Source organism: Apostichopus japonicus, chromosome 13 (assembly GCF_037975245.1).
Source record: "Apostichopus japonicus isolate 1M-3 chromosome 13, ASM3797524v1, whole genome shotgun sequence".
Classification (NCBI taxonomy): domain Eukaryota; kingdom Metazoa; phylum Echinodermata; class Holothuroidea; order Aspidochirotida; family Stichopodidae; genus Apostichopus; species Apostichopus japonicus.
The window spans coordinates 20,119,876-20,264,054 of NC_092573.1; the positions used below are offsets into that span (position 1 = coordinate 20,119,876).

At 37.2% G+C, this 144,179-nt stretch overlaps 4 protein-coding genes and 2 long non-coding RNA genes across 15 annotated transcripts; 2 read left to right on the forward strand and 4 right to left on the reverse strand.

Annotated features, from left to right (window-relative positions):
* Positions 1 to 5,842: 5,842 nt before the first annotated feature.
* LOC139978660 (neutral phospholipase A2 3-like) lies at positions 5,843 to 17,067 on the reverse strand. Of its 2 annotated transcripts, XR_011796990.1 has the most exons (5): positions 16,903 to 17,067; positions 10,644 to 10,773; positions 9,537 to 9,734; positions 8,702 to 8,829; positions 5,843 to 6,834 (listed from the first exon to the last, which is right to left on the reverse strand). XR_011796990.1 is itself a non-coding variant. In XM_071989040.1 (4 exons), the coding sequence occupies exons 1-4, from the start codon at positions 16,940 to 16,942 to the stop codon at positions 6,707 to 6,709; spliced, it is 426 nt and encodes a 141-aa protein (XP_071845141.1). In that variant the 5' UTR covers positions 16,943 to 17,067; the 3' UTR covers positions 5,843 to 6,706. The 2 variants fall into 2 exon arrangements, 1 of the variants encoding a protein (XP_071845141.1); XM_071989040.1 differs by lacking the exon at positions 9,537 to 9,734.
* Positions 17,068 to 43,969: 26,902 nt separating this feature from the next.
* Positions 43,970 to 52,352, reverse strand: LOC139978898 (uncharacterized). Of its 2 annotated transcripts, XR_011797044.1 has the most exons (5): positions 52,009 to 52,352; positions 50,301 to 50,383; positions 49,568 to 49,730; positions 46,847 to 46,935; positions 43,970 to 45,620 (listed from the first exon to the last, which is right to left on the reverse strand). It is a non-coding gene; the product is annotated as an uncharacterized lncRNA (long non-coding RNA). The 2 variants fall into 2 exon arrangements; XR_011797043.1 differs by lacking the exon at positions 52,009 to 52,352 and having other exon boundaries at positions 50,301 to 51,036.
* A 4,948-nt stretch (positions 52,353 to 57,300) lies between these two features.
* Positions 57,301 to 81,933, forward strand: LOC139979143 (uncharacterized). Of its 3 annotated transcripts, XR_011797090.1 has the most exons (19): positions 57,301 to 58,193; positions 58,750 to 59,128; positions 60,629 to 60,689; positions 60,946 to 61,459; positions 61,915 to 62,164; positions 62,545 to 62,701; positions 63,519 to 63,670; positions 64,624 to 64,791; positions 65,307 to 65,377; positions 66,789 to 66,884; positions 67,258 to 67,557; positions 68,296 to 68,378; positions 69,292 to 69,465; positions 70,388 to 70,475; positions 71,317 to 71,338; positions 72,055 to 72,160; positions 72,854 to 72,997; positions 73,896 to 78,469; positions 78,502 to 81,933. XR_011797090.1 is itself a non-coding variant. In XM_071989842.1 (18 exons), the coding sequence occupies exons 1-18, from the start codon at positions 57,423 to 57,425 to the stop codon at positions 75,826 to 75,828; spliced, it is 5,469 nt and encodes a 1,822-aa protein (XP_071845943.1). In that variant the 5' UTR covers positions 57,301 to 57,422; the 3' UTR covers positions 75,829 to 81,933. The 3 variants fall into 3 exon arrangements, 2 of the variants coding, with proteins under 2 accessions (XP_071845943.1, XP_071845944.1); XM_071989842.1 differs by having other exon boundaries at positions 73,896 to 81,933; XM_071989843.1 differs by having other exon boundaries at positions 61,915 to 62,146; positions 73,896 to 81,933.
* On the reverse strand, positions 77,682 to 93,899 carry LOC139979144 (uncharacterized). Of its 4 annotated transcripts, none has more exons than XM_071989844.1 (5): positions 91,903 to 93,899; positions 90,910 to 91,172; positions 89,882 to 90,050; positions 88,274 to 88,510; positions 77,682 to 86,842 (listed from the first exon to the last, which is right to left on the reverse strand). In XM_071989844.1, the coding sequence occupies exons 1-5, from the start codon at positions 92,020 to 92,022 to the stop codon at positions 86,717 to 86,719; spliced, it is 915 nt and encodes a 304-aa protein (XP_071845945.1). In that variant the 5' UTR covers positions 92,023 to 93,899; the 3' UTR covers positions 77,682 to 86,716. The 4 variants fall into 4 exon arrangements, with proteins under 4 accessions (XP_071845945.1, XP_071845949.1, XP_071845946.1 ...); XM_071989848.1 differs by having other exon boundaries at positions 91,830 to 93,899; XM_071989845.1 differs by lacking the exon at positions 91,903 to 93,899 and adding an exon at positions 91,753 to 91,896.
* Positions 93,900 to 94,882: 983 nt separating this feature from the next.
* On the reverse strand, positions 94,883 to 101,418 carry LOC139979145 (histamine N-methyltransferase-like). The gene is made up of 3 exons (XM_071989849.1): positions 101,088 to 101,418; positions 96,607 to 96,936; positions 94,883 to 95,749 (listed from the first exon to the last, which is right to left on the reverse strand). The coding sequence occupies exons 1-3, from the start codon at positions 101,284 to 101,286 to the stop codon at positions 95,397 to 95,399; spliced, it is 882 nt and encodes a 293-aa protein (XP_071845950.1). The 5' UTR covers positions 101,287 to 101,418; the 3' UTR covers positions 94,883 to 95,396.
* Positions 101,419 to 109,203: 7,785 nt separating this feature from the next.
* On the forward strand, positions 109,204 to 112,578 carry LOC139979146 (uncharacterized). 3 transcript variants are annotated; one of them, XR_011797092.1, is made up of 4 exons: positions 109,364 to 109,410; positions 109,898 to 109,958; positions 110,362 to 110,816; positions 111,390 to 112,578. It is a non-coding gene; the product is annotated as an uncharacterized lncRNA (long non-coding RNA). The 3 variants fall into 3 exon arrangements; XR_011797093.1 differs by lacking the exons at positions 109,364 to 109,410; positions 109,898 to 109,958 and adding an exon at positions 109,204 to 109,326; XR_011797091.1 differs by lacking the exon at positions 109,898 to 109,958 and having other exon boundaries at positions 109,342 to 109,410.
* The last annotated feature ends 31,601 nt before the right edge of the window (positions 112,579 to 144,179 follow it).

Consider the following 144,179-nt stretch of genomic DNA (forward strand, 5'->3'; position numbering starts at 1 on the left):
ATATATTCTATCATTATAGTGAATCATTTAAAACGTTATTATATACCTACATAACCCCTCCCCTCCCCAGCCCTCCATGTCCCACGCATACCACCTATATCTCCCTCCACCACCCTCCAAATCGTATACCATTGGCAATTTATTAAGCATAAATAGTTTAAAAAAAGGCATCAAATAATTAACAAATAAGCAATCCATGGAACTACAATAGCGCGTCATAAAATTTAGTCACATGACTGTGATGTTGTCATTACTCCGGAAGCACATCTACATACACATCGAGTTTGAGAGGTGGAACTGGCGACGCGCCATTTTGAAACTTTGAACTTCATCGGCCTCATGCATGTTCATTGTTATTTGATCCCTGGTCTATCATATCATCAGCTCAATCCATAGACATACACATCATATGAGTCGAGAGCCAGGTGGGGCCCCCGGGGACAATTACGTCATCACACCACTTGTTTCTGCACTGTAACCAGGTAATCATTACGGTGTTACGTCAATTGACGTATCGCGACTCCCTTCGAGATATTTCATATAATCCTGGTCAAATGTCGAGGCACAATTACGGAGAGCCAAACGTTCCAAAAATGTCGAAAAAGAGAGTGAAGTGTCCAAGTTAATATATATATGTCCAATTCGATATCAACATGTTACAATTCGATACCAACATGTTACAATTCCATATGAACATGTCGAAACAAAATACAATATGTCATTGCGTCTATCAACATGTCAAATTCAACATCAGCATGTCGAAAACTTGTAACAGCATGACACTTACTTTCGACATGCTGATATTGAATTTGACATGTTGATAGACGTAATGAAATATTGGAATTTTGTTTCGACATGTTCATATGGAATTGTAACATGTTGATATCGAATTGGACATATATATATATTTACTTGGAAACTTCACTTTCTTTTTTCGACATTTATGGAACGTTAGGCTCTCCGTAGTTGAGTGTCTGATTTCAGCGAGTAGTTCTAAAAGTAGCGTTTTGTTATGATATGGCATTGCTTGCATGTATTGTTATGTGTGTATGTACCTGGCAATGTATTGGCAGTGAGTGCAACATGATCTCTAGGCGTACTTACGCCCCTAACCACACAGAAAAGTCATTTCACTGCCATGAATAGTTCCTCTTATCATTCGATTTAAGCATGGAGTTCCATGATATGAGCAATTCAATTCCATTTGTTTTATCACGCTTAGTTATAGCAACGTGGAACGGGACAGTCACCACTTTACTCGTAACCTGTATTCGTGTGCGTTTATACTTGCCATGAACTCAAGGGCGTAGGAACCGGGGGGCTGGGGGCGCCAGCCCCCCCCCCCCAGAGAAAAATATGGGGCGCGGAAGTATCATTCTGCCCCCAGCTTCGCAAGGCAGAAAACCCCTTTTTCATTCCAAATGAGAAAAAAATCTCATTTGGAGCACCAAATTGCATCTAAGGCCAGGTGAAAATGCAAAATTATATACAAAATGGAGTGTGTGGGTTGAAGTATGCTATATTGCACCAAATTGCATCTGAGGCCACCTGGAAATGCAAAAAAATTCAAAAGGGGAGGGGGACACCCACTCCCCTTAGACCCCTCCCCCACGCCGGCCATCAGTCTTCAGCCCCCCCCCCCCCCACTCAAAAGTACCTTCCTACGCCACTGCATGAACTTGACTTTGTTACAGGATGTTTTGAAGAGAAATGGATATTTATTTATGATAAAGGAATTTTTCAGCGAATATACCAGTTTTCAAAATTGGAAACGATGATATTCATTCCAAACAAAAAACATTTTCTAGACAGCTCGAAAGTGGCTATTGTGCGTTCGGAAAACACGGCCGAAATTTCCTTTCCACTCCTATTTTGTGGCTTTTCCTTTTCCTTCATCAAGTTCAGTTATTACCATTCATACAAATTGATTAATGACTGAGAAAGATTTACCTAATAAAATATTAATGAGGAGTGACTTCAAGAAAACCCGTGCATATGCTACAAGAACAGAAAGCACTTTTCGCACCGATTGGGACTGACTGGTTCCAGACGTTGCTCTCTGACTTCTAAACGGCTACGGTGGAGTCTAAATCCTTCGACCCGGTGGAAGAAAAAGTCACATTTATATTTCAAATAAAAATAGCTTGCTTTAAGGGGGGAACCTAAGTTATGAAAATAAATTATCCGTTGTAGTATTTACAACATGACTTTATCCTAGCTTTGGATTTTTAAATAAATTAAAACTTTTGTTAATTTACATCGAAAATGAATAAAACCGCAAGACTATAGCCTTACAAAACTGTCAATTTGAGGCAAAAGGTTCAGTTTCACGAAATTGGTCTGGATTACAAATACGGCTTCTAGGCGGTTATATCTGACTTGCAAAGGACTATACGATGGAGTCTAAAGACCTAGAAAATGAGGTAAAAAGTCGGATTTGAACTGTGTAATAATAAAAACTTGTTTTAAGGTGGAACCTGCGTTAGACAATAAATAATCCGTGGATGTATTTGCAATATCACTTTCAACTAGATTTGTATTTTAAAGAAATTTGAAAACTTGGTCAATTCAAATCAGAAATGAATAATAGCACAAAGCTATAGCCTTTCATAAGTTTATCTCTGTCTTCTAAACGGCTAAGGTGGACTATAAAATCCTTTCAACTGAGAGAAATAGGCATATCGGATATTTGTAATAAGAATAGCTTGTTTTAAGGTGGAACCTATATGTTATGACAATAACTTATCCATTGATGTAGTTACAACATCAATTTCCACGAATTTTGAACAGTTTTTAAATTTACATCGTAAATGAATAAAACCGCAACGCTATGGCTCTACAAAAAGGTTAATTTGAGGCAAAATATTCAGTTTCACGAAATTGTTCCGTATTACATATTGTTACGCCCTGGGGTGTTCGGGATGCGTGTACTTCGTATTTTTCGGACACGCCCAGGGCCACTCAGAATATGTTAGCACTGCTATTGCAGTATAGTATACACAAAGTGAATGGTTATGAGTGCAATAGTGTAAATATTTCATGAGTTGAAAGATGGAATATTTCATTCAACGAGGCGCAGCCGAGTTGAATGGAACAAATTACATCTCTCAACGAATGAAATGTTTGCACTATTGCACGAATGGAAACCATTCATTACTTGTTTTATACAACACCTTCAAATTTGGATATAATTGGATGTAAAATGCACTCATGCAACATATTGTTTTGAACAGACAGGTTTCCCTGCTCTCCTTACTATTGAAAAAAGTGCTATCAAAAAAGTATAACCCATGGTTCTATTTCAAAGAGTGGAATAGAGCGGATTTTGCATGCAATCGACGAGCAATTGACCAATCAAATGGCCAGAATATAATTAGGTGATGTATATATTATTTTAATGGCAACTTGGTTGTTTTATTTATTTTAGAGAGCGGGTCCGGGAGTGAGGGCTGACTACGGGGCGCCATTTCCTATTGTATTTTATAACTGATAACTTTCCGTCCTGGTTTGCTTCTCTGCATGTCATAGACACCGGAGGTAGGGGTCAAATTGGGTTCTCCCAGGAGGTATTGTAGAAGTTAATCAGGGCGGGACCACATTAGGCGGTATTGTTCAGTCTGCCGTCGGCGCCCCGTGTCGGGCATTCACTCTCGTGATTCTTAAGAGCCGTGCTGTCCACGCCCTGGTTTACGTAGTTTATTTGTTATTTAGTTCAATTGAATCTCTGCTCGTTGTTTGCTTTAATTTGTGTACGGCAGAAAGACACTGCCTTATTTTTGTCAAGTGTATGTTTAAAGTTAATTAATTGAATCGGTGAATGAGACCCAGGTCTCTTAAACTATATTGTTATCTATTTTTGTGTATTGGTTCAAGCCCCGCTAGCATTATTCTTCGCCTCCCCTTTCCCAGCCCTGACACCAGGTGGACTCCAGCTGCCTGATAACCCACGCTACCGCTCGTCCGGGTACAGGGGCGTAACAATAAAGGGCTTCGAGAAGTTGATATCTGACTTCTAAACGACTACGATGGAATCTACAAACACTTAACTTGAGAGAAAAGTCTGAGGGTCTGATTTTTCTAATGCAAACAGCTTGTTTCAAGGAGGTACCTATGTTATTGAAATAAATCATCCATGCCTATATTTACAACATGACATTATCCTAGATTTAAAGTTTGAAATAAAATTGAAAATATTTGAAAATTTTGTTAATTTACATCGAGAATGAAAGGGTTAATTTAACCCAAGGTTTAAGTTTCACGAATTTTTCCGGATCATACAAATAAGGCCTCGAGACGTTAATCTCTGACTTCTAAACGGCTACTATGGAGTCTAAAATCCTTCAGACCCGGCCGGAGGAAAATTCAGATCTTATATATCTCACAAAAATAGCTTGATTTAAGGAGGAAACTATGTTATGAAAATGTGTTTAAAACTTGACTTTATCCTAGATTATCATTTTTAAAGTAATTGACATCGAAAATGAATACAACCGATAAGCTATATCTTTACAAAAAGGTTAATTTGAGGCAAAAGATTCAGTTTCACGAGTTGTTCCGAACTAAAAGTATGGCTTCGAGACGTTGATCTCTGCGTTCTAAAGGACAACGGTGAAGTTTAAAATCATTTAAACTGAGAGAAGCAGTCAGAGCTTATCTTCTAATGAAAATAGCTTGTTTCAAAGAGGAACCTTTGTCATGATAATAAATTATCCATGGAAGTATTCACAACATCACTTTAAACTGTATTTGTAAATTTAACGAAATTTGAATATTCTCTTAATTTACATCCAATATGAATATTACCACAATGCTATAGCCTTTCGAAGGTGTTAATTTGAGGCAATACATTGAGCTTTACCAAATTATACTGAGCTACAAATAAGACTCTCAGGAGTTGATCTCAGACGGCTATACGGTGGAGTCTAAAAACTTTTAAACTGAGGTCTGATCTTTCTAATGACCAAGGGCGTAGGAACCGGGGGGCTGGGGGGCGCCAGCCCCCCCCCCCCAGTGAAAAATGTGGAGGGGCGGAAGTATCATTCCGCCCCCCCCCCCGCTTCGCAAGTCAGAAAACCCCTTTTTCATTTCCAAATGAGAAAAAAATCTCATTTGGAGCACCAAATTGCATCTAAGGCCAGGTGAACATGCAAAATTATATACAAAATGGAGTGGGTGGGTTGAAGTATGCTATATTGCACCAAATTGCATCTGAGGCCACCTGGAAATGCAAAAAAATCCAAAGGGGAGGGGGACACCCCCTCCCCTTAAATATTCCATGTGTATCAGGTTTCGAGGATAAATCAACAAGATTATTATAACAGACTAAGTCAATCTTTTGAAGCATTTACCCATGCAGCCGAAATTGCAGACCTCCTTCTTCGATCAAACTTCTTGGAGTAATCGCAGGTTTACCAGTCAAGCAAGGTACACTCAATCAACCTTATATCCAGTTAGGGACACGATATTGGGGAGTGTGGGATATTTTAATCTCTCTCAGTCACAAAATGGGTCTGGGGTGGAAATAAATAATTTTCCCGAAGGAGAGCAATCGGGCGGATGGATATAGATTCTAATAGGGGTATGGACCGTGTGGCTTTCCGTTTCCAGGATGGCACACATGTCATGTGAGTTGGTTTGCTTTAATACTTTCTTCTTCATCTTCTTCTTCGTCTTCTTCTTGGTAACTTGATTTTGTCGCGTAACATAACTTTTCGGTCTCTTCAATTCATTTCATGTCATGCTAGTTGTCGAGGGGCAATCCTCCACCGTGAAACACTTACAAGTGATATATGTATGCATATATACACGTAGAGATCACATGGAAACGTCAAATTCATTATCCTTTCATAATAAGTGTATTATGTTACTTGGTCATATAGATCCTGCCATAAACGGAGGTTCAACCTTATACATAACAATTATTATTGCTTTACGTTTGCTTAAAATATACGAAAAAGATCTCTGGTTGTCTTTGATTAAGCTAACGGATGAGTTTCTACAATAGGAAATGAACGATTATTTATTGTTACTAACCATATACATGCTAAGAAAATACGTCATGTTTTATCTACCGACGTTGATCACTCATGTATGAAATGATGTCTGATAGATTTATGAAGATATACTTAAACGTCAGATATATGGTGAGGAAGCTCTAATCCGGGTAACTTATATTGTTAGATCAAGATTGTCAAACCTGATATTACATTATTCAGTATTAAAGAGTATCAGTCTGATAGTTGGATAAGACAGTGTTGGTGAAACGAAGCACATTAAATCAGCCTCTGAGAATATTAGTTTGTTTCTTGGTTGCTATCTTACTATGGTAAGATATCATCATCAAGTGACCGTCAAACGTAATTTTATTTTTGTATGGATTTATAATTGCATGAGTACAAAACGAAGGTGTGACATGATAAGAAGATACGATATAACAATCTAAAGAGTAATCTATAATGAACCGATTTAAATGACTAATTTTTCAGCAACCCCCTATTATCAAACTGGGTCGATATGGACCCAAATAATCATTGAATTTAAAAAAGGTATTAAATGGGAATTGGTTTAACGTGTTATACTGTTATTGTTTTTCATAGACTCTGTTTGGTATTTAAAAATTGTCTACCGGATGTACCATCGCAAGATTTTAAAGGAGCAGAAAACGATATTTAGCACTTACATTATCTGGTGTTTATAGAATAGTAATTTAGCATGTGCTTTTGTCATAGTTCTCATAACAAGTGTCAAAGCTGGCTTCATAGGCTCTGAAGCAAAATGCAGCTGCTCTGTCACAACGACACACGCCTCTCTCGCAGTCGTTGTTTGAACTGTCTTCTGTAAAAGAATCAAACAAACGATTTGTTAGAGGAATATTTCTGGGTAAAAGTGAAGAATGTAGAATCGTTACTAACAGACCAACCTGTCCATGAGTATCCGTTGATAAGCGCAGGCTTATGATATGATTAATTTTGAAGCGTATTTGTCAGTATATGAAAAAAACCCATTTCAAACTACATGAATAGGAGCCGCTACTTTGTTATGTATTAATGTGTAACCCCAAAATGAACAATTGATGTTTGAACAATGAGTTATTCAGGTGTGTTTTACCTTTTGTGAAATATAAATGAGAATATTGCTTCAACTACGAAAATACTCTCTGTCATCATCGTATATGTCATTATGTGGAATGAGTCATTATGTCATTATGAAAAGTAAATACACAGTAAAATATTCCATTTCCCTATAGCCGTCCATTGTTAACTCTGTCTAAGTATAACACGGTCGGGGTAATACGTTCATGCATATATGTAAGTAGCATTAGATGTCTGAATTTCGTTCCGCATCGTCAGACGCTGGTTTACCCTAAATTCGTAAGGCGCTTTTCGCCCGAAGGGTGAGAGCTTATCATTTAACGTTTATAGTATTTATTCGTTCAGTTACGGAGTTCCTTCACCTACCTATTTCCATAGCCTAGTGGTTAGGGTGTCTGCATATAAAACGGGAGGCCGGGGTTCGAACCCCTTTGGTGGTTGGAAGTTTTTTTTTTAACTGTTCTTGATTTTCCAGCTCATTACCATTTCAGTTATATATATATATATATATATATATATATATATATATATATATATATATATATTTATCTATATATATATATATATATATATATATATATAATTAAAAACGTAATGAGAAGGAAAATCCAGAACAGTGAAAAAACTTCCAGCCTCCACCGGTATTCGAACCCGGGCCTACCGCTTTGTACGCGGACACCCTACTAGGCTATGGACGCTGATTGCATGTCCAGAGGTTCGAAACCGGAAAGAAAGGTCGTAATTTCAATAAAGGCGTTTGACACCACGGTATCGAACAATACTATATAGTTCTGTTTTTGGTGACATATTTTGCCTTACACTAGAGATCAAACATGATGCTAACCAACTCGAAAATCACTTGTGATTCTTAAAGCCGGATCTCGAAAGAGATACTTGGAAAAGACTTAATGTCAATGAAATGGAGGCAAACGACAAAGGCAAATGATATATATATATATAGGCCCGTGGTTCGAATCCCGGTGGAGGCTGAAAGTTTTTTCACTGTTCTTGATTTTCCAACTCATTACGATTTTCATTTATATATATATATATATATATATATATATATATATATATATATATATATATATAAATGAAAATCGTAATGAGTTGGAAACAGAACTAGTATTGTTCGATACAGGTGATAAACGCCTACAGTGGAATTACGACCTTCCTTACCGGTTTCGAACCTCTGGACATACAATCAGCGTCCATAGCCTAGTTGGTTAGGGTATCCGCGTACAGCGCGGGAGGCCCGGGTTCGAATCTCGGTGGAGGCTGGAAGTTTTTTCACTGTTCTTGATTTTCCAACTCATTACGATTTTTATTTATGTATATTCATTTGCCTTGGTCGTTTACCTCCATTTCTATATATATATATATATATATATATATATATATATATATATATATATATATATATATATATATATATATATATATATATGTATATATATATATATATATATATATATGTGTGTATATGTATATATATATATATATATATATATATACATATATACATATACACATGTACATTTGAAGAAAACTTCAACGGAAAATGTTATGTCAAAGTTGTGCTAGTTTTTCTTAACTAAGATGATTCTCACCACAATTAATGTTCGGTCGGTATCCACAGCCAGTTTGAGAAAAGGTATAATACTCAAGCAGCGGGTCGTCGTTACTGCAATCACCTTCTTCCAACGCATCCCAGCAGTCATCATGATATTTGCAGCATCTATGATAGGAATTAGACAACCAATTATATTTGAACAATGACCACAAAAGTGCTTTACGATTACACACAACTGTCTCCATGGCAGAGTGAATGACATCGTCATATCGATTTCATGACAACATTGTAGTGATTTATCCACAATAAAAACAAAGTAGTCAATCCATGGGAGTCCAGATCTCGTCCATAAATTTGGCAACATGGCCACTATGATATCAGCATTCAACAAGTTTACAGTATATGAGCCTAAAATGTCGCTAACTTCATGACATTTGTATTTTATGTTACTACGCTCAAGGCTTAACAAATATACATGAGTATGTGGGCCTTAAACATTTGCGAAACACGTTTTCGCGCATGTTCGAACTTTAAACTCCTTTCATGACGTAACATTTGGTGTTTAATGTACTGTAGACATGCAAATTGAATTTTGGATATGTTACAATGTGCTTGAGGATTCGGCCATAGTGTTATGTTATGGTGTAAACGTAATCACGTCAAAATGCTGTTTTTTATTCCTATTTGACGTTTAGACCTCTGACGTTTGACCTTATTGCGTCATGCGTCACGGAGGCAGTGCATCATATGACCATGTACACACCCAAGAAAATTGAAGCAAACGGTCATACCTTTGGTTTGCGTTTTTTTCTTCGTGCACACCGGTAAACACACTTTTGTTTTCTCCACTGTTCATATCCACATACCCTTACCTTAACAATACCTCTTAACAATAGAACTATTCCGAGGGACGTGGTGATTCTAAGCTTAAAATGACGTCTGAGGGACTTGGAAGTCATGTCTTCAAGTTCTCATTCAGAATACGAAACAAGTTCACGGGCACACGCAGACTGTCTGATCTTCACTTCTCAAATGTTAGGTCCACCACAATAACGTTTCTGCAAACGTTTCTGCAAACGTTAAATTATTATGATATCCTTAATACAGAAATCAATGGCAGTTATATGCTATAGCATTGTGAATCTGTCACGTTTAAAATATAAATCAACAATAAGCTTAAGAATGCAAAGTACAAGAATATGAGATACAAACTTCTGGATTTAAAAACGTGTGTATTTAACACTAATCGAATTCTTACAATACGGGCCTATAAATTATGTTTTTTTTTACGGTTACTTTAATGTATTAGTTTGTATAAATTGAATAAGAAATTTGCAAACGAATTAAATTAATAAGAAAAAGTAATTTCACAACCCGTTTTTGAGCCCTTGTTCAGAGCTAGTCCGTGCAGCTTAATTTTACATCTCTTATAAGTGTCAACATAACGGCTTTAATACATTCTATATACAGAAATATTCCACTTTGTGGAATATGTCCACTTTGTGGACAATATTTAGGTATTTTTTATCAGTAGAGATTGTAGAGAAAAATGAAGTTTACGTAAACGTGTTCAACAATATCTACTTTATGACAACATCCATATTCTGTAAAAATAAACTAACAAAAACAGCGTCTCTCCTAATATCAAATAGAAGATTAAATACAGGGAAAGGCAATATAAGATTACTTGGCATCAAAGTGCATATCGTGTCACAAATTCAAGTGTCTAGACGCAATATCATATGAACAATTTCAAATTATAAATTTCATGTGATTATAAAAACGATCCTCTTTCTTTTAGAACGAAAAGGCAAAATATTACACAATTTTATCGAACAGGGGCCAGTCTGAATTATGAAATACTGGGCAAAAGTTTTCACCGCGTCTGCCTAAGGTCGTTATATCATGTTAATAATATTGATGAGGCATATCGTAAGGGATGCAGTGCTTAAAAAACTGAGCTCTGACACTCGCCATACCTGTCAATATTATCCACCCAATCACCACTGCCCCCACGTCCACAGTGACAGCCGTATCCGTTGAAATCCGTTGCAGACCGCGTACATGCGCAGTTTATCATCGATCTAAACTGGTGAATAGCTGATTGGCCTACAACAAAAAATGTAACAACATGGTTAATGTGATAATAATGATAATGCATCTTCTCTAAGTTGGTATGGAATAATAGCCTAAATAATTTCAAATAGAAAATAAACCATGTTGTGGATGTTTACTTGGTACCAGCTATATACCCTTAAAGGATAGTTGACGCGTTGGTCATTTGTAATGCCGTCGATGTCGGAAACATGTAGGTGTTGTTTTTCTTGGTCAAAGAGCTCAAGAAGTTGATCAAGTTTCCCCAAGTTTCACGTCTCTAATCATTATGTGGGTATATCTTACAATCATGGTTACTTCTGTTCGCTTTCAAAATTGCCTTTCTTAATCTCAAGGGCAACAAGGGCATTCAAGGAACCGTTGCCCTGAAATCCTCTGTTACAAATGCAACAAGCTGGGCCACACGAGTTACCACTGCGATGAAAAGGACGACACGGAAACAATGGATGAGGACACAGAAATCGAGAACCCAATTGACAAGCCAACGACTTATGAGGACGCAGAGAAACCAACGACTTATGAAGCACAGGAAAGTGAATCGAGACCTGCGAATACTGGGGTATTAACAAAAGATAAAGATGAGGAATGTATTAGTGACCTGAAGGAGAGAAGTCGGCAGTCTTCTAACCTGACTAAAGTTCAGCCGATAACGGAGAGCGAACTAAATCAACAAGTCGGCGCAAAGATAAAGCGAACCCTATCACCGAATGACGGAGCAGACTGGATAGTCGTAAAAAAGAATAGCACAAACCAGCAACAGAGGAAGAACATCCCCAGGCCCAACGTCACAACCACCAGGCGATATCACACAAGGGAAAGGGAACGAACAGAACCAAAATAAGATTTATATTCTCTTACTTACCAATTATAATGTATCACGAATGGCGTCACCTATACTCCACGATATTTACGGCCTCAGGGAAATAATGTCTCGTGTAAGTACCATAACATAGACTCTTATAACAATCTGCCCCCTCATTACGGTATATCACTGTACCACCACAACAGTCGTAGCCTAAACAATAAGTTTAACGATATTAACACTTTCATTTCTGTATTAAATAATGACTTTACGGTAATCAGGCGCGTATCCAGGATTTTCTAACCCGGGGGGCGCGAATTACTATCTAAGCGGAGCGCCACCATCGGTTGGCGCGCAGCGTACAAGAAAATTTCTGGTTTTGATACCCCCCAGATCACCGGAAATAGCACTTCTCGGGCTTGAAAATGACCAACCAGATGTACACTTTTGCCTGAGAACCAAGTGTTTCCCAAAAGTTTTTTCCATCCATAACCTTTTTGCAGATTGTCACCAGTCACACATCATGTTCGACCTCATTGCATGTCCTATGGATCATTGCTTTTGTAGGTGATTCTACGTCACGGCCCACAATATCCGAAAGCCCCACTTTTCAAGGTTTTAAGCCCATTATTTGTTGAGAATTTGAAAATTCACATTTCTCGTGAATAAAATCACTTCAAAACATACCCATAATGTTGCACAAAATTCAATCTATGGACAAGCAATATAGAAAAACCTCCTTGAACCCCTAACAGACAGGTCAAAGTTGCACGAGTAGAGGAAAGTATGATGAAGAATGTTGGTGAGGAAATTTTCGAAAATTCAGACACAGTTAATTTATTGGTGTAGAAATATTAAAACCTCTTATAATGGCTATTCTAAAACTTGGTTGAAGGAAATGAAAAATAGCAGATATTTTCGATATCAGGTATATCGAAACCGAACACTACACACATAGGCGTAGGTCCCGTAGGATGCGGTGGCTGCAGCTCCCCTCCCCCCCCCCCCCCGCAACCAAATTTTCCCCATCTTTTTCGGGCACCTACTGAAAGAAAAATAAATAGCAATGAATAGCTTAAAAATGATCTCCTTGGTAATTAAAACAAAGTTCTAAGCTTGGCCGACATTACTACTGTAAAAGAGAGTTTTGACATAAATGGATCTGTATGATTTTTCTCCATCTACATAAGACATTTCGTTGTTTACATAGCATCGGTATACTGTGCAACTTTCACGGACCGTAAGGTACACGATGCTATGCACTGTAATGACCGATGCTTGCTTATATGATATTGGCATTGATATGTTGAACGCGTGCGAAGCGCGCGAAAAATTTTGGCTTTTTTTCGGGCAAGTCATTACAGCCCCCAAATCCAATTGGGCTCCTACGCCTTTAACTACACACATAGACAGTTTTTGAGGCTGTTCATCGTGGAACATGCATTTCAATGCTCACTGATATGATGTTATATCTGCTCTTTGCTTTACAAATTCGAGCAGGCGTGTAGCAAGTAATTGCCAAAGGAGGGGCGAAGCCTGTAGGCAAACTATCTAAGCGAAGCGTCACCATGAGTTGGCGCGAAGCGTACAAGAAAATTTTTGGCCGAAAATGCCTCCCAGATCGCTGGAAATGACACTTCCCAGGCCTTGTAAGTTGCATCTAAGCATTGTCTATTTTGAAATTACTAGCGATGTCATAAAGTAAATTTGCTCGGGGGGGGGGGGGCGGTCGCCCCCTTCCCGAAATGCGTCATGTACCCCGACGACTCGGTCGAGTTCAAGACCAGCCACAGTTGGTTCCATATAGCACAATTGTACAATTGTTTAAGGCGTCCATACACACACACGCGTTATGATAGACCATATATAGTATTTATATAGATACATTAGTGAGAGAGGAAAAATGAAAACGTCATAAATGGAGTTGTCGGTGTAAGGGGTAGGGTGAGGCGCACACCCCCTCGGTAATCCTTGATCTGTCACTGGCTACCCTGTGTATATTATAGGGATCAGCGCTTTAACTATGACTGTTCCTCTTTCTCTTCCCGAGGTCTTGGCTATCTTCTACTCCCTCCTTTTTTCCTTTTTCTCTCTTTTTTCTTTTTCTTTTCCCTTCCTTCCTCTCCTCCTTTCCTTTTTTCCCCCTCCTTTTCCCTTTTTCCTTCTCTTTTTTTCTCTCCTCTTTTCCTTACCCGGGGGGCGCGCGCCCCCAACGCCCCCCCCTGGATACGCACCTGGTAATTGGATTCACAGAAACCTGGTTCAATGATAATTTTTCTCCCCTCATAAAATTGGATAATTACAAACTTGTTGAAAAACATCGTAACAATAAACGGGGCGGTGGAAACTGTCTATATGTACATAAAGATATAAGTTTTATTTGTAGACCCGACCTATCAATTTTTAATAATTCTATAGAATCTCTCTTTATAGAGGCTACGAACATAAATTCAAAAGATAAATTTCTTATCGGCATAGTCTACAGATCACCTAATGGTTCTTTAGATGAGTTTAATATTAATCGAATATATTTCGAATAAAAACTGTAAAACCTACATAATGGGAGATTATAATATTGATTTAACGAATGCAATCAAATCAACTACGTTTTTAAATATTCTCTATTCGAACGGATTCATCCCTACAATAACTGTCCCAACTCGTATTAGTAGCATTGCTACAAGCCTGATAGATAACATCATTACAAACGATGATTCTACGATTACTTCAGGGGTTCTCATCACTGATATAAGTGACCATTTTCCGATATTTCTAAAAGTGGTAGGGAAGAAAATCAGATCTAACAACACCATCTATATACGTAATTACAATATTAACAACATAAAGCGGTTTACTTCTGAAATAAGGGACACATATTGGGATAATGTTTTAACGAAAATGATGTCAATTCTGCTTATAACACATTTTTTAATTTTCTCAGTTCAACTTATAATAACTGTTTTCCTATTCGCCAAATCAATCATAAACAGCGTCGTAGAAAGAAACACCCCTGGATTACGAATGGTATTTTGACTTCCATTAAAAGGAAGCACAAACTTTACAGACGTCAGTTAAAGTCTCCTACAGTAATGTACAAGTCTATGTATACAACGTATCGCAATAAGCTTAACCAATTAATAAGGCTTTCGAAAAAGCTATATTTTGACAATAAATTTAATGAGAGCAGAAATAACACAAACCATACATGGCGTACTATTAATGAAATGTTGCACAATAACCGTAAAGAATCATCATATCCTGCTGTTTTCAAAGATGGTGACCAAGAAACCAGTGATGAAAATATTATTGTGAATAACTTCAACAATTTCTATGTAAATCTTGGACCATCGCTTGCTAGTAAAATAAATAACAAAGGTAAATCACATAAAACCATCTGTGATAACAATAGTCATTCAATATTCACATACTCAGTCACTGAAGAAGAACTAAATAAAACTGCAACTTCCAACTTGAAACCCAATAAAGCAACAGGATATGATGATTTCAAACCTGGTATTATAGTAAATGTTATTCCTTTTATTGCTAAGCCTTTGACCCATATATGTAATTTATCATTTAACACTGGCGTATTCCCAGATAAACTTAAAACGGCAAAGGTTATACCAATCTATAAAAAGGGAGATTCAAATGTATATGAGAATTATCGACCGATTTCATTGCTTTCCTGTTTTTCTAAAATCATAGAACGACTTCTGTTCAATTTCATATCTAATTTTCTTAACCAATATAATATTCTCTGTAAAGAACAGAACGGCTTTCGACCCGAACATTCTACTGAACTGGCTTTGGCAGATGCACTTAACAGTTTACATACTAGTTTTAATAATGGCAAAAATTGCATTGGTGTATTCCTCGACCTTTCGAAGGCTTTTGACACGATCGATCATACCATCCTTATCAATAAATTATTTTCATACGGCATCAGAGGAACTACTCTCAACTGGCTTGAAAGCTATATTTCGAACAGATATCAGTATACCTTATATAAAAACTCTAGATCCGATCTTGCTAAAATTCGTTGCGGCGTTCCACAGGGTTCAGTCTTAGGTCCTTTGTTATTTATTCTATATATTAACGATATTTGTCATGTCTCCAAACTAGCCAAAATCATTCTCTTTGCTGATGACACCAGTATTTCTTCGAGAGCGACGACATAATCACATTATCTTCCAACGTGTCAAATGAATTAAATAAATTCTGTAATTGGTTTTCAGCCAACAAATTATCACTAAATGTACAAAAAAGTAATTACATTGTCTTTAATACTCGTAATACACTTATTTGGAATAAAGATATATGTATGGATGGGAAAATAATTAAGCAAGTTTATACTACTAAGTTCTTAGGTGTAAATATTGATTGTAAACTTAGCTGGCGCAACCATATTTCAACTATTTGCAGTATAATTGCACGGAATGTTGGCATATTATCTAAGTTGAAATATTATCTATCGGAAAACATACTCAGAACACTATACCAGACCCTGGTTGTCCCGCATCTCACTTATTGTTCCATTATTTGGTCTGGTACATACAACACCAACCTGAACAATCTTATATTACTCCAAAAGGCAGCCATTCGCCACATAACACACTCAGCCCCACGTGAGCACACCAGTCCCCTATTTAAGAAACTCAACTTACTAAAATTGCACGATCTCATTAAAGTTAAGCTTGCATTATTTGCCTACAAGACCTGGAATGGATTACTACCAGCTGCCTTTGGCAATTTTTTAACCAGAGATGTACATAATCATAACACGAGGCATGCTAATCATGCCCACTATAATCTCAACAATACCACCATTGGAACTTTAAGCCTACAAATCCGTGCAACAAAAACATGGAATCTTCTAATGAACGATTTAAAGAGTAAAAAGTCAGTCACATCCTTTAAGAAGTGGTTTTGTAAGGAAATAATAGCTAGTTACTGACTAAAACTAAATTATACTTGTATGTAATTACTATATATATATATTGAACATTTAATTTGTACTTATATCTATGTATATATTCATACACATATATATATATATATTTTTTTTTTTTTTTCTTTTCTTTTCTTTCTTCAGGAAGTCTTCCACACTGTTAAGCTTTTAAGCTTTATGGAAGACTTCCCTCCACTTTGTACTTTTGTGGCAAACAAATAAATAAATAAATCTGGAGTATGAGGTTTTGAACACCATTAAGTAGAAACCAATATTACATTCTTCGCTATAATTTTCTCGAGCGGTAGATCTATACCAGAATGAAACTAAATGATCAAGTGCACGATGTAAAAATGAACCGAGAAGTACTCACCAAAGCCAACCATCACGAGCAAAATAACAAGACTCTTCATCTTTTGTCAACCAAGTTTCAACCACGACGACGTTATCTCGATATGTATTTGTTTCGATTTTATCAGTGTTCTTTTATACTGCATTCCATGAAGCTTTATCTACGATACTTGAACTATTAAAGGTGCATTCCTCTGTTGCTTCAATTACATTGTAAAACTAGGTTTAATTGCTTCCCCTATTCAGATAAGTGTAATGATAAAATAGTAACCGTCAAATTATTTTGGGACTTCCCCAATATATTTGTTATTGCGCAATTTTTCCAAAGTGCATGCGTCAGCTTACACCAGTCTATCTGGTAAGTGCCGAAAGGAGAATAAGATTGCTTTTCGTATCCATGAAAGTTTCTTTGTTTTTATTAAAGCAGTCGTTGGTAGGTTCACATTTTCGTAACCCTTATATTGATAATGACTGTTGCAATGGATATGGTTTTAATGGATCATGGCTCATGGGGTCATGGCTCCTCCACTTATTTTTCCAGCAAAAAAGCTGGTTTAGAATATATGAATGCTTTAAGTACCATTGAAGTACTCACCAAAGCCAACCATCACGAGCAAAATAACAAGACTCTTCATCCTTTGTCAACCAAATTTCAACCACGACCACGTTTGCTCGATATGTATTTGTTTCGATTTTATCAGTGTTCTTTTATACTGCATTCCATGAAGCTTTATCTACGATCCTTGAACTATTAAAGGTGCATTCCTCTGTTGCTTCAATTACATTTTAAAACTAGGTTTAATTGCTTCCCCTATTCAGATAAGTGTAATGATAAAATAGTAACCGTCAAATTATTTTGGGACTTCCCCAATATATTTGTTATTGCGCAATTTTTCCAAAGTGCATCCGTCAGCTTACACCAGTCTATCTGGTAAGTGCCGAAAGGAGAATAAGATTGCTTTTCGTATCCATGAAAGTTTCTTTGTTTTTATTAAAGCAGTCGTTGGTAGGTTCACATTTTCGTAACCCTTATATTGATAATGACTGTTGCAATGGATATGGTTTTAATGGATCATGGCTCATGGGGTCATGGCTCCTCCACTTATTTTTTCCAGAAAAAAAGCTGGTATAGAATATATGAATGCTTTAAGTACCATTGAAGCATTTCATTTAAACTAACGTTTCATACTAGCGCCGTTGTAGTAGTACAAACTGTCGCAAATATCTCATATTCAGCCAATACTGTCCTATTCCCACTAGGAAAATTTATACTGGATTTACCAGTACTTTGGTCTCCCCGGACCTTTTGTACAAGGCCAAATGGTACAGACTGTCTCCCGGACAGTATATGCTCTGGTGAAACGAAGGGGGACATTAATTGACGGTTGTATATTTTGTTGTTGTAAATTGTGTCCCCCTGAACACAATGTCCGCCCTAGCAGGTACGTTCGAGAAGCAAAAATTTAACTAGTAATGGACTCTGGCAGTATCCGTATTATTAGCAAATTTTTCACATTTCTTTACATTTCCGTATATTTAGCAGTAAGTCGATCGAACTTGCCGTGCGACAACTAGAAATGAAAATGTTAGCAGAAAACGTCAGACAAATTGCCAATATTCTAAGAGATGAGAGCAATCGAAGTGGTTTCACAAAAATAAAACAAAGAAGTATCTTTCGGAGACAAAGTCAGTCTTTCAGACTGGCTGAAAATGGAACTCTGGTATACCGAAATTAAACGAAAGTTTTGCTATCTAGGGTTCTTAACTCGCCCAAATCGAGGCAGCTCATACTAGTGGCATCTAAGGTAATGTCTGTAACTTACAGTATAGGATACACCGATACACAATATGCCTATTGTTGTTAAATGGCAAACGGCCATTCCACAGTTAAAATATAACTTGCAGCCATGGCCTGATTGGTGCACAAATCATGATATTCTTTTACCACGTTTGGTTCGTTGTAAAAGCTCATTCGCAAATGTCAAGCAATTGCTTATGCAACATTATAATCAGTTGTATTCTTGAGCAAAGTTGATAGTTTATGAACAAAGTTATGAGGGCCTAGTTCTTTTCGTTTTGTTTACCCAATTGTCATACCAAAATTGTTGTGAAAAATATCATAAATGTTCACCTTTTATCGCTCTGCCTATCATAGAAGTGAACAAGCATAACCAAATCATATCACTAAAGCTTACAGAGATAGTCTGGTCTGCATACATGGGACAATATCACATGCAACTAATGGACTATAGCCTATTTCTAGAGGAAAGTGGCACTAAGACTGTACGTAACAAATTCACGTTCATTAATTTTGGTTGGTAATATATTGAAGGCTTGATAGTATTTTTTTAGGTGTGCCATATTCACTACATGCCAAAGAAAACTTCATAAGAATCTATACCCCAATAGTGACCATGCAATATGTACAATAATGGGAATATTTCATTTCATACAGAGTTGTAATTAAATTTTAGTGGCACTGTAGCTAGAATTACCAATTCCGCAGCCCATTTCATTGTTTTTTTTTGGGGGGGGGGGGGGGGACTAAAAACATGATATCTCCTTGATCATGAATTTTCTTATCTTTTTGAAGGTGCTCATATTGGCATAGATAAACCAGACAACAGAATATGTATAGATTCTGTTGGAAAACTATCAACGTTGATGTAACAAGGTATGTTCAACAGGATGTCAAAGCGTCCTTGTCCTGTAGACCTACGAACAAGTCTCCATAACATTCCTGTAACTGGATTATTGAAACAGGTAAATTCTCAAACTGTTCTAATTTTACAGGTTGTCCGCAGCATGCAGTGAAGGTTTACTTTAGTTAAAGTCACTCTGTCTGGACAAATTAAACATTTGCAAGTTTAAATGGTAGTCTGTATATGCCCTAAATTTTGGACACTTTAATTGTTAGAAGTTTTCAAAAAGTGATTTCCTGGTAATAATAACCCTTTAAATTGTGCCAGACATTCTAATGATGACACTAGCAGATTGAATGTCTCAGTGAGGTAAATTTACTCAAGAGAGGTAATAAACATACTTTAAGAATTTTGACCAATGTGAAAACCTGGCATATTTAGGGCCAATACAGCATACCTTTAAGCCACGCTTTGGCATAACTGCAGAGCAAAAATTAATATAGGCATATAATTGTAAGTTGGAAAAAAGTGGACGTACCACGTTTCTGGTTTAGTGGTTTAAGAGAAATATAAATATATTGTAAATATATGGTACAGTATGGTTTAAGTTACATTTTCATATATGCAGGGTAAAAATAACTGGCCTAACTCCACCAACACCTTGTTTCGATCAGATATCCCACTATTTGTTTTATCTAGATCTGTGTACAGAATGAAGCAATGGAATAGAACAACAGTCAAGGTAAAGCCTGGAACTTGTAAATGTTTTTGAAATTAGAACCTAAATGTTGCCGTCTTTCTTAACAGGTTGGTGTGGATCTTATTGGTCCTCTGCCAGTGAAAGCTGTCAAGCGACTGTATGGTAGCTTTGTATGACTTCTATTCAAAGTGGCCTGAGACTAAGGCAGTGCCTGGCAAGACTGCAGCATCAACTTCTAAATTCATTACTGATGTGATGATGAGGTAAACATACCTAAAACATTAAAAAAATTCTGTAGTTAGTGCCAATAATGAATGGCATCATATCTGTCATTTGTATTATGCAAATAACTGATGGTGCATGAGAGAATGCTCAACACTGCTGTGTTTGAGTATAACTATTTCAGGTATAAAACATACAGAAAGGTCATGGAAGTAGGTGAGAAACGAGAAAGTGTACTGTAAATATTTGCAGGTGTAGTCCCCATTAATAAGTTTATCTGTAAATGTTTCTTTTCCTATATTTACTTGCAAAGATTCCAATTCTGGTTCTTAGTGGCATATAGCCAGAAAATGGTCTTCATTTTGTCTACATCCGAAAAAAAGAGATTTTTCCTGGGCCTGTTTCACTGAAGCAGACAGAGACAGTTTATTTGTTGAAACAAATGGTGAGTAAGTAATTAAGACCACATTCTACAGGTATAGGCATCACCTATTGTGTGTTGTTTTTCAAAAAAATTGTTGGATGGTTTGATATTGTAACTACAGGGAACTTTTCTGTTTAGAAAGTGTGAATGTATTACTACTTTGCTGTTTGGACAGGAACTTCAACAAGATAATAGCGATAATGTATCAACTGAGTTTTGGTACCATTTCTCTGCTAGGCTCCTTGAGGAAAACAGCTAATGTGCTTGTGTGTGTATTGTGGGAGTGGCGTAGCCAGGATTTTTATAGAAGGGGGGCGCTGGGGGGTTGACCATTTCCTGGGAGGGCGGGCGTCTTGTTACTATCCAAGCGGAGCACCACCATGGTTGGCGCGCAGCGCAGCCAAATTTTAGCAAAAAAGGTCTTCCAGATCGTCGGAAATGGCACTTCCCAGGCCCTGTGAGCATGGGCGTCAATCTGATTTGAAACGTGGGGGGGGGGGGGACGTAATCAATCCGAGTTTTCCGGCCGCAAGTACAATCTAAGCGGAGCGCCACCATCGCTTGGTGGGCAGCGTACCAAGAAAATTTCAGATTTCCATACCTGCCAGATCGCTGGAGATGGCACTTGCCAGGCTGGGTATCAGAAAATGACAATTTCGTCACTCAGGAAATCTGCAATAAAGTTCATGCGGCCTTAATTTTGGTGGATTATTTCTGTTATTAGTGATTCCAGTTGACATGAACATTAGAATCCAGTGCAAGTTGACAAATGATGAGGCGAACTGGAAACCCCAGCCCCATTTTGCCATATGTTTCAGGATAGAATACCCCTCGTTTGTTCGAACCCATGACAACTAACAATCTGTGAATAGATTTCCTTCGAAATGGGCACATTATCTTGCACTAAGTCGGTCAAGGGATGACCCCAGGGCCTCAGATATAGGCCTACAGGAACGATATCCCAAAATGTCCTAACGAACTATATGTCAAACTGACATCAAAGATTGCGCCTGAAACATTATTAGGGTGATAGACTAATTCTCAGCGATAGTATTGCCTCCTTTCTTGAAAATTTGGTTTTTAGCGGTTGTAAGAGCATCAGGGTACGTCCCAGAAGTGAAAACCCGGCCTATGCGCTAAATCACGTCCGGTGTTTCAGCAACTATAGCCTACTGCCGGTCCGCGGTCGAAGGGTTACTTATGAGTGGTCATCATGGAGATTCGAGACCATTCAGACCAATGATATATTTTTCAGTCGCACGTGTTTTTTTTCGACACCCAAATTCCCAGTGGGAGAGCGACAGGGGGCGACAAGCTTTCATATGAGGGGCTGTCGCCCCCACGCCCCCTTGGCTATGCCACTGATTGGTGGGGAATATTTTCTTCTAAAACCTGGGGTAGGGACCCTTTTCTTTGGCAAAATAGGGCAATGTTTAGGTCTCTTAATGCAAAATGATGTATAATAGTACATTTTACTATAATAATGGTTAGCTAGCATGATTTGTTTTTGCATTTGGGTCATACAAAGGGCGTATTGAACCCCATGTGGATCCTGATTCAGGACAATTGATGTTTGATTGGCATTAAACAGTCAGACCATGCACACATACATCAATAGAGCACCGAAAGGCATCAAATTTCTGTTGTATCCTAGCTTACTCTAATTTGATAAATGTCTGATATTTAATTTAATTAATATGTCACAAATTTCGTATTGGCTCCTATGGTTAACAAAATCAGTTATTGTGGTAAACTGTATGATATAACGCCAAAATTAAGAAAAAGTGGAGCCAGTAAGCCCATAAACATGTAGGTGTCACAATAAAAGATCATCCAATCAACTCAATGCCTAAGCATAGTTCCATTGTACACTTACAGTCTACACTCAACCAACATTGTGAATGTTAGTTATCTTTGTAGTGGAGCATGAACCTTTCAAGATGATAATTTATTTGATATATGACTTACAGTGTAGCACCCACTACTCATAATATTGCTTCCAACCTTTATTTTGCACAGATTTGGTTGTACTGACGTTCTCATCTCTGACTACCAGTGGAGGGAGTATATATGAAGTTAACAAAAGACCACAGAAGAAATGTCTAGACGATTTTCTTGTCAGTTCACTTGTTGCCGAGTGCCGACAATAATCCTGTTTTTCACTCTAACATATCATGTGAGAAAATTTCGTCGGCTGCTACACTAAAGACAGGCCATTGACTTTACACTGCCAGTCGTTCGGTGGAAATCCATATATTTTGCATTTCAAGTTGACGCGATGTGACGCCCGAAATTCTTTATCACCTCCTTACTTCATTAAATAACAAATAAGAAGACGTGTTTCTTGGTTCTGGAAATTGTGTTCAAGATAACTTCTCATAGAAAAATCATATAACCGAATTGCTTTCTGTTGTAACTTTTGCTGTTATGGAGTTCTGTATAAGTCTAGAGGAAAAACCTGTTGAATCCATGACAGTCAGTCATTTTATTTGTAATTTACAATCAAGATTAAACTTTTGGCAGTATTAAGTTGCACATTAAAGCATTATATAGGTAATCATACTGTTTGTGGAAAGCAGTTCAAGGGGGGGGGGGGGGGGATTCTATAGGGAAACTTCTGCATGGTTTTATTGAAGTTTACCAAATTCCAAAGTGACTGTTCTTCATGTGGATTATGAGAGTTTCAAGTACATATTGTTTGAAGAAGAGTGACAGTAGTATATCATTCTAATTAAGTAATACCTCCCTGCTTGAAGGATGCTCTAGAAAGCATCGATTTTATTTCGTTGCCTCAGGGCTACAAAGGGAGAGTCATTTTTCCATTTAATCTTCCTCATAAATTATCCCATGTATACACACTTTTATCACTCTTTGCCCAGCTTGATATAGATTCAGAATATTATGTTAGTGACTATCATCCAGTTTCATGTTTTGATTTAACTTCGTTAAATTTCTTTGAACAAACTTATCTCTACAGGAATGACGTTTTTAAAGTGTGAGAGACATGATGAGACAAACAATATAGCATATTGCAACCTGCTCTGTCCTATTTGCTTTATTTTTCTCTCCCTTTTTTGGGGCTTTATTTTTGTTTCTTGTATGTTTGCAGCTCTTTTGAAGAGGATATCTTTCTAATAAATCTTTTCTAATTTGAACCACTTTTTGTCCATTAAGAAGAATGTCATAATTATAAAAAAACGATCCTTATCACTGGAATTGCCTGGAATGCCCTTTTTCTACGCAAATGAATATTTGCTTCACGCATGGCCATCACAACGGGTTTTAGGGGGCAGCGGTTGGGGGCCATGGCCCCTCCACCTTGTCGAGAGGGAGAAAACCTTGACTCGACGATTGAGTGAGAACATTAAGGAAGTGTAAACAAGTAATGAAGTGATAATTAAAGTAAAGAAACAGGTGTCAGGCCCGTACGGGGAGCTAGGGTTGGGTCAGTGATGACATTTGTTCCTGTCATTGTTGAAGTTCCTGTCCAAACAGCTACCTCAGGGTTGTAGCAAACGAAAATATTTTGGAACTCATCACATATATGTCACTGACTTAAGAAGACCGCTTCCCAGGGCCCAAATCGATAACTAGTTACCATCCAACTCCCACCACCCCCCCTCCCCTCCTTGCACTCACAATTTTGTGTATGTGCCTGAGTGTTGTATACAACATCATGATTGCCGATTTCGTTTAGGCTGTAGCTTGGAACAACCTCGGTTCCCGTCCTATAATGAGATTTACGCACGGATGAAATTCCATATTGGCTAGGCAACTCTCGTAGACCTATGAAGTACAATTACCATAATTGCCAATCTTACCCACATGTGTGTTGGGGAAATACGGCTACAATGAAGTTTGAACTCTTTTAAGTTCGTTATCTTTTACCTCTACAATTATCCTTTTTTTGTGCTTGCCCTATCCCGTACCCACCCTCCGTTGCGAAGTTAGGTTGATGCGATCTCTCCCTCTGTAAAGATGATTATGAATGCAATACAGTGGCCGAATACAACATGCAACATATACGGAGGATTAAATAGCAGCAATCGCAACAAAAACATGATTAACATCTTTTACAGATGGAAGACTTGTTACTTTTTCTTCTCCTTTTATTTTTTTTTGTTTTGTAGCAACGCACAACGCCTCATTTATGTGATGAACATCTAACTATGTATGTATCTGTTTTAATGATTGATATAATCGCGAGTTCCTGCTTGCATGAGGATCTTAAATACAAATTTTATGAAATTAATTGCATTTTGAATGTCGAATTGCCTAAATTTTATGCGGGACATAATATACTATGAAGTATTTGCAGACATTCTGTACCAGGACATTTTGTCCGGACGGACTATATTTGCTGTGAGGTTGGGACACCATTTTCAGCAGATAGTATCCGACCGGACTAACTATTCTGGTACAGAGTGTCTGAAAGGGTTAATTTTACCCAAGGTTTAAGTTTCACGAATTTTTCCGGATCATACAAATAAGGCCTCGAGACGTTAATCTCTGACTTCTAAACGGCTACTACGGAGTCTAAAATCCTTCAGAACCGGCCGGAGGAAAATTCAGATCTTATATATCTCTGATTTAAGGAGGAAACTATGTTATGAAAATGTGTTTAAAACTTGACTTTATCCTAGATTATCATTTTTAAAGAAATTTACATCGAAAATGAATACAACCGATAAGCTATATCTTTACAAAAAGGTTAATTTGAGGCAAAAGATTCAGTTTCACGAATTGTTTCGAACTAAAAGTATGGCTTCGAGACGTTGATCTCTGCGTTCTAAAGGACAACGGTGAAGTTTAAAATCATTTAAACTTAGAGAAGCAGTCAGAGCTTATCTTCTAATGAAAATAGCTTGTTTCAAAGAGGAACCTTTGTCATGATAATAAATTATCCATGGAAGTATTCACAACATCACTTTAAACTGTATTTGTAAATTTAACGAAATTTGAATATTCTCTTAATTTACATCCAATATGAATATTACCACAATGCTATAGCCTTTCGAAGGTGTTAATTTGAGGCAATACATTGAGCTTTACCAAATTATACTGAGCTACAAATAAGACTCTCAGGAGTTGATCTCAGGCGGCTATACGGTGGAGTCTAAAAACTTTTAAACTGAGGTCTGATCTTTCTAATGACAACAGCTTGTTTCAAGGAGGAATCTATGTTATGACAATAACTTATTCATTGATGTATTTACAACATCAAGTTATCCTAGATTTTTATTTTTCTAAAATTTGAATATTTGAATACTTTACATCGATAATGAATCAAACCGATCAGCTATATCTTTACATTTTTGATAAAAGTCTAAAATACAGAGAAACTTGACAGCGAAGCAAATATTCCATGTGTATCAGGTTTCAAGGATAAATCAACAAGAAGATTATAACAGACTAAGTCAATCTTTTGAAGCATTTACCCATGCAGCCGAAATTGCAGACCTCCTTCTTCGATCAAACTTCTTGGAGTAATCGCAGGTTTACCAGTCAAGCAAAGTACACTCAATCAACCTTATATCCAGTTAGGGACACGATATTGGGGAGTGTGGGATATTTTAATCTCTCTCAGTCACAAAATGGGTCTGGAGTGGAAATAAATAATTTTCCCGAAGGAGAACAATCGGGCGGATGGATATAGACTCTAATAGGGGTATGGACCGTGTGGCTTTCCGTTTCCAGGATGGCACACATGTCATGTGAGTTGGTTTGCTTTAATACGTTCTTCGTCATCTTCTTCTTCGTCTTCTTCTTGGTAACTTGATTTTGTCGCGTAACATAACTTTTCGGTTTCTTCAATTCATTTCATGTCATACTAGTTGTCGAGGGGCAATCCTCCACCGTGCTATACTTACAAGTGATATATGTATGCATATATACACGTAGAGATCACATGGAAACGTCAAATTCATCATCCTTTCATAATAAGTGTATTATGTTACTTGGTCATATAGATCCTGCCATAAACGGAGGTTCAACCTTATACATAACAATTATTATTGCTTTACGTTTGCTTAAAATATACGAAAAAGATCTCTGGTTGTCTTTGATTAAGCTAACGGATGAGTTTCTACAAAAGGAAATGAACGATTATTTATTGTTACTAACCATACATGCTAAGAAAATACGTCATGTTTTATCTACCGACGTTGATCACTCATGTATGAAATGATGTCTGATAGATTTATGAAGATATACTTAAACGTCAGATATATGGTGAGGAAGCTCTAATCCGGGTAACTTATATTGTTAGATAAAGATTTCAAACCTCATATTACATTATTCAGTATTAAAGAGTATCAGTCTGATAGTTGGATAAGACAGTGTTTGTGAAACGAAGCACATTAAATCAGCCTCTGAGAATATTAGTTTGTTTCTTGGTTGCTATCTTACTATGGTAAGATATCATCATCAAGTGACCGTCAAACGTAATTTTATTTTTGTATGGATTTATAATTGCATGAGTACAAAACGAAGGTGTGACATGATAAGAAGATACGATATAACAATCTAAAGAGTAATCTATAATGAACCGATTTAAATGACTAATTTTTCAGCAACCCCCTATTATCAAACTGGGTCGATATGGACCTAAATAATCATTGAATTTAAAAAAGGTATTAAAATGGGAATTGGTTTAACGTGTTATACTGTTATTGTTTTTCATAGCCTCTGTTTGGTATTTAAAAATTGTCTACCGGATGTACCATCGCAAGATTTTAAAGGAGCAGAAAACGATATTTAGCACTTACATTATCTGGTGTTTATAGAATAGTAATTTAGCATGTGCTTTTGTCATAGTCCTCATAACAAGTGTCAAAGCTGTCTTCATTGGCTCTGAAGCAATATGCAGCTGCTCTGTCACAACGACACACGCCTCTCTCGCAGTCGTTGTTTGAACTGTCTTCTGTAAAAGAATCAAACAAACGATTTGTTAGAGGAATATTTCTGGGTAAAAGTGAAGAATGTAGAATCGTTACTAACAGACCAACCTGTCCATGAGTATCCGTTGATAAGCGCAGGCTTATGATATGATTAATTTTGAAGCGTATTTGTCAGTATATGAAAAAAAACCATTTCAAACTACATGAATAGGAGCCGCTACTTTGTTATGTATTAATGTGTAACCCCAAAATGAACAATTGATGCTTGAACAATGAGTTATTCAGGTGTGTTTTACCTTTTGTGAAATATAAATGAGAATATTGCTTCAAATACGAAAATACTCTCTGTCATCATCGTATATGTCATTATGTGGAATGAGTCATTATGTCATTATGAAAAGTAAATACACTGTAAAATATTCCATTTCCCTATAGCCGTCCATTGTTAACTCTGTCTAAGTATAACACGGTCGGGGTAAAACTTTCATGCATATATGTAAGTAGCATTAGATGTCTGAATTTCGTTCCGCATCGTCAGACGCTGGTTTACCCTAAATTCGTAAGGCGCTTTTCGCCCGAAGGGTGAGAGCTTATCATTTAACGTTTATAGTATTTATTCGTTCAGTTACGGAGTTCCTTCACCTACCTATTTCCATAGCCTAGTGGTTAGGGTGTCTGCATATAAAACGGGAGGCCGGGGTCGAACCCCTTTGGTGGTTGGAAGTTTTTTTTTAACTGTTCTTGATTTCAGTTATATATATATAACTACATTTCAGTTATATATATATATTTATCTATCTATATATATATATATATATATATATATATATATAAATGAAAATCGTAATGAGTTGGAAACAGAACTAGTATTGTTCGATACAGGTGATAAACGCCTACAGTGGTATTACGACCTTCCTTACCGGTTTCGAACCTCTGGACATACGATCAGCGTCCATAGCCTAGTTGGTTAGGGTATCCGCGTACAGAGCGGGAGGCCCGGGTTCGAATCTCGGTGGAGGCTGGAAGTTTTTTCACTGTTCTTGATTTTCCAACTCATTACGATTTTCATTTATATATATTCATTTGCCTTGGTCGTTTACCTCCATTTCATATATATATATATATATATATATATATATATATATATATATATATATATATATATGTATATATATATATATATATATATATATATATATACATATATACATATACACATGTACATTTGAAGAAAACTTCAACGGAAAATGTTATGTCAAAGTTGTGCTAGTTTTTCTTAACTAAGATGATTCTCACCACAATTAATGTTCGGTTGGCCTCCACAGCCAGTTTGAGAATATGTATAAGACTCATACATCGGGTTGTCGTTAGGGCAAGCACCACTTATCAAGGCATCCCAGCAGCGATCATGAGCTTGGCAGCATCTATGATAGGAATTAGACAACCAATTATATTTGAACAATGACCACAAAAGTGCTTTACGATTACACACAACTGTCTCCATGGCAGAGTGAATGATATCGTCATATCAATTTCATGACAACATTGTAGTGATTTATCCACAATAAAAACAAAGTAGTCAATCCATGGGAGCCTCAGATCTCGCCCAAAAATTTGGCAACATGGCCACTATGATATAAGCATTCAACAAGTTTGCAGTACATGAGCCTAAAATGTCGCTAACTTCATGACATTTGTATTTTATGTTACTACGCTCAAGGCTTAACAAATATACATGAGTATGTGGGCCTTAAACATTTGCGAAACACGTTTTCGCGCATGTTCGAACTTTAAACTCCTTTCATGACGTAACATTTGGTGTTTAATGTACTGTAGACATGCAAATTGAATTTTGGATATGTTACAATGTGCTTGAGGATTCGGCCATAGTGTTATGTTATGGTGTAAACGTAATCACGTCAAAATGCTGTTTTTTATTCCTATTTGACGTTTAGACCTCTGACGTTTGACCTTATTGCGTCATGCGTCACGGAGGCAGTGCATCATATGACCATGTACACACCCAAGAAAATTGAAGCAAACGGTCATACCTTTGGTTTGCGTTTTTTTCTTCGTGCACACCGGTAAACACACTTTTGTTTTCTCCACTGTTCATATCCACATACCCTTACCTTAACAATACCTCTTAACAATAGAACTATTCCGAGGGACGTGGTGATTCTAAGCTTAAAATGACGTCTGAGGGACTTGGAAGTCATGTCTTCAAGTTCTCATTCAGAATACGAAACAAGTTCACGGGCACACGCAGACTGTCTGATCTTCACTTCTCAAATGTTAGGTCCACCACAATAACGTTTCTGCAAACGTTTCTGCAAACGTTAAATTATTATGATATCCTTAATACAGAAATCAATGGCAGCTATATGCTATAGCATTGTGAATCTGTCACGTTTAAAATATAAAACAACAATAAGCTTAAGAATGCAAAGTACAAGAATATGAGATACAAACTTCTGGATTTAAAAACGTGTGTTCAACACTAATCGAATTCTTACAATACGGGCCTATAAATTATGTTTTTTTTTACGGTTACTTTAATGTATTAGTTTGTATAAATTGAATAAGAAATTTGCAAACGAATTAAATTAATAAGAAAAAGTAATTTCACAACCCGTTTTTGAGCCCTTGTTCAGAGCTAGTCCGTGCAGCTTAATTTTACATCTCTTATAGGTGTCAACATAACGCCTTTAATACATTCTATATACAGAAATATTCCACTTTGTGGAATATGTCCACTTTGTGGACTTTATGTCCACTTTGTGGGCAACTATTTAGGTATTTTTTATCAGTAGAGATTGTAGAGATAAAATGAAGTTTACGTAAACGTGTTCAACAATATCTACTTTATGACAACATCCATATTCTGTAAAAAACTAACTAACAAAAACAGCGTCTCTCCTAATATCAAATAGAAGATTAAATACAGGGAAAGGCAATATAAGATTACTTGGCATCAAACTGCATATCGTGTCACAAATTCAAGTGTCTAGACGCAATATCATATGAACAATTTCAAAATATAAATTTCATGTGATTATAAAACGATCCTCTTTCTTTAAGAACGAAAAGGCAAAATATTACACAATTTTATCGAACAGGGGCCAGTCTGAATTATGAAATACTGGGCAAAAGTTTTCACCGCGTCTGCCTAAGGTCGTTATATCATGTTAATAATATTGATGAGGCATATCATAAGGGATGCAGTGCTTAAAAAACTGAGCTCTGACACTCGCCATACCTGTCAGTATTATCCACCGGATTACCACTGCCCCCAGTTCCACACCAACAGCCGTATCCCAAGTAATCCGTTGAAGACCGCTCACATGCGCAGTTTATCATCGATCTAAACTGGAGAAAAGTTGATTGGCCTACAACAAAAAATGTAACAACATGGTTAATGTGATAATAATGATAATGCATCTTCTCTAAGTTGGTATGGAATAATAGCCTAAATAATTTCAAATAGAAAATAAACCATGTTGTGGATGTTTACTTGGTACGAGCTATATACCCTTAAAGGATAGTTGACGCGTTGGTCATTTGTAATGCCGTCGATGTCGGAAACATGTAGGTGTTGTTTTTCTTGGTCAAAGAGCTCAAGAAGCTGATCAAGTGTCCCCCAAGTTTCACGTCTCTAATCATTATGTCGGTATATCTTACAATCATGGTTACTTCTGTTCGCTTTCAAAATTGCCTTTCTTAATCTCAAGGGCATTCAAGGAACCGTTGCCCTGAAATCCTCTGTTACAAATGCAACAAGCTGAGCCACACGAGTTACCACTGCGATGAAAAGGACGACACGGAAACAATGGACGAGGACACAGAAATCGAGAACCCAATTGACAAGCCAACGACTTATGAGGACACAGAGAAACCAACGACTTATGAAGCACAGGAAAGTGAATCGAGACCTGCGAATACTGGGGTATTAACAAAAGATAAAGATGAGGAATGTATTAGTGACCTGAAGGAGAGAAGTCGGCAGTCTTCTAACCTGACTAAAGTTCAGCCGATAACGGAGAGCGAACTAAATCAACAAGTCGGCGCAAAGATAAAGCGAACCCTATCACCGAATGACGGAGCAGACTGGATAGTCGTAAAAAAGAATAGCACAAACCAGCAACAGAGGAAGAACATCCCCAGGCCCAACGTCACAACCACCAGGCGATATCACACAAGGGAAAGGGAACGAACAGAACCAAAATAAGATTTATATTCTCTTACTTACCAATTTTAATGTTATCACGAATGGCGTCACCTATACTCCACGATATTAACGGCCTCAGGGAAAATAATGTCTCGTGTAAGTACCATAACATAGACTCTTATAACAATCTGCCCCTCATTACCGTATATCACTGTACCACCACAACAGTCGTAGCCTAAACAATAAGTTTGACGATATTAACACTTTCATTTCTGTATTAAATAATGACTTTACGGTAATTGGATTCACAGAAACCTGGTTCAATGATAATTTTTCTCCCCTCATAAAATTGGATAATTACAAACTTGTTGAAAAACATCGTAACAATAAACGGGGCGGTGGAAACTGTCTATTTGTACATAAAGATATAAGTTTTATTTGTAGACCCGACCTATCAATTTTTAATAATTCTATAGAATCTCTCTTTATAGAGGCTACGAACATAAATTCAAAAGATAAATTTCTTATCGGCATAGTCTACAGACCACCTAATGGTTCTTTAGATGAGTTTAATATTAATCTGGAAAATATTTTCAATATCATTTCGAATAAAAACTGTAAAACCTACGTAATGGGAGATTATAATATTGATTTAAAGAATGCAATCAAATCAACTACAGTAATGTACAAGTCTATGTATACAACGTATCGCAATAAGCTTAACCAATTAATAAGGCTTTCGAAAAGCTATATTTTGACAATAAATTTAATGAGAGCAGAAATAACACAAACCATACATGGCGTACTATTAATGAAATGTTGCACAATAACCGTAAAGAATCATCATATCCTGCTGTTTTCAAAGATGGTGACCAAGAAACCAGTGATGAAAATATTATTGCGAATAACTTCAACAATTTCTATGTAAATCTTGGACCATCGCTTGCTAGTAAAATAAATAACAAAGGTAAATCACATAAACCATCTGTGATAACAATAGTCATTCAATATTCACATACCCAGTCACTGAAGAAGAACTAAATAAAATTGCAACTTCCAACTTGAAACCCAATAAAGCAGCAGGATATGATGATTTCAAACCTGGTATTATAAAAAATGTTATTCCTTTTATTGCTAAGCCTTTGACCCATATATGTAATTTATCATTTAACACTGGTGTATTCCCAGATAAACTTAAAACGGCAAAGGTTATACCAATCTATAAAAATGGAGATTCAAATGTATATGAGAATTATCGACCGATTTCATTGCTTTCCTGTTTTTCTAAGATCATAGAACGACTTATGTTCAATCGCATATTTAATTTTCTTAACCAATATAATATTCTCTGTAAAGAACAGAACGGCTTTCGACCCGAACATTCTACTGAACTGGCTTTGGCAGATGCACTTAACAGTTTACATACTAGTTTTAATAATGGCAAAAATTGCATTGGTGTATTCCTCGACCTTTCGAAGGCTTTTGACACGATCGATCATACCATCCTTATCAATAAATTATTTTCATACGGCATCAGAGGAACTACTCTCAACTGGCTTGAAAGCTATATTTCGAACAGATATCAGTATACATTATATAAAAACTCTAGATCCGATCTTGCTAAAATTCGTTGCGGCGTTCCACAGGGTTCCGTCTTAGGTCCTTTGTTATTTATTCTATATATTAACGATATTTGTCATGTCTCCAAACTAGCCAAAATCATTCTCTTTGCTGATGACACCAGTATTTTCTTCGAGAGCGACGACATAATCACATTATCTTCCAACGTGTCAAATGAATTAAATAAATTCTGTAATTGGTTTTCAGCCAACAAATTATCACTAAATGTACAAAAAAGTAATTACATTGTCTTTAATACTCGTAATACACGTATTTGGAATAAAAATATATGTATGGATGGGAAAATAATTAAGCAAGTTTATACTACTAAGTTCTTAGGTGTAAATATTGATTGTAAACTTAGCTGGCGCAACCATATTTCAACTATTTGCAGTATAATTGCACGGAATGTTGGCATATTATCTAAGTTGAAATATTATCTATCGGAAAACATACTCAGAACACTATACCAGACCCTGGTTGTCCCGCATCTCACTTATTGTTCCATTATTTGGTCTGGTACATACAACACCAACCTGAACAATCTTATATTACTCCAAAAGGCAGCCATTCGCCACATAACACACTCAGCCCCACGTGAGCACACCAGTCCCCTATTTAAGAAACTCAACTTACTAAAATTGCACGATCTCATTAAAGTTAAGCTTGCATTATTTGCCTACAAGACCTGGAATGGATTACTACCAGCTGCCTTTGACAATTTTTTTAACCAGTAACAGGGATGTACATAATCATAACACGAGGCATGCTAATCATGCCCACTATAATCTCTACAATACAACCATTGGACCTTTAAGCCTACATAACCGTGCAACAAAACCATGGAATCTTCTAATGAACGATTTAAAGAGTAAAAAGTCAGTCACATCCTTTAAGAAGTGGTTCTGTAAGGAAATAATAGCTAGTTACTGACTAAAACTAAATTATACTTGTATGTAATTACTATATATATATATTGAACATTTAATTTGTACTTATATCTATGTATGTATTCATACACATATATATATATTTTGTTTTTTCTTTACTTACCTTTCTTTTCTTTTCTTTTTTCAGGGAGTCTTCCACACTGTTAAGCTTTTAAGCTTTATGGAAGACTTCCCTCCACTTTGTACTTTTGTGGCAAACAAATAAATAAATAAATCTGGAGTATGAGGTTTTGAACACCATTAAATAGAAACCAATATTACATTCTTCGCTATAATTTTCTCGAGCGGTAGATCTATACCAGAATGAAACTAAATGATCAAGTGCACGATGTAACTAAAAATGAACCGATAAGTACTCACCAAAGCCAACCATCACGAGCAAAATAACAAGACTCTTCATCTTTTGTCAACCAAGTTTCAACCACGACGACGTTATCTCGATATGTATTTGTTTCGATTTTATCAGTGTTCTTTTATACTGCATTCCATGAAGCTTTATCTACGATACTTGAACTATTAAAGGTGCATTCCTCTGTTGCTTCAATTACATTTTAAAACTAGGTTTAATTGTTTCCCCTATTCAGATAAGTGTAATGATAAAATAGTAACCGTCAAATTATTTTGGGACTTCCCCAATATATTTGTTATTGCGCAATTTTTCCAAAGTGCATCCGTCAGCGTACACCAGTCTATCTGGTAAGTGCCGAAAGGAGAATAAGATTGCTTTTCGTATCCATGAAGGTTTCTTTGTTTTTATTAAAGCAGTCGTTGGTAGGTTCACATGTTTGTAACCCTTATATTGATAATGACTGTTGCAATGTATATGGTTTTAATGGATCATGGCTCATGGGGTCATGGCTCCTCCACTTATTTTTTCCAGAAAAAAAAGCTGGTTTAGAATATATGAATGCTTTAAGTACCATTGAAGTACTCACCAAAGCCAACCATCACGAGCAAAATAACAAGACTCTTCATCCTTTGTCAACCAAATTTCAACCACGACGACGTTATCTCGATATGTATTTGTTTCGATTTTATCATTTTTCTTTTATACTGCATTCCATGAAGCTTTATCTACGATACTTGAACTAATAAAGGTGCATTCCTCTGTTGCTTCAATTACATATTAAAACTGGTTTAATCGCTTCCCCTATTCAGGTAAGTGTAATGATAAAATAGTAACCGTCAAATTATTTTGGGACTTCCCCAATATATTTGTTATTGCGCAATTTTTCCAAAGTGCATCCGTCAGCGTACACCAGTCTATCTGGTAAGTGCCGAAAGGAGAATAAGATTGCTTTTCGTATCCATGAAAGTTTCTTTGTTTTTATTAAAGCAGTCGTTGGTAGGTTCACATGTTTGTAACCCTTATATTGATCATGACTGTTGCAATGGATATGGTTTTAATGGATCATGGCTCATGGGGTCATGGCTCCTCCACTTATTTTTTCCAGAAAAAAAAGCTGGTATAGAATATATGAATGCTTTAAGTACCATTGAAGCATTTCATTTAAACTAACGTTTCATACTAGCGCCGTTGTAGTAGTACAAACTGTCGCACATATCTCATATTCAGCCAATACTGTCCGTTTCCCACTAGGAAAATTTATACTGGATTTACCAGTACATTTGGTCTCCCCAGACCTTTTGTACAAGGCCAAATGGTACAGACTGTCTCCCGGACAGTTTATGCTATGGTGAAACGAAGGGGGACATTAATTGACGGTTGTATATATTTTTTTTTTTGTAAATTGTGTCCCCCTGAACACAATGTCCGCCCTAGCAGGTACGTTAGAGAAGCAAAAATTTAACTAGTAATGGACTCTGGCAGTATCCGTATTATTAGCAAATTTTTCACCATTTCGGCTTCCGTATATTTAGCAGTAAGACTGGCTGAAAATGGAACTCTGGCATACCGAAATTAAACGAAAGTTTTGCTATCTAGGGCTTCTCAACTCGCCCAAATCGAGGCAGCTCATACTAGTGGCATCTAAAGTAATGTCTGTAACTTACAGTATAGAATACACACTATGCCTATTGTTGTTAAATGGCGAACGGCCATTCCACAGTTAAAATATAACCTGCAGCCATGGCCTGATTGGTGCAAAAATCATGATATTCTTTTACCACGTTTGGTTAGTTGTAAAAACTCATTCGCAAAAGTCAAGCAATTGCTTATGCAACATTATAATCAGTTGTATTCTTTAGCAAAGTTGATAGTGTATGAACAAAGTTATGAGGGCCTAGTTCTTTTCGTTTTGTTTACCCAATTGTCATACCAAAATTGTTGTGAAAAATATCATAAATGTTCACCTTTTATCGCTCTGCCTATCATAGAAGTGAACAAGCATAACCAAATCATATCACTAAAGCTTACAGAGATAGTCTGGTCTGCATACATGGGACAATATCACATGCAACTAATGGACTATAGCCTATTTCTAGAGGAAAGTGGCACTAAGACTGTACGTAACAAATTCACGTTCATTAATTTTGGTTGGTAATATATTGAAGGCTTGATAGTATTTTTTTAGGTGTGCCATATTCACTACATGCCAAAGAAAACTTCATAAGAATTTATACCCCAATAGTGACCATGCAATATGTACAATAATGGGAATATTTCATTTCATATAGAGTTGTAATTAAATTTTAGTGGCACTTTAGCTAGAATTACCAATTCTGCAGCCCATTTAATTGTGTTTTTTTTTGGGGGGGGGGGACTAAAAACATGATATCTCCTTGATCATGAATTTTCTTATCTTTTTGAAGGTGCTCATCTTGGCATAGATAAACCAGAAAACAGAGTATGTATAGATTCTGTTGAAAAACTATCAACGTTGATGTAACAAGGTATGTTCAACAGGATGTCAAAGCGTCATTGTCCTGTAGAACTACGAACAAGTCTCCATAGTATTCCTGTAACTGGATTATTGAAACAGGTAAATTCTCAAACTGTTCTAATTTTACAGGTTGTCCGCAGCATGCAGTGAAGGTTTACTTTAGTTAAAGTCACTCTGTCTGGACAAATTAAACATTTACAAGTTTAAAAGGCAGTCAGTATATGCCCTAAATTTTGGACACTTTAATTGTTAGAAGTTTTCAAAAAGTGATTTCCTGGTAATAATAACCCTTTAAATTGTGCCAGACATTCTAAATGATGACACTTGCAGATTGAATGTCTCAGTGAGGTAAATTTACTCAAGAGTAGTAATAAACATACTTTAAGAATTTTGACCAATGTGAAAACCTGGCATATTTAGGGCCAATACAGCATACCTTTAAGCCACACTTTGGCATAACTGCAGAGCAACCATTAATATAGGCATATAATTGTAAGTTGGAAAAAAGTGGACGTACCACGTTTCTGGTTTAGTGGTTTAAGCGATTGTAAATATATGGTACAGTATGGTTTAAGTTACATTTTCATATATGCAGGGTAAAAATAACTGGCCTAACTCCACCAACACCTTGTTTCGATCAGATATCCCACTATTTTTTTTTTTATCTAGATCTGTGTACAGAATGAAGCAATGGAATAGAACAACAGTCAAGGTAAAGCCTGGAACTTGTAAATGTTTTTGAAATTAGAACCTAAATGCTGTCGTCTTTCTCAACAGGTTGGTGTGGGTCTTATTGGTCCTCTGCCAGTGAAAGCTGTCAAGCGACTGTATGGTAGCTTTGTATGACTTCTATTCAAAGTGGCCTGAGACTAAGGCAGTGCCTGGCAAGACTGCAGCATCAACTTCTAATTTCATTACTGATGTGATGATGAGGTAAACATATCTAAAACATTAAAAAATTTCTGTAGTTAGTGCCAATAATGAATGGCATCATATCTGTCATTTGTATTATGCAAATAACTGATGGTGCATGAGAGAATGCTCAACACTGCTGTGTTTGAGTATAACTATTTCCACATAGGTATAAAACATACAGAAAGGTCATGGAAGTAGGTGAGAAACGAGAAAGTGTACTGTAAATATTTGCAGGTGTAGTCCCCATGAATAAGTTTATCTGTAAATGTTTCTTTTCCTATATTTACTTGCAAAGATTCCAATTCTGGTTCTTAGTGGCATATAGCCAGACAATGGTCTTCATGTTGTCTACATCCGAAAAAAAAGATATTTTTCCTGGGCCTGTTTCACTGAAGCAGACAGAGACAGTTTATTTGTTGAAACAAATGGTGAGTAAGTAATTAAGACCACATTCTACAGGTATAGACATCACCTATTGTGTGTTGTTTTTCAAAAAAATTGTTGGATGGTTTGATATTGTAACCACAGGGAACTTTTCTGTTTAGAAAGTGTGAACGTATTACTACTTTGCTGTTTGGACAGGAACTTCAACAAGATAAGAGAGATAATGTATCAACAGTTTTGGTACCATTTCTCTGCTAGGCTCCTTGAGGAAAACAGCTAATGTGCTTGTGTGTGTATTGTGGGAGTGGCGTAGCCAGGATTTTTAAAGTGGGGGGGGGGCGCTGGGGGGTTGACCATTTACTGGGAGGGTCTTGTTACTATCCAAGCGGAGCACCACCATGGTTGGCGCGCAGCGCAGCCAAATTTTAGCAAAAAAGGTCTTCCAGATCGTCGGAAATGGCACTTCCCAGGCCCTGTGAGCATGGGCGTCAATCCGATTTGAAACGTGGGGGGGGGGGGGGGACGTAATCAATCCGAGTATTCCGGCCGCAAGACTATCTAAGCGGAGCGCCACCATCGGTTGGTGCGCAGCGTACCAAGAAAATTTCAGATTTCCATACCAGCCATATCGCTGGAGATGGCACTTGCCAGGCTGGATATCAGAAAACGACAATTTCGTCACTCAGGAAATCTGCAATAAAGTTCATGCGGCCTTAATTTTGGTGGATTATTTCTGTTATTAGTGATTCCAGTTGACATGAACATTAGAATCCATTGCAAGTTGACAAATGATGCGGCGAACTGGAAACCCCAGCCCCATTTTGCCCTATGTTTCAGGATAGAATACCCCTCACGATTTGTTCGAACCCATGACAACTAACAATCTGTGCATAGATTTCCTTCGAAATGGACACATTATATTGCACTATAAGTCGGTCAAGGAATGACCCCAGGGCCTCAGATATAGGCCTACAGGAACGATATCCCAAAATGTCCTAACGAACTATATGTCAAACTGACATCAAAGATTGCGCCTGAAACAATATTAGGGTGATAGACTGATTCTCAGCGATAGTATTGCCTCCTTTCTTGAAAATTTGGTTTTTAGCGGTTGTAAGAGCATCAGGGTACGTCCCAGAAGTGAAAACCTGGCCTATGCGCTATGTCACGTACGGTGTTTCAGCAACTATAGCCAACTGCCGGTCCGCGGTCGAAGGATTACTTATGAGTGGTCAACATGGAGATTCGAGACCATTCAGACCAATGATATATTTTTCAGTCGCACGTGTTTTTTTTTCGACACCCAAATTCCCAGTGGGAGAGCGACTGGGGACGACAAGCTTTCATATGAGGGGCTGTCGCCCCCACGCCCCCTTGGCTACGCCACTGATTGGTGGGGAATATTTTCTTCTAAAACCTGGGGTAGGGACCCTTTTCTTTGGCAAAATAAGGCAATGTTTAGGTCTCTTGATGCAAAATGATGTATAATAGTACATTTTACTATAACAATGGTTAGCTAGCATGATTTGTTTTTGCATTTGGGTCATACAAAGGGCGTATTGAACCCCCTATGGATCCTGATTCAGGACAATTAATGTTTGATTGGCATTAAGCAGTCAGACCATGCACACATACATCAATAGAGCACCAAAAGGCATCAAATTTCTGTTGTATCCTAGCTTACTCTAATTTGATAAATGTCTGATATTTAATTTAATTAATATGTCACAAATGTCGTATTGGCTCCTATGGTTAACAAAATCAGTTATTGTGGTAAACTGTATGATGTAACGCCAAAATTGAGAAAAAGTGGAGCCAGTAAGCCCATAAACATGTAGGTGTCACAATAAAAGATCATCCAATCAACTCAATGCCTAAGCATAGTTCCATTGTACACTTACAGTCTACACTCAACCAACATGGTGAATGTTAATTATCTTTGTAGTGGAGCATGAACCTTTTTCAGATGATAATTTATTTTATATATGACTTACAGTGTAGCACCCACTACTCATAATATTGCTTCCAACCTTTATTTTGCACAGATTTGGTTGTACTGACATTCTCATCTCTGACCACCAGTGGAGGGAGTATATATGAAGTTAACAAAAGACCCCAGAAGAAATGTCCAGACGATTTTTTTGTTTGTCAGTTCTTAACTTGTTGCCGAGTGCCGACAATAATCCTGTCTTTCACTCTAACATATCATGAGAGAAAATTTCGTCGGCTGCTACACTAAAGACAGGCCATTGACTTTACACTGCCAGTCGTTCGGTGGAAATCCATATATTTTGCATTTCAAGTTGACGCGATGTGACGCTCGAAATTCTTTATCACCTCCTTACTTCATTAAATAACAAATAAGAAGGCGTGTTTCTTGGTTCTGGAAATTGTGTTCAAGATAACTTCTCATAGAAAAATCATATAACCGAATTGCTTTCTGTTGTAACTTTTGCTGTTATGGAGTTCTGTATATAGTCTTGAGGACAAACCTGTTGGATCCATGACAGTCAGTCATTTTATTTGTAATTTACAATTAAGATTAAACTTTTGGCAGTATTAAGTTGCACATTAAAGCATTATATAGGTAATCATATACTGTTTGTGGAAAGCAGTTCAAGGGGGGATTCTATAGGGAAACTTCTGCATGGTTTTATTGAAGTTTACCAAACTCCAAAGTGGCTGTTCTTCATGTGGATTATGAGAGTTTCAAGTACATATTGTTTGAAGCAGAGTTACAGTAGTATATCATTCTAATTAAGTAATACCTCCCTGCTTGAAGGATGCTTTAGAAAGCATCGATTTTATTTCGTTGCCTCAGGGCTACAAAGGGAGAGTCATTATTCCATTTAATCTTCCTCATAAATTATCCCATGTATACACACTTTTATCACACTTTGCCCAGGCTGATATAGATTCAGAATATTATGTTAGTGACTATCATCCAGTTTCATGTTTTGATTTAACTTCATTAAATTTCTTTGAACAAACTTATCTCTACAAGAATGACGTTTTTAAAGTGTGAGAGACATGATGAGACAAAAAATCTAGCATATTGCAACCTGCTCTGTCCTATTTGCTTTATTCTTCTCTCCCTTTTTTTGGCTTTGTTTTTGTGTCTTGTATGTTTGCAGCTCTTTTGAAGAGGATATCTTTCTAATATATCTTTTCTAATTTGAACCACTTTTTGTCCATTAAGAAGAATGTCATAATTATAAAAAAAACGATCCTTATCACTGGAATTGCCTGGAATGCCCTTTTTCTACGCAAATGAATATTTGCTTCACGCATGGCCATCACAACGGGTTTTAGGGGGCAGGGGTTGGGGGCCATGGCCCCTCCACCTTGTTGAGAGGGAGAAAATCTTGACTCGACGATTGAGTGAGAACATTAAGGAAGTGTAAACAAGTAAAGAAGTGATAATTAAAGTAAAGAAACAGGTGTCAGGCCCGTACGGGGAGGGTTGGGGCAGTGATGACATTTTCAGCTACCTCAGGATTGTAGCAAACGAAAATATTTTGGAACTCATCACATATATGTCACGGACTTAAGAAGACCGCTCCCCAGGGCCCAAATCGATAACTAGTTACCATCCAACTCCCACCACCCCCCCCCCCCGATCCTTGCACTCACAATTTTGTGTATGTGCCTGAGTGTTGTATACAACATCATGATTGCCGATTTCGTCTATAGGATGTAACTTCACTGTAAACATAATCTAGTCAAGATGACTAGAGTATATTAGTCCAGACAATGCTTCTATCGACCAATTAATTCTAGTCACTTGACTAACTTTTGGTCCAGTGACCAAATAGTTCTGGTCATATGACTAAGTAAACCTGGTCACATGACCAGTTTTTACTAGTCATTCAATTATGCCTCTATCGACCAGGCTTTAGTCAAGCGACCTAAACGATTAGTCAAGATGTCAGTTGACTAATTCAATTAGTCACATGACCAGTTTTTACTAGTCATTCAATTATGCCTCTATCGACCAGGCTTTAGTCAAGCGACCTAAACGAATAGTCAAGATGTCAATTGACTTATTCAATTAGTCACATGATCAGTTTTTGCTAGTCTTTCAACAATGCTCTATCGACCAGGCTTTTGTCAAGCGACCTAAATGATTAGTCCAGCAGTCACTTGACTAATCCAGTTAGTCTTGGCCATGGATAAAAGTAGTCTTTCTATACTAGTTTTATATGAACCACCACAGATTCGAACCTGCGACAACTCCCTTATAGGTACAAAGCTGTCTGTTGAGCTAACTGGTGGGAACAATTCTTGGATATAAAACCTGATTGGGCCTTAACCACTGCTAGACCATCAAGTCCTCTCACATGAAAAAAAGAAAGCAAGAATTTCTGTATTAATTTGGAATCACATTTTATATTTTCTCTTAAACACTACATATGCTTCACCTCAATAGTAAGTACAAAGAGTGTCTGATTTCATCAGTAATTGAAGAACCAGAAAACCCAAAGGTTTAGTGGTTCTGATGCCGATGAGAGTTTATGAAATAAGATAAGTCAGAATTTGTTACTGTTATATACCTGTATTGTACTTATTGCCAGACAACTGAAACCAAACTGAAGCTGATCAGACATAAAGTTGTCAGTTGCACTCATGAATATAAATGAAATTTCAGTTTCATGTGGCACTACTGTACCAACCTACCAAGTATGAAGGTGATCAGACATATATTGGAAAAAATATCGACATTTTAAGAATTTGATTACAAGCCCCACCCACATATTCATGTACTGGACAACAAAAACAATGAGGTCCATGTAATGATAATGTAGCATATCTACAAGTTATTCAATACATTTACAGTAATTAAATTTATTGTTTTTAAGATTATACATACACTTGCAAACATGCTAAACTGTAGATTACCTGGCCATCGTAAACAAAACCAAAAATTAATGCCTTTATTGATGTACATATAAAGTTGAAAAAAAGTGATATAGTTGACTCTAGGCATTTCACCACCCCACACCCCCTCTCCAGACAAACACATGGGGATCATACGACACAACCCATATCCCCAACCCAGAGCGGAACCCTTACAATCATACCACCTGCAGCCTCACCTACCATCCTACAACCCTGATCCCAACATCACCCTACTCATCTGACAACCCCCCCACCTGACACCCATCAGATTTTACCAGTTTCACACCTTACTACCAACACATTAATCTACCCCACTCACATAAGATTTCCCTATACTCTATAGGTACATGTACAGTAATACCAGATTATTAAGTTCATTTACTATTTTCACTATAGACTATCCCTTTAATTGTCTGAGCCAGCTATTTATGCAACATACATATACACACATACCCACACGCAAACTTGATCAAAACATACAAACATGCCAACTCATCACAACATACACATATGCCAACTTAATTGCAAAGGTTACTTTTTTTTAGTCCAGTTTAATTTGTCACTGGACTACTCCTTTAATGGCCTGGCTAGCCAATTTCATGGTTTTATAAAGCAAAACAAATATAGATAAGATCAGCAAGCTCCCAGGAACCAGGAAAACATGTCAAACGTGACGAATGACAGGAGTTTAGGAATGAGGGACAACAAATGCTATATGGCCAACAAACACATGAATATTAATGAGGTTACATGTTATTTTCATATGAAAATGTAACTATTATTATCCACCACCAATCAACAAAGTATGGAGATGATCGGTTATACCGTTGCAAAGTTATTGACATTTTAAGAATTTCACTTTAACTGCTGCCTACTCATTAATATTCATGTCATGAACAACAAAAACAATAGGGAACATCTACTAATCATGGAGCATGTACTAGTTCAAAATGACAGTAATTCAACATTTAATTTCTAAGATTTCAGGTTTACAAGCTATTTCTAGCAATTAAGGATTAAGCCCCACCTACTCATGAATATTAATTAGATGAAATTCCATTGTCATGTGACAATGAACCACATCACCATACCAAGTGTGAAGCAGATCGGACATACCGTTGCGAAGATATTGACATTTTAAGAATTTTACTTTAAGCCCTACCCACTTATTAATATTCATGTGATGGAGAACAAAAACAATAGGGACCATCCACACATCACCAGTCCAATATGACATTGATCCAATGTGTCGTTGTTGAGATATCGTGTTTACGAGCAAGCTGTCACATCACACACACACACACATACATGTTTGTGTTTCGTTCAGACCGAGGACCCCATTGTATTTTCCATTGTTCAAATCCACGTACCGTAATATTAACAATACCCCATACAATAGAATTCTTCCGAGGACGTGGTGATTCTTTAGAAATCACAACCAAGGACCTGAAATTGTTTTGTTCAAGTCCTCGGACAGATAGCAAAACAAACGCACCCTCACACACGCCAACTTGATCGCATAGGTTACTCGGCCTTCGGCATCGTAACCAAAAATAACAACATTTTGTAAGTCAAAACTAACACACGCAACAGCTCAAATGATAATGAAAAAATTTTCAATGACTTATTATTTGCAAGTTAGTTACAGTTTTATAACACCTTAGCCTATTTTGACTCATATATGCTAGTGCAATTCATAGGCAGTATTCTATGTTATAAATGTGATGACAGTTTGAGCCAAAAAAACTGTACAAAAAATGGTAGGTGCCTGGAGCAGTAATTAGGCCATCAATTTTTAGCGATTTGTATGTTTAGTTTCTCCAGAATTTTATTGGCTGATTTATCTGCCGGTGTAGTATCATCAACATTCAAAATGATTTTTTTAAAAACTGAAGGGTTTTCTTCAGCAAAGGCTCATATGCCATATTTAGGACATAGAACACTGCCAAATAATTACACATGGCTGCGAACAAACTTTTCAAAGTAGCTACTTGCAAGGTTTCCACTATCACAGTGTACTCTGGAACACCTTCATCCTCTGTCACCTGGATATAAACTGGCACGTCTGACAAGTCTGTAACATGCAAAGATATTAAGGTATATGTATTCAATATACAGCGCTTTCCAGTTTCAGAAAATGGGAGGGTTGGCTGATCCACCATGATGGCCATGAGTGACCAACAAACAAATATACTCCACCAACGAAGGAATCAAAATAAATAATTTCTTAAATATTTTTTCAAATCAATTTACAGTACATCTTATTCACTACAAGTAATACTATTTTTGATGATATAAATAATAGCAGAGTATAAATGAAACAACAGAGCTAAATGGTGCACTGGTTCCGTGTATTTTAGAGAGAAATGAATATTTGCCATGAGTTATGACATCTTGTTACAGCTAATTACATCATGGTAGGGATTCATTCCACTAGATGATTTTAATACACTTGGGGCTGATCAGGAAATCCACATTGGGTTATGGTTACTGCAACTACAGATTGAAATCTGTTCAACATTCTGTTCCAGTTATCACATACATACTAGTCTATTCTACCTTTGTGATGATGCCCTTACTATATTACAGCTGTGAACACTCCCAGGTCATACATGTGATATTTAGTTAGGGAATAATGATCAGATGTGCGGGCCTTTGTTGCAAACAGGTTTTCAGGGCCCAAATATTTCAAGACCCCCCAGAAATAAGGATGCCAAAAAATGCCCCCCCCCCCAAAAAAAAAGATGCCCCACCAATGTTAGGGCTAAACCAATTTTAGGGCAAATTTGTAAGAAAAGTATCATTTTGAGTGATTTCATAAATTGGCCTATATGGTCTACAGGTGACTAAGGCCCCCAAATCCTAAAAACCCAAAGGAGGCACTACCTAAGTACCACTGTGAAAAATGCTCAACACTGCACCATAGAATTCATAGGAAAAGAAACATTTTGTGTGATTTCAGGCGGAGTTCAGGAGTTCAAAATGGCCCATATGGCCCATACATGACCTTTGGCCTAAAATTCCAAACACCCCAAAGGAGCACTACCAAAACACTATCGTGACAATTAAACTCTAAGCATTGTGACCATACAATCTGTAGGAAAATATTAATTTTGAGTTATTTCCTGAAATAGCCCATATGGCATCAGACCTAAAATTGCTGAATACCCCAAAGGAAACACTACCAGGGCACTATCATGATGAACCCTCGACACTGTAACATACAATATCAGACCACCTCTGATGGCCTTGACCCATAGTTTACATACTGTTGATTTAAATAATACATTGGGTACTTACACTATCCTCATCTGCAAATACAATCATAGCACCCAACTTCTCATTCAGTAGAGTCGGAACTGACAGAATTGCTGCATGCATTCTAGACTCTAAAAGAAAAATCAACAACAGAATGTTAAAGCACTCATAACATCATGACATTTCAGAAGAGTGATATTATGTCATATTTGGTAACATCGATAGGACAAAAATATCACAGATTCACTCATCTGCAGTCCGGAGAGCAATACTCAATAAATTGCTTAGGTGATAATATTAAAGTAGAGTACTAAATACATCACAGGTCTTATTTTCAGCAAAGATATTTGTATCATTTGATAAGGTCTAGGCTACTTAGCTAAGTAATATCAAGTATGAGCTCAACCCAAGCAATCATCTTTAAGTTATGCCAATTGTTCAGTTATTTGTCGTGGGCCCCTACTGGCATGGGCCATAAAAAAATTATTGCATCCATGTCATTGTTTCAGCTTGAGGGATTCAAGGCAATGATAACTGATAAGGAACATTTGAAGCAAAATATAGAAACATTAATGGAAAAATATCAAATACTGAGATTGTATTGAAAGAGTTGCTCCATTTGTCAAGAATATGTATCAGTTGTCAAACTCGTATCTTGGACCCAAAGCAGATAGGTTTCATTGATACCTACAGATTCCTGAAGTCCGAGAACATGTTTTCCCTGAATTAACAACCATATACCATATTCTGAGGTCTTCAGTAAAATGAAGATAATAGAGTGCAGACTAGCAAGCAGATTGACACATGAAAATTTGAACCTCAGGATTCAGCTGGCAACAGAGCATGAACTAGTGTGAAAGTTGAACAAGGAAGATATTATTTGAGAATATGCAGACAGTGATAAATTGAAATGCCTCTTGTTTCCAAAGTAGAGTAAGTAGACTAGATTTCCATATACTCAGCTTGTAACAATGTAACATTGCATCATATAAATGGATCAAACTGCATATCGTGTAGCCTATAATACATATAGGCATATAGGGGGAAGTGGGGGCAGGTTGTCACATACCACCTACTTCCACCCATGGATTTGCATATTGAACAATATATTTTTGGAAATTGGAATAGACATTCTATATCCATATCCATAACTTCAAACATGTTATAATAACCTTAATAATAATAAAACGTTTTTATATAGGGCATTCCGTCCAAGACCACAATGCTGCAATGCACTGCACACAGAAAAAATATAATTATACAAAACATTACCCATATTGCAAATATAAATGCTAATTCAGAGTTGATTTTTTAATTTTTTTTTAATAATCGAATAAATTTTGCAATAATCAAAAGTTCAATTTCCTCTCAAATGTTACCTAAATCTTCCAAAAATATCTATACCCACCCATATCACATACGAGCAGTCAGCCCAATGATTTAATTTGATTTCGGGACAATCAAGGAAAGTCAACAGACTTGAATATAATTTCAAAATTAGGCCCTATATCCCCTCCACTAAGGGGCCCATGATACTGTACCAATTTCCCTTTGTTGAACACAGACACTTGTTTGTACCAAATGAAGTACTTCACAGCCATAATTTATGCAATCTACCGTCAATACACAGCCTGTCTCGTTATCATCTGAGCACTTGATTGTGTTCATCCATGATCATATCTGGCAGTCTGGGTTATCTGTGGTACAGGGTCTTTCACAGGGTCCATCCTGATCCTTATTCTACTGAACTTAACTGAACTCTGAGGGGATTCTAGCAGGCAATTTCTAGAATTGTTCAATTTGTTTAGGCATGATAGGCCTCATGGCATACCGGTGTATGTGACAAGGATTTTTCTCCCTGAAAATACAACCCCCCCCCCCCCAGATTTACTGAAATTGCTTTGATACTTGATTGAGACTCTATTTTATAAGGAACTGCTTGATTTCAGAGAATATGCTGACCACAAATTCAACTTTTCCTGCAAAGAATTAGAAAAGTGATTTAAATCAGTGATTTAAAAAAAACCACTGATTTAAATCAGCATAATTTAAAATCACACAACCTTCTGCTAGTAAGTCTTAACAAGGTCCTAAATTTACATATAGATTTAGCATTTCAAACATGTGGTGGTAGTTGGTTTCAGAGTTTAGCAGCTGCTGAAAAAAGAACTCTCACCGTAAGTAATGGTGCTGACATTTGTACAATAAGTGTTGTAGCAGCATTTGACCTGAGAATATGTACCGGTTCATTGATATTGAGAAGTTTACATAGATAGTATGGAGCAAGTTTATTTAATATTTTGTAGGTCAAAAGCATTAACTTACACATGATACGCTTCTTCACTTGTAACCAGTGGAGATTTACAAGGATGGGGGTTATGTGTTCACACTTCCTAGATAAGGTAACCAACCTGGCAGCTCGTACAACGCTGGAGCTTATTTGGCAGTCCATAAATGAGTCTGTTGCAAGAGTCAAGATGTGAAGAGACAAATGCGTGCACTAGCCTTTTAGTGCTACCACAGTCTGAGTATGTACGGATGCGCCATATTTTCCTCAGACTGTATGATGCAAAACGTTAATGTCTAATGAAGGTGTTTATTTTTCACTACCATACATCTGAATGGTTATACCCCCTTACCAAGACATATTTTGCATCCACCCCTGCCTCAGACTTTGCTCGTAGTCCATTTTGAAGACCCAGCACATACCTGGGTGATGATCACTTGAATAGTGAATTACAGATTGAATTGTTACTAATGTACCTTAACGGGCACCCTCGTCCTTCTCCATGGATGTATCTATGACAGTGGGATGCTTCATCTTCAAAGTGCAGCGGATTATGGCATCTCCATACTTGGAAAGCCCTTCACCAAGCAACTGTGCCATTGTCGTCTTTCCTTCAAGTCGCTTTAATTCAAGTAGTATCTATGGTTAAATGAGATCAATTAGATATTATACAGTACATATGGTAAATTCACCTGAGAAGTAAAGAGATCGCTTAGGACTAACACATATTCGGGATTATGTTCAGAGACGTAGATTGAGACGGTTTAGACATGTCGAAAGGGATGGAAGATGCGAATTGGTAAAGAAGTAGAGAGAGACTACTGTAGCTGGTCAATGTAGGAGCAGTAGGCTCCCCAAGTCTTGGGATGAGGACATGAGGTTTTGCGGAGTGATCTTGCTGATAAAGGTATAGATCGGGCTCTAGCTCAGAATAAAACAAAATGGTTTCTTTTTAAGGGGAACATCCCCCCTACAAATTCCCAATAGCGGTATCAGCAAAAAAAGTGTGGGAATCCTGCAATCGCGCTGCTTAGCGCAACACTGTCTTGAATTGATTTTTGAAAAACAAAGTCGTGGTTCGAACAAGTGGTGGGCATAAAGTGAATATATTCAAATGTCCATAACTTTTGAAACCACAAGATTGAATTTTACTTTTACGCAGACTACTGTATAATAAATAATATCTACAAAGACATATTCATACAGTACCTCTTCATCTTCAAATAGCCAAGGATAGACTTTCTTAACCACTTCGCTAGTAGCATCCTCTTCCACAATTAAACGACGTCTATCTGCCAATGTGATAGACATACAACTTTTGTTATTTGTTCACATCCCTAATGTTCATGTGCATATTTTGTACAGCATGTGGGTAAACATGTACGGTACGATACCAGTCACAATTCAACTATTTAATCACATCCCATTACTAAAATGTACAGTAGAAATGGAAGTGAAATTACTATGCAGTGATACAGAAGCCTGAATGCATTTGATACCTGTATAAAAAAGAAACATGTGCAAACGTTAATCAATCCGCTATGGTAGCTACATTTTCATTTGTCAAGTGTACAATGATAACCAAATACATTTATGTTTGAAATTGTAGTATTTCCAAAAAGTTGAATGAAACACCCCGTAAAAGATGTCCTATTTTATTTCCAATGGAATTAGGGTTAGCCTAGGGGGATCAACTGCGGTTCACGGTACCACAGGTAAAGCGAGGAATATTCCATCTTGAAAAAAGCCTAGTCCAAGGATATATGACTCCCTACAAACAGCTACAACAAATTAAACACCCACCCACCTTTGTTCTGAATCGGAACTGTTTTGTACAAACTTAAAAAATAGCAGAAAAAACTGTCGCTAGAATAAATAACAAATTTTAGCCAAAAATTCCGGACAAGTCAGTGCAATTGTCCAGAAATATTCCCCCTCTATATTACTGACAACTAGGCCTATAAATTGATATGACACAGCTGTGGCAGCAATAGGCTGTTAGATTTCTCCAAGGTCCCCAATGTTTATTTTGGAAGGGGGAGTGTATTCTCCTGTGAATTGTTAACGGGATTGTTGGATAGGATGGTCAGTGGACAAACTGGTAATAAAAGATTGGCGTCATGCTCAGTTGATGTTTCGTATGAAACATAGGCCTAGCCTCTGTATTTTAAAAAAACTATTTAGGGCTAGGCCTGGGGGGGGGGGGCTATAGGGCCCTAGGAATAATCAGCTTATTTAGTGTCACAGTTTCGCACGCAACTACACAATCCCATACACACTAGTCTAGTTAATTCGTTATCTTAGGGTGACCCTAATTGGAGGCTAACCCTAACTCAAACCTAATCTAGGTATAAATAATATGGCCTAGGACCTAAGCCTAGGCTATGTCCCCCCTGAAAGTGCAGGAGAAACACTGCTGTGAATTTATCCCCCTAAAATATTTCAAGAATAATATAGCCAAGGTCCTATCCCCCTAAGGCTTAAGTTTCTTATACAGATTATAAATATTAAGTTTAATTTAGGTTTGTTATTTTGTAAAGAAATGATCCATTGCAAACATGAGAAACGCGTGAATACCGGGGCCACCATGATACTGTAAATATACGGAGGCCTACTGTTACGATAAACTGTGCTGTACAACTACTGTACTACAACTACAAGGCAGCTTAACGTCATTAGGTTTAACGTTAGGCAATTCGCCTATAGCTACTGCATGATAGGCCTAGCCTAGGACCTAGATCTTAGCTTGTTCGTACACAAGTTGGAATAATCGAAAATACACACTTTATGGTCTAATATACTATATACTTTTTAAGTGACTAACAAACGACACTGGCCAAAGAAAACTGGTCTAATATACTTTGCAATGGTTACTGACAATATCACTGGATGATAATATTTTTTTGATTTTTCGTACCGTAACCGTCTGGCTGCTAACTCCCTGCTGTACGTTCCTTGCTCGTCGTGTACGTATGTGTACAATGTACTATAGTTCAGTGCAGTACGCTAGGCCGTACCGTGACGCTACAATTGTTAATATTTTCCCGCGCTTTTTCATATGACGAATATATCAACCTGATTGACTAGTGAGTTTCGTCCCAGTGCTGACATTTATTGTAGGACCAGATTAAAATAGAACTGTGACCATTATGTTCTGGTCAGGCGACCTTTTGGGTTAGTCGTGAAGGCATCTCTACCAAGATTATGGCGGGATAATCGTTGACTAACGTAAACCAGTCGATATGACTAGACTTAAGCCTCGCTTGACTAGATTGTGTTTAGAGTGTTGAAACAACCTCGGTTCCCGTCCTATAATGAGATTTACGCACGGATGAAATTCCATATTGGCTAGGCAACTCTCGTAGACCTATGAAGTACAATTACCATAATTGCCAATCTTACCCACTGTGTGTTGGGGAAATACGGCTACAATGAAGTTTGAACTCTTTAAGTTCGTTACCTTTTACCTCTACAATTATCCTTTTTTTGTGCTTGCCCTATCCCGTACCCACCCTCCGTTGCGAAGGAAGTTAGGTTGATGCGATCTCTCCCTCTGTAAAGATGATTATGAATGCAATACAGTGACCGAATACAACATGCAACATATACGGAGGATTAAATAGCAGCAATCACAACAAAAACATGATTAACATCTTTTACAAATGGAAGACTTGTTACTTTTTCTTCTCCTTTTATTTTGTTTTGTTTTGTAGCAACGCACAACGCCTCATTTATGTGATGAACATCTAACTATGTATCTGTTTTAATGATTGATATAATCGCGAGTTCCTGCTTGCATGAGGATCTTAAATACAAACTTTATGAAATTAATTGCCTTTTGAATGTCGAATTGCCTAAATTTTATGCGGGACATAATATACTATGAAGTATTTGCAGACATTCTGTACCAGGACATTTTGTCCGGACGGACTATATTTGCTGTGAGGTTGGGACACAATTTTCAGCAGAAAGTATCCGACAGGACTAACTATTCTGGTACAGAGTGTCTCCGCGGACACTTTGTACAGGGGGACACTCTGTACTGTCACACCGACATGCTTGCAGCCACCGTCCACTGAATACGTGGCCGGATGAGGCGCTATTCTCCTAAAAATAAATCTACGGATCCCTTTAAAAGCTATGTAACTATTTTATATTAAATAACACCCTGTTTCAAGCTAGCGCAATCCTTAAAAGCCGTTTAAAATGGGTTATTTGTGGTAAGCCAAGCAAAACATTCAAAGAGTCATTCGGTTATAAGGGTTTGCAGGAACTTAATTAAACTCATTGTTTGACATAAATGTGTTGGCAAAGATTTACACAATCTACACCAAAACAAGCATCATATTCGTTGCAATGCCAGGGACATACAAGCCAGCAAGCCATAAGATAACATTTTAATATACATAGAATTCAATCTATATCACTTTTGCAAGAAAACAAAAGAAAACCAGTACCAATATGGTCCCTTATAAGCAACAGTGATGTAGGAAATTCTCATACCGGATAGAAGGTAGTTTCAGAAACTGAGTGATTCTTAAGAACTTTGTTTGAGATTCACAAAAATATATACCCGTATGCTGTTTTGATAACTTCAGGAACAAAATTAACTTTGATATGCCGTGGATCGTTAAAAACCACTGCTCTCGGTCTAGCTAGGGTATTAACTATCAGAACTGCAGTGAGGAGCTGACGTCACCATCAAGTTAGCCGATACGCATATTCCAGAAATTAAGTATATTTAACGATACATATCTTGGAATATACTGGAATAGTTACAGAACCAATATTTGACTCAAAGTTGTCTGTTTTCTTTGTAGTGTAACATATCAAGACTAAAATTCTGCCTTATTGATTATTTAATTATTTAAGTGAGTTATCAAGTTACAGCAAACTCTATCTGTCGATATTTCTCCCATGATTGATACCGGGGATAATTTTTAAGAAAAGTCACACAGGAGAGAACCTGGGCAAGAAAACCAAGCTACCGAACGTCTGATCCACTCTCAACCCCAGTCCCCTTGCATCGAGACCAAGGGCGTAGGAACCGGGGGGCTGGGGGGGGCGCCAGCCCCCAGTGAAAAATATGGGGGGCGGAAGTATCGTTCCGCCCCCCCCCGCTCCGCAAGTCAGAAAACCCCTTTTCATTTCCAAATGAGAAAAAATGTCATTTGGAGCACCAAATTGCATCTAAGGCCAGGTGAAAATGCAAAATTCTTTACAAAATGGAGTGGGTGTTGAAGTGTGCTATATTGCACCAAATTGCATCTGAGGCCACCTGGAAATGCAAAAAAATTCCAAAGGGGAGGGGGCACCCCCTTAGACCCCTCCCCCAGGCCCGCCATCAGTCTTCAGCCCCCCACTCAAAAGTACCTTCCTACGCCACTGATCGAGACTGTGACTGTGTTCGGGTGACTGATTGTCAATATTGTATCTTCTGACTATACATGCTCTCCTTCCCACTGCCCCCCTACCCCTCACCCAAAAGAAAAAAAAAAACAAGCAGGGCTACCCTATTAAGTGCAAATTGCAAATCATGCAGCTTTGCCCAATATCTACTATCTGACACAAGACCAGAAAACACAAGGTTAGAATTTCAGTGATGGTTAAGATATAAAAACTGAATGTATAACGTCAGTGCTATCTGAACGAATCCAGAGACGTTTGGAATGGTATTGACATGTGGTGTGAGGGTGTACTTAAGTTATGTTTAGTTTTAATATGACACAAGTAAATCAATGTAACTGTAGGCCAATTGAGTAATATTCCCGGTTTCATGAACTCATTAATGCCAGATGTAAATGCAAGCTAGATTTTCTAACTAATCGACGATGACTCAGTGTTATGTTGATAATGATCAGTCGTTTCGTGAATATTTACAATTGTTTCCATCTATGCTCTGATGCCTATTATTGCACCCGACAGGAACAGTAGTTACTGTACTAGCTATGAGTATCGAGTGCAGTGGCTGCTAATCAGGAAGTTGTTACATACGGGCTCAATAGCTGCTCATCCTCAACCGTAAACCAGGCTTCGGCATATCGACTCAAAAACGCCCCCCGGGTAAGAAAAAAGGAGAGAAAAAAAAGAGGGAAGAAGAATGGAAAAAAAGAGGGGAAAAAAGAAGAAGAAGGGAAAAGAAAAAGAAGAAATAAAGAAAAAGGAGGAAAGGAGGGAGTAGAAGATAGCTAAGACCTCGGGCGAGAGAAAGAGGAACAGTGACATCATTACAGCGCTTCTCCCTATTATATACACAGGGTAGCAGTGACGGATCGAGGATTTCGGAAGGGGCGTGTGCCTCACCCTACCCAATACACCGACAACCCCATTTTTTACGTTTCCATTTTTCCTCTCTGACTAAGGTATATATAATTGGTCTATCATTACGCGTGTGTGTGTATGTACGCCTTAAACAATTGTACAATATTGTGCTCTGATACCAACTGTGGCTGGTTTTGAACTCGACTGAGTCGTCGGGGAACATGACGCATTTCGGTACGGTATTATTAGACCAGTATATATATGACCAGTATATATATGCGAACTGTACTAGACCTATTTCCTTCGATGCAACACTACCATCCGGAGATAAAATTTTATACACCCGACCTGACTGCTATAATTGTTACCCCAAACCTTTTACCGTAACTCTTGCAATGAATGTAAAAATAAATTCCGCATGCGATTTGAGAATTGAGTAGGGGCCTACATCTCCTGAGAATAGCATGTAGTGGACCCAAGGGCGTATCATGGGCGGGGGGGGGGGCGGACGCACACACCACTTATTGAGATTGTTTCCATCTGCATGAAAACGCGCGCCCGCAACCCAACGCCCCACCCCTCTAATCGCTTCCCGATGAGTTACGAAACCATAATGACCTTCGCCCGTAGTACCAAGATATTGATAAAATACGGCAAGACACCACTTCATCGATAACAAGTGATCGGGTTATGTATTAGTGACGTTTAGAGGTCGTGCATAGACCTACATGGAGTGTGACCACTCCCGATTTTGCAATTTCCCAAGATCAGGCCCCGCAAAAAATCCCAAGAAATCCCAAGGACACTGTACTGTATGGATATCTAGCAATATCTAGCGATATCTAGGAATGAAACTCCCAAGATCTTCTCTAAACTGAAGGCAGATAGAGAATCGAAGCCTTGAACTTGAAACTGTGCGTCTTTCGAAATGAAAAGAAGGTGGGACACAGCAGCGTAACTCCTATGGGCTCGGACCGTGCTGAGCCGGGGCCGCCCCGACCAAAAGGCGGCCCGCTATACTGATGCACAGAAAAAGGGTACCTATTAAAATAGGGAGGGCCCGTTTTACTGGGAAAGAAAAACTCATGCAAGACTGAGCAAGACGCCGGGATACGGAATATGGACATCGTGATCATGGGCTCATTGGGTATTAATGTCAGTGGCGGAGCGTCCATACAGTCAGGGGGGCGGATGCCCCCCTGACGGACTCACATGGACTGCTGGCGCCCTTTTCAGCTCTTTACCACTTTTTACTTATTCGCGTTAACTTTTTTATTGCGCTATCATCTACCTATTGACATTTGTCACATTTTGTTGGTGTAATTTGGCGATGACACCTATTTATTTTTCGTTTATCTGCAAATTAGCCAGGTCCGGAAAGGGTCATTTCCGGCGATCTAGGGAGTGTCTTTCTCAAAAAAGTTCTGTACGCTACGCGCCAACCTGTGGTGGTGCTTCGCTTAGATAGTGTCGAAAGCGCCCCTACAGACCATTCTCGCCCCTACTGACCAATACCCCTATAGCTCCGCCACTGATTAATGTATGTATCGAACTAGTTGTTTTATTTATTATTATAATGAAAACAAAGTATATACCCAATTCTAGCCAATGTTGTACTGAGTACAACATCGAGACATGATTTATTTGAAAATATTCCATAATGCGATCATGTACGCATAATGCGTACAGCAAGTCATCGGTCTCTGAAATTATTTCTACGGTACCACTTTGACCTAACAAATTTTGGCGGGAAATAATTGTAACGAAACAGCCAATTCATTATTATATGCCAACATAAGAATACCGAAAGTGACATTTTAGGGTATTGAGCCGTCCCGGTTTATTTTCTACTATATATAAAATGAATATGAAGCTTCATATTTTACCTTACATGTAAAAATAAATTTGTAATCGAGCCCTCTCAAATATAGTTAAACATAACGACTGTTCTGCACTCTTAATGTATTTTAAACTGTAAATGTTCTGCACTGAACGAGTGGATTTAAATTTTAAAAACAAATTATCGACACAGACCACCAAAACTACATTATAGCGTATTAAACATCCACCATGGGAGATGAGAGCATCCAGAAACAAAGTATTCAGGTTGTATTTTTGATAGACACTCTTCAGTTTTATGAAAATCGAGAGAATGAAAAGTCATTGAACAAGGCCTATCGCGCAATCAGTACCAGCGTATTACGAGTATTGACTTACTTTGTCAACAGGCAGGATTGTGATAAAGCGAAATTTGCATGGGGTTGTCAATTCTTCAGAATTCCATTGAATACACATTTTTATAGAAAGCGATCGATGTTTAGGGAATTTACGCGCAATGCCTTCTTTGATTTTGAAAAACAACTCGAAGAAGAGATAAATATTGCATCTGGTAAGTCCAGTGGTAAATCAAAACAGAAACAGAAAGGAGGATTTGAAGTTTCTCCAGCATTTTCACTGAAGTATGCGTTACATGATGCTTGTCTGGAATATCGATGGGATGAACTTATTATTTCTTCGCCACAGAAAGCCTCTAAGTCACGAAGGGAAAGATCGAATGTTAAGAAGGATGAACATGACCAACAACAAACTAAATTTGTGTTTGCATTTCTCCCTTGTCCAATCTCATTGTATGATTTAGAACAGTTTTGTGAACACAAATCAAATTTCAGTACAAGTTATCTTAAGAAGACTCTAATAAACACAGGGAAACAAGAATCACATCTGTTTGATCTCCTCAAGGCATCCCTGTTTTGGTTGGATACTAGGAACCTTTGGGAATCAAAACAAATATTAACAGTCACTCAGTCAGACTTGGATAGTGCTTGTCACCAGAGTGATGAGGTAAGTTTATTTTTATTTCAAGTAGAAAGGTTTGAGAAGTTTAATAAAAGCTTTGGCCTAACTTTAGAATCCGTACCATATGAATGGGAAAGCTTACAAGGGGCTAGGAATTAGGGTTAGGAATTAGGGTTAGGAAGTAGGGGTTAGGAAGTAGGGTTAGGATTAGGAAGTAGGGAATAGGGGTTGGGAATGGTACCGATTCTGAATTAGTACCAAAGCTTCAAGCTCTCATTTTTTATATCATACAACTGCAGACAGGTGTATTGTCATTTTAAATTAAAGCTACTGTAGGCCTACTGTCACTTGAATTGTTCAACCAGCTAAAACACAAATGACAATATAGCCTTATTAATGTCAAATTATTTTTATTAAACAAGCCAGGTTGCTGGCTCCATAGTGTATAGTCCATATAAAAATCTTGATAAAAGTACATGTTACAAATATTAAAAAGTATAGCAGGTGCTTTCCATAACTTTTCAATACATTTTTTACAATTTTTACAGTAGCTTCAGGAATGTCCATGGATACGTACAGTAAATATCTGTTATCTTTACAGGGTCACGTGACAAATACTGATGGTCTTGAAATCCTGAATGATACGTTGGCACTCCTCAGAGGTAGGGTTATCCCATTAGGATGTTTGACATACCTCGGAGGGTACAAAGTATCCAGTATAGACCAACTTGTAGATGCGCCAGCTCCAAAGGAGACCGGAAAACCCGAAGCCATTGATGAAGAAGGAAAACAGAAAATGGCGTCATCCCACTCTCACGATGACACCCTTGCAGCCCTACCTTATTCCTCTGCTCTCGATTACTATACAAAAAAGAAACAGAATTGTTGTGGGCTTACCACATCTTCACATTTCCACCTCGGTGAGAATCTGGAAGATCGAGAAAACAGCGAAATGAACATAGTGCTCTATGACTCCCAAGGTAAGATGTATCTTTGAACAAACCCCCAACAAGTTCAAATCAAACTTCATTTATTTGCGGTACCTATTTGAAGAGGCACAGGTCTTCGATAAAAGACTGATATAGGGTCAGATAGAGAGCGCTTTGGGACACTTCTAAAATCTATTTAGTGAAAGTTGAGGTATTAAAGTACATTTTAACATACATTACTGAGTAGGAACCTGGTTCATTTATAGAGATGGGTAGAGGTTGGAACAAGGTTGTAAACTTCAGTAAAAGGAGTAGTAGGAACCTCACATTGTTTAAAAACTTTAAATTGGTTGAAAGTTTGTAGTGAAAATTTCAACTTTAGGTTGCCAAAATTTTCACAGATTTTGTTCAAGGAGGTTCATAATATATTTAAGAAAACTTGTGACATTTGGTAACCTCAGTTTAAGGAAACTTGTAGAACAAAATATTTAGAATGGAACAAGTAAGAAAAAAAAAAGCACAAAAAAACTGGTTGATATCTCTAGTATGACCACAGGTACAGTACCGATGGCTCTTTCAAGTAAGGTAAAAGTTTTGGTGGATTTATAGGATTTCAGAATCAAGCCATACTTTTGATTGATTTAAGCTGACAATGCAAGTTTGTAATTAATTACCTGGATATGATATACACAATATTACACATAAGGTTGACCATTCAGTTTGAACTGAAATATCTCTTCGAGATCGTCCTCACAAACTTTGGTTACAAGTGCAACAAGATTGATGAAGCTATCTACTGTACAGTTTTCTGTGTGACAGTCTGAGCAGCGAGTGCAGTTCTCGAGGATTGTCTACCGTTCTCTACCGAGAGATTCAGCAGTCCCAAAAGTACCACTGGTCAGCTCTGGAACAGCAAATAATTTAGTAATGCTATGCAAAATGGACAGACTGCTATTAAAGTGTATACAAGTTGAAAGATACGTTACCACTTTTTGACATACTGTAGGAACTTAAGTAGTTTCTGAATGCCCTCAAGTATGCAGCACAAAATTTTAAATATGAAATGTAAACTACTGTATGATGATATATTATGATACAATACTGTATATTATGATGATGTATATATGATATATATATATTATGATATATATTATTATGATTTATTATTAATATGATATATATTATGATATATGATACATTATATGATATATTAATCCTTTATTAATCTTGGTTAACATGGATGGTGGACAGCAGAGACATAATCTTTGGTTTTTCTATGAGCTCTTACAGTTTGTAGCAGAACAAAGTCATAACATTGATTAATTTAATGAGAAACTCTGCGTTCAACACATACAGTACAGTATCTACTATCCTTGCGAGCATGATTGTTTTTTTCTAGTGATTTATATTGGTGATTTACTTTGTAACTACACTTCAGTTATTTTCCTTTAACAAAAAAATGCATGGCTGAACCATGGATGGGATAAATATGGAGCAGAAATTGGGAAAATTAACTTTTAAATTTTTTCTAATGTTTGTTTTAATGATCAGACGAGTCAGCAGTGCCAGTCTGCAGTCTAAATATTCAACTCATGTGGAGCTGTGAAACAAGGTAAACCCCATTGATTTTTAACCCATTCATATTTTAGTCATCAAATTTTGGCTGTTTGTTTAAAAAATTGAATTATCTCTTCAGCCAAGTCATGTTCGAGGCGAGTTCCAATTCGAACAGAAAAAACATGCAATGGATTAGGTTTTCCATAGCACATTGTTAGATACATGTAGTTTCTATATTTTTTAGTATACTACTGTAAGGTTCCACGTACAAACGGTCCGTCTTATTTTCATGATGTTTTTTTATCTAACAGTATTTCTGAGAAGACGAACATGTCTGCCGATGGCGTTGATGACGTGGCTGTTAACGATGATGACGTTGCAGCTAATAAAGATGACCTTACCAATACCGACACTGCCCATAATAATAAAAACGATGGCGACGATGAGGGCGATTCGACATCCGACGCCCACGAACTCTTCCACATCCTTTACGATAATTTAGTCATTCCATTCAAGGAGGAGGAAATTGACAGTGAAGCATTGCACGATGAAAGTATACAGTTAGTCTTAGATGCAATATTTGAGGGTCAGGAGATGGGAGACATGAACCAGGAGAAAATAGATGCCTCGAAGGCATCCGTCATGGGGATCATTTCGAGAGATTTCCTCTCGAGGGACGTGTGTCAGTCCAATCACGTCTACTCATGCCTCGGTCACGAGGTCTCACCTCAGACAGAGGATGCAAGGAAGGACGGTACTGGAGCCGTGACATCTCAGTGGTTTCAGAGCATGTTGTCCCAGTTGCAGAAGAGCAATTGCATAATGGTAAGTCAAAAGAGCAAAAACCAAAAAAATTCTGGAATTTCAGAAAGATAATTTAAAGAGATGAAAACTTGGTTGTGTTCAGTGTGATGATATATTTCTCTGTTTTATTGAAATGCAACTTGAAGACTCTAAATTGGGTTGATTTTATGAATGTTTGCTGGAATTTCTTCATTCTCCCCCACCCCCCTCCCCATCCCCGTAATAACAACCAGGTTAATTTATTATGAATAAGGTTTACTGTAAATGAACCAGTCATGGACCAGACAACACTAGCACGATATATTATCTTACAAGAAGCAAAGTCATTTTTGGAACATCGGACATCTCTTTGACTTTAGTTAGCCGAGTACTTATGATGGAATTGTATTACATTTTGTGTCAAGCCTTTGACTTGATTTTAATGAAGATTTTCTTGAAAGCATCTAAATCCTTTCCATCCCCATGCTCTTTCCCAGATTTTGTATCTTCGCAAACGCCTCGTAGTGTTAGAGCCTCTCACATCGGTTTTGGGATCATTGAGGGTTCTTTGTTCCATGAGTGGGAAGGCGAAGAAGAAACTCAACGCTTTTGACGGAGTAATGTCACCACCTAAGATGAGTTGCGATGAAGTATCTGAAGAAGCAGGGGATGAGGGAGGGAATATCCTGGATGAATTGGCGACCCATTTGCAAGAAGAGACATCGCAAAGTAAGGAGGAGGAGGAGGGTGAGTGGAAAAACTGCATTTTTAATACGTAGATGAAGAAAGAAGAACATTTCCGACATACATTTGGTAAAAATCCAAACATTTTTCTTTGGAACCTGCACAGTTTAAACGGAGGCTGGTGTCATATTAACCTAAATGCAATGTCCTTTTTTCAAATTGACGAAAGCTTGTTACACTGAAAGTATACCGAAGATTTGCATGCATCCCTCCCGTATGGTTATTCTCACTTTACAGTTATTCTTAACTTTGTACAGGCTTCATTCACGGTATTTATAGTGCTCATGTTTGAATTTACCTTTAACTGCTGAACATTGACCAACCAATGGATCCTCGGGATCACGTTCATGTAATCATGTCGCAAATCCAATTCTCTTCCTTAGCAACGACAGACGAAACATCGAAGGAGTGTCTTTTAGATTTGAATTTTCATAAGGAGACAAATTCCTTAAAATCTTTCACGGTGTCCTGTCTGGAGCCCTGGTATCGCGATGTTCCCGATCGTGGGGTGACGGCCAAATTCTTGGAGAGGCTCGTCAGGTGAGTTCAGTTCAAGGGAAAAGTTGACAATTGTCAAGGCTCGACATGGCGTAAATGAAAAATTGTTTATTTTATGTCAATGCAGAGTCAAGATCTGATAACAAAAATGAAGAGACATTTATCAAGGCTGTGCACATGGTCGTCAATTCTGGGGGGACGGGGGGACATGTCCCCCACATTTCGATGGGTGGGGGACACCATATCAAATGTCCCCACCACACATTTGGAAAAAGAGTAGTGTCGTGGCTCTATTTTGTTAGGGCTTACACATATCAGGATTCATATCATCGAATATTAGAAGTTCAGTTCTATGAAAAGTGACCGAGATTTTTCACATCGATAGCAGATTGCAGATTTCCTGAGTGACGAATTTGTAATTTTCTCCCAATATCACAAAGCTACATGGCTGCCCTCCAGCCTGGCAAGTGCCATCTCCAGCGATCTGGCAGGTATTGAAATCTGAAATTTTCTTGGTACGCTGAGCGCCAACCGATGGTGGTGCTCCGCTTAGATAGTACTTACGGCTGGAATACTCGAATCGATTACGTCCCCCCCACGTTTCAAATCAGATTGACGCCCCTGGCTGTACATGTAGGTAATCGTACTTTAACGTTTAGTTAAGTCGATATTAGTCAAAGTCTAGCGGTACATGATACCGACTAATTCAGTGACGGTTGTAGAACTCAGGAATTCAAAATATTCTAGAGAGAAACAAGTGAAAAGGGAGAAAATAAAATAATTCAATTGTTCCAGATTGTTGATGTTGGTTGATTTCACTCCGTCTGTCTATTTTAAATTTTATAAATATTTGTCTCAGTTTGCCCGAGAATTTGCTGTTGGACGAATCCATCAATTTGAGCAGCGCCCTCTCTCAGTTGAAACAGCTCTACAAATCTGGGCAGAACATTTCTTCATCCCAAGAAACCGAGAAGAAACGAACGGATAAGAACGATAAATCGAATAAACTTGGTATGTTTTTTGTTGTTTGAAATTGATGAATTTATAATACTAAAAATAATATCTTCATTTACCTCACATTTTCTGAAATTCCATATTTGCTGCAGTACAAATTTAGGTTGTATGCTGAATTCAGGTATGTTGTACAGAGAAATGTGTAGAAGAAGATCAAATTAGCGATAATGGGTCCAACTTCCCTCTTCGTAGATTTGTCGTTGCTGAGATTCGCCATACATGTACTATGTATAATTCAAAATACATGTGGAATAATAAAAGACTAAATAATAATAAAAGACTAAATTAATAAAATGCAATAATAAAAGACTAAATTAAAAATTTCTCAGGCTTTTCAGCAATTTTCCTGATATTACAGAATATTTATGAGTTGACAATTGTGGAAACAAAGACACCATTAGCTTCCTTTGAAGACAAGAACCATAGCCTGTTGTTTATTGTAGAGGTCAATGGTCATTTATGGCCCAAAAAACTTGAAAACCTTGTAATCCTGGATAGCTGGAATGAACTTGATACTTGGTATGTTGATTCACATTCATAAGAAACCTTTTTTGTTGAGGTCAAATGTCAGTTGAGGTCACTTAAGGTCAAAGTCTGAAAATCATGTAAGCATGATCACTAGTATTGAAAGCTTGTAAAAATGCAATGGTTTGTGTAGATCCACCTTAGTGCATACAAGAAGTTTTTTTAATGGATGTGGTCATGTGGAAGGTCATTTGAGGTCAATTGAAGTCAAAATTTGCAAACACACAAAGAGTTAATGAACTTGCTCTACAAGCAAGAATTTTGCACTTTTATAGGGAATTCCTTTAATTTTCCTTCAGGGTTATGTGTTCCATTGGTCATGCAATTTTTTTTTTTGAAGCAATATGATTGATTTCACCCCCAAAAATAGTAATGTACTTTCAAAAGCTAGAATATTGTTTATATATAAATTGTGTCTTTTGCAGGGCGACAAGCAGCCAAACGTAAGAGCAAACCCATCATGAAAAAGTTACAAGCCAGAACTCTATCTATTTATGAGAAAAGTATCCAAAGGGCCGAGAAGGAATTGCCAGTCGAACCTCGAAAGCCAAAGACTATCCTAAAGAAAGGATCGACTGCAATCTTTATGCCAGGTACTAAATTATTTCTGGTTGCTCTATGGCAGGGTTGTCCAACCTACGGCCCGCGGGCCACAGTCCGGCCCGCCGCAGGGTTGTGTCCGGCCCGCCGTAGAGATTTTAGTGAGCAGATTTATTGATAACAATTTGAAGCAATATAATCAATCATTCGAACCTTCTGGGTCCAAAAACTGCATACAGGTCAGTTTGTGTGACACTCTCTCAGCGGATGGCGGGGGGGGGGGGCGGCTGAACTTTATTCATCTGTATTATCAGGAAGGAAAATAGTTCAGTGCGCTCCGCGCTCAGTGCTCACATTTTGTTGCCTTGGGCTTCGGGCAAAAAATCGAAAATCGAGCATAGGGTTCATGCGGCCCCCTCCTTCATCATAATCATTCCATGTGGCCCTCCTCTGCAAAAGTTTGGACAACCCTGCTCTATGGGGTGGGGGTCTTTGATGGATATCAAACTGAGTGATAATGCCAAGTGTCCCAAGCTAAAATAACGAAATTTATTTTCTTAATTTGCAGACAAAGAATTTTCGTCAGTGGCTGATTTGCAGACCTACGTGCGGGAATCGTATGACAGGGCCATTACCAATGTAAGTCTCAATTAAATTTTGGAGCAGAGCTACTGTATACTGTCTGAGAAGTTTGCTGCTCATGGAGAGTATAGCTCTTATTGTCCATGAGAAGTTTGCTGCTCATGGAGAGTATAGCTCTTACTGTCCATGAGAAGTTGGCTGCTCATGGAGAGTATAGCTCTTACTGTCCATGAGAAGTTTGCTTCTCATGGACAGTGTAGTTGAAATTGTTCATGAGAAGTTTGCTTCTCATGGACAGTGTAGTTGAAATTGTCCATGAGAAGTTTGCTGCTCATGGACAGTGTAGTTAATAGTGTCCATGAGAAGTTTGTTGCTCATGGAGAGTATAGCTCTTATTGTCCTTGAGAAGGTTGCTTCTCATGAACAGTGTAGTTCATATTGTCAGTGAGAAGGTTACTACTCATATGGACTAAAGCTCTTATGTCCATGAGAAGTTTGCTGCTCATGGAGAGTATACTTATTTGTGCAAGATGACGATGACATTAATTTGGCTCTGCCTCTTTTGCAACTCTACATTTTGTTTCAGTGTTGTAGCTTTCTAAGACGTTTTTCTGACAAACATTGTCATCATAATGTATAAAGTAGATGACACAATGAATGCAGCCACTAAGTAACATGCAGTGCACTGAAAAAATAAAAAAATAATTCATATTTTCAAAATATGAATCCTTGTTTTATTTTTCAGTCCACTAAACTTACACCAGGAACACCTGTAACAGCTACTGCCCATTAGTCCCAATACTATTCATTGACAGTTATACAAACTTTATAAACTACACAATGATGTCATTATGGTTTAACCTTTTAAAAGAAAGCTTTTAAATGTGATATCTCAGATACCATTCATTAGATTCATGCCTTATAACAGATACACTATTAGCCAATAGGCTGTAGATGTGCCATTATTGTTTATAGATTTCAATTGACATCTTGGAATGCATCAAAACCATCTAAAGTATTTTTTTGTCTGCTTTGCAACCAAGGTTATTTTGAGCTTTGTAGTTCTCTTGAATATTTGGAGACAACAATATGTATACTTAAATTTCAATCCACTTAAGTTGCACCAGGAATGACAAAAGTAGACATAAAATTGCAAATGACTACAGAAGATTGTAACATTCAATTTGTGGGACACAAACTTATCTTTATAGAACTTAACAGTTTATATCTGTTCAAGAAGGAGCAGACAAGAACATGGATCTGTTAATGAATGATTAAAACAATATCCAATTATGACCGAATATGACATTATTTCAACAGACTATTGAAGTGTTACGACCCAATGCAACAGATAAAGTCACATATACCGAGATTGCTTGGTTATTTACTCTCTTTTCCGTAGCCTGTTGAAACTGTCCTTCAGTATTCTCGTTTTCCTCATTTTTTTTTAACCCTTGTTTCCCCACAGTCGACCAGTTTTTTGGCGTGTGCCCAACAGATTGTCTTTATGACGGTTCACTTCATGAAAGAGCAAGAGAAAGACCGAGTTGGCGATGTCAGCACAGTAAGACCATTGCAATTACAATTCAAACAGAGCTAAAAAAACAAAAGAAATTGTTGACTGTAATGAATTTAAGATATTCTGTTATATCTTTGTTTGTTGTTCTATAATTACAAACCATTTTAAACTAAGCTATCATTGTTAGCCTACAGTATGTGATAGATATATGCTAATTGAGACTGCCACTGGGTGGAGAGAGGCAATAGAGATAAAGTGCCCTGCCCAAGGACACAACGTAATGATCTGGCCAAGACTCAAACCTGCAAATCCTTAGCTCGCCAGTCCATTGCCTTAATAACCATTTGCCCACAAAACTCTCTGTGTGGGTGGAATAGTGGGAAGTGAAACTTGTTATAATCCCACTCTACTATTCCAGAACTCGGCTGAAGCCTTTCTGAGGGCGAATATTTACAACACCAATGTCGATCTGGTGAAAAAGTACCAGGATGCCCAGCTTCATAACTGTCGAGAATCGAGAGTGAGAGAAGCCAAGCTCCAGTCTCTTCTCAGGTTCGAGATGGAGGTGGCCTCTCCGACGGAGGTCAAAGTCAGCGAAAGGCCAGAGGTGAAAGGTCAGAGGTCAAGCGACGTGGAGGTCACTCAACCCGGTTTAAATTCTTCAGCTGACGAACAGGAGTCTGAACTGCCGGAGGAACTGCAACAAAGCGTCGACGAGGTGAGGCCTTACTCTCGCTCTCTTTATCTTGTTTCTTTTGTTATGCAAATAGTTTCTATGGTTTCTACAGTAAATAAACTGAGCCAAATGTTCTTTGCTGGTGTGCTTTAATTTGTTTTGTGTTTTTCTTGAAAATGGTCACTAACATTGGAAACAGCTTGCTTTGTTCTCCTAGTGTACTTGTATTTGTAAAAAGTTTTGCCACACGGTATGAGGAGATATGTTTGCACAAATATAGATGAGATATGAGGTTTGAAATGATTTAAAGATTTCTCCACATACACATTTGGCTAATTAGTAAATAGGGTCAAAACTGCAGTTTTCCAGGCACCCGGTTATAATCTATTGATTGATTGAAGTTCTTTGATTGTTTGAGTAATTTTTTTTTTGAGGTTTAAAGTAGGCAAAACATTTTCTTGTTTTGGTTGGATTACAGGAAAGTCTGATCAGTGAGCCTGGGGATGTTACAATTTCCATCTTTGTTATAAATTCCCTGTTCCCATGGCAACTGAACCCATGATGGCAATGACTTGTGCTTTACATTAAATTACAGGAAATAAGAGAATACTTTGTACATCTATTACAGTGTATTAACAACAACAAAACAGAAAAGATTTCTTGCAATCCTGGTTCAGATGATAGCAAGTATTTCTACTCTCTGTTGATATATCAGTCCATTTTATTTTTTAACCACACTTTAATCTTTTTTGGTTTATCTTTGTTTCTGTGTTAATTTAGATATCTCAGCTATTGTGCTCAATACCTCTTCTGGCTGATCATGAACAATTATCATCCTTGCTAGAAGATGTTATTTTTCCGAGGTAAGATGAAACTCTTTTTACTAGCATTTAGAAGGGGTGATTGACTCCCTTTGAGGAAAGAATGGTCAGGACATACCCTTTGTTTTCTCCCTTTTCAACTTTTTTAGTTTGGATTCCGGAAAGTCTGAAATATGCATGTTCTTATTCATCCGGACGGTTTGACACCCATTCTACCGACCTTGGGTTTTCATTACATTTTTCATTTATTTATTTCCAGTATAAATATAAATATTTATAAACAGGACATCAAAAGTGAGTACGTAATAAGAAAATATTATTTTAAAATGCTAGTGTACAAAAACAAAAATCAAAGTATATATATATATATATATATATATATATATATATATATATATATATATACAAAACGTACAAGTACAGCTGTCTACAATAAATTATCCAGATTACCATTTTGTAAATAAATAGCAGCACGATAACTAAAACTATTTCTTTTATACACATTAATTCTGAATTTTGGTGTTATTGCTTTGTTTCTCAAGTTATACCTAGTAGTTTCTCGAAGTAGAGGGTTAAGTTCGGTATGCAAAGAATGTATGTCATTTCTCAGTATGCAATTTACACTTCTAATGAACATGTTTTCCCCCCCCCATCTGGTATACAATCACATCATTAGGAGTTGTCTTCTAATTAAACCTTATAGATATGAAAATGTCAAACAATGACCTTCCAGACCGGTCACAAAACTGTGACTATTTTGTGGTGTCTGTGACAGTTTCGTTCAAAATATGATGAAGTGAATCAATTAGACAAATTGTACAAAATTTGAGAGTTTTTACAAGTTATTTAAGGTGTCAAAAACAAGTTTGCAGTTGCTGAAATCTGTAAGCGTGAAACCACATTTGAGTGTAAAAAACGTTTCAAACATTTGTACCTTTTATGCCTGAATTTTCAGTTACAGTGACACTATCCCATACTTAGTGAAAGCCGTTTATGAAGAACTAGGACATCCTGTGCCTAAACAGCTGAGGAGTCCTGCTAGCTCCAAACCATCAGTGAGGGCGCCCTCATCCTATAAAGCAGTCAGGAGTTGGGGAAGCCATGACCCAGTGCTCTCGGTCTCCACCAGGTAAGTCTACGGGTGAAGGCCATGGTGTAACGATTAGTTGTTTTCCATCCCCTAATCTCTAGGTTCCCAGTTCAAAACCACACCATGAACCAGATTCAATTCACCTATTCAAAATAGCTGCTATGCAGTGTAGCTCGGCGTAATCTACCGAGGATTTGGTGCTTCTGGTTTTCGAATCGAGAGACTAGGTTTGGTTCTTTTAACATTCTGCACCGTGGCTGGACTACGGCTATGATAGATTGGGTGCCTTCCTTCTGATTTTGAGAGCAATGAGGTACACTGACTGTCTTCTGACCGACGGGATGTTAAACGTAACGGTCCCGGGAGCAAGAAAATGGGTGCGACAGTCACACACCAGTCTTGTAGTTCTCTGAACACTTCATAAAAGAGAAAGGTCTGATATAGAAACCCTGTGTTTATCCGCAGTCTCCACACGGATAGAGTTTGCAATGGGGTTCCATTGGCTTCCTAACCCAATGATTCAGTGTTTGATATTTCATTCAAAGATTTTCCTGCCTCACCTAATTTTAAGTAAATTCCTCAAAATTTAAATAGCACTTGATCAAATATTCGACGACAACCTCAGGTTCCAAATTACACAAAGTTTAAACCTAATTGCAAAACACAGTTTAAATTTGAATTTTGCAACTTGCATTATATGAGGGTAGTACAGTCACTGTAAGTAATATGCAACATTTCAAAACTGATATCTGAACCATGCTGTGGGATTTGGGATGCATTTGTCCCTAGACATTTGTCCCCTAAAATGACATTTTGAAAGATTTTGAAAGGATAATTGTTGAACCACCAGTTCCAGGGAATGTTTTGGGAGGGGTGTGGGGGGAGAGAGGGGTGAGTGTACTTATGGTATTCATTTTGCTCCCTCGCTTACCTGTCTCCTCACAACTTCCATTTCTTTCAGGTCTCGAAGTTTGTCTCGTCATCCGAGCTTAGCAGACATCGGCCATAAGAGGATGATAAATGTTCAGCCCAGAAGAACAAAGACAAAAGTGAGTCATTTTTGGGTCCTCTGTTGTATCTTTGTGAAATTACGAAAATAAAATCATAAAAAATTCTGTCTGACAGTTGTCGAAGCAAGTAAAGTTGGACTTCGCTGAGATAACATCGAATTAATTTAGGGATAGGATGGATTGTACATTTACATAGTAAAGGCTGTAGTAGATAATCTAGTGTAATCTGGAGTAGTAGTGGCTACCAATGCAAACAAGAAAACAAAGCTTTAATTATGGAGTGGAAGATATGTCGTTTCACAGTTGTTTCAATTCATTGGTACAGACTACAAATAGTATTTAATAAACATGAATTTTTCATGAAGTTAGGCAGTAAGGGAATAACAAAACGTTGAGATTGTAATAAAAATGTATAATACGTAGCATGTGAAATGAATCACATGATATTTAATTCCCCACCTCACCCCCCCCCCCATGACCCTGATAATTTTCTCAAGATCAAAACAAGAAATTTGAGATACAAGAGGATAAAGGGAAGTAGTTCCTTCTTCTGAAATGTCTCTTTTAGGTATGAAATTTGGTAGAAAAGAACTAGAAGTATCTGAAAATGCTACAGTTGTGCCCCCTGGATCCCACCAGCAGTCAGACACTTCCTTGTACCCAACCCCCTCCCTCACCCCTGCACCTCCCGCCAGTAACATCGTACCCCGTAGTTAGAAACGTCGTCTTTCATCTCTGCTAAGAAACTGCATCAAATAATATTGTAAGCAATATAAGATAAATAAATAGTGTACATAGTAAGTAATGAGGAAACCTTTCTGTCACAGTGTGAAAATAATCTATTTCTCAATGATTTTCTCTCTTTCAATTTCTTTTCCAGATATTAAGTAGCAAGAAAGAAGGTCAGTGTGTAATCTTCCAAGCATTTCTAATTTCAAATTTTGAGAATGTTTTATGCAGAAGATTACTGTAAGTTTATGCAGTGACCATAAAAAAAAAAAATTGTAGTATAAAGGATAAAAATCATTGTATAAGGTGAAGGTAGATATGATCTACACGTTTCGAGACCTGGATTTACAATACATGGGTTTTGATTTTTCACTTGGACTCGATTCAAGTGAGGTTCGTCGAGTGCGATTGAAGTCAGGTCATTTTTCAGTGGTTTACTTGAGTCAAGTGAAGTCATTTTGGATTGCAGAACTGGAGTCTTGTCAAGTCACCAGCAAAATGCTCTGAGTTTTACGAGTCAGTGACTGACTTGACTGTAATAACTAAACTATGTGATGTTGAGAAATGTCAAGTTGTCAACCATCCTTGCATAGGGTATTTCAGATACGAGTTTTTTCCGAGAATTCGCGGAATATCCGTAATTTCTATTCTACCTTGGGGACAAAAACTATTATCCTAACACACTGTAGCATAGTCAAACTGGAGCCTATACCGCATTTTTTTTTTACCCAAGGCTCATCCCTGGTATTTACATTTGACTCAAGTCACATTTGATGTTGTAATACTGGTTTCCTTCGAAATTGACGAGAGTAATGTCTTCAACCGCACCATACGGTGGTGACCTGTATGTAGAATTTCACTCTGATTTCTTGTGTCCTTTACGATACAGATACTGATAAAGAAGCTCGGAGAGCCAAGAGAAACCTCTTCAGCGATGGGGGTAAACTACCAAGACGAGAATCCGTGGCAGTTATGGAAGGTATCAGCCAACCGAGGTATGTTAATATCAGATTATCAGCTTTTTCCAAATGGGTAGTACGGAGTTAAATGTATTTTGGGCTGACGAAAAGAGGTGGTTCTGAGCATCTGGTTGAAATTGCATTCAAGTTCTGCTGTATTATTTAATATTTTTTATTATCTAATATATAAACATTTGAAGGTGACATCTTTTGTACCAAACGTGAAACTTTAAGCGATGATGTTATAGATGTACGCTGACAAATTTGTTTGATTTTGTTTTGCATGGTTCATATGTACACCGGTTGCATTGACATGTGAATACTCTACAGCCATTGGAGGTATTGTTAACTTGGAACCTCCTCCAGCAAAGTCGAAAACCCGGAATAGAGGATTGAATGCTTTGTGGATGTTTGTTAGCCGTGGATAGAAATTGGACTATGTAAATTGGGAGTATTCCTCACATTCAGTTCCAAAAGAAAATATGAATGTTATGTTTGTTAATGTTTCACTTTGTAAGTTTTGTCATGTTTTTCTGTTACTTGGTCAATTTTTTGTATTTATATTGTGTGATAATATCATGAGTAATATTTCTTTTCAACTTGTTACACATATAGTACATATTGAGACATGGTAGAACTGCTGAATTTGTATTTGTAAAACACACCTTTCACTGTTTTGTCAATGTTTTTTTTCATAATCATCTTGTTCATTGTTTTATATCTTATCAGGAGGCAGAGTCCAAGAAAACACCCGCAAAGAGGAGGAGGGGGAGTAGAGAGGGCGGCAAAGGTATTGAAGACGAGAACTGTTAGAGAGACACCTGGAAAGAGACAGGTTTCTCAAGCTGTGCTGCTCAATGTGAACAGAGCCAGGTGAGACAGATCAGAATCTAATCAGAACTTTGTAGTAGTAGTAGTTGAAGTAGTAGTAGTAGTTGTAGTAGTAGTAGTAGCATTAGTAGTAGTAGTTGTAGTGGTAGTAGTAGTAATAGTAGTGGTAGTGGTAGTATTAGTAGTGGTAGTATTAGTAGTAGTATAGTAGTAGTAGTAGTATAGTAGTAGTAGTTGTAGTAGTATTAGTAGTATAGTAGTAGTAGTATAGTAGTAGTTGTAGTAGTAGTAGTAGTTGTAGTAGTAGTAGTATTAGTAGTAGTAGTATAGTAGTAGTAGTAGTATAGTAGTAGTAGTTGTAGTAGTATTAGTAGTATAGTAGTAGTAGTATAGTAGTAGTTGTAGTAGTAGTAGTAGTTGTAGTAGTAGTAGTATTAGTATAGTAGTAGTATAGTAGTAGTAGTTGTAGTAGTAGTAGTATTAGTAGTATAGTAGTAGTAGTAGTATAGTAGTAGTTGTAGTAGTAGTTGTAGTAGTAGTAGTTGTAGTAGTAGTAGTGGTAGTAGTAGTAGTATAGTAGTAGTAGTAGTAATTGTAGTAGTAGTAGTAGTTGTAGTAGTAGTAGTAGTATAGTAGTAGTAGTAGTTGTAGTAGTAGTATAGTAGTAGTAGTAAAGTAGTAGTAGTAGTAGCAGTAGTAGTATAGTAGTAGTAGTACTTAGTAGTAGTAGCAGTTGGCAGTACAGGTTAAGAGTTGGATTGTCAGTTCAAATGATGTAGTATTAATTTTACTGCATGCCCTGTGGTTTGCCCTGAATCCATTAAAAAAAATGTTTCCGGTAAAACTGCGTTCTTGTTTGTTGGAAGGCTAAAAACCGCAAATGTACAGATTTTTTACTCTAGTTCTTAAACTAACCCATCTGCACCATTCTTTCTGACAGAAAATTGGAGGCAAGGATGGCCGGAGAGAACCTATCACCTATGGTCGAGGTGATTGAAGAGTCTCCCGTGAAGAAAGTGGTCAGCACTGCTCCAAGGTCATTTCCACGGTTACAAACTAGGAGACTGTCCTTCTACTCACAGAATAAGTTGAAAGATGCGAGACGTCTATCGGCTCGCATCACAGGCTCTAACTCAGCAGAGATGCCGGACATCACAAAGACCGTAGAGGGGAAGAAATCCCCTGCTCGGTTATTTCTGAAGGAGGTCTGTACACCATCGACTCTGGGTTCACTGACCAGGTTGAGGTCTGGCAAGGTGACCTCCGATGTCGAAGCATCACCAGACTTAAAATCAGAACAGAACGAGGAGCAGAAGAATCGTCGAGTAAAGGAGGCAGAGGATGTCCGATCGGAAGAAATAATATCGCCGAAGAGGCAGACGAGAAGTATGCTAAAACAGACGCCACGGAAAGACAAGAAGGAAACGTCGGCAGATGGAGAGGATGGGAACCAAACCGGAGGTAAGAAAACAAGATTAGAAGAGCAGGCCGACAGATTAGAAGAGGATGGGGAAGATGCTGCCGAGATGCGAACGGCACGGGGAGAGAGAGAGGTTTCGGTAGGACAGAAGGAGCAAACTCCTCGCAAGAGAACTGCAGTCCGAACCAGCTTAAAGAAGATGTTCGACGGTGCAGCGGAGACGGCTCTGCCACGGAGAGGCGAGACCCGTTCCAAGACTGTACAATCTTTAACGACAAGAAAGAGGAAGATAGAGAATGAAAATACGGAGGCGACAGATATGTGTGACGTGATCGTCGACGGTGATATCGAAAAGGAAATCGTAACGCCAAGCCGGCAGGAACCCGAGAAGGATGGAATCGGTAAAAGCAGCTGGCGATCTCCATCCAAGAAGAAAAGGAGAACTAACACGGAGAGAAAACCCACGAAATGGTCAGAAAAGAATCAGGACGAGGGGACACCATCCCCTAGGAGAAAGGTACCCGAACTTTTAGCTTCACCGGAAATTTTCAAACAGTGGCCAAGAAGGAAACTCAGATCGACGACTCCTTCGCCCAACAGCCGCTTCCTCAGAGAGCAGATGACAAAGAAAGTAAGAGGTAGTATCTCAGAGAGTCCCAAACCGTCGAAGAATGCGACCAAGTCCGCAGGAAGATGTCTCCGGCAGAAATCGAAGACCAGTTTAAAGTTCGCAGCGAAAGATTCTGACGAGAAGGAAGGTAGTCAGTCTCCTAAGAGTGCCTCCAAGGAGGAGGATCTGGAACGTCACTTCTCTTTCCATTCCGACGACGACGAAATCGAATTTATAAAAATCGATCGGACCCTGTCTCGCGATAGCTTAGGAAGAGAATTGTCTCTTACGAGAGATAAAGAAGGAGACGAAGAAGAAAAAGAAATAGAACCGGGTTCATCCCCCGTCTTTAATGAAAGTGGTGGCAGTATGGTATCGACCTTAAATTCTCCCTTAAAAAGTCCTCGGAAGAGTCTTCGCAGGACTCCATGCGAAACAAAGACTCCAAAGGGGTCGGGATCGCCGATCTTCCATTATGTGAGCACCCCGGGCTCAACGGGGATGAAATTGACTCTAACGAAGCAATCCGTCGTTCCTCTGGCCCATGCAGAGATGTCCTCGTCAACAGCATCTTCAGATCTGACATCGTCCGCGGAGGACAGAAGTACCTCGGAGAGCATTTTATTGAACGTCAGTGGTGGGAGCGATGAGGTATTCGCTTCCCATCATCCTACCGATTCTAAACCACTCGTAGTATCAACGCCACCCGAACATTCGCCAAAGTTAACCGTTAAGCTTTCGACTAGAGGTCTCTATGATTTACTTCACTCGCCTTTTACTGGTTCACCAACAAATAGATTGAAGTCTGGAAGAAAGTACTCCCGCAAAGCAGATACAAGTTGATCGGCCAAGGTTCTCCTTCAGGTGGCTTCCAGTGGGTGCAGGAATGTCATAAGTGCTTTAGGGTACAGTTTTGGGAGTTTTTGCACTAGTTTATATATATTAGCCTAACACATAAGATATATGGAAAATTGATGCCTAAGCTTTACTGAATAAGAATGCATTGATAGAACAAAGCTGGATCTCTTGAGTATTCAAGACTTGTGAAACAAAGCAAGGAAATGTTAGGCAATAGGTGCAAAAATGGCCAACATTTGATAGCTCTCCTCCTCACCTTACTGCGAAAGGTGTAAACCTGGAGATTTCCAAACAAAAACCTAGAAATTGGTGCCCAAAAACTGGAGACTTTATAAAACATGACATCGAGTAAAACTCACTGTTTTAGCATTCACATCCTCATAGCACTTTGTATGGTGAAAATATGAATTTTCATATTTTCTGGTATTTTTTGAACCCATCTTTGCAAAAGCAGAGTGAATGTTTTCACAGTAATTTAGCTTTGTCTTTATAATATATTTAACTCACTTAATATTCACAGAGGAAAAAATATTTCTACCAATTGAGTTGTATTTTGATGAAATTTCTAAATAAAGAGAACCTTGACTGCTTAAAACATTCCAAAATGTATCAATGATAAAAAAAATTAAGGAAATGAAAAGCGTAATTGGAAAATTGAAGCTATTGAGAAGCATAAGCCTTGATAAGTTCATAGACAATCTAATGGGATCTACTCCCTGGAAGAATTAAAGGCTTCAGTTAGTCAACATAGGTTACAGTCATGCAACAATACTTTGAGTTACATAATTAATGTGTTTATAATTATTAACTAGTGTGAAATACGTGTCACGTTGTCTGTCACCAGAATATTCCTTTAAAACCTAAAATTATTACACTTTTATAACGAAAGATATATTTTGTCACATATCAAGAGTATTTTACATGGATATAATAATACATTCCAGAGTTAAAAGGATATATTTAAGAAGTATTATTAATATTTTAAGATGCCTTCTGTGGATTTTTAGGTCTGTTTTTTTTTTTTTCCTTTTTCGACTTCATTGTTTGCTGATGAGATGCAGTATAAATAAGGGGTCTTTCTAGTATAAGTGGGGAGCAGATGGGTATAAAGGGGTATAGAGTGGTATTACTAGTTGGTGAGCACGTTAACTATATGGGACTTACAAATTTTTATCTGCGAGTTGCATTTTGGGTATTGGGGGGGTGATAGTTAAGGATTGAATGTAAGCTGTATAAAAGGGAGCTGTAACTCACTACTAAATAGGAGAGTGGACAAATGGGGTGGGGTTGGGGGGGGGTGAGGAATCAATTGTGTCATTAATATGTGTAGGGAGTGTTGATGTACTGTTGGGGAGTGAGGCTCTGGGGCATAGACATACATAAAGAGAATCTTGTGTAATATTAATCAATTGATTAGGTACTTTTTGATGATAATGTCGAAGATAAATATGTATATATGTTTAAATAATACTTCATGTCTGCTTATATTAAAAAAAAAAGTTTGTAATCCTTAACATTTTGTCGTTTTATATTTTGGACATACATGAAGATCATCAGCGAAATAATATGTGAGTTTTGATACTACAGTATATGAAAGTCGAAACTAAGCAAAACTTTGGGCCCACAGGGGGTGGGGGGGGGGTATTCCTTTAGCTACTTTCCTCCTGGAATAATTACCTTCTATTGAGTGAGAAAACAGCTGGTAGTGCTTAAGTTTGATATATATTATTGGTCAAACGGCTGTATAGCAAATGTCATATTAAATTGTCATTTTTTAATTGACACAAAGTTCCTCTGAAACCAAACAAAAAAACAAGAAACCAACAAAAAGAGGCCAATTCAAGAAATTGAGATGAATCTATTTTATCGTCAATGACGTTCATAAAACAAAAGCTAAAAAGGAGAACAATAAAAAGTGGATTTTTCATAATGGCACCTTTCTTATAACCAGCTAATATACATATCATAAACTTCTCTTCCGACTTAAATATTACATTACAAAAAGAAAGGAGAAGGTGGCAAAAATGTGTGTCAAGATCCTCTTCAAGAAAGCCTGTTTCTGTCTGCATGTCATGGTATAACTTCCAACTCTTTGGTAACCTACCAAATCTTTGTGGTGGGTTGGAAACAATGGATATTACTAAATCGAGAGAACATAACAATCACGAAAAAGGACCCTTTTTTTGGTGAGAAGTCATCCAAGGTGGTGCCTGGTTATGAATAACCATTTGTCAACCCCAATCATTACTTGACCAAACAGGTAATTTTACAAACTGAAGCTCTGATGTACAGGCAGCTAATGTACAAGCAGCATTTTATTTAAAAGCAACTTGCAATACACAATGTCACTTATCAAAGTGAAACTGAGGGTGTACTAGCCAAATATAAGCTGCCATTCGACTTGGTGGGCTTGAAAGCTTCAGCTGAAGTAAACTTACCATTGACAAATCTTGAAAATTTTATTTTTGTTGGCAAGTGGTCCACTTGGGGATGAACCTACTTCCTACCTCCCCCCCCCCCACAAAAAAAAAAAAAATGACAAGAAAGAAAACTCCAGTAAATCAAATATTAAGTGACATAAAAATGATAGTCAAATAAGCAAATATGTGTAAGTTAATTTTAGTAGGTTTTATTAGGTTTTTTAGTAGATTTTAGTAGGTTTATGGTCTACAGGTGGGTGGGTTGTTTCATTGATGGTGGGTTCAGAGACAGTAGATAATATCCAATCAATTGCCTGGATTGGATCCAGGATTTTATAAAGGAGGACTGAGTCCTGGGATCATTTAAGCATCCTCTCCTAGGTCCAAACAAGTTTTGTGCAAAAGTTAAAAAGAGGGGTGGGTCACACCCCAAAAACCCTGTATATAGAAAATAGAATCTGCAAAAGTAATTTTGCCAAATTGCCTCAAGTTACCTATGGTTGGAAGCTAAGTTCAGGTTAACAAATGGCAAACTGGGTGTAGCTTTAGCAACATTGTTAAGTTGCATGTGGAACTAAATGACTAAGTGAACATAAAATTGCTGTACTATTGATATTTTTTAACTTTCTTATCTATCAAAAGCAGCCAAGGAGCTGAAATCTTTCTATTACTGAGTCTACGTATGACTCGTTTAATTGTGACATAGTTGTATCCGCGAACCATATCGGTGCGTAGCTACAGAAGTATAGATACCATTGTTCACCGTATCGTTGTCAGGATTACTACCCATTACATACATTAAAGTAATGTCTAGGAGTTGCAATAGTTCGAAAATGGGCGGACTACAAACTAAGAAAGGAAAATTCAATGAAAAGTGCAATTGTCCTGCAATTTGAAGAGTTAGTGAATATTGAAAATGCCAAAAAATTGTATTTCACAGTTACAAAAAAAAAAAAATGGAAATATCTTTGGTTCCATGCACATACTAAATTGTACATTTTGAGCATATTAACTCTGTAAAACTACCGGTTGTGGCAACCTGTGGCACCGAGTGAAAACAAGCGCCACCAAGTGGCAGCGAGATAAAATAGAGATATCTAATGCTGCGCCTTCTGCTGTTATGAGCCTTTGCTGTTTGTACGTACCAAATGTACAATACCAATGGCTCATAAAACAAACTCACACACACTGTCATAAGTGTTCATTTTTTCCTTTCTTTTTTTTTTAAATTTTAAAAATGCTTTGAACAAAAAGTTGCAATTTTTATATATTATCTACCTGGGAGTAAATAATTATTGCTTACATCACAACAAGACAGTTTAAATATTACCAAAAATAAGCAAAGGTGCTGCCACTTTCAGAGAGACATGAAAAATGCATCCACTTCAACACATTGCACATATTTCAGGAAATCAAATTAAACTCAAAAAGTTCTAATTTTCATGGCTACAGCAAATATAACTGAAAAGTGAAGACTTTACAACAACAAAAAAAAAGGTAAAAGTTACAATTGGTGAAACAATGATTGTTACCACCAACTTACGTCATACCTTAGCCTCGGAAGAGCTACTTACTTTATACATACAAGATCTTCCTTTGAAATATAAATCAAAAGTACCACTTTTAAATCATCAATTAAAATGAAATTAACTTACAACATTCATCAAATAGGTAAGAAATATTTTGGCCATAGGACTGTACATTATACACACCTGGAATGCAGCTGAAATTCTCAAAGTGGTTGTTAACTAAATTTTTCCCTTCATGTTTATATTCATAAAGTTGCATTTCTGATGAAATTCTGAATGCAAAGAATACTGACAACTAACAACTTCACATTGCAAATGTATCAGGCGATAAATCAACAAGACGATTTTAAGAAGGAATGTATAGCTTTTGCAGAAAATTTGTCATGATGACATCACAGGTCACCTAATGCAGGTACGTAGCCGGGGGGGGGGCGACCACAACCCCCCCTTGAGCATATTTTTTGCTTTTTTTTTTAAAGTAATTTCAAAATAAAAAAAATGGTTAGATACAACTTACAAGGGAAGTGCCATTTCCAGCGATCTGGTCCCAGGCATTTTCGGCCGAATTTTTATGCACGCTTCGCGCCATTCCATGGTGGCGCTACGCTTAGATAATTTGCCTACAGTCTTCGCCCCCCTCCCTTGGCAAATTCCTCGCTACGCGCCTGACCTAATGTGAACCACAACACTGGGGTTTTCAACTGACAGTGTGGAATATATTTTAATATTTTGGAATATTTTTTTCTAAGATAAGTTTTACATTATCTTCAAGTGGAACATCCCTTTAACTACCAAAAAACTTAATAAAATTGACTGCATAATTAAGCAAATATATAAGCTGACACCTTGGTACATATTAACAGCAAAAAAGAGATCTATCCTTTCCTTTCCTTCTTTTCTACATATGAATGAGAATTTATGAATTAGAAGAGCTCTTTAAGTAATATTAATCACAGTCACTTAATTGACAAACCTTAAATGTTAGTTGTTCAAAACAATGACATTGTGATTTATACCTGAATTAGAATTTATTATCCAACTGAAAAGATTGTGCTATTTGTAAAATCTACAGTGTACTTTCACATTCAACATTATAGAAAGCAGTTCACATTTCTTTGTGCTTAACCCGATTTCATTTCATAGCAATTTGTACTTTGTAGAATATTCTGTCGATATATTTAAGTAAAAGAAACGATTTGATATTCTTCGAAAATTTAAGAAAACCTGAAGTAATGGTACAAACACTCACACACTTATATTTGCAAGGCACATAGTTAATACTGTTAACTGTAGTTTATTGTTTGCTGACAGACGATAATTTTTTCTAAGCTTCTTAACTTTGACAAGCCACCCGGTTCCCCTACCCCCTCCTTTGTCACCCATCCTCCAACTTCATCTCCTAAAGTCTTACATGCAGGCGCTTAGCCAAGGAGGGGGGGGGCAAAGGGGACAGCCGCCCCCCTTGAGCATATTTTTTTTATTTTTGTTTTTATGATATTGCTAGTAATTTCAAAAGAGAAACTGCTAAGATGCAACTTACAAGGCCTGGGAAGTGCCATTTCCAGCGATCTGGGAGGCATTTTCAGCCAAAATTTACTTGTACGCTTCGCGCCAATCATGGTGGCTCTACGCTTAGATAGTTTGCAATGCCGTATCTACGGCTCTGATAGTTTGCCTACAGTTTCGCCCCTCCCGTGGCAAATTCCTGGCTACACGCCTGCTTACATGTTAGGAATGTGAAACAATGGTTGATCCCTTAACGAAGACTCGTTGACTACAAGATACAGCCCCAATATTAACTTCTCTGTATATATAAGATAAAGTACTAAATTGTCTGTTTTTAGAGACAATTGCAGGACCTCAGTATTTCAATTTTGACAATGGTATTCCTACGAGCCTTTACATTACATAGACATCTAAAACTCTCTATAGCAAACTTTTTGATTAATCTGAAAAGATGAAATCCTGATATTGTAGTACCAATTTTAAAGGTTATCCTTTATTTATTTCAACAAATGAAAGATCTTGAAATATTGCTCAGATTACTTCTAAAAATGAAAGCAATAGAAACAAAAATTCATGGCAAGATATGTTACTTAAACCAAAACCCAGCTTTGCTGAAATACTTGCCACAGCAAAACGAGAATTCCAGAAATTGAAAGTGAAAAGTAAAAAGTCCAAGTTGGAAGGGAAAGAAAAATTGGCCAATAAGGAGCCTGTACAAACATTCAAGCCATTTGTAAAGTCATATTGCTCCAACATATGAAGCATTCAATCTACTCTTATAAACGATTGATACACCTTAAAATCATCCATCTGATTCCACTTAAATGTTCTTAAAAAAAAGCTGTTTCTTGCGATATACCATTGTCATCCAAGTTTTGTGAGCCCAGTTGGGACAGTTGTTTTGATAATACCACCGATAATATCTCGATTCAGAGCACTCCTACTGTCAGTACGAGCAGTATGAACATCACTTTTCTATCAGATGAAGTTCAGGAACTGTTTGTACTGTCAATAACAGTGCTTTGAAGCATGATATGGGAGGACTGTTTAGAGAGGTATTAACTTTAGGAAATTGTCCCAACTGGCTGGTTTTGCGGTAGACGCCAGTGAAATATTCATTATTTCAATAGGACTCTTTGCTTAAAAAATTCCTTTTTCAGAAATGGCTGGGTTTGGTTACCTATAACTGTTTACATAAACACATTTGCACATGACCACAGAGAAAGTTTCCCAATGATTTACATATATATATATATATATATATATATATATATATATATATATACATTGTTGAGCTTAGTATGTATATCAACATGAAAAATTTAAGTTCTCTATTTTGCACGTGACGAGACAAGACGAATGGACAAATACAAAATGTTGAGAAGATTTCATCGGGACTAATTCAAATATCAGTCGACAGTAAGTATCTAGTTAATACAGGAAGCACTAGTACAAGGTGGTTAACATAGAAGTTCTCTTCGGGGAGGGGGCGAGGGGAGGAGGGGTCTGGAACACACCATAGTCATTATATAAATTTATTGGTGTCAAGGGACAGATCAGTCTGAGGTTTATGCAAGATATTTGCAAGCAGTGTTCGATTTTTCCGGTATCGCATCGCAAAATGCGATCCAAAACGACAAACTTGCGAGACGTTTCCAAATCAGCATCGCACATTGTGCCGATTTGTGCGATTCAAATTCCTAGTCAGATTTGGGAGCAAACACTCAAACCTTAACTTACGAACTGTCGATCACAATGTAGAAGTTATAATTTATTGAGTTTATACTCAATGTACAACTTATTCACTTGACCATATAGCGAAAAAAAAACCTGAAAAATTAATATCCTACCATAGTTAAGTGTAAAGCAAATAGCCTAACCACCTCGGCAGTTACGGATCTCACGTAACTAAAAGGTTCCCTGGCAACGTGCCAAAAAAATGTTAACAAACAGGTGTTACACAGGGGATGAGCTCACAGTTGTTGGGAAGGTACCTGGGCAAATTCGCAGCACATGTACCGTGGTACAGTAGTTGGGTATAGGGTTAAACACTGCAGTTGTAAAAATGTACGCATCAAGGGCGTAGGAACCGGGGGGGGGGGGGCTGGGGGGGCGCCAGCCCCCCAGTGAAAAATGTGGAGGGGCGGAAGTATCATTCCGCCCCCCCGGTTCGCAAGTCAGAAAACCCCTTTTTCATTTCCAAATGAGAAAAAAATCTCATTTGGAGCACCAAATTGCATCTTAGGCCAGGTGAAAATACAAAATTAAGTTTACAAAATGGAGTGGGTGTTGAAGTGTGCTATATTGCACCAAATTGCATCTGAGGCCACCTGGAAATGCAAAAAATTCCAAAGGGGAGGGGACACCCCCTCCCCTTAGACCCCTCCCCCAGGCCGGCCATCAGTCTTCAGCCCCCCCCACTCAAAAGTACCTTCCTACGCCACTGGTACGCATAGTGCAGGCTATTCATTGTTAGGCAGTCTAGAAACGGGGCTTTGCTGAACGTTGTTTGTTTCATAATATCGGAAGTTTTGTAAGTTGCACTTTTTAAAGATTGAAAGACAGATTAAATCTTTTTTCATTTTATAACATAATATAGCTACTTTAACTTGTCATTTTAAAATTTTCATCAGTTTCGTGACAATTTAAATAAAAAAAGTTGTCAGTATTTTGCATCCTCAACTGCGAATTTTTTCATCGCCAGACATCGCAAAAAGTCACAACAATTTTCGGGGGCTTTCGCCCCCAGGATCCCCACGAGGGGTTCTACCCCATGACCCCACCATAGCCCTAAGACGGGCCCCTGGACACCACGCCTTTATGCTCGCATGTTACGCGTGCTAGGCAGGCGAACACCGGCGGGAAATCGGCAGTGTGTTCGCGGGAAATTGAAGGTTTTCCAACACTGAGTGAACTGTGCAGTTACTGTATGCATCATGTTCAAGGTTTTCACGGAGGCCTTTGAGGAAATGAATGGTTAGTACAGTGTATATATGCTGCACTAATGCTGTGTGTAGGCCAAGGTTCACGAAGGTCATTGGTTATATTCGCGCGCTGTAGACGTGTTTTTAGATGTTACGGTGAGTCAGGTTTCCATGGATATTAATCGAAAATGAATCTGAGTTTAACTGACGCTAAAGAAATGGATCGTCTTGGGCAGATTAACAAATCATTGCAAGTATAAATAAGTACAGGTAGCTCTGCTGTTAAAAAGAAAAGTTCAATATCGGTTTGCTGTTATTGGCAATTAGGCAAAATTTTACCGATACCGATATGCTGCCGATATTGCAAATATCGGCCGATACCGATATTGAAAACGATTATCGTAGCAACACTAGTATAAATAATAATAATAAACAAACATTTTCTAGTTAATACATTGATCGCCAACATTTGGTCCGTTTTGTGGTAATTTCAAAACTGCTATTCAATATTGGGGAACTGCTATGCAACAAAAATATTGTATAGCAATTGTCGAAATTTGTTGCTATGCAATTTTTTGGCCATAAGTCGAACCCTGTTTGCAAGAGGGCAAACCTGCTGAAATGTGCGTATGGCATCGGCCCTCTCCCGAGCACAGACATTACATTTTTTTTATTCATAGTACTCTAAACATATTTAAGTTTGAGACTCATGATAGTCACAATGTACATGCTGGTATCAAGTCATATATGTTATGATAAAAACAAATATTTAGAGTAGAAGCCTTGCCAGCCAGGCCAAGCAACCAAGGGACAAGCATGTCGCCCTCTATTTGAACTCTTTCAGTATATTGTGAATGTGAGAACACTTTCTTCTTCACCCTATGTTTGCCTGTCCCCCTCAACCACATATCTACACTCTACCCCAGGCCCTAGGGCTGGGGCAGAGTATCAGAATGTGGGTGTGGTATCAGAGGTAAAATGAAATCATATCACACATCAAACTTTTCCTTGCATATTAACAACAGCATTCACACAATATTGTTATGTGTGAACGTATGATATAAGTATGAAGGCACGGTATCAATACAAGGCCCTGAGTGATATTAGTTTGCAATTCAGAAGGAGCAATCAACATCAGTATGATGTGTAAACTGATCAGTATGATATGTAAACTACACTGCACAATAGTAGTATCAGTGTCCTCACAATAATGATATCACAGTGTGAACATACAGTATGAAGGCACGGTATCAATACGAGGACCTGAGTGATATTAGTTTGCAATTCAGAAGGAGCAATCAACATCGGTATGATGTGTTAACTACACTGCACACTAGTAGTATAGTGTCCTCACAATAATATCACAGTGTGATCGTATGATATCAGTATGAAGGCACGTTATCGATACGAGGACCTGAATGATATTAATTTGCAATTCAGAAGGAGAAAACAAGATCAGTATGATGCGTAAACTGATCAGTATGATGTGTAAACTACACTGCACACTAGTAGTATCAGTGTCCTCACAACAATGATATCACAGTGTGAACGTATGATACCAGTATGAAGTCACGGTATCAATACGAGGACCTGAGTGATATTAGTTTGCAATTCAGAAGGAGCAATCAACATCGGTATGATGTGTAAACTACACTGCACACTAGTAGTGACAGTGTCCTCACAATAATGATATCACAGTGTGAACGTATGATACCAGTATGAAGTCACGGTATCAATACGAGGACCTGAGTGATATTAGTTTGCAATTCAGAAGGAGCAATCAACATCGGTATGATGTGTAAACTACACTGCACACTAGTAGTGACAGTGTCCTCACAATAATGATATCACAGTGTGAACGTATGATACCAGTATGAAGGCACGGTATCAATACGAGGACCTGAGTGATATTAGTTTGCAATTCAGAAGGAGCAATCAACATCGGTATGATGTGTTAACTACACTGCACACTAGCAGTATAGTGTCCTCACAATAATATCACAGTGTGATCATATGATATCAGTATGAAGGCACGTTATCGATACGAGGACCTGAGTGATATTAATTTGCAATTCAAAAGGAGAAAACAAGATCAGTATGATGCGTAAACTGATCAGTATGATGTGTAAACTACACTGCACACTAGTAGTATCAGTGTCCTCACAACAATGATATCACAGTGTGAATGTTTGATACCTTTGTAAATTACACTGCACGATAGTAATATCAGTCGGTGTCTTCACAGTGATGATACCATCATGGGACAGTATGATACTGCTACAGTATTAAAGCACCTGTAATAATTCATGATACCAGTACAAAAAACGGTATCTCCATGATGATAGTACATTACATGGTAATGGATATATTCCAAACTCACAACATTAAAGTTTATTTACTTAATTCTACAAAAACCGGTGAAATAATTACTTCCCTCGGAACCTGTTCCTGACCTTCATTCCACTTGCTTTAACTGGTCTTCACTGATGATGGTTCACTTCTTTCCGATGGAGTTTAAACCACTCTTGACCAGTCTGTATCCAAAATATATAAACACTCCAGCTAGGATAACTTTTCCTGCAGCATAAATGTAAGTCCAGGGCTGACTCAAGACAGCATCCTGGAACAGAGAGACAATAAAAATCAACAATTCTTAAATGTTTTAGATGTTGAATGTAAAAAATATGTAATATTTATTATTAACTTCTCATAGATATATAAGAGTAAAGAAAACCAACCAAGCACTTTCTATGTATATTCCTTCTATATGAAAGTGTGGTAGGTCTAGAGTAATAGTTACAATATGATGTGATGTATAGTCCTAACCACCCCCGCACCCCCTCCCACCCAATTATTTATTAAAAATGATGAATTCTTCATACTGAATTGGGGCAAAAACATTAAAAGTAAACTTGTGTGAAGTTCACCATATAAGTAGGCGACTGTCCAATTAATTTTTTTGGTTTTATAAAAGAAGTTAACCCCTAGTGACCTCAGAAAACATTTGAAATTGTATGTATGTATATATTAGATCCTCCTGCAAGCAGGAACTTGCAACGAAGCCTCATTGGCTATCAAAGCCGCAAGCTGACCGAAGTCAGTCTCTTACATTCATATTTAACGTCCATGATTGAGAATTGTTATATGTCAACAACTCTGTAATTGGACAACACACATTAATCTGGAAGTGACTCGAACCGGGGACCTTATGATTGAAAGGCACCTGCGTTAACCACTGAGCTAACACTCCAAGAAATTCACCAAATAGTATCATACACTGCACACAATAAAGTGTGGATTACCACCAAGCTGTTTTTTTTGGAGGCACTGTGTCTTCATGGTACTTTACACACACCTCTGGTGACCCTTGCACTAAAACAAAAGCCTAACTCTAGTTAAAACATATTTAACAGGGTAGAGGGTCAGGGCATTAGTCAGAACTTCATGGCCCAGGGAAGGGTCCACGGGGAGGTGGAATATTAAAGTGGAGGTTGGTCCCCTTTTGAAAACTTGTCTTTGATTGAATGTGGTTTTCTACAGGAAAGGATGAAATCTTTTCAGCTTTCCAAGAAAACAAATCAGCTTTCATTTCCTATCATTATCCTATGAAATCTACATCTGATTCTTCCTCGCTTGTCTAAAAACACTTTTGCTTTTTGTTGTACCATATCAAATAAAGTTTCCTCAATGGGCACAAGCAGTGTGAAGATAAATGGTAGGCTAAAGTGTAGGTGCATGCCCTTTACCCTTTAAAAAAAACAGAAAAAAAGGGGGCAGTGTCCAGCCAGTTCAAGGTACAGGTTGTTGGCCGAAGCTTTGTTGAGGCTCGACACACAAACAAAGACTTTCTACCAATCTTCTAGGGTCGTCTTTAATTGTGTTTACGATGTTTTATGACCTTTTGACTCCAAATCTAGTTTTGTGATTGGTGATTGGAAGTACATACTCCCCTGAATGGTTCTTTTTTTTTTGGTCTTGTCCGAAATGAAGATGTAGAATTCACACAGATAACAGTAAGAAAGTAGAATCAGATTGTAAAAACATGGCTTACCCAGCCACCATGCCTGGCCACCCAGGCACAAACTTTAGTCATGATGTATTCTATCGCCCAATCCAGGAACCTCGCGAATAGATCGGTAGCCAATCGTTTCACCGTATAGACAATAACATCACTGCAGAACGTGAAGAGGACCACGATGCGATGTGCAGTTATACAATCCCCAGCAAAGAGTTCTTCCATTAGCTGCAGAAATTGCTCTTTGCTTATCCTATCTCCTTCCGAAACTACCTGTAAAAGAAAGAAAGAAAGAAAAATACAAACGAAAAAAGAATTGGTCAGGGGTACTGTACAATTACTGAACTGTTGCTCATGAATCAAAATTCCTATGGGAGATATGCCACTATTAAATGTCAATTGAGCTCTTAAATGCCTTCTGTACTTGACCATCATAGAAAACACTTGTGTTATTAATTGCCTTTTAAAAAAACAAAAATCTTTAATACATGGTCATTTGATAACTTATTTATAACTTGACCACAAACAACTTTAGCTGATAAAAATTGCAGTATTGTGTTTAATGCAAAAAGTTCAAATTTCGTTGAAATTTACTGACTAACGTAAGACCCACCTGCTTTGTGACTTTTAGCAGACATCCCTTGCATTGTTGTAGATTCAGAATTACTCCAACCATTTCCCCCAATAGCAACTCAAAATTATCATTATGACTGCACACTTGAGACTGTAAACTTACAAACCAACAAGACATAATATTTTACACCGGCTAGGATTGTGGAGATCTACAAGATATTTACGTGATGCTGTGACCGTGATAATCCCCATGAACAAAGTTATCCTGTATGCGAGTAGACAGGGTTGACCGCCACCGTGTAGACATCCATTCAACTACCCATGTACCTGGGCTAATAGCCAATAGGTTCACTAACTCTGTTTCATCACATGACATGGGAAGGAACAAGATATGCCATAATGTGCAATGCCAGGGTCAACCCTTATCACTGTGGAAACATCTATTGTACACTGATCTTCCAAATGGTATTTACTTTAATGGAAACTCTTTAATGGAACTTAATGGAAACTTTATCGGAGTGTTGCCATTATTTTTAACATATAAACTCAGTGAGTTGACTTAAAAACCTTAAACTTTCTGTTGAAAATTGACAATTGTCATCTCTAGTTTGCAAGGGTTGAAATAAGGATTTGTGGACCAGAAGCCACTTTCTAAAAAAGTGGCTCCTGGTTCGAAGCAATCTCAGTAGGACCAGGAGCTGTTTTCTCACTACCAGGAGCTAAAAGGGAGAAACAAAATTCAAGCACAGCATGTACAGTACAGGTGTTGTGCGATATATAAACCATGTGCACCAGTGCTATTGTGCATGCACTCGATCGATCAGTGATTTATCAAATCGCTAGCAGTTACTATATAGCAATGGCATGCAATGTAGTTTCAGGCTTCTGTGCACCGCATGATATGGCTGATATTTACAGTAGTATGCGGGCGCTTATTTGCCGACAAAGTAGTGCCCGTGCGTATTGTATTTTCATGTCCAGGGGCGCTATTTTAGTGCTTGCGGGTGCGAATACTGTAGTGCCTGGGCGCCTGCTTATTTCAACCCATTTCAATTTCAATTATTTGCTTACCCTCTGTGCTTCCTGTCGTACCTCCTCCCTTTGATGGGTCTTCTCAAAGGCGATGGCAATCTGGTGTAGCCTCTTCCCTTTCTTCTTCCACTGTGAGAGCTTGGCACTCTTTTGTTCTTCCGAGTCATCGCTGCTCGTACAGATGGAAGATGTTGCTGTCCGTCCATGGCTACAATGGAAAGCAACAGATGGAGGGAGCATCCAAAAAAATAAATTTATAAAAAAAAATTACTGTGAGTTTCAGTTTAACTTCAAGAGCAGAACCAAGCACAGCATGGATCTTGATTTTATTTTCAAATTCTTGCCAAGAGAAATTTTGGTAAACATGACTTACAGTATTCACGCTGCATTAACCAAACAGTATTATAAAAGATGGAGTCTACTTTTTAAAGAGCTATTAAAAATGTGTCACAAAAAAAAAATGATGATTGTTGAGCTGTTCATTGTTACAGAATTTTTCCATTACAAGAATAATAAGTCAAAATCACAAACATTTTAGTTTTTGCCGATACAGAGCGGGGTGAAGATTACCCAGAGCAACATTAGCACGACAGCACAACATCGAGAATGATACATGTACAAGTTTGATTAGGAAGCACCTGTTTAACAGAACCCACCTAGAACTTAATCACTTACACAATATGTTTTATTGGCTATCAAACCGTCTAGACAAAAACGTCTGAGCTACTTTGTTCACCTAGCTCCTTCTGTACTACCGTGAATTCAACTAACAAATTTGAAAGTGGTCATAAGCTGGGGCCTGGGGGTGCACCTTTTGTCGATTGACCTTACAATGCATCCCATGGAACAATCAGAATAAAAGACACGTCTGGGTTGTAATTCTCTGTTACAGTTAATTGTCACGTAGAAAGTTTAGCACAAACAAACTGGGGTGTATTTACTGCAATCACCAAAATGATCCAAGTTATTGCTTCCAAATCCATAGATTTACATTATTAGTATTAGTAAGTACTATTCCATATATTCTTATTGCAGCACATGCGTTGAATTATCTTTTCTTGACTTACTTTTCTATAGTTTCCATAACTTGTGCCAGATCTTGGTCTGGTATTTCTCCCACCTGAAGATGCTGTTCAAGGAATTCTGTATAGACAGCGACTCCAGCTATCTGTGCTTGTTGAACCTCCTCCGGGGTACATACATCAGTAGACATGTCACGATGTAGCAAGAGGGGAGTCAGAGCTTGCGCTGACTTTCGTCTCTGTGAGAGACTGAGCACATCTGGTGGAGGAGATGCTTCTTCAGTTGGACTGCTTGCTGTGGCCATCCTCTGTGAAACACAATGGTTTTAAGTGCAACGGTTAGGCGTTAAATATTGCTTGTGAATGAAGTGGAGATTTATATAACAGTCCTATATCTTACAAAACTTCAACTTGTTTGTTTTGTAGTTCATAACGTAAGTTCAAAACGTTAGGCTTCAGAATCATGAACTTTAAAGTCTATAGAGTCAAGCAAAAGTGAGCATGGCTGGGTGCTACAAATTTAGCTAGTCTTACTAGGCCTATCAAGTATCAGTGAATTTGATGTAAACTTGTGAACACAAAGACTGCCATAACAATATGCAAAAAGTTCTGTTTAAGAATTTAATACTGCGTGGCGACTTCGGCATATCAAACTTGTAAGACCAAAATAGACTACAGCCTTATAAATTATAGTCTAGTCCCATTCGCAAGGCCAGGTCTACAACTAGATTATTTTATACAACAGTTACAGTAGGCATACTGTAACATGATGTAGGCCTAGGCCTTGGCTGTATTCTGTGAAGTTAGACTAGAGTAAGCCAAAACCATACACCGTTATTTCCATACAACGTAGCTAATTATTTTCCCCGACCAACATTTAATACCCACGCCGACTGATATTGATACACGTAATTCAATTAAAATTTAAGTCTTGATCGTTCTGTGATGCACTGTAAGTTTCTTGCATTTGGTTAAGTTGAAATCATAACAACTATGGCGAACCACAGAATGTACGACACAAAAAATGTTGTAATGTACGATGTCGATAGTTGGTTTTCCCCGTTTTGTGAGCAAGTTGTAATTCGGGTGCATCAATGTTAGATCATTCCCTTTCGAGCAACAAACGCAAATCTGATTGTTGTTTTGGGCTTGAACCATAAAGCTGGATTTATATCCAACTCTGTGCCCAGATCTGAGATCTCACCCAACGGAGAGATAATTACTATGATATAATTGTGCCGTTCTCGTCAGACACTGGAAAGCTCCACAACCGTCACAATGAGGCTAATAGTGGCATTGTTTAACAGATATTCCAGGAATCTAGGGTATACACGAAATTGATAGTTCGGGATATCCTGAAGTTTATATGTACAACTGCGCATGCGCAGCAATTAAAGATTTACCAACCCCCAGTGATAAATGGAAAAATTACATCATATCTAGAACAGACGTTCGGAACTCCTAAAAGCGAATTGTCCGTCTGCTATGTTGCAATATCCTGAAGTGTGCCCAGTATACAAGCAACTCAAAGAATACGTGGTCATAGTTTGATCTTCGATGGTAATAAGCTACAAAGCTTTGTCTTGCAAGGATAGCTGCATAAAGTCTGATAAAGTCTGTTGTTTATTTTTCAGAAAACAAAAAAATGGAAACGTAGCATCTCCACCACATGCGTGGCAGACGTATTGTCCATGACCTATATTGGTTACAAGAATAATGACTGAAGTTGCTATTGCTTTGTGGTGAGTTGAAGTTTTGAATATGCAGAGCTTGATACTACTTCTTCATCCTCAGTCAGTCAGTTTATTATTGACCAATCGCTGGACACCCTCTTCACTCTGTTTAATAGTATTGTACCGAAGTTAATGTTGTAACGGTATTGTAAATAATTACTGAGATTCCTTATATTCTTCTGGTTAATACGAAGTCCGCTCATGTGATTATAGTTACGTTAGGTATATATGCAAGTAATTATGGTAAGTGTATATATGCATTAAATGTTTTAACTCTTCAGTTTCACGTAGCAATGTAAATTGTATCACTGCGCTGTATGGAAGTCACGCTAGCGTGGTGCATCCCAGCCATTACTCGTTAGCGTGGGGTATCAGCCTAACTGAGAGACATGAACAGAAGTCGACGATAAAGTATTGCGTTTTGGTAATAACGAATGATATATGGAAGATAAGATGATTGGTTCTGTGTCCTAAAACCTTGAATAATAGGCCGATGTCATCTCAGGTAGGATCCGATACTTAAATGATCTCGTTGGGTTGAATCTGTTTTTCATCCCTTGTTAAATAAAACGAAGACGGTAACTCTGATCTTGGTTATTGTCTTATTTTTCGTCACCAATCCAAGTTAACCGACGGGCTTATCCACCTCATCCCCTTCCCCATCGGGCGCGTCCCATCAGTATATCTGTTATCATTAAAACTGAGTTTCAATTTGCGAGAATAAATGTGCTTATCTTGCACCAAAAACACCATCGTTGTCGTTCGAATGTACCTGCTGCATGGATGTGGAGTATGGGTATGCAATTGTGTATGTATAACTTAAATAACTGCCTTATACGGAATCCATCGAATGCAAGGTAATGCTATAGGTTTACTAGTAAAACAAGAGAGAAATTAACAATTGCTTATACATGAAGGACCAGTTATACAGAACAGACGTTAAATCGCTCACAAATCTCGGACAATAGCAGTCCCTCCACATACGCCGGGAAGATTTGACAAATATCGTTTAACGTTTGTAGACCCACGTGATCTGTATATTCCAGCTGACTCTTTCCAAGTGATTCACTCTCTCAATTCCCCTCTCTGTCCTCGTGGCTGGTTCCACCTATCTCCTCAAGGGTATAGCATAGCTAAACTAATATCAGTTATGTGGGTGAGGGGAGAGGGGTGCATTCAAACTCTGACATTTTTTTAAGCAGAAAGTTGGATTCAAATTTTTGAGGAAACATTTATCATATTGTATAGCAGTTCAAGGTAGCTATAAAAAATCAGACTCGGTTTTTACTGTCGGACGGTTATTACCACATACAGTTTTTGACAAGATTCAACAATAGAACCACGAATTATAAGTTTGTTTAAGTTTTCCATTGCATTACCATGTTGGAAATATAGTACAAATTTCATACCAGTATAGAGTAAAACAAAGAATCTCTTGCAGCAGCTTTCGTGAGGTTGGTCGAAAATATTTTACTGTAAATGAGATTACAAATGGTCAACTGTCGGAACCGTCCAATATTAGTTATTTCGATTCACGACATTTGATTTCATTATTTGAATAAATGTTGATAGGGAGGTAGATAGATATATAGATAGATATAGGTATATAGATATTTAGATATAACGCCAGGCATGTCTAGGGTAAACGATTCTACATAATATATTCAAAGGTCATATACGCAAGTTTTTAATATATCGTTGTATATAATGCTGACGATTATTATATTAAATAAAACCAGAATGCAAAAATGCATTGAGGTTTTCCGATGATGTAACATGAGCAGTTTTCTTCATGAATCTGACGTAATGTTTAGTGAGGGTGTACAACATACTTGATCTTAGTAATACAGTGAAAAGCAGTGTGATGTGAAAACAATTACTTAATAATGACACAGCCTGTCCTGAAACGACCATTGATCTCAACAACAGGCTTTTTGTACTAAATGTGATACATCAATATACTAAATATGACATCTGCCCTTGTTGAAATATTGTGTATATATAGTTTTCACAATTTGACCCCTCGTGAACTCAAATGGGACCATTGACCTCCGCTCACAATATTAGGTTTCTTGTACTCAATGTGCTGCAGTTACATACCAAATATGCAATCTGTCCAAGCTTCCCTTGCGATATTATGTTTAGGTGAGTACGTTAGTGTAGAGAGACTGGTAAGAGGGGAGTGAAGTAAAGGTTTGGCATTTGTTGACTTTAAATGACCTTTGACCTCCACCAAAATCAATCCAACATACCAAATATGCAATCTGTCCAAGCTTCCCTTGCGATATTATGTTTAGGTAGGTGCGTTAGTGTAGAGAGACTGGTAAGAGGGGAGTGAAGTAAAGGTTTGTCATTTGTTGACTTTAAATGACCTTCGACCTCCACCAAATTCAATAGGCTTCTTTTACTCAACGTTATACACCTTCATACCAAGTATGAGATCTGCCCAAGCTTCCAATATTGAGATATCATCTTGACAAGGTTTTCACAATTTGACCCCCAAATGACCTCCACCAAAAACAACAGGCTTCTTGTACCATGTGGTACACCAAATATTAAATTGGTCCGACCTTCACTTATATCGAGATATCGTGATTACAAGCTGGGCGGCACAAACGCACGCACACGCATACACACGCAATCATGAATGCAAAGGTTTACGATTATCATCGTAACCAAAAACTAAAAAACCACATAAACCCAAGGATTTAATCATACTTGGCCAACCTCTTGCATTATTTAAATAACAAACCCGAATGGCTCGTTAGGGGTTAGCGATATTGTCGCACTGGACCAAACTCATGTAACCGATATCACGATGACCTGTGTAGGCATCCGTACATATAACTTTCCGTTTTCATTAAATGATACATCACTGTTGTTCATAAACTCAAAGATCATCTTCAAAATTTCTGATTTCCCATTCGCTCTACAACCTTCGACTGCAAAAAGAAAATCAAGCAGCAAATTGCCTTCCACGGAGTCTTCGTCAGAGCATTTTGTAGCATCACAGAGGATAGGAATGATGGATGCCTCGTATTCAATCTGAAGGTTTTTCAACGCATCCTTAATGTGTCCACCGTGTATGGTTGGTCGTAATGGATGCAAATTGCTTGTGAAACGCTTTTGAAACTGAATCATAAGTGTTGTCTCTGGGAAAACAAAGAATAAAATCAAACAAACCTGATATATATATACATATTGGCACAATTAATTTTGTCATCAGAAGTCCAGGGATAATTGATCAAATTTTAACTGCAGATGAATTGGCATGATCATAGTAAGATACACGTTCTCTTTAAAATACTAAGGATATCTCCTTCTGGAAAACTTCCATATTTTTGGAGTTTCCGTGAACCTAACACTTTTTACCTCCAAAAATTTTCCTTTGTCCCTGTTAACAGGCCTAATCGACGTGACTATTAAATCAATTCTAATTCGAAGTATGACAAATACTTAAGAAGTAACCCCCTTAAGAAGGAGGTCGGTACTGACGCCGCTTTACACCCTCGCTGATGTTATTGGTTATAGCCGTGTTGATGTTACCTCCTTTCACAGGTCACACCCCCATAGTTTAGTTGTACTGTACTCTTTCTAGGAGTTTGAATTTATGGCAAGCCAACAGGGCCAAAAGTAAATAAACTACGCTGTTGTCAACCAACCAATCCTTGTAGCTTTCCATTGGCCATGCCACGTGTACAACGACGAGATCACGCGAAACAGAACTTAGGTCGATGCGTCGTCGAATCCGATATTTTTGCCAGAAAATAGACGAAATGGAGCACAGTTATCGTGGCTTTTAACTCAGTAACTAAATAAAGACACTTTCAACTAATCTCGATTGAGCATTCTGGTATGTCAGTAACTTCTCTTACGCATATTCGTTCAAGACTATGTTGACGAACAAATATATCATATGAGTAAAAATGCTTTACTGAATTACTGGTGTACCGAAAACATTATAATCGCGGTAACGTGTAAGATTGTCATGGAATACATATTTACATACCCGCATCGTGCATGATGAGGGCCTGGCCACCTGCATAAAGAAAGCCAGTTATCTGCCGAAGGTGGTTTTCCAGTTCTTGATGTTTCATAAAGTAACAGCTATGTATGAGACTAAGGAAATGAAACTGACGCTTATTTACTCGGTTAACTTCATAAAACTCATCAAGTGATTCTGCTCGCCATTCGAAGGTTGCGCCATGTAGGGCGCTCTTGCGTTTTTCAACGAGCTGCTTGTAGCTTTCAATTCTCTCACCGGAAGGTTCAACAACAGTGCATGCCACGGAAGGAAATGTCTTCAGCAGTTGGATGACTATCTCAACTTCGAAAGTGCCTACCGAGGGGGGAGAGAGGTAACAGAAGTGAACAAAATTTATATTATTTGAGAACATAATGCTTATAGTTTTATGGTGAAAAAAAAACAGAAAAAGAAGGGAATACAAGAACGAAAATAAAACAGAAATATATCCGTGTTCTCTGAGCACCTCAATTTTGACGTGTCTGATTTGTGAAGTTTTCCCGCTGTACGTTTAACGAGCTCAATTTCTGATCCTGAGAAAGTGCTACTATTCTTTAGAATGAAGCATACCCGTTTTGTTATTGTTGTTGTTAGTGCACTGTTGATGTATTTTTATTTAACGGTGTCCTCGAGTCTCTACTTATCTACGCCCCCACCCTCCACCCCCTTACTTACCAACCGGGTACTTCACCACACTACCGGAGCGGACAGCGTTACAATATATTTGTGTCCAAATATGGTAGAAATCGAATATAGATAAAGGGATCAGGTGGCGCCAACTCAAAAACAGAAGATAAAAAATAGAGAAAATGGAAACATAGCTGTACTCTGAAGTGAACATGATTGTGTTCACTTTTATGTAGAAGAAAGTAGTTCGAGAAACGTACGCAGTGGAAATCACTTACTAAGTGATTTTTCATGACTTCTTCCAATACGTTCTACTTGTATAGCTATTACTAGCTATAGCTATTATATATAATCTGCATAGTCAATCACGTGGAAAGTATAATTTAAATTATACTTTTATGGTATACGATGATTGATATAACGCTCTGGAGTATAGCACCGAATAATTATCCATCGCTAAAACAAATTGGAGCCACTAAAGAGAGATAGTTTCTCGCAACTGAAATATCAGACTGTACATTTTTTTGAGATTTCATAAGATACCAAATCAACAAATTATGATACTAGACCTCCATGATGTTTTACACAAAATTAAAGGATTCCGGGTTCAGGTGTTTGACATGTCTATTTTGTATGAAAGAGCACAAAAAGACAAAAAGAACAGTGAAGAAACTACCATGATAGCATGCTCTGTTAAGGAGATATGACACTTTGAAGATATCAAAATTTCTTTGAAAACGACTGGTGTAGAAAGACTTACTGTGAGGGTGTGACGTCACATCCTCACTTCCTTAACATTTGTGAATATATTTCTTTAAAAATTATTTACATTTTTTAACACATTTGAAAATAATATAATCAAAAATTCTTCAGATGTTTAATCTCAAATAATTCCTTTGACAAATATGAGATCTCCTGACATATCTTTTGGGTGAAAGTCATGAAATCTCACAAAACAATTAGAGAAAAAAACAAAGACTTTTCAGGAATGTGAGGATGTGACATCACAGCTAGTCAGATTTCAGCAGTTTCTACAAAATCTGATAAACTTTACACTTGAATATCTCTTTAACCGAAAAAGATATTTGAACAGTTTTTTCACCATTGTGTTTCTTTTATTGTCCTCTTTCATATAACATTAACATGTATGACAACTGAACCAATCCTTTAAAGTTGCATATCGCGTTGGTTTTAAATGCATGTGTATCTCTCAGATGAATATATTCCCTTCTAATCGATTATCTAATCGATCTAACAAAGAATCGATCTAAAAAAATTGTGTGGTTACCAATGGCGTAGCAATAGGCGGTTTTGGAAGTTCTTTGAACATGGGCTCCTAATTTCCCGGGCCCCAGATTTCCAGCCCCCCCCCCTCATGGGTTGGTTAGCCAACGGATCATAACTGCCAGTCAAGGAGATAGTCAAACATAATAATGTAGTTGGTATACATTTGGTTTTGTGTCGAGTAGGCTACTTTTTCGATGCAGTGAGCTAGGGTGAAGGTCCTCCAACCCTCTCGCTTGAACAGTGTCCCCTGATTCCCTAGCTACGCCACTGATTGTAACCACCATTCTGCTGTTCTGATTTAAAGAATGATTGACTCTTTAAACCACATGGTACAAAATTTCGTGTCCCACAAAGTTAAAAGTTAAACGTAATAAACTATTGACGGTGAATCCGGATGATTGAATGTGATTTAAAATTGTAATGCATGTTAAAAATTGTGTTGGTGAACTAGGAAGTTTATACGAAACGAGAGCGGACACGACCATCAGACCCGTAGCCTAGTATTCAGAAAGGGGGAGGAGGGGGCGGGGGGTTACTTGTGAAGTTAAAGTCACTACGGCGCTATACCGCTATACCTTGCGATGCAACAAATCTAAAAGGTTGGTGAACATTCTTGAATCTATAAAGTATGCTGTAGTATAGGCTATGAATCATGGCCGATAACATAGCGAAATTTGGGTCTCATCGATTCTAGTTTCTGTTTTAACGAACAACATCAGCACGGTATTTTACCTGTATCAACGTTTGAAATAAAATATTAGGAAGCAAAACTATATTCGCATTTTTTTTTTGGGGGGGGACTCTTTATGTTGGGGAGGGGAGGTAGCCCTCCCCAGTGGCGTAGGAAGGTACTTTTGAGTGGGGGGGGGGGCTGAAGACTGATGGCCGGCCTGGGGGAGGGTTTAAGGGGAGGGGGTGTCCCCCTCCCCTTTGGAAATTTTTTGCATTTCCAGTTGGCCTCAGATGCAATTTGGTGCAATATAGCACACTTCAACACCCACTCCATTTTGTAAATAATTTTGCATTTTCACCTGGCCTTAGATGCAATTTGGTGCTCCAAATGAGATTTTTTTCTGCCAAAATGTTCTGAGCACCAAGGGCAGTTAGTTCCTTACTGATGATTATCCACAATCGCATTTATTAAGAAATGAAAAAGGGGTTTTCTGACTTGCGAAGCGGGGGGCGGGGGGATGAATGATGCTTCCGCCCCCATATTTTTCACTGGGGGGCTAGCGCCCCCCAGACCCCCGGCTCCTACGCCCTTGGCCCTCCCTCTCCCATGCCACAGCCTGGCTACGTGCTTGAGTACCATGAGTCCATGACATTCCATTCATTTTGTGTTAAAACTAACCTATCATGGTAGGTTAATTTGCCAATACCATGCTATGCCTATATATAACTGTATGCAGCTCTATCGAATATGATGAATGCATGCACGTAACTTCTATGTCTGTGTTCTACGGACAGTGCAGTGACGACTTTAGTGTGTACGTCAATGCAGCAATAAACTGGCGTATACGAATATATATATATAAACAAGTATTATCATGAGTTCTCATGCATGATGCGCATAATAATATCACAAAATCACTTGTTTTGCTTTTCACAGGAAGCATTGTCTAGACTTATAAACTCCCCCAAGCATACCATCGTAAGTTATTGAACAACGGCATTATATGAACTTACCATTGTGATCAAACAATAAAAGTGGCCTAACCAAAAATAACTTATACTTAGATTACAATGCAAAATACTATACAAATTATTTGCACGATTAAACTGTGGAACCATATAGCACTATCAACATATTATACCTAGGTATCCTATACCGTTGAATAAAAGTGATTTTATCCCTTGCAATCTACGACGTCTTCCAATAGTCACTAAACTATACAACTGTGCCCCATGTTTCCTATCCTTCCCAGTGATAGGCTGCGACGATCACGTCCAGCAAATTTGTTACCATAGTAACCATGCAACGATATGGGAATCATATACGCAGCGGAAAAGAAAATATAATTTACCGGTCACGCACAATGACACCGGGGAGTTGGAACACTTTCCTTGTGGTGATCGCGGTACATTGTGTGCATGCACAGACGGAATTACTGTTATATCATGGAAGTACTTCGTCAAACCGGTATGTTTAGACATGTGTAGGCTATACAACGCACTTCTGTACTTAAACTGATGCTTATATGCAATGCGGTTGGCAACGGATCAGTAGAAAAAAAAGCTACTGCTAGGAATATGTGGGTAGATGCCATGGTCGGAAAACTGAGGATGAAAGAAATATAAACACACACACGCACACACACACAATTCTCATTATCCCAAGTGGTAAATTCTCGAATTGCCATTCTCTGAATGACTAGCCCTTTACCGTACCTGTAAGTGGCAAGTGTCAAACACATCGATGGGAAATTGGACGAGAAACCAAAATGTTATTACCAATATCCTTCGATGCTCCTGATATTATAAACAATTAATTAAACAAAAACGTGCTAATAAACATATAGGCTATAACGAATGTGTTAGTGAGTTAGACTTACCATCACCACTGCCGATACCAAGTATTGACAAGGTGGAGACGCCTTCGAATTGCTTGCAAAGACTTCTCGAAATGTCATCAAATTGCTCAGAAATCCATCTCGAAATGTTCTGGTTTTCTTCTGAATTTGCTTTGTAAGCTTCAAACGAAGCTGAATATTGCTGACTTGCTTGCAGTGGTGTGTAGAAATTAACATCCATCTTGTACGTAGAATGTGTATAGACTCGGCTATATATGATACGTATATAACGAATATGTATTTTAGCTACTGTGTTGTGTTTAGGTCTAACCTATAAGGACTTTGCTCAAAGTTCGCTGGTGGTCGTCGGCAGTTTGATTACGTCCTTGCCACGTATAGCTGCTACTGCGCAACTGCAAGAAGGGAAGAAAGAAACAAATGTTGATGTAAAGCGTTAATCAGAAGGAAGTCGTAGGTCTTTAATGCATTAAAAGTTAGGGCTATAGTCTTTATTAAGCAATAATTTATATATATATATATATATATATATATATATATATATATATATATATATATATATATATATATATATATATATATACATTAGATTCCTAGGCTTTAAAGTAGACCTGTACATACCTTACGGCGGTTATATATATATATAAAAAAAAAATAAAGTATAATAAATATTTATATATTGGACAGTCCTAGCCTATACTTGTAAATTGTCATGGTTATTTGCACAGGGCATTAGCCGTATGGAAATTAAGCCGTCTGAATACACATACATACACACACTCTAACAAAATTATCAATTCAATGTAAACAGAGAAAGTCCAATATCCAAAGAACGATCACGTTATAAAAAAAGAGGGCGCTAATAGCTATTGACTCATCAAACCTCATTTATGGCAGCATCTCTCTTCTATAGGCTGCTCTTGGTAACACGAAGTAAATCCTCGTAAAATTCACCATCAAGACCTGCGTATAGGCCTCATAATACCCAGCTATATATCAGTACAAAATCTGTGCTGCAACCCCCACCCCCCTCCTTCACACACACATACACATACCTCTTTTCTGTTACAGGAATGACCTCAGTCAGAATCTATAAACTATAGCATGTGAAAATGTTCTAAAGAAAAAGCGACTCTTTCATTTTGAAACTTCGACCTCCTCTTTTATGTTGCTAAAATCTATTCCTCGCATAAGAAACTTTACTCTTCTGTTTTGAATTTCTCATCTGTTCTTGTCCCTTCCCATCTAACTGGGAAACTCAACATCACTCCGCATTCCTGGCATCCAACTATCACCACGCCCCCCCCCCCCCACACACACACCCACGCTGCTCTCTACTACCTTCAGCCCCTTCTCTCTATCATAGTAAGTACCATTTCGGCTTTTACGCAAGTTCACAGCAGAATACAGACAACATAACAACCCCCTCCCCAGCAATCGTTTCCCCTTCCTCAGTGAAATTAGGACCTCTCATTTTTTTTGTAATACCGCACGTTTTCAATAAAGGTCCCACCCCTCCCTGTCATGTGGACAATAAAGCTCATTGGAACAACATTCAACAACATTTCTCCTTGATAAATTTGTGATTCATTGTAAATACATTATTTTAGGTCATACCAATTGTTAAATCAGCTACAAATTACACACAAAATCACATCATATTCTTCTACATGCACACGCTGTACAAGTATTCAAGTACACAGGTTTATAAAACCCAGCATGTATCCACATAAAGATGAGCCTATATGTTTTCATCGTTATGCTTATACCGAAATTATCTTGTAGATCTATAACGCTGAAATGCGGGTAGTTGAATAAAACGTTCAATAATTAATGTGAAAAATATCGCGAAGCAAATGCGATAGACTTATAGCTGTAATGTGATTACACACAAAGTTACTGGTTTGTATATAGTAAGATAACTACAGCTGGTTTACACTGACGACATTACACTGTATGTATATCACTTTGTAACTAAGATATCACAAATCTACCTTTACAAGAGTTGGCACTTTAAGTAATGACTTGTTCTGACTGTCGACATGGTTCATAAGTCAGTAAAATGTTAACGGGATCCTTTCGCCCTTTACGAGTCCCATTTTTAATTTTTTGTTGGATATCACAACTCGTACTTGGCTCTGTGTACCCGTGTACTGCTATGTGGGTCTCTTCTGGATGTCCCATGGAATACTTCAATGGTATTAGTAATCACGGAGCTATTACCTGCATGGGGTTTTCATTTATTCTGCGGTTTCTATAAACATAAAAACAATACATAACATTAATATTTGCATCTTACAATATTAATTCTTTTCATATGCCCCCCCCCCCTCTCCCCCACAAAAACTACACACACACACACACACATACTTACAATATATATGCCATAACATATAACACATAAACAACAAAAATAACACGTGAGAAAGACGTTTGAATATCCACCATCACCACATTCATATGAATATACCGGAAGGAGCGAAGGGAGGGGTGGTAGAGTGGTCGAGCGTATAGGATTCCGAAGATGATTTTATTTTATGACTATGCTGCATGTTAAGATATGAATATAATTAATATCATATCTGTATATAGGCAAATGTCTTTGAATACGCGCAGATATTGAAATGTTACAATTAACGTGGAAAGTACAGCGACGGGTTAAGTGTATATTATATCAAAAGTGACGGATGTCTATCAATATACCTGTGTATTTCCAGTTATAAATCAGGGGCCAATATATTATGATATATACCAGCACATATCAATGTTAAGGGTTCTGTCAAATATCTTATGGTTATTATATTTACTTGCCGCTTACGGAACCAATTTAATTGAGTACTTGGCAATATCCTTGGAAATAATTTAATAAAAGTTAAGTAAATATGTGAGTTTTTTGTTGCTGAAATTTTATACCAAACCTTGTATACTGGTTTGTAGTAACCGGTGCACTGAGAACATTGTAGCCTATACTCTATATCACGCTGGGGACGTTGCAATCAAGATTGGGGTTGGGGATGGGTGTAAGTGGAAAGAATGGGGGGGGGGTATGGGCCTTCGCATATAAACAACGCATTGAGAACTTGGTTTAGTAAGTATTTGGTGATGACTTTATACCATGCACATGCCGATTAGTGAATATCATATATCATATCATATCATGATCCCTGGTTGCATTACTCAAACGAGGTTACCAGGTAGCATAAGATATCGGGCAGCCTGATAACTTTCGTGCCAAATTATAATGTCCAAAAAGTTCCATATACCAAGGAAAGTAATATTTTCTCTTGACATAAAAAAAAATGCATATTGAAGAGAACAAAGATCACAACAAATTAAGCATTCCAAGAGATATCATATAATACTAGGACAAATCAACAATACTCTAGTATACTATAATTGAAAGAAATTCTTTCGAAGAAAGTCTACCATGATATCATCGCAGACCACCTGTTATGGTCTACTTTCTGCAATGTAAGAGAGGTTTTATCTCGTCAAAGTTTAGTTTACATTCAAACAACTTATATCTAAATAAGTGCTGATAGTCGACTCTTTCTTTTGTAGTCGATTAATCGCATAGCTCCTTTCGCGACTACTCGTATACAGTTATAATAATGTCATAACTGTCAGTTTTAAATTGCAGAAATAGTCAAAACAAATCTTTCTCCATGGTGCACTGTCTTTATTTGTTTTTTCCGTGTCTTTGGTGTCTATAAATCATGTTAAAACATTTACCAAACAAAAACTGTGAACAACTTTTGATCTACAACGTTTCTTAACTCATTTCATAGTAAATAAAAAAAAAAACTTTCGAATGAATCTCCGAGGCTACTACAACTACTAGCACTAATAAAAGCAAACATGCACACAATGAATATAGATGTAACACCTTGTTGTGGTTTGATGATATGGAAAAGTTTTCTGTAGAATGACGTTGAACGTTCTAGGCTAGGCTCTATCCTAGCGTGATAGCAGGTACATACTTTGCACATTGAAATGAACTACACCGCAATCTACACACTCTATCTGACATCCAATAAATGTGAACCAGGCCAGTCATAAAGTAAACATATGTTTGAAGAAATGACAAATACTTTGGCAATCGTAAAAATTAATAAGTTACAAATTTGCTATTATGCGCAATGATTAAACATTGCTAGGACTGAACGTTGTACTGCATAACAAGTGTATAACTGACAAGCAAACGCATGAATCTAACTGGAGCAGGTGCTTGCTGAACGTAAATACAGCACAGTGCTAGTGTAGCATTGTGAGAACCTGTATACCTCTGCGATATTTGCCGATGAACTACTTGAGTGTTGCATTTGATAGGTTAGGCTATTTTTCTAAAAGCTGATTATATACAGGCGCGTATCCAGGATTTTCTAACCCGGGGGGCGCGAATTACTATCTAAGCGGAGCGCCACCATCGGTTGGCGCGGAGCGTACAAGAAAATTTTTGGTTTTGATACCCCCCAGATCACCGGAAATGGCACTTCTCGAGCTTGAAAATGAGCAACCAGATGTACACTTTTGCCTGAGAAGCAAGTATTTCCCCAAAGTTTTTTTTCCATCCATAAACTTTTTGAAGATTGTCACCAGTCACACATCATGTTCGACCTGATTGCATGTCCTATGGATGATTGCTTTTGTAGGTGATTCTACGTCACGGCCCACAATATCCGAAAGCCCCACTTTTGAAGGTTTTAAGCCCATTATTTGTTGAGAATTTGAAAATTGAGATTTCTCGTGAATAAAATCACTTGAAAACATAGCCATAATGTTGCAGAAAATTCAATCTATGGATAACCAATATAGAAAAACCTCCTTGAAGCCCTAACAGACAGGTCCAAATTGCACGAGTAGAGGAAAGTATGATGAATAATGTTGGTGAGGAAATTTTGGAAAATTCCGACAGAGTTAATTTCTTGGTGTAGAAATATTGCAACCTCTTATAATGGCTATTGTAAAACTTGGTTGAAGGAAGAGAAAAATAGCAGATATTTCCGATATCAGGTATATCGAAAGCGAAGACTTCACTCATAGGCGTAGGTCCCGTAGGAGGCGGGGGCTGCAGCCCCCCCCCCTCCGCAACCCAATTTTTTTCGGACACCTACTGAAAGAAAAATAAATAGCAATGAATAGCTTAAAAATGATCTCCGTGGTAATTAAAATAAAGTTGTAAGCTTGGCCGACATTACTACTGTAAAAGAGAGTTTTGACATAAATGGATCTGTATGCTTTTTCTCCATCTACATAAGATATTTGGTTGTTTACATTAGCATTTGGCGGTATACTGTGCAACTTTGACGGACCGTGCGGTACACGATGCCATGCAATGTAACGACCGATGTTTGCTTATATGATATTGGCATCGATATGTTGAACGCGCGCTTCTTGCGCGAAAAATTTTGGCTTTTTTTTTCGGGCAAGTCATTACAGCCCCCAAATCCAATTGGGCTCCTACGCCTTTGACTACACACATAGACAGTTTTTGAGGCTGTTCATCGTGGAAAATGCATTTCAATGCTCACTGATATGATGTTATATCTGCTCTTTGCTTTACAAATTCGAACAGGCGTGTAGCGAGTAATTGCCTGTAGGCAAACTATCTAAGCGAAGCGCCACCATGTGTTGGCGCGAAGCGTACAAGAAAAATTTTGGCCGAAAATGCCTCCCAGATCGCTGGAAATGACACTTCCCAGGCCTTGTAAGTTGCATCTAAGCATTGTCTATTTTGAAATTACTAGCGATGTCATAAAGAAAATTTGCTCGGGGGGGGGGCGGTCGCCCCCTTCCCGAAATGTTCCCCGACGACTCGGTCGAGTTCAAGACCAGCCACAGTTGGTTCCATATAGCACAATTCTACAATTTTTTAAGGCGTCCATACACACACACGCGTTATGATAGACCATATATAGTATTTATATAGATACATTAGTGAGAGAGGAAAAATGGAAACGTCAAAAATGGAGTTGTCGATGTAAGGGGTAGGGTGAGGCGCACACCCCTTCCGTAATCCTTGATCTGTCACTGGCTACCTGTGTATATAAAAGGGATCAGCGCTTTAACTATGACTGTTCCTCTTTCTCTTCCCGAGGTCTTGGCTATCTTCTACTCCCTCCTTTCTCCTTTTTCCCTCTTTTTTTCTTTTTCTTTTCCCTTCCTTCCTCTCCTCCTTTTCTTTTTTTCCCCCTCCTTTTCCCTTTTTTCTTCTCTTTTTTTCTCTCCTCTTTTCCTACCCGGGGGGCGCGCGCCCCCAACGCCCCCCCCTGGATACGCACCTGATATATGTAGTGCTAGCTTGTAGTCGAGTAATCGAAACTTAGGGTTTGAGCGCGATTAATCGAACTTCCAAAGTGTTATCGCGACTACTGGCGATTAATCGATTACGACTATATTGAGGTGTTTTTTATCAACTAAAAGTGCAAAAGAAAATGTATTCCATATAAATGTCACACTATCTATGAGAATATCTTTTTAAATAGCAACTCATGAAATCTGCTTCAGAATTAGTCGTTCCGAATCTTCCATGCGTTTTGGAATGTTTCATACATTATTATTGTCATGCATGAGCTACAAGCCATTGACTACGAGCACTCACAGTCTATACTGAAAACAATTACCCGTATATTATAATCTGCTTCAGAATTTAGTCGTTCCGAATCTTCCATGCGTTTTGGAATGTTTCATACATTATTATTGCCATGCATGAGCTACAAGCCATTGACTATGAGCACGCACAGTCTGTACTGAAAACAATTACCCGTATATTATAATATGATGCAATTGCTTTCAGCATGTGTGTATCTCTTTGTAAAATGTATGTTGATATTGTCCTTTACCCAGACATACTTTTGACGGTCTCGATTATTCAAAAGAATTTGAAGAAGAAAAAAATATATATTCGTATACACAATGCGTAGGAGTTTCCAATGTTTTCCTTGTCTATACTGTGAAACGGGAATCGAATTTCTCATGATATACTGTAATGAGATTGCGCAGTCGTGACTTTCCTCTGTATTGTCAGGGAGGGAATTGAGAGCGTTAGGCCCATTACAGGCACATCATACAGAGAGCCATCATAACTATAAAACAAAACAACCAAACATCAACAACAACAATAGACAAACTGACATACATATGAAAACAACAACAACAATAAATGAAAAACAAAGAGATAGTTCGACTACTAAAATCGAAGTATATGTTAGAGCCATAGAAATTGATTAGGATGTTTAGGGCCAATCTAAAACAGAGGGCGCTATACCAGAAATATATATGCATGAAAAACGACAGGGCAATATGTATTGGTAAACTTTGAACCACTACTAATTCCACTTCAGGTCAATTCCAGAAACCACAGAGTACAATATTGTAGTAGTGTAACATACAATTAGCATATCGTCAGATTTAAATTTGGTTGTCATGAAAACGGTATATTTTATCATCAAACGACTTTTGTTTTTGCATTGCACCATGTAGTTGTCAATGTAATAATGTTCTCAAAGTGATATCATTACGCAGATCTTGCCTACAAGAAAATCCGTCCTAGATACCACACTTTTTCCGTAAAAAGTAATGAGCCATTGGTCGGGTAGGTCGGGTAGGGAAAAAGTGGGGTATCTATGGCGGATTTTCTTATAAACAAGATCTGCGTAATGTGGAAATCAGCACGGAGCTGACTGAGTTTCAATTATAACTAAACTTACACGAAAGACAGAGACATGGTCTTAAAACAAAGAAGAAGAAACATCACAGGTATAAGCAATCTGTGACAATAATATCCAAGATATGTGCAGTAGCCCTAAACAATATTTCGTTAGCTATTTTGTCAATACATCCCAGCATGCACCACAAGACCACTGTAGTTGTAGTTCTGTTTTAGAGAAAATAATAGTTTTCCAAATGATTGCGTATAGCGTATATGTGTTAGACGTTTTGACCTCGTGTAGATTAGAGCCTACCGTACAGTTCCATAGCGAACTTACTCGACCTATACTTATAAGTAACACTTGTAATGGACGATACTTCACTGTAAAACCCAACCGGTAGATGAGCTTTCTGAACAAGGGTTATGACAGTCAGGATGACTCAATAATGTTAAAATAAGCGTTACAACATGATTTACGTAAGTTTTACGCGGAAACGTAGATCAACGTATGAAGATATCGTTGTTTCAACTTGTGATGGTCGAGTATCAAAACATTTCTACATGAAAACGACTGGAAAGAGAAGACTGTGCGTATTTGCAACAAAATTACCGGTAAGTGATCGCTCGCGCGCGTATATCGACTAAGTAGATAGCATACGTCAGGGGCCAGCTTTTCCAAGTCTTGGATGATTTACGGTTCGTATTTAGAATGATTAATGCTCAATACAGTAATGATATTCGCAAAGATGCGACTGAATCTGAAATATGTTGTTAATATTAGCCCAAGTCAAAGTTTAAAACTTGCAGCATGAAATTATATGCGTGATTGAATTGGATTAGAAAAGTTACTATTTCAACAGCCTAGCCTACAACATTTATAAGCTCCATTTCACGTTGAACGTAGGCTGTGCATTAGGTTAGGCTATAGAGCTTTACAGATAGGCCTAACCATTAACAGTTGCGCAGTGTGAGACAAAGGAGTAAAACATTCGGTTCATCAGCATGAGCTCATGTGGTTAATACATGGTACTGATTAGCAAATTTGAATGAGGAATAATTTAGAGATATGGTTGTTATGATTGGCAGTGATAGTGGTCATTCTGTACTAGCAAATATACAAACTATTATTGTTGATAAAAACAATGGATGGCTTGTAGTAAAATTGCATAAATCTATTTTTCAGAGCCACATTGGAGCATACAAAGTGACAGAGACTGAAAACTATGATCAAGTAGTTTGTCCAGGTAATCTTAAAGATTACTACCCTCTAACTTCCTACACTATGAGAGAAGCTAAAGTGGTTGTGTTAAAACACTCTGTAGATATACATGAAGAACAATAGGAGTTACCCTAAGTTGAGTTGTCTGTGATAAAGCATGAGCCTTACTAAACGTTGAAAGATGCAGTACTTGGATGACATTTACATGCAAAATTTCTACTCATGCAAGTAGCCAAGAGTAGATGTACAGTAGATCAGCTGCCATACTGCATATTTATGCAGTGCATTTGGTATACTGCAGCTGAATGGGTTGTTGCACTTACTGCTAAAATATTACTATGTGGTACAGTACTGTAATTCTAATGGGAGTGTACGAAACGATATAGCCAGCTTCTAACTCACTTACATTGTTCTCTTTTCATGCATAGGATTGCTCAGAAATTGATACTATGTACAAATTGAGGGTAGTGTTGTCACCAAAGGACATTCAGAAGGTGTCCCTTGAGCAACGTCCAGAGTCTGTTGAAAACCTTATGGAAACTTTGAAAGATAAGTTAAGCCTTGAAGGCAGTTTCTAAACGTTTACATCTAAACGTTAACCCAAGGAAGCGCTCCTACCCTGGAACGTCTTCATCAAAACACAAAAAACCAAAGAGAGCAGAAATAAATTACTTACCAGACATTCCAATTGGAGAAGATGCAACAAGTATGGAGTCTTATTGAGAAAACTTTTGCACAGAAGTTCAAAAGAGAAACAGGGACATGGACAGATTAAAAAAATGATGATAAGGACCTATGCATACCGTAGACAGGACCTGGTCTTAAATGCGCCAGCCGTCAACGAAATGGTAGAAAGATGCCCGCCTTATTTCTTCCCAGTGAAGTAAGTTCCTTAATTGTTCATTAATTTATTGGGGGTGCTGTCTCCTTCACTAAAATTGGACATTTTGCTTTGTATTTTTCATGATATAGTAGCTGCAGTGTATAATGAGTAATAAAAGTAATCACAGTGGGTGATTAGTGTTAGAGATGTTTTATTTCTTATGTATAAAATTTTGGTAAAATACAGAAAAAAAGAGATACAAAGTATGTGGTCTGAATATGGTGCAGCAGGGTGATCTGATCAGTAATTAGCATTTTAAGCATTTTTTAGCATTAGTAATTAGTATTTTTTAACCCATGGATGTCAGTCACCATTACTTATTTTGTTTGTCACTAATATCTGCACTAAATACCTGTAAAATTAGTTTATAACTGTATATTATAGATGGTCTTACCCAGGATTCCGATTGGCAGTTGACTACCATCGACAAATGCACTTACAAGTTGCATTTATACTCTCACCTTGGAAATGGCTTTCTATAATATTGCTACCTGGCAAAAGGGAGCCATCTTCTTTTCATATGGCAAACTTAACTAAATATTGTTTTCTACATTTCTCATTTTATTCTTTCAGTTGAAGGCTGAGTTTTCGAGGTTAAGCAACCTTGCTCTGGACAGCAGTTTCTTTTCTTCACTAGACCAACACCTTGACAGAATGGTGGAAATATTGTCAACCAGACAAAAGTTTCAGAACTTGTTTCACTTTGAGACAGGGGTAGGCTATATAACTCATTCTGTAGTGTATGGTATGATCAGATAATACAAGAGCTCATTCATCTATATTCTTGTTTTAGCAATACTTAAAATACAGTAAATAAGAGTACATACTTTTTATTAGAAATTACCTTGTGACAATTTAACAGTTACATTTTGCATTGTGTGTACAATATTACATGCAAAACTAGCATAAAGGTATGCTGTATTTGCCCCAAATATACCAGAAATTCAAATATGGTCACCTTTGGTCAAAATTCTTACACTGTTTTTATTACCACCTTGGAGGAAATTTACTTTAATTTTGGTTTGTTTCATTTTTGCATTCTACTGTATATGTTAACAACACCATTGGTTTATTTGATTCATGGTAAGTACAAATTGTGTCCTGGATATAGATTCAAGAAAAAGGGACTGCTGAATATTTTTGCTAATTGACAGCTTAAACAATAATATTCTTTAGTTAAAGAAGTTAATATATTGCTGTTTTAGTGTAATTTATCAACAAAAACTAAACCGTCAGGCTACTTAAATAACCCTCTTAACAATTTAAAACCATGCCTGTGGCATTACATTCCATTATAAACATTCATAGTTATCATGCATCTGAAGTGTTTAAATAGTTCATGTGGTGTCCAGAGAGATATTGCAAAACTCCATTTGACTGGTAATTATCTTGTTTCTTGGTAAATCTTGAAAATGTGTTGAAACAAATTGTAATATGGAACAGGATGCCATGGGAAATTGTTTCTCTGCTTTTACATTTCAACTTATGAAGAATTGTTGATTGGGTGAATAGGCACTAATAATAATCATTGTAATAATCAAAGAGCGAAACAAAGTTAATTTTATGATATGCCGATGTTTTCTTCAGGCAGAGAAATGATATAATAGCCCACACCTCTAGTGAGTTGGAAGGGTCCAAAAATGTCTGAAAAAAATTCTATCGGGCTTAAACTCTAGTTTACATTTTCATTTTTATTCAGAGCCATTGTTTGTCAAATAATCACTTTGTACTTGCTTAGTTATGGAGCTTGCTTGCATCAATGTGATTGGTATCATAGTATATGTTTCAGAAATAATTTGCAAAATTTGAACTTACAAACATGTTCATCCTAAACAAAGCCCAATGAGGGATGTACTGTGAAATCATTTACAGGAAGTCAGTATTAATAATATATATACTGATAAAGGAAAATGCATCAGATATATCTGTGTTGTGATGAAACTATTCAAATCACAGTAATACAAGTGTTTGAAGGATCCAAAAACTGGCAAAAGACAGGATTGACAATGGAATTCTTTCAAAGTATTTTGTGTTCCAAATGGGTAAAAATAAAGTGCTTTGCTGTAAAGATCTAAAACAAACATTTTTCATTATGACTTTACTTTGCATGCAGGTTTTCATGAGCAAAGACTGTTGTGCTTCCTCTCAGATTATTAAAAGAGTTTTACAGAGTTGCTTTATCTTCTGATTAAAATGTAAGTTTTTGAGTACAAAGGACCAAACAGGGGCTATTTGCTGAACCCTGGCTTGATTTCATATACCCCTTTCTAGGATGAAAGGTTGTATGTGATTCCCCAAACATATCCTTAGCTTTCATGGGAACTAGTTTCATGGTAATTTCTAATACAAGGGATCAAAATACCCTGAAAAGAAATTTTTCATATCATTGAAAAGATGAAGTTCCTGTTCTATGCTTGGTTTTCACAATTGAACAATGCTCTTATCCATCATAACTAGTCTTTGTCATAAAAACAGATGCAAGAACAATTGGTCGCATCACTATAGCTTTGCTAATGACAACTTTAAGTGCATTCCTTTAGTTAATGAAACATTGGTGTTTTGAGCATCGTTGCCTATTTACATGATGATGTAATTATGATTCACCTATAAAACTATTTGCCACAAAATTAAAAGTCTTTAGCTAAAACAATCATATTGTAAATGGCTGAGAGGAATGGTTACTTCTTTCTTCTTGGCTTTTAACAACATTGGTTATTTCCAGCAGCCATAACATATTAATTTTACTTCTGTATTTCATACCAAAGAACACATGCACTTGAAATTGGTATTTACTATCTCAAATGAATCATGGAAATGAATGATTGCAGCAGGCATGTACCCATGCTCCATGTTCTTCTGTATCTCATTATTGATACATTTTGGCGTTGTTTCCACCGATAAAAGTATTAGGCACTTTTTATGCTTTTGATTATTTCTTCTATTTCCTTGTTAAAGTACATTGTTACTGACTTCAGAGGTTGAAAATAAAGTTGTGTTGTTAACTTAGCAATATATAGTTTTCTTTACTAAAATTGTCTGTTGTCATAACTCAATTAAATTGAGGTAACCCGCTGCCTAGAATATGCCAAGTAGCGTCAACTTAAATATTCAAAGTTAACTCTGGAGATAATGGAAAGTGGGAAAAACTTGAATTGGTCTTGTCAGTTTAACGAGGAAAGGCTATGCTGTATCAGCTCTAATGTTTTAGTTACCATAACTTGCCCAGCTTTTTCTCAAAAACAGATAAAGATTAAATTTGTTGGACTTTGCTGATATCTGTTGCCATAACTGATGAACATAAAGTGTAACAAAGTAAAACCAGTGAGTTGGTTGTAACCACTACTGTCAAGTCTTACTTATGGAGTGGCTGGGTTAGTAGAGTGAACTTAAAAAAGTTAAGGCAGCGGGTTACCTCGACTTTTTCAAGTTGTCTTGACGTGTTGGGTTTTACAGTGTTGTGTTATCAAGTTTTCGCGGTAAAAAATAATTTTGAGCAAGGCAGAGGTCGCTGAATCATGGTTCCATCATGAATGGAACTTCACTAAAAGCACCTAAAAGATAGCTTAAAGTCGTTATCTCTTTAATCTACATCATTGCTTGATTTATATCACATAAGTTGTTGAATTACATTAGTAGTCGATTTTGTTACATTACTCGATAGTGTTACATTTGTGGTGCATTATTACAATAATGAGTGTAACGCATACCTAGCTGTACGCGTCGTCGCAGGAACCAATTAGTGAAGCGCACTTTTACTCCGTGTGATACGTTTGGTCTCCGCGGCATTAAGATTTAACAATGTGTAGCACAAACTATGAATAACCTTCCTACTTTATTGTTTTGCTTTCGTTCATTTTTAAGTTCATCGGATGGTGGTTTCTTACTGTAGAAAGTATCGCATGAACAAAAATGACAACATATTCACGCAAATTTTATGACAAGTGTATGCCACATTCGTCGAATCTCAGCGACGTATTGATAAACGTACTACATGAGTGTAAACGCTCGACTGACTAGTTACCATGACAACACGTATCGTTTCGACAGACGGTTCTGTAGCTTGAAGTATCTGTAGACACGCACAACTAAACATTAAAAGGGGCATGACTTTTCTAGGACAGACAAACATACGGCCAAATTTAAATGCTGTCAGGAACTGTGCACGCCATCAGAGGCCAAAAAACCCCAAATGAAAGGGATACATTTTTCAGGAGTATATATAGTGCGGTTCTGTGACAGCTCCTGTCACCCAAATCATTGTCTACGTCACAACAATGAACAATTCACGGTCAAGCTTGTCACTAGTCTCCCGTTTGGTTTAAAGAGATACGCTGGACTCTTAAAGGGTCCATGTACACCGGGTTTCTGCAGTACAGGGAATTACAAGAGGGTCACTGCACATTATAGTGAAACAATGCTATCATTTTAGTACAGATATGAATGTAACTACATTAATTAACCTGGACATAATTGATGACTATATTAAATTTAACCTGTTTGTGATAAGCATATACATGTAATATGAGAACAATGAAAATATTGACTTCAACATAACCACACATACAGAAGATATATATATATATATATATATACATACATATATACATATATATATATATATATACATATATATATATACATATATATATATATATATATATATATGTTTATTTTTTTTATTTTTTTATATATATACATATATATAAAAGGCGACATATATTAAGGGTACTTACTTTCTGTACCTGTTCAAGAAACCCTTAATCTTACCCTCGAAAGTGCGTAAGATTTTTGAGAATGATCCTTCTTGCTTTCAAACGGTGTCAGGTGCAATAATAGGTAATGGTTTATTGTTCTGAACAAAGCCGCCATCATAAAGGTCAGGTACCACGTTTGCATGGTTTGGTTTACTGGAATGACTGTGATATTGTGTTATCTCTATTTCTTCATAGCAAAGAGATTCAGTTAAGAGCATTCATTGCCGTAGTCTTCAGACTAAAAAGCTCTTTAATTGTTTTTGTGTCGTCGGTAGTGTCCTATATTTAGTCCAAAGGGAACTGTTGTTTACGGAGTTATTGAAATGTTTATTAAAATTAAACTGGAAATATATCTGTAATGAAAATAATTGATTGCAAGGCAGAACGGACATATAAGGAACACACGTATTTTTTTTCTTTATGTTTTCTGTAATAAAGTTCTCATTCGACTACTTCAACATATATATCACATATACCAACCTTACTCGTTACGGGTAAAACACCATGTGACAAATCTTATGCGGTACAGGTAGGACCCATGCAATGTCATCTGCGAATTAATCAGCTCACACATCCGGAGTCTATGCATGCTTAGTTCTTCAATACCGCCCTCGTATCATTTCCGGGGGGAAATTTCATACTGTAGTTTTGATGCTGATAATAATTCTTGTACAAAAATATCGCGTAAACTTGGAAGGTTTAGAATTTGAAGTTACAGGAGCAAAAGCAAACCCTCAGGTGGTTTTTACTCTAAAGCAGGGGTTCCCGAACTGGGGTGCATGAAGCCCGGGGGGGGGGGGGTGCGTGAGTCCATCACAGGGGGTTCGTTAGAAGTTTCTGAAAGTCAAAACTAGAGTACTTTTGTTGAATTAAAATCTGATATATCATATAATTTAGTAATGTACAAAAGTCATATCCTATGGACAAACTTTTTTCGCGTTCCATACGCATATGTTGCCATAATAGCACAGTAACGCGTGCATGTGATAAATAACTGAATTATGAAACAGACACAGGCCGCATGACTTTGGTGAACTTGGTGTTCGCATGACAGTACTTCGTGACGATAAAGAGCTGATCCGATCTTGAAGTTTCCAAAGAAATATTTGTAGATCTCTTGTTTTATCCATTACAATATTACACTACGAACTTGATCATTTACGAAGCACTGTTATGCGTATTATAGTATAATAATGACTCAGATCGTGTCTCGAAAAGTTGGGGGTTTGTGGACAACTCTGACATCAATAGGGGTTGCGTGGGGGTATAAAGTTAAGGAACCCTGCACTAAAAAGGTGTTTTCTGAATGATTTTTTCTTCGATGATGAAGTTTCGGTTGACTCTCCGCGACATACTGTATTCGTCAACGTCTCCGTACGGGGAAATTTGTGATAGGCTAAATTTTTTGCGGCGTATTCGCAAGGCCCGTAGGGAAACGTCCTCTTTGCAGTTATCAGATGACAGTTCCTTGAGTCGAGAGTCGAATTCTGTTCATTATTCAATAATTAAATAATGATAATGTGGATTTATAACGCGCACAAACTCCACCAGCAGGTGCTCGAGGCCGCAATACCATATCTTAAAACTACAACTTAATTACATAAAATCAAACCGTTACGACTTAATCCTACAAATTTTAATACTACAGCATATTCATTACATAACTTACAGATTAGAGTGACTCTTAGACATACAAATCATATAACATTACCATTGATTAATCTATGTGTGATATAAAAGTATCAATTATTGTGCCGGACAACTTGTCCAAGTTTGAAATTATGAGATCGCAGTGCCATTAATCAGGGATATATGTTCACGTATGGTGTTGAAATGGCCGCCTGTGGTGATAACATTGAAACACTGAATAGGTCATTGCTGTAAAAATGTTAGGACATATGGACACCCAGGGCCCTCTCCATACGCGCTGTTAGGGACCTGCTAATATTGAAACTTTGATTTTCATCTACTTTAATCATATTTTCATCTTCTTTATAACTTTGGTGTTACGACAGTTATAACTTTGGTGTTACGATATTTCAGCTGGCAACGTGACTTACATTGAATGTGTACTTTCACAATGAACAACACATTAGGGAGATTATATAGCTGTGCAACAGCCACCACCAGCCGCACTTCACCTCCATCCTACCCCCCAACCAAACCCCACCTCAACCCTATACCCCAAATCAAACCTCACACCCACTTACTCCAAGCCCACCCCACTTCTACCCTACCCCTACCCTAGCCCCACCCCACTCGATGACATTTCCTTTTAGTTCCTCCCAAACAGAGCAAGATTTCTCTTAATTATTTGTACAGATTGTTCAACAAAGCATCTACTTTATATCACAAAAAGTACAGACGATTGTTGGGTATGGTCGCTCCTTGTAGTCGTTAACTCTAACGCTGAAACAAGAAATCCGTCTTCTATGTTAAGATAACCCGTCCCCACCCACTCCCATTCCGACTCTCCTTATCCCCACTATTCCAATATAAATACCACCCATCATGCATGCTTGCAAACATATCAGTACCAATCGACAATTGACCCCCTACTCTACCTTGATTTTCCTTGGACGGTTTGCAAAACATATATGTATAAAGATGAACAAATCTTGAGCATTGAAGGCTTGAGTAATCGCAGCTTGGCATATAAACCTGAAAGGAAATTATCAACCCTGACGACTTCTTAGCCTTTTCATATCATCACTTTAGAAGGTAACTAATGATTTTAATAGCCCTTGAGACGAAATAATGTTAATTAAAACCACCAATAAAAGATGTTAGTGTCACCTTATTTCTTGCGATTACTATTGTCACATCTTCATGGTCTCAATTCACAACTCTCCTTTTTATAGGTTTACACAGGCATTAATTAGTTTACACAGGCATTAATTAGTTTACACAGGCAATTAATTAGTTTACACAGGCATTAATTAGTTTACACAGGCATTAATTAGTTTACACAGGCAATTATTGGTTTACACAGGCATTTATTATTAACTTATAAACTTGTAAAACTGTTGGAAATCGAGTTACACAGAAATAGATATATTATTTTTGGCTTATAACAACGGGCAAGGTCGTGTACATAGAATCATCTTCAACATCAATGCATCCGATAAAGAAAGAAATATGTCTTTATTCATATGAAAGACGTCATCCGAAGAAAGCAAACGAGATCTCCCAAAGTATTATGATATATGTATATATATATATATATATATATATATATATATATATATATATATATATATATATATATATATATATATATATATATATATATATATATATATATATATATATATATATATATATATATATATATGTGTGTGTATATTCAGTATTGAGCCCAAATGCTATAGCCTATTAAGATTGCTAGAAGGTTTCACAAGTATACTCTCCTGAGTGGTTATGCATTGCATAATCACATCCAGACATTATTGAGTGTTAAATTAGACAATTAAATGATTCAGTGAGGAGAAATACTTTTCAGGATGGGTATAGTAAACTGACTTTTTGAAGATGGAGCACTAGTGACTATTATTAGATAATCTAGCATATTTTAGACCAATACTAATGACCATTTTTAAGGAATTTTCCGGTTGCTGAAGTTGATCGCTTGGCAAAATGACTGGCAATTTTCTTCGTCTTTATGGTTAAAAACCTAATCCTCATTTCATTTGGTATCCAGAAGATTTTTTTCCCCTTCAAATTTGGTAATATTTTGTGAATATATCTAGTAATAATAACAGAGTGAATGACGTCATCGGTGTTATTAAGCTGAAAATCGTTTTTGTTTTTTCTTGATAATGATACGGTTCATTCAATCAACCTGCATATCTCGAGTTATCGACAAGATTCTGAAATGGGGGTTGATAACAATATGGGATACTTATAATTCTCCTGAATTGTCTGTCAGCGGAATACGCATTTTAAATAATTTAGCCGTTTGTCTCTTCAGAATCGAACAGTCATAGATCCCAGCAACTCTTTAAAAATAATATTTCGTCGAGAGCATAAATCCTTCAAATCCAATTATACTCGACTCTCGAGCTAACATTTAAATCCAATGTAATATTCTGTGTAAAAGTAGGTTGGCCTGATGTTTCGATCCTAGCAGGATCTTCTTCAAAGGCTAACTGACAAGTGTAATATTCTGTAAGATTATGAAGGAACTAAACTTGTTCTTTTCGGTGTGTGCGTATAGGAGCTATATCTAGCTAAAAACAACCAGTACCCTTTTTTTCGATGATATTAAATTCGATATTAATTTCGCTGATATTTAAATGAGAAATGATTCGTATAACATGAATCGAAGAGAACAATGCTCGGATAACTTTGGTGAATCTGGACAAAGGTATATTATATGGTAATGGAATGCAATCAGCTGTGCGTTAAAATGATATATTAATATACTAAATTAATTTAAAAATCAGCTTTGCGTTAAAAAGATATATTAATATAATAAATTAATTTAAAAAAGTCTTATGAAAGTAATATTATTGTAGGAATGTTTCTTTATGAAAAGAAGCATTTTGATTTAACCTATACTCATGGGATTAGTCGGGATTCAAGAAGATTTTAAAATTATATATATATATATATATATATATATATATATATATATATATATATATATATATATATATATATATATATATATATATATATATATATATATATATATATATATATATATATATATATATATATATATATATATATATATATATATTGAACACTTCTGTTTTGAAAAATGAAGTTGTGAAATGTAATATTTTACCTTCATGTTAATCTTCCAATCCGATATTTTTATTATTCCATGAAGAAGAAAAAATATGGTTGACGGTAGAGTACACTTAATTAATAACGCACTGTGATATCTCACCTTACACGCAGGGTGCTGTCAATGACATGCATGCTCTCTGCGTGCCTCAAACCTAACAACATTGAACGGATACCCAGGCTCACCTCATAAATTTTCTTTAAACAAAATTTAGAGATTTTTTTCTCGGAAGTTGTCTGTGTTTGGTAAAAAAAACATGAAAAGGAAAAAAAACAAAAACAATATAAGGTTTCAGTTTTAGCGTTACATAGAGTACACAATGGGGAACCAGTAAGTTTTTGTAATTTGATAAATAACATTAGCTCATGTAAAGGGGAATATGAACCGAACCATGCGCTTTGTTGTTCTTGTGTAACCGCAGAGGGATTGAATGTACAAATAAATATGAAGTTACATAGGCTGCATGGTAAGTTCGATGAATTTAAGTTCTGCACATGCAGTTTATAGAAGTGCCTTTGTAGGGAATACCATACAATAATAATAATAATCGGAATAACCTTGGTAATAAGAAAACAGAGAGTTAAAAACCATGCGTTCGTTATTATACCATATAAGGTCATTAGCTAAGTTTTTACATCAGTTGCAAAAGCTGACAATTTATATCTTTAATTAAAAGAAAAAACACCCCGTTAAATATTTGGTAACAACCACCAAATGTTTCTGGGTCGATATTCGAACCAACGTAACATACCAATCACGCCCTCTCTCGGTCACATTCATACTTTGAACCTTCTGTTTCCACACTTCTAAATTTCAACATTGTATCTGTGCTCAAATAAATTTGAACCTTTAACATTAAATAACATTATTGCCTGTACTTTGAAACAGCTGCCTTAATAATCTTAGTTTGAACCTCACCCCTGTATTCACACTTTTCACCAGTTGCCAGTGTGTATATAATACTATGTGGTCTTCGTACCTTTAGATGAAGCTATATATTCGTTCATTTGACTCCTGTCCTCGTGTTCTTACTTTGGATATATTACATCCGTATATACTTTCACTTTGTACATAACCTTCATATTATTGCTTTGATCCCTGCCTTGCATTCCTATATTTGTACTTTGAACCAACATTTCTAATTTCTAGTTTGTCTCTTGGGTACGTAATTTACTTCTAACATTGTAATGATACTTTAAACTAATTACATTGGTACTATTATTAGAGCCTTGCACCCGCTCACGTACTTTGAACCTTATCTTGAATTCGTTTTCTTGCTTTTCACCGAACTCTGGCACTCTTACGTCGAGCGTTATAATTGTATGAGAACTTGTATGCTAAACTTTTTCTCCGTATTCCTACAGGCTTCTTTCCTTCAGTTCGCATACTCGTTTACGTTCTCATAATTTCAACCTTATCTTCGTATTCCTGCTTTTAACCGAACACTGGTACTCTTAAGGATTCGTATTTCTGCTTCTTACATTCAAGTCACACACTTATGGTTTACTTCCAACTTTACACCAGTTCTCGTAATTTGAACCGTGTCTTCGTGTTCTTGCTTTTAACGGACCTCTGGCACTCTTAAGGATTCCTATTCCTGCTTCTTACATTCAAGTCACACACTTATGGTTTGATCCCAACCTTACACCCGTTCTCGTAATTTCAACCTTATCTTTGTTATTGCTTTTAACCTAATTCTAGAACTCTTAAGGATTCTTACTCCTGCTTCTTACATTCAAGTCACACACTTATGGTTTACTTCCAACTTTACACCAGTTCTCGTAATTTCAACCTTGTCTTCGTGTTCTTGCTTTAAACGTAACTCTTGCACTCTTAAGTCTTCGTATTCCTGCTTCTTACATTCAAGTCACACACTTATGGTTTAACTCCAACTTAACACCAGTTCTCGTAATTTGAACATTATCTTCATGTTCTTGCTTTTAATCTAACTGTTGCACTCTTAAGGATTCCTATTCCTGCTTCTTACTACATTCAGGTCATACACTTGCTTACTTCTTGTCACGGAGGCAAATATTCGTAAAGATTCTTTTTTATGTTTAAGTTACAGAGAAGTTTCAGTATACCCATGGAGCTGTTTATAGCTCCATGGTATACCCAAATGTACAAACCCGGAATAGCTACACAGTAGTTTTATTACACATAGTTACATGTCTCGTTCTATTTCCAGGTTGCATTTAAAGATATTAAATTCATTTCAGTTTAAATTGATATATACGTCTGTCGAAGAAATAAAGATTGCAAAGTTAACTTACGTTTTGGTAATGACAGCCGTTTCCTTTAATTGCCATTTTTTATTATTGAGGAGACTTTGGTATGCGGGGGTTTGGGGGAGGAGTGGGTGTGTGGGGGGGGGGTGGTTGTGTATTAGATCATATGTAAGACTAATCTCATAATCAAGAAAAAACAAAAAAAAAGATTAAAATAGTGAATTGGTAACAAATTCCTTTAAACAAGGTGAATTCTCTTGGGGATGGTATTTATTGGCCTAATTAAGAAGTTAATTACCTTTCTTAACGCAGCTTGAATTATAAGGAGACAAATTTAATGAAGAGTGACAAATCACTGATATGCCTGACTTCATAAGCATTTTAGAAAATTCTTTGACGTAAAAAGAGAGCAAATTGAATGCAACAACTGTGGAGAGTGTTACTTATCCTTGTTTTTATGTTCTTATAGTTTAGTCATCGGTTCGCTGGAGATATAAATAGACACAAATGGATTGGTGGTAGCAAGGGGGCAAAGTCTGTCGTGTGTTTCAAAGGTTTCTATTGAACTCCAAAAACTTCATGCTTGTTTCGTCATTGCTGACGTAGTAATGATATTAGAGTAATATATCAGTTTATCAGTAATTGAGAAGGAATTCAAGTATTATAGTAGAACAACAAATCAGTATCAAAGTTTTCAGTTATATAGACTTCAAAAGTTTTGAAAGCTTTTTTTAAAAGTCTTCAAAATGGTCTGTTTAAAGTGTTTATTAATTGTTTACCGATATATTACCGCAGTATATGGTACCAAACCGCGATGGTTATCTCTAACCAAGAGTACATGGAGATGTTATTACGCCTACATATACGAGGAAACAAGGGGATAGCAGGTTCTCCCCGGAACTTGAAATTTAGACTGGGAAGGAAACACCTTTTACACGGAGTTAACTGATGCCCCGAGTGATTTATTAAAACAAATATATTGTCAAACCTTCTCTTGGTTAACTTTATTTAAATGTTTATATACGGGTAGCTACATATTACCTCTGGAAGCTACCTTGCCTTCTTGAATGCACGCTATCCTTTATTAGAGTTAATGTGGTGCATATATAGCTTATATATATATATATATATATATATATATATATATATATATATATATATATATATATATATATATATATATATATATATATATATATATATATATATCGTTTTTTGGCACTACATCGCGTTTGGAATTCCACCTTAAGCAAAAAACAACAACAATAAAACAAACAAAGCAACAATAACAACATCACAAATATACGATACAAACAAGGCTTATTTTATAGTGTTGTTGTTTCTGTTAATTATGTTTTTATATTTATTTTGTTATTCTGTTTTGGGTTTGATATGGTTTTCCCCTGCTAAAATCCAGCGAATCATATGACTGGATAGTGCCCAACAATCAGACTCACTTGGAACTCCAGGCTAAATTATCTAAGAGAGGCACGGCGTATGGCACAAACAAAGTCTAAAAAATTGTCTGCTTGACAAAATGTATGTGTCAGAATAATCGATAGAAATAAGGGTTTATAGTATATGAACATGCAATAGGTAAGTGTTCTGATATTTCTTAGAGGAAAAGGAAAAGTGAAAAGATGTGATCTGTTCTCACGTTACTTCGTTTGGTTCTGTGTTTCCTTGTTTGCTAAATAATACCACTATACACATATATAATGGCTGTCAACGTAAAATTGTTACTTTGCTGATACACATGATACATATGATACACACACACACACACATATATATATATATATATATATATATATATATATATATATATATATATATAAATATATCTATATATATATATATATGTATATATATATATATATATATATATATATTTATATATATATATATATATATATATATATATATATATATATATATACTGTATATGAATAACTGAACAGGACCAAGTGGGAGAATATTTAGTACAATTAAAAGCCCATATGCTCTCCTATATGTGGCTTTTTGATTGGGGTTATATGGGTATGTAGTTTGTGTTAGATCTTTATTTTTACATCCAAACTTACTGCGTTGGTCTATTCTTCAAACAGGGAATGCAATATATAAATATCAAACTATATTTAATACCAAACTAAATATGATATAACACCAAACTATTTATAATACCAAGCTTTATATACTAACAAACTATATGTATAATACCAAACTATATATAATACCAAACTATATATATATATAGGCTATATATATAGGCTATATATATAGGCTATATATATAGGCTATATATATAGGCTATATATGTATATATATATATATATATATGTAATAATTGTGCAATATATATATATATATATATATATATATGTATGTATGTATATAATTGTGCAAAAGCATTACTTCCCCTATAATAATCTTCTTGTTGGTTAATCACTGAAATGTGAATCTCTGCAATGTTTACGTATTGCTGTCAATGTTCTTAACATTCCATGGTTTCAAAGTTTCATCAAAATATTATTATTTTCCTCTGTGGTTAAATGCTTATTATATTTTTCATAAATAATAACCAGACCATTTAAACTTCAATTGCCATGGTGACATCATTCACTGTGTTGTTGCCAGATGCATTAATAAAACATCACCGTATGTTTGGAAACTCAGAAAGAAATATGTTCACTTATATACAAACTTATATGAAAACTTATACATCAAAAAGATGCAGAAACTGAACAGCCTTTTGTTAGAAAATGAACTTCGGACCCGAATACTTCATAAATATTTTAAAGTTAAAGTTAAAGTTGAAGGTTTACAGTCTTGTATGAGGCTAATGCCTCCTCACACGACTTTACAACTTAACCCCTGGTCATTGGTAACTTGTCACACCCACACAGCAAAGTGTGCCCAATTCAATCAATCTCTCCTGGGGCACCACAGTGCACCACAACCACGTGTCTCCCGGGGGACTTCCCATAGGGTGCAGCCACAAACCGGCGCACGCAACTATATTTACAAGTTACCTCGCAGGTCCCCATTTATACACCTGGGTGAAGAGAGGCAATGGAGATAAAGCGCCTTGCCCAAGGACACAACGCAATGATCTGGCCAGGGCTCGAACCTGTAATCCTTAGATCACAAGTCCACTGCCTTAACCACTTGACCACAACGCCCTCCCAAATGCATCCGGCTAGACCCTATAAATGTTATCTCCAGAAAACTTTTGACAGTAACATTAACTGATTAAAGATATTTAAAGAGGAAATTGAAATAAAACACATAATCAACATTTTACGACTATTACTTCACTTGACTAATCCAACTAATGGCTACCAGTTTTAAGACATTTTATTATCGGCCAGTATCGAAATATGAGTCGAATGTAAATCAAAAAGCTTCTTTAATTTGATTTAATAGAGCCGTGAGTTTGGTTAATACCAGCATTGTACTTACCAAAATTAACATAACTCGAACCGTTACGTTGATCTACATTGTACCCAAAAATACACATTTTTCTTTCAAGATATATTCCTCACAAGAAATTTATGTTTGACCTTATAATTAGATCAAACCACAGTCTGCCTCAACAAGATAATTTATGCATATAAAGACTGATATATATTGCATAAATTATGCATGTATCACAAGTACCAGTACCATTCGAGTTTGCCATGTGAAACTGTGTAACAAGAAAAAAATCATAAAAAAATTCACAAACATTTGCAAATGTCTATAGACCCAGTCTTCTCTGCTATATATTCAAAACTTCTCTGTGGTTAAATTGACTTCAAAAAGCATCAGGTAGTTGTTCAAAATTCGAGAGTTATCAGAAGAAAAGAAGAAAAAAAAACACACCAAAAAACAAAATGAAATAAAAAAACGACTGGAGGGCAAAGCACAATATAAATATAGAATATGTTGTTTTGTAAAGCGCATATATTTTGCAGGCCTCAATGTCCAAGGAAACACAGTGTCTAATGTTACGCTTAAATGCAATGTGCGACCCTTACGGTCATGTTTCTCCTGAACCCCATTTGATCATACGCCTGGAAGTTGGGATTATCTTACAGTATAACCCTCTCTAGAGATGGCGCTCTCTGGAGGAGAACTTGCCGTCTCTGCTGATAGCGGCGGGGCAAATTGATACTACTCACCTCCATTGAATGCTAGCTCTTTTTGGAAACTAAAATGATTACAGCTTTGCACATGCTAATGTCATTTTTATTCCTAACATATATTTATATATATATATATTTATATATTTATATATTAATATATATATTTATATATTAATATATATATTTATATATTAATATATATATATATATATATATATATATATATATATATATATATATATATATATATATATATATATATATATATATATATATATATATATATATATATATACATATACATATACATATACATATACATATATAAAAGAAGAATAAAAATGTAGCTTTTGAGTTTAGTAGTATGAATATGAAAATGTCAAGTACATGCGCTAAAACCTATCGTTCAAACTTTAAAATGAGAAGCTCAGTTTTCTTCATAATAATAAAAGAAGAAGAAGGAATAGAAAGAAAACAGTAGCTTTTACTTGTTGCCGGGGAATTCTTTAATTAAATTAAATGGCCTAACTGGACTGGCCTCCTCTCGCGTAAAGACATATATCCTGAAGGTCGTCGTCGTTGAATTTCCTAATCGAATAAAGATATAAGATATATACACTTATTGGTTTACAAAAATTTTTCTTTTCCCTCAATTTATTTCAGTTTGCCAAACACATATTTGGTTAACTGTTACAATTCTGTTGTCGTTTTCATTATGATTTTATTGTGGGTTTTAAACATCGTTGTAACATATATACTGGCGCCGGTTATAGTTTCTCACATCCCTGGGCGCACTTGTGTTAAGGATCTGAAATTACCTCTTGACCCCCTCAAGTGCACTGGATGAGGACCCACTAAAAAATCTTCGCCTCGTAACTGAATCAGTTTTAAAAATCTCATTCGGTTGGTTGTTTTTTTTTTTGGTCAAAATATATTTCTTACATAAGGGTATATCAGTATTTCAGGGTATATAGATGATGGAAACGCAATATCCCAGGTGAATAAAGCTTGATAGAAAGAGAGAGCAGCTTAAAACAAAAGTGGAACCATTCGAAAGGAAAACTTATGCAATTCAGTGACCGTATTATGTGGCAAAATGGTGATTGATTTCACGTTTAAATCTTTAACTTTTGTATATCTTAATTAATGCCCTTTATATTTTCTCCCATTGCGACAGTCAACAAGCTATTAGGCGCGATACAAATAGTGGGACATGAACAATTTTGTGTGAGTCGAGGGATGTTTCGAGATGTGGATACATTTAATACAGTTTTTGACAACAATGCAAGCAGAAAAACAACAAGACACGCACAAAAATGATAATAATAATAAATTTCATTTATACAGCGTTCCAAAGCGCTTAACAAAGTAGGAAGAGGACTAAGGAAACCAAGAATGAAAAAAAAAAAAAAACTAAGAATCAAACAGAAATGTTTTAAGTTGTCTCTTGAAAATACAAAGGGCCGGGAGGGAGAGTCACAAACGTGTATGGGAGTTCGTTAAAAGGAAGGCGCAGCGACAGAAAAGGCACTATCACCATAACGAGTGCGGGTACGTGGACCAGGAGTTAATTGCAAATGCGCATGAAAAACTAACGAAACACACACACGCAAACACACGCAAAAGTAAAGATAGTTGCATTATAGTTCATTTCGCCAACCGGATTAAAGTATTTGTTTAAATTTAATGTCATTTTGACGGTTACACATTGCTTGTCAGCCTATACATGCTAACATCTTGGATCAACAAATGGAGATAATGACCAAGATTTTTTTTACAAAAGTTATTGAGTTGTCCCAGATGAATAAAGAAAGAAAAAAAATTCGACAAGTCATAACTTTTCTGAGAATTACGAATGCAAAACTAATACTGCATTTCTGTCATTTGTCAACAAAAATTACACATTATTTGTTTTGGTAATTTTTAAGTATGAAAAAGTGGTTTTATTTTTGTTGTTTTGCTTTCTACCACGAAAATATTTTTGAAGTAACATGAAAGATATCCAACTTTTTTTTTTTCAAGTTTACTTTAGATCTCATAAGCAATACAGAAAACCTCCATATCAATCTTGGAATAGGAAAACAAATTCCGACGATCTTTGCTCTTTGATCTTTGTATTCGCTTTGGGTTTTAATGAGTTAACTTAAAACAGAAAAAAAATAAAAGAAAGAATGCCAAATTCTTTCCAAATTGACGAGAATAAGTTCTATCATGTCAATACCCTAAATATATCGCTCGTGATCAAATTCAATCTTCTCCCTTTTCGACCTTGAGGTTTTAGACTAGTCTGTTCAATCAATCACTGATAAAATTAAGTTATCTCTGGATATTGTCTTAACTAATTGGGCAAATTATATTTTGCTTCGATGTGAACGTTATAGTTTTAATATGGTGTAAGATATATATTATTTTTTTTCTTAAATATACTTATAAACTGACTTTGTTTTGCTTGTTGAAATAACAAAAAAAAAAAGCTATGGATTATCTAATGACCTTATACGCCTGGAGGAGAAAAATATCACTAATAAAAAAATAAACAGGAAAGTTTATACACCGGAACCATTTTCCCCTTTAAAGCGACTGCATGCTTAAGCCTAACTAACAATTCCTTTCTATGAAAACGAAGTTGAGCTCGGAAAATAGATTACTATACGATTTGATGCATTAATGTTATAAAAACTACAGTGCTTAACATTTCGAGATTATCGGTTCTGTTTTTTTCTTCAGTTAATACTATCAACATTTCACGTATAGGTATACAACACGTTCTTCCAATTTTAGTTAGGCCTATAGCCTTTTTTTACCCTACAGTAAGAACTGCAAGTCCTATTTCGTTACATTACAGTCTATATGTGTAGTTTCATTAAAGTAACCTTGTTGTTTTTTGTTTAGTGTCTTCGTTGGAAATGTGTTTTTCCCCCTATCTTCTGATGGAGATTGGTATCGCATTATATCATTTTAGCAAGGAAACGCAACCATCTACTTTAAGCTCGTTTTATAAGTAATTGTATTCACTATAGAGTCGATATGTTTACTTTATTTATCAAAAGGTCACGTTACTGCGTCACACTGAGACATCATTACGTCATATATACCGCCTGCAGGGTAGATCTATGTTTTCAAAGGACGTATCTTATTTATTCATTTTAAAAATAAGACATTCCTGGAATTTACGTGTACATAAACCGGAAATTTGTGAAATTGATCTTCCGTATAATGAAGCTTTGAAATCTTACAAACTATAAGAAGGATTAACGTTAATAATTCTGCGACAAAAACAATATCTGTGTAGTCTATTAACTTGACTACAGGTTCCCCGACACTTGGGAGTGGTGGGGGAGGGGAGGGGGTAGGGCACGATGGCGCATTAATTTTTGGAGCGGGCGTTGACGCGGCACTGTACGCTACTGAGCATTGACCTACACACTGGACCGCCCAAAGGCTATAGTCGAATGTTCATGTTTATAGTACCGGATGCCGTCCACTGGAATGCTCAAAATGATTCATTAAAATGGTTGCAAAAACACAAAAGAAAACACGGAATTCGGTTTCTGTTCATCACTCTCCGCCCCCATGGGTATAGCAAACATTCGATTATCGTTAAATATTATGTATAGAAAGAAATGCAGTGTTGATTTCATGTAACTCTACAATTCTCCATGCATCATTGGTACCAGACAACAAAAGGTTAAACAAAGGATAAGTCAATGATATACAAACTATATGCAACGGATATGCGAACTAATATGTTCTATTTAAACAAAAGAACTTGCTCCCCTCCCTCTCCCCCGCCCCCAGAAAACACTAAGCAAACAATATAACCTTAAGCCCAAGGAACTTTGCATTATTGTGTTTCATTTCTTTTTCTTCGACCTTTCAGCATATTTAAACTTCACTCGGTCGACGGCCTCTCTAATGACAGCCGTTCTGTAGAAATATGAACCCTCAAGACAATTAATTGATGAGTACAGGTCACTTAATAGCTAACAGTCAATTGACCGTGACCTATTCGATAAAGTTTGATCGACGTAAAGGTTCTCGCACAAGGGACCGAGATTTTAACATTCAAGAGACAGCTACATTATTTATGTTTTTCTTGGTTTTTGATCAACAGGCCCGTTTTCCTTTATAAGAGGTTCATCTTTCCTGTCAAATCTTGTCGGGAATCAGAAATAAATACATATATAAGATAAACTTACAAAGAGGCACCGATAATGGAAAGAGAGAGAGGTGGAGAGGTGGAGAGAGAGAAGAGAAAAGGTTTTATTTTATTTATTTTTTTATAGAGAATGCTTTACGTAGGAGGAGAACAATATTATATTTTCAATACGGCTAAAACTATAAATCAGTATATGCATTTTCCCCTTACAACCGAAATAGTTACACCCTACTAGAAAAATGAAATGATCGGGTATAAAACTAGAATGCAAAAATGCACTGTGGTTTCTATGATGTGACATGAGCAGTTTTCTTCATGGATCTGACGTAATGTATAGTGAGGCTGTGCAACATACTTGATTCAGTGAAAAGCAGTGTGATGTGACAAACAATAAACTCACAATGACACAGACTGTCTTAAAAATGACCAATGACCTCATCAACAGGCTTCTTGTACTAAATGTGATAGATACATCAACATACTAAATATGACATCTCTCCTTGTTCACGGGAAAAAAACACGCGTTTAAATCGCCGTTTTCGGTCTGTAATTGCGACGTAAATTCCGAGTTCCAGCCTGTTTCCGTTACGTTTCCACTCCTGAAACTAGTGATTAAGGTAAGCTTACGACCCAACTTAAACGCGTGAGTTTTCCGCGTTCGCGATGACTTATTTACCGAGTACGCGGTGACCGTAAACGCCAAGTGTCATCCAAATACGGTGAAGCTCACTTAATCGTGCGGTTTCAGGGAAGGGTAATCTTTACGTTTCCGGTCACAATTACAACAGATTCGCTACCTTAAACATGACCGTTAATCTGGAGTTTACGTTTGAATCCAGCAGTAAACTTCTCGCATTGATCATCGTAAACGCCATGATTACACCAATATATACGGAGAAACGTGGTCATCGTAAACACATTACTTACGACCAATACAGGGGCTGGGCGTATTCGCCACGTTTAGGGAGTCTTAATCGGGTTGATTAGGCTGAGAAATACCGGACCACCTCTATCAAATATTACATTTGATTTAAAGAAAATTAAAAATAATAAATATAAAATCACACTCGTTTGATTTTCCACTTTTTTATTTATATATTTGCACCTCATGTCGCATCGTAAACGTTTATTTGTTATTTTTACACTTATACAAAAATTATGTAAATGAACGAAATACCACTTCTAATGTGTAAATACATCTAAATGCAACTCAATATTGCTTTACATCATAGTGTTGAATATTCAGCTTTTTGAATACAAAGTTTAAACCTCGAGAAGCCATTTTCCTTTTCAAATTTCAAAACATGCATTATTGTCCGGAGAATGTTTTTTGATGCCCAAATATTACTCTACTTACATTGTGGCAATTATATACACATGCAACGATTTTAATGCCAGGTGAAAGAAGGAAAAAAAAACAAGTAAATATGGAATGTTTCTATTTTTAGTTACTAGTTTGCAAATCAAAACCTCTGAAAACCAGCTACCCACTTGAAGTAACTTAACATATCAGCAGTTAAATTGAACCAAACAAATTTATGTTTAAAATTCGGTGTGTTTATCCTCAGATGATATAAACGCCTAGGCACTTCTTCCATGATGGTTATCGGCACCTCGAACCCCCCCCCCTCCACCCAGGCCCGGAAACGGTACCAGCCTCTTTTATGTGGAACGAACTTGACACAGAACACCACTTCCTGCCTCATTTCGTAGCACGCTTAACATTTTGTTGCTGCTTTAAATTTTATTGTAATTAACATATATTTTGATATAAAATGCAATGATAGCCCAAACAAGATCTCTAATTTTTTTACCCTGAAAGTCTGGAATTAGCCATACATGAATAATGAAAGACAAACGTACAAGTACAACAACATTTCGATGACAAGTTATTAGGCCTATGCTCTATAGCTATGTCTTATTTTAAAATATGATTTACTAAATGATTCATTAACAATTAATAGAATCATGCTTTTTTCTTGGCTTTTGTTTCCTGAAAATATTTTAAGGATAACTTAATCCTTAACATTTAATCCCTTGATGGAATATATTAGCTGTGAAGGGAAATTTAAAAAAGAGGCTTCCATTAAAGCAAAAGACTAACAAGAAAATAATAATTAATCTGACATCTATTATTATGGGCATATTCTTTCTTCCTTGTTGCATTTATCTCAGGTAGGATTTCTTTTTAAAGGTATCATGTAATTACACCAAATGTTAAATTAGAGAAAACTCTTCTTTATTATACAAAATCGTCAACTGCAACTTGTTTGTATCCGAAACAACGGCGTTTGCTGTTTGTTCCTGGTGCCTCATTAATAAACAAATGCTCAGGACAGGATTATCCACGTGCAACAGGGGCACGAGTTTAAACGTTGGGTAAAAAATTCAAAGAAATATTGTTATAACGTTACATTATTCTACGTTGTATATGGTACAAAAAGTTCAAAGAAGTCAAACGAAATGGTCCTCGATATGCAGTCTTTACGCTGTTGATCAATGACTGTTTTTATGTGATGTTTTAATGTACGTATCATAACCACCGTGGGCAAATAGATGTCTTTTGTGAGCTATACATCCGGCGTTATCCGGTACCAATGTATCTCTATGGAAGCTCCAATAAACTGTTTGCCACGGGCCTCTCACAAGCTTAATCCGGCACATCAAACAATGACCATTTTCACCATTTGGAGGGGGGTCATACCTTCATTGTTATTGTTCGGCCTAATTAACAGCCCAAGTTGGGGCGTCAGTCGGTACGCATTTTAAAGATACGTCTTCTTTCCTAACGGTGGGTATCCTTTTTTCTGGACTTTTCGCTAAGGAGAACGTCCTTATAGAATGAGTCCAGCCTCATTTTGTTCAGTCTTTCCGACTCCCAAGTGAACTCCTACACTACGGTACCCTAGCTCGTTCGCTCTCCATGTCAGATTCCTCGGATGACATATACTCAGTTGACATCACTGTACAGTCAGTGTTTTCTCTCCTCTGACCAGTCTATGTTCTTCATTGCGATCAATCTACACTGAAGTTTCTGTAAACAAAGATACAAGAATAAGTATGAATTAGACATATATAAAGACCAGTTGGCATATAGTTTACTTTTGTCGAAAAATATACTAGCTCCAACTGTCAATATCTCCAGCCCCCCCCCCCAGTGAAAATGTGGAGGCGCGGAAGTATCATTCCGCCCCCCCCCCCCCGCTTCGCAAGTCAGAAAAACCCCTTTTTCATTTCCAAATGAGAAAAAAAATCTCATTTGGAGCACCAAATTGCATCTAAGGCCAGGTGAAAATACAAAATTAAGTTTACAAAATGGGGTGGGTGTTGAAGTGTGTCTTATTGCACCAAATTGCATCTGAGGCCACCTGGAAATGCAAAACTCCCCTTAGACCCCTCCCCGGGCCGGCCATCAGTCTTCAACCGCCTACTCAAATGTACCTTCCTACGCCACTGTATGTTTCAACGGTTTACAAAGCAGATTTGTTTATGGGTTGGGGGAGGTAGGGGGTACGTGGTCGGGTGACGTTCACCATCACAAGGTTAGAACGTGAATGTATCAATAACAGTATACCCTGGCAAATTGTGCATGAAACATTTTACAGATATCTAAAAGGAGATTATTATATTATTTCTCTCACTGTCATATTTTAACTCTTTTAATTTATCGTTTTTAAAGGAGCGAATGGCTGTACAGGTCTAGGGTTTATATAATGGTGACTTTTAGTGATTGAAAAATTACATTAATAAGTCTTGGCCAAGTGTTACGTACCGAACAATCCAGTAGCTCAGAGAACTTTGTTTTCGTTTGTTTTTTTCGAAAGAAGTTGTTCCTTCTCAGCCAGTAGTGCTCGGAGTGCCTTTAATTCTTCCTTCAAATGTTTGCATCGAGCTTTCTGTCACAACATGTGCATACTGCCGCGGTAGTTCCAACTGTCGCTGCTTTTAAATGTTTTTTTCTTTTTCCAATACACGTATGACATTTTCCTGCGGAACATCATTAAAAACCAGCGACGGATCGAATTGAAAGTGTACTTTTATAAACTGGCAACCTTGCTTCCACGGAGCTTTCTGTTACTTCTGCAATAAACCACGGAAGCCGGAATCGTCCATTTTGAATGCTCTTTGCAATGTAGAACTCGATTGAGAATCAAGTGCGGTGTGAATCAAACCAACGTGTTGCTACTTGTGATACCGCCTTTTACTGATTTCAAATTGCCCGCTTTCTAGTAAGCCCATGCTGTGACTTAATTCACTATACTGAATACGTTATTGTTACTAACCAACTGGAGTAGCCAACCAGTGAACTGCAAAGTGACAGACAGTAAACTTTATCATTGTGAAGTGACCGGAAATTTCACTTCCTTATCTGGAAATGGTATTTATAGTAAGTGAGCAGTATACTTTTCTGTTTCGTACATATATTGCGGTGGGTATTTGTGCGTTTCATCGCTTTACGTGCATGATATAGGCCTTGAATATACTTCTTCGAATATCACTTGACGGAATATTGAGAGAAATCGGCAGAGCAAAAAACGGATTGTTGAAATCTATCTCGACTAATCTATGAAAAAGAATATGGACAATGGGAATCGTAAGAGGAGCATTTAAAACGGGTGAGGGGAAGAGGAGGGGCAGGGGCAGGGGGGCATGTGGTAGGAGGTTGGAAAAAGTTTCGCACAAAATTTAAGCAAAAATTACTTAAATCTCAAATATGGATTTGCGCCGCTATGACCGACAAAGTTTAGCCGAGGTTTTTGAAGCCTGACACTGAGTACCGATTGTTCGATATCCCAGTTCCGAGGCTTGTGCCCCAACCCCCCACCAACCCACCCACCCTGTCCCCGTCTTTAAATAAATGCCCTAAATAGCTATTCTGGACCCGACCATTTCTAAAGCCGCAAAAACGGCATCACCAAAGAACCGGCTAATTATATTTTAATTTCTATCTCAGGACTAAACTCGGAGGGGGTACATATAGTTGGATAGAAGGAGACATCCACAAATATCCAAAATATGACTCATTTGTAATATTAGATGAATTCTACGACCATTCTGGATCAGTTTAGGGGAAAATGTTGTATCCATGAGATGTCAATGTGTTTCCTCGATCACCTAACTTTCCAATTAAAATTAACGGATTACATTCTATAACAAAGGCATATGCAATTAAACAGGTTCATAATAAAATTAAGAACGATTCTTTGCATTAACAGTTAAGTTTACCACATATTGGGGAACCTGACGAGGGGGGGGGGGGGGGGTGAGTGGGTGGGGTGCACCACATGGTTGCATTGGGTCCCCAATATAGCGTTAAAGGAGGTCTAACTAAAGTACCCTAATTATTGTAAATGCTCATTTAAACGTCGCGGGTTCTCGGAAGCTAACTTGGCGAAAACAGCAAAGGGAAAACTCGATTGGATTTCAAGTGACAAAAATTGTGCGATGCTATGTCCTCAGTGTCAGTGTGAATCCTCCAAGCCATAGTTTTTTTTTTTTTTTGTCTTGTCTTCGAAAAGTCTTCATCGCAAAGCGATTCTTTTCACATATCAGTTCATGGAAACTGCAATTATTATATTATCATTATCAGTGGCGGATCCAGGATTTCGCCGAAGGGGGGGGCCCAGATGGGAAATGCCTAATCGTCGTCCTGGGGGAGGGGTCTAAGGGGAGTGGGTGCCCCCCTCCCCTTTGGGAAAATTTCACAAAATATGGAGGTCCTCGGTGCAATCTGGTGCTACTTTTCGTGAAAGTTTGGAGTAAAATTTATTTCCAATAAATCATGTATTCATGGTTTGCCGGGCATATATTAATTTGGCAATTTCGAGCAATGAGCTGGGATTTACGTCTTTGGGGAGTAGGTGGTGATGCAAATTACTTTTTACCAGGCTACTCCAGGCCATTTCATCTTGGATGCCCCCTTCCAGATGGAGACTATTGATGCAGTCAGAGTGCCCCTCTCACCTTCACTTTATCAGAATGATGGTGTACTCTTTTTGCAAATTTATTTTACAAAAAAGTTCACGCACAGTGGCGTAGCTAGGATTTTTTGAGTGGAGGGGGGGCCATGGGGGGCTGTTCTTTCTTGTGGGGGGGGGGGGCGGAGTTTACTATCTAAGCGGAGCGCCACCTTGGTTGGCGCGGAGCGTATACAGAGAAAATTTGAGATTTCAGCACCCCCCAGATCGCAGGAGATGGCACCTGTGAGGCAAAATAGCAACCAAAAAGATGTGCAACTTTGGTGACAGAAATGCAAAAAAAGTTTTTTCTCTTTCATGCTGACTGGCCTTGCCAACTCAGCCAGACTTTTAACTTGAGGGAAGGTGGCATCATTTGTCGTTTCAAGCTGTCAAGGCCTTTCTCCCAACTCAAACCCCTGTGGGCTACCGGTAGATTTGCAGGATATGCCCACATGTGGACTTAAATAGCATTAGAGGAAGGGGGTGGAAGACTAACACGCATCGATGTTTCGGTAATGGTCCACATTGATGGCTCGGTGCTTATTAGGCCATTTATTGGGTTTCTTGAGGCAGCTGTCATCAGAATCTGGCTTTTTGTGCCAATCGATGACCGATAACATGTATTGGTATGTAAATTTCTTCTTCATATATCTAGCAACACTCTAAAAACAAATGAGTGGATTTCATTCCATTGGAGTGATCACTCGGCGCACTTCAAATTAAGAGTAAAATTTAACTCTATTGGAGTTAACCCTCACTCCTAATATGAGTGAATATAACTCTATTAGGAGTTAAGATTTACTCAAATGGAGTGGAAATTCACTCTTATACCGGAATGTGCTCAGTGATCACTCCCATGGAGTGAAATTCACCTATGTTTTTATCAGTACAGTACAGTGCATATCACCATAGACGTACGTACGTACGTACGTACTACGTACGTTCGTATATCAGACGCACTCGATACCCACGATACGATACGGTCCTGGAGAAACTATTTCCACTCATCATTTTTTAAGGCGATACAGTAGTGAGTATTGAACAGGCACAGCCGCATGTTTGCAGGAAATTCAGAATTCCCAATATTTTATATCTCTACCAGTAGTGAAAATCATGTTTCGACAGTTTCGTGGACATAAAAAGTTGTTTTGTGGAATATTCAATGACATATCAGGGGCGGATTCAGGATTTGTGACAGGGGGGGGGTCTGACTGGTCCAGCCGCGCCTGAACGTAAGAATATCTAAGCGGAGCGCCATCATTGGTTGGCGCGGAGCGTACAAGAAAATTTTTGGCTTTACAAACCCCCCAGATGGCCGGAAACGGCACTTCCCGAGTATTCTAAGCAGCATGTACCTAGCCTGAAAATATGGATCTCATGTCTGCAATTTCAGGCCCCCCGTAGCTACGCCACTGATCACGCATGGGGCACTTTCCCTCGAGCGCGGTAAAAAAAAAAAAAAAAAAAAAAAAATCAGGATTTTCAAAAAGGGGGGGCCCGGGCCCCCGGGCCCCCCCTGGATCCGCCCCTGATTATGTTCTACTAGTCCATAAATTTGTTAGTACAATCATGGAGGTAAAAACCTCCATCATACAATGGTACAATGTCCTTTCTACGCTTCTGTAGCTCCGTAGTTAGCATCCAACATTGATATTTCCGAATTCTACGGTCCAGCATGGAAGCCGTGAACTGCCGCTTCTAAAACTTGTTGACGATCTCGTGAACTTATGTTAAGTCGGAGGAAACTGAATATAGCAGTTTGTCGATCATTTAACCATGCTTTGACTCAGTGATCATATAGAAGCTGGAATCTTACAATAAACAATTAAACAATGTGAAGCGTGTCACAGTGACAATAGCATTTGATATTTACATGTTATTCAGTATATCACGCCTTTTTGACAGTAATCACAAACACATTCTTTCTATATTTTTCAGAGACCCACGAGTTATCATTTTAAAAGGTTTGAAATTCTGACACTCTTCAAAATGCGGCAGTATTTAATTTTTAATTTTATTCAGTTCCATATCAACAGCGTAATGATATAGCTACATTCCATTTTTTGACATTCAACATATTAAATATCACTTGTGTATTTAACGTTACTTGATCGTGATGTAGTTTGCAATAATTTACAGGAAAATTCGTTTCATATATATAACTATTGGAGAATAAAACCATTACCTTGATCCGGCACATGCACATGGATTTCGCTGTGTGTGCTACGTATTGTAATGTAGGCGCTCTATTTTTGCCTTTATACGGCACTTATGTATGTTTATTTACTATATATATATATATATATATATATATATATATATATATATATATATATATATATATATATATATATGAAAATCGTAATGAGTTTGTAAATCAAGAACAGTGAAACAAACTTTCAGCCTCCACCAGGATTCGAGCCACGGGCCTCCCGCTCTGTACGCGGACACCCTAACCACTAGGCTATATGGACGCTGATTGTATGTCCAGAGGTTCGAAACCGGTAAGGAAGGTCTATATGTTTGGGACTTGCTATTCTGTTTATTTAAGACTTGCATGTGTCTCAAGCATGAATGTATTACGGTACCCTCACAGGATAATACTTCCGTGTCTCAGGTATGCATTTCTTTAATGGAATTATATAACGGACACAGGACAATCTTAGCTATTATATATTTGCATATAGGTGCGTGATTTTTACAAACACCACACGTGAATATGCCAATTTTTTGGCATAATGCTTATTTTCTCAAGCGATATAAATTATTTCGACATTTCCGTAAAAACTAAACAGTAATGAACGTCGTTTATACGTATTATACACAGGGACGTAACTAAGGCCTGATGATTGAGAGTGGGTGGGGGGGGGGAGATGTAGTGGCTGAAATTCCAACTGGATGGGATTTGGAGCCAGAAAATTCCGACTGCTGCCTTGTAACCCGCAGCCCCCCCCCCCACACCCTACTCGTCAACGATACAGTCAGTGTCAGTCAGTCAGTCAGTCAGACACTCCATCTTTCGCGACTGCACTTTTGTTTTTTTGGTACATTTGTACCGATGGCCCTCACTTCACAAATTTATTAATCACTCTGGTTAGCGAGTAAGCAATGAGTATAAGTTATCAGCTTGATAGGCTACATAGACTACCAACTAAAAAAGCTATGTTAATGTAACAAAGGGGAAAACCTTTCTTTTTCAACAAATTATATTCGAAGACATAGTGAACTACCCCAAAATACAGTGCTTTTTCCTAGCGCGCTTAATATTATTTTCTTGGGGGGGGGGCTATTTATCACTCACATGAAAAAAATTCAATTGTTCACTTCATTCCAACTGAGCATTGGGAATGAAGTGAACAGTCAAACATTTTGCAGAAAAATGTTGAGTTGACGAGATACGATAAGTTGCCAATTAAACATTTTGCAGAAAATTTTACAATTGCTCAATTGGGATGAAGTGAACAATTGAACATTTTGCCAAAAACATGTCCAATTAACGAGATAAGATAAGTTGTCCATTGAACATTTTGCAGAAAATTGTTCAATTGCTCAGATGGAATGAAGTGAACAAGTGAACAATTTGCAGCAAAATGTCCAATACACGAGATATGATAAGTTGTCAATTAAACATTTTCAAAAATTGTTCAATTGCTCAGTTTAAGCAACTAAGCAATCCAACATTTTTCTGTTTTTTTTTGGATAAGATTTTATCTTGCTATTTTAACAATTTACTGAAAAATTTCACTTTATGGGCAAAGTTTTTCTTATGTTGATGGCCATTTTAAGCTTCCGTAGAATAACATTGAGCGTTTTAATTGTATACGTTGTACAGTAGTTTATTAGGCATTTTTTTTAGAGTATTCAAAATCACACGAAGTTTTGTAAGGTGGAGTATAAGAACCGCGAGATACAATTTCTTAATATGACAAGGAAAACGTGGTAAATATGACTGATTAAAGGTCAAGTTTGACCGAAAATTGTAGGTCACTCACAAGTAGCAAGAATTTATGAAAAATAGAGTGCCACAGTCGGAAATTCTGTACTCATAAGCGTACGTATACAATTTTAAACTAAGGCTGATGGGTACAGTTTCTTCCTCGTTATGATACCCCACTATAATTTTCAGTTGATATAATCAACATATTATGTTAAATTAAAAGTAAGTATAGGTATCATCAACCTATATATGAAATTGATCGCAGAGTCAATCAGGCGTAATAGATTTAGGGAGGGGAAATTGATTGTGGGGTGAGGGGCTTCGAGTTCAAATACGTATACTCATCAAAAGTAGTCTGTAATGGCCCCAAATTACGGCATGCTGTAATTGCTGGAAGTTTTCAAAAAAGTCCTTTCCTGAAGGTGTTCACTCTCCATATTGTTCGCTGACATTATAAACACACACAACAAGATGCATGACTAAATTTCCCAGTTAGGTAAATTTCCTCCAAGGTGGTTAATAAAACAGTTTAAAAATTTTAACATAAGGTGACCATATTTTAATATGTAGCATATATGGGACCAATAAATCATACTTAGTATGATAGTAATATTTAGTAGTGTAGGGTCTACTCGTTTGTATTGGGCTTTAACCTATTGAAGTTGCATATAACAAGGTTTAAACCTAACTGGAGACCAAAACTTCCCGGTATGTAACACCTTTCGAAAAATAAATGAAGAGGCGCGGGAGGGGCGGGGGGGGGGTTGGTCGGGGGTCGGACAGAGGATTCAAGAAACTTATATATTGGCTTCTTAAATAGTGCAGTTCCTAAAGGGTCTACTCGTTTGTATTGGATTTTAATGCCTTCTAAATCGCTTAATTTTCAAACGGTTTCTGTGACGACTACTATATTTCAGTCATACTTTCCCAAGCGTGGGCACAATTCTCCTAAGCGTGGGCACAATAAAGTTACTGTCACACATGCATATTAACCAATATGTATATGTGTATCTATGTATATGTGTCGGGGGGGGGGGGGGTCGGGTGTCGGAAAGAGGATTCAAGAAAGTATGTAATATATAGGCTTCTTTAATAGTGCAGTTCCTAAAGGGTCTACTCGTTTGTATTGGGTTTTAATTCCTTCTAAATTGCTTAATTTTTCAAACGGTTTCTGTGAAGACTACTATATTTCAGTGATACTTTCCCAAGCATGGGCACAATTCCCCTAAGCGTGGGCACAATAAAGTTACTGTCACACATGCATGTTAACAATATGTATATGTGTATATATGTATATGTGTCGGGGGGGGGGGGTCGGGGTCGGACAGAGGATTCAAGAAAGTATGTAATATATAGGCTTCTTAAATAGTGCAGTTCCTAAAGGGTCTACTCGTTTGTATTGGGTTTTAATGCTTTCTAAATCGCTTAATTTTCGAACAGTTTCTGTGAAGACTACTATATTTCAGTCATACTTTCCCAAGCGTGGGCACAATTCTCCTAAGCGTGGGCACAATAAAGTTACTGTCACACATGCATGTTAACCAATATGTACGGTTTCTGTGAAGACTACTATATTTCAGTGATACTTTCCCAAGCGTGGGCACAATTCCCCTAAGCGTGGGCACAATAAAGTTACTGTCACACATGCATGTTAACAATATGTATATGTGTATATATGTATATGTTTCAGGGGGGGGGGGGGGTCGGGGGTCGGAAAGAGGATTCAAGAAAGTATTTAATATATAGGCTTCTTAAATAGTGCAGTTCCTAAAGGGTCTACTCGTTTGTATTGGGTTTTAATGCTTTCTAAATCGCTTAATTTTCGAACAGTTTCTGTGAAGACTACTATATTTCAGTCATACTTTCCCAAGCGTGGGCACAATTCTCCTAAGCGTGGGCACAATAAAGTTACTGTCACACATGCATGATAACCAATATGTATATGTGTAGTGTATGCGGCTGCGTACATTATACATATGTTGTCTATGTATATATGCTAATCGTACATATGTCTGTATCTGAGACTGTATCTGTGGACTGTATTGGCCGCAAATTAAGCAACTTGCAATAATTGCTAGGAATGTTCAAAAAAATACTTTCCTTGGAGGTCTTCGCTCTCCAAATTGTTCTCAGACATTCTTAATGAACACAAAAGATGACTGAATGTCTAGTGAGGTAATTTTTCTTCCAACGAGGTAATATAACCGTTTAAGAATATTGACCAGGGGTGAGGTGATCATTTTTGAATATATGGCATATTTGGGCCAATACAGCATACTTTAATCCTTCTACATAACCTATATTAGTTGCATATAACAAGTTTGAACCTAACTGGACACCCAAACTTCTCCCGTAGCAACGTAAACACCTTCAAAAATTAAACGGGTGAGGGGGGGGGGTCGGAGTGTTTGAAAGAGAATATAAGAAAGCATATGATGTATAGGCTTTTGTCTCACTTGCATTTTTTTCATGGGGCCTTCTCGTTTGTACATGTAAAATGCCTTCCAAATTGTTAAATTTAAGAACAGGTTTCATGACAACTAGCCTAATATATTTCAATCATACTTTCCCAAGCGTGGGCACAATTCCCTAAGCGTGGCACAATACGGATCATATGTATATATGTGTGTGTTTAGTGTACGCGGCTGCGTGCAGTACACCTTGTATATGTTCATTTTAATCGTTACGTCTGTATCTAGCCGGTAAGCAATAGGCCCTACCTACAAGTTGTTTTTCATTCTATATATTAATCTTCGTGGCATTGTTCCACTAATTTTGAGGTGAATGTTTGTAAAACGTTTCCATGTTTGAATTCAGAGTTCAATAACATTATCTACAATAGAAAATTTTCAATAGAAATGAACGTGGAACACATTTCTGGCGTCAACATGTGTCATTTATTTACACTTGCTTTCTATCGCTGCAACAGAAACATTTGCAGCAATGAATAAGAGAGGAAAGGGAGAGCAAAATCGTTATTAAGTTGTCGCATTCCTGCAGTAAAGAGTGCACCGTCTTAACTACAAATTTATAAATATATACTTTGTACCTCGTAAAACGTGTTTGGTAAAGTATGTTCTTTACTTTGAATCTTTTACTTGCGGTTGTTAAGATTTTACACCCCAATACAAAACCAGTATATCCCGCTCCAATGGTTTGCTGTTTTGGCCACTAATATGCCAGGTATTCAAATATGGTCACCTTTGATACAACAACAAAAATATTGTATTTGTATTACCACCCTTGAGGAAATTAACATTCAGTCATTTTATGTCTTTAATTTAGAAAGTATGAGAACAATTTGGAAAGTAAAGACCTCCTGGAAGGTAATTTTTGTAAACTTCTGGCAGTTATATATAGCGTACTATAATTTGTGGCATATGCAGACTACCTTTCATCCATT

What these genes read in the sequence shown, in the direction of transcription:
- LOC139978660 (XM_071989040.1), bottom strand. Translation starts at nt 16,942, where the DNA reads ATGAAGAGTCTTGTTATTTTGCTCGTGATGGTTGGCTTTG. An exon ending in TGGGTGGATAATATTGACAG is followed by an intron (nt 8,830 to 10,643) that starts GTATGGCGAGTG and finishes TTCCTATCATAG; the next exon opens with ATGCTGCAAATATCATGATG. An exon ending in CCGACCGAACATTAATTGTG is followed by an intron (nt 6,835 to 8,701) that starts GTGAGAATCATC and finishes ATTCTTTTACAG; the next exon opens with AAGACAGTTCAAACAACGAC.
- LOC139979143 (XM_071989842.1), top strand. Translation starts at nt 57,423, where the DNA reads ATGGGAGATGAGAGCATCCAGAAACAAAGTATTCAGGTTGTATTTTTG. An exon ending in ATGTGGAGCTGTGAAACAAG is followed by an intron (nt 60,690 to 60,945) that starts GTAAACCCCATT and finishes TTTATCTAACAG; the next exon opens with TATTTCTGAGAAGACGAACA. An exon ending in GAAGATGTTATTTTTCCGAG is followed by an intron (nt 68,379 to 69,291) that starts GTAAGATGAAAC and finishes CTGAATTTTCAG; the next exon opens with TTACAGTGACACTATCCCAT.
- LOC139979144 (XM_071989844.1), bottom strand. Translation starts at nt 92,022, where the DNA reads ATGGTTCAAGCCCAAAACAACAATCAGATTTGCGTTTGTTGCTCGAAA. An exon ending in GAAAACCAACTATCGACATC is followed by an intron (nt 91,173 to 91,902) that starts GTACATTACAAC and finishes TGTGTTTCACAG; the next exon opens with AGGATGGCCACAGCAAGCAG. An exon ending in TGGCCAGGCATGGTGGCTGG is followed by an intron (nt 86,843 to 88,273) that starts GTAAGCCATGTT and finishes TCTCTGTTCCAG; the next exon opens with GATGCTGTCTTGAGTCAGCC.
- LOC139979145 (XM_071989849.1), bottom strand. Translation starts at nt 101,286, where the DNA reads ATGGATGTTAATTTCTACACACCACTGCAAGCAAGTCAGCAATATTCA. An exon ending in TGGTATCGGCAGTGGTGATG is followed by an intron (nt 96,937 to 101,087) that starts GTAAGTCTAACT and finishes CCCCCTCGGTAG; the next exon opens with GCACTTTCGAAGTTGAGATA. An exon ending in CCTCATCATGCACGATGCGG is followed by an intron (nt 95,750 to 96,606) that starts GTATGTAAATAT and finishes TTGTTTTCCCAG; the next exon opens with AGACAACACTTATGATTCAG.